Genomic DNA, 138,267 nt, shown 5'->3' on the forward strand with positions numbered 1-138,267 from the left:
CAAGAGTTCAAGGCCAACCTTGGCTACACCACACTTTTTAAAGATTTATTTTATTTTTAATTATATGTATATGTGTGTTCTGCAAATGAGTATATATGTGGGTGAATGCAGGTATCATTGGAGTCCAGAAAAGTGCATTGGATCCCTTTGGAGCTAGATTTACAGGATGTTATAAATCAAGCTACATGGGTGCTGGGAACTGAACTCAGGTTTGTTTTTTTTTTTAATATTTATTTATTTATTATGTATACAGAATAGGGCGCCAGGTCTCATTAGAGATGGTTGTGAGCCACCATGTGGTTGCTGGGAATTGAACTCAGGACCTCTGGAAGAACAATCGGTGCTCTGAGCCATTTCTCCAGCCCTGAACTCAGGTTTTTTGCAAGAACAGTATGTCCTCTTAACTGCTGAGCCATGACTCCAGCCTGGATACAAGCTTGAAGCCAGTCTGGGATACATAAGACCATGTCTCAAAAACAAACAAACAAAACACATTTATTTTACATAAGAATTACAATTGTGAGACTGAGAAAGTGATACGCAGGCTGAGCATTAGGACCATGTTTAGGTGTTAGCTGAGTGATGGTGCATGCCTGTAAACCCTGCATTCAGGAGGCTGAAGCAGGAAGCCTGAAGTTGAAGGCAACCATCTGGGCCATATAGTGGGTTTCAAGCTAACACAGACTGTAGAGTGAGGATAGAGAGAGAGAGTAACACACACACACACACACACACACACACACACACACACACACACACACAGATTGTTAGTGATATAAATAGCCTTGCAGTTATTTTCCTTAAAGAAAAAGACTGATCTGTTAGAAACACGTAATTATGTATTCACAGATGAAATAATGGCTGATATTTGCTTTAAAATAATTCCCCAGAACAAGCAAAATGATCAATAGTAACAAAACGTAAGTAAAATAATTCCCCGGTCAGAGGAGCATTGAGCAGGAGATTGGCATATGTTGATTAATGATGGAAGCAGGTAATAGAAAATTGAAGGAAGATTATTCTATTATCTGCATTTTTGCAAACATTTGAAATACCTTTTTTTTTTTTTTTTAAAGGGTGTAGTCCAGGCTGGTCTCAAACTCGTGATCCTCCTGCCTTATCCTCTGGCTTTTGCCTACTGGCAAGAGCTCGAAAATCCTTTTAAAGAAAAAAAGAATGAGGCAGTTTTCAAACACCTTCCTCAGTAAATAGGATGATGATAGACCCCGCTATATTCGCTGGGACGTCTAGAGGAGCAGTGGAAGACAAGTGCCTTTGAAACGCTGTTTGAATACTCTCAGCTTTTGTCATTCTGGCAGCCATCACCCAGTCGGGCCTCTGTGGGTTCTTTTCTCTCTCCCCTGCTTCTTTTCAGTGGTTCCCGCCGTCCCCCCTCTGGTAGCCGCAATGGTTTAGCCCGGCTTCCCCCGGGGAAACCCCTTGGGCGGAGCGCGGCCCCCGCCGTGAGACCACTTGGATCCCTCCGCGTCAGGGGTGGGCCGGGGAACCTGTGGGCCGGGCACAAACCTGGGCTCTGATTGGCCGTGGCAGTAGTAAACATCCGGAGAGGTGGGGCGGGGCCGGAAGTGGAAGAAGAAGGCGGCGGCTGAGGCGGTTCAGGAGCTTTTTAGACCCGGAGTCCGATCCTCAGGTGCCATGGGCCGGGTGAAGGAACCCTGAGGGGACGCGAGGTTGGGCATGGCGGGCGCTCGGGCCGCCGCCGCCGCTTCGGCGGGGTCCTCCTCCTCTTCCGGCAACCCGCCGCCTCAGGAGCCGGGGCTTGGGGAGCTGCTGGAGGAATTCTCCCGGACTCAGTACCGGGCCAAGGACGGCGGCGGGACGAGCGGCTCTAAGGTGAGCCCCAGCGGTGCAGCGACGTGGAACTGGTCCTGGGCCTGAGTTACTGAGGGAAGACTGCGGTCAGGGATGGGAGGAGAGCGGGGAGGGGACTTCCCTGGGAAGGTACAGGGGAGAGACTCACCCAGGATGCGGACTCCGGAGGGTAAAGGTCCGGCTTAACACCAAAGAGGAGGACCAGGGCTCTTTTGTTTTTGTTTTTTTTTTTTTTTTCTTTTAGGGGGGGGGGTTGCTTTAGACAAGGGGTTTGGAGGTCAAGGGTCGGACCTGCGGGCCAGGTGCAAAGGTTAGACAGTAGGAAATAAAGACTGCTACCCTTCATGAGCCTAGGAGGGGTTGCCAACAGTTAAAAAATTAAATAAAAAAAAAAAACACTCTAAAATCAAAGGAAAAATGGGGAATAGATTCCTCTAGACCAGAGATCAGAGTAGTAGCGGGGCATTATGGAGCCCTGAGAGCAGCTGAGTGTGTCGCCTCCTTATAAGGTGCCAGCATGACTTAGGCCCTTCCCTTTCCTTTCGAGCAAGAAAACAACCCACACTCCCTTTCTGTTCCTTTTATCAGAAAGAAGTCTCTGTTGTCCCCCATCCCCGGAATTTCCCCTTTGTTCTAATTACCAGGCGTTGAAAGCTTCTGGTCTGACTGAGGCATACTCACCTCAGCACACTGGTAGACCCTACCCCTTCTCATTCCACTGTGCCAGCTTTAAGCATTTCCTTTACTCATTGGAGTTTGTCTCTCCTGGACCATAAACTGGTTTGGCTCCAGAGGTTCCCTAGGGGCTGGGACATGCTGTAGATGGCATCTTCTATTAGTCTCGGAGGTAACCTAGGAAAGACCAGTAATGATGGGGTATTATCCCTCCAGATAACCAAGTACGTTTCAGATTATAATTGGCATCATTTGGGGTACGACTTAAACACAAAGATTTATTGGTCCTAGATTCTCTTAAATCACCACTTCTGGGGGTTAGATACTAGAATTTGTAATGTGTGTTTGTTCAGATAGGTCTTAAGTTTGTTATGTATCCAAAACCAAGTTGTGCACTCCTGATCCTCCTGTTTGTACTTCCTGAGTCTTGGGTTACAGGCTTGTACCTTTTTGCTTGGTTTATGTGATGCTGGAGATTGAACACAGGTTTTTATGCATGCCAGACAAGCACTCTACCAGCTGAGATACATCACCAATCTTGTCTGTTTCGAGACATGGTCTTTTTCTGTGGCCCTGGCTTGGCCTCACACCATTATGTATTCCAGGATGTCTTGTAACTAATGATCCTCCTGCCTTGGCCTCCCAAGTACTGCTTACAGGTGTGAGCCATCACACCTGACTTCAAGGAGACTCTTTTGAGTGGTTACAGGAGGTACATAATTTTGACGGATCCTACCTCCCTTGTAACGTCTCTGAAGATTAGAGTTTTACAAGTTAAACCTTAAGTTTCACAAAGCTGGTCCTAATACTGCTTCAGGCCTTGTGAAGTCTTGCAAAGTTGGTGATGTGTTACAGGTTGTAAGCTTTTCTTCTAGTGGGCTTTTCTCTGAACTGTGAACAAAAGGAGGAATTTTAGAGGTAGCCTTGCCTTCAGTTTTATAAGCAGATGGTATGGAAGGAGGCAGCTGTCTGCAGCTTTTATTTTGCTGACTAGAGCTGCTTTATTTTTTTAGGAGTTGTTGAGACATGGTATATGTGTATGTGTGTGTGTATACACACACACACACACACACATATATACATATACACGTGTGTGTATATATACATATGTGTGTGTGTGTGTGTGTGTGTGTGTGTGTGTGTGTATATATATATATATATATATATATATATATATATATATATAGAGAGAGAGAGAGAGAGAGAGAGAGAGAGAGAACACGAACACGAGAACATAGACTGGCTTTGAATTCAGCATCCTGCCTCAGCATCCCATGTACTAGGATTACAAGTGTACCCCACCATGCCTGGCTGACAAGAGCTTGCAATATTAGCTTAGGGATTGTAGAACAGGAAAGCATCTAGTGTCAAACAGAATGTTATTATAGTAACCTAAAGCAAGAGTTATTGTTGCTTTGTTTTTTGAGACAAAGTCTCACTATGTAGCCCAGCTTGGCCTTGAATTCTTAACCCTCCTGCTTCAGCCTTCCAAGTGCTGGGATAACAGGCATGTGCCACTACATCTAAAAAGAATTCTTACATCTTATGAATGGTAGACTCTCTCCAGTGTTGACTACACACGGTGTGTGTGTGTGTGTGTGTGTGTGTGTGTGTGTGTGTGTGTGTGTGTGTATTTTGTTGCTGTTTTCAAGACAGAGTTTCTTTGTGTAGCTTTGGCTGTCTTGGAACTCACTGTGTAGACCAGGCTGGCCTTGAACTCACAGAGAACTGCCTGCCTCTGCCTCCCTAGTGCTGGGGTTAAAGGTTTGTGCCACCACCGCCAGGCTAACTACACACAGTCTTACATGCTCTGTGGATTAATGTGGATAATGGGTTTAGGTACCTTTCTGAAGCATAGAACATGAGTTAATATAGAAGGGCCTGTGGCCCAGCATCATGTTTCTTCCCAACTTGTCACTTCTAGTGGCCTCTTTTGTATCATGGGCCATTTAATTCTCATGACCTCAGAACCCAAGAATCTTCTTTATGCTCAAGTCTCCTTCTCTATGCAGGTTGAACGCATTGAGAAGAGATGTCTGGAGCTATTTGGCCGAGACTACTGTTTCAGCGTGATTCCAAATGTGAATGGTGATATCTGCGGCCACTACCCCCGCCACATCGTATTCCTGGAGTATGAGAGTTCTGAGAAAGAGAAAGACACGTGAGTATCCTGTGACCATAGTGTGCATGTCTGGTAGACCGTAGCAGCTCATTTCCAGGGTCAGGAAAGTGGGCAGGGCTTGCTCACTTTCCCAAGTGGTATTGAGTTACTGGCATCTTTATTTACTTATGAGTTTGAATTTTATTGGCAGGGTAGTGCAACATAGCATGAGAAGTGAAGAGTCGTAGCCCTGGATTTCTCTTTCACTCCTATTTGACTTTATTGACCTGAGACAACCGACATAATACTTTACTTCTCTGAAACAACCTCAGTGCCATCTTTGTCTTGAGTAGGTGTAGTTAGAAGGAATGATGACATATTAAGATATTTTATTGATGTAGGGTATCATGTAGCCTGAGTTGGCCATGAGCTTATTGTGTAGCCAAAGGAATGATCTTTAACTTCTGATCCTCCACCACCTAACTGCTAGCATTACAGGCTTATGCTACCATGCCCAGCTTTCAAAACGGCTTAAGAATGTTTGCCATGTCTCATGTTTCATATCTCTCTCTCTCTCTCTCTTTCTCTCTTTTGTGGAGCTCAGGATTGAACCCAGGGCCTTACGCTTGCTTAAGCAACCACTGAGCTAAATCCCCAACCCCGCCATGTGTCTCTCTTAACAACCTAAGGTCTAAAGTCACACTGCTTGAGTTAACATCCTGATTGTCCATTTTCTGACTGTGTAACTAACCCTAGGCAAGTTGTTCATCCTCTTTGTCCTTCGTTTTTCATTGGTAATTCCCAGCTTCATCATAATTAAGGCTTTCAAGGACTAATTAAAATCCTAGAAAAGTGGCTGGTGCAGTCCCTGATGATAAATGGTGCTAATGCAAGCCTGATGTGTTTGTTGTAAGAATTAAAAATAAAAAGGTCTTACACAGACTTGAGTGCTTTACGTAGAGTAACAGTTCACAGCAGAAGAGACTTGAAGCACCTGATGCAGGAGTCTGTCATTGGTAATCAATAAAGGGTAGTGGTTCTTTGGCACAGTAGTGAGACTGCATGCTTGCTTGTAGTTTTTCACCTCAGTTCCCTTCTTTCTGTTTATCTTAAGGAAGTTCCAGGAGCTGCTATGTAATCTTGGCCCTGCGATGTGTAGGCTCCTGTTGCTCAAAGCAAAGCCATTTGTCTAAGACCTTGGGAGAAGCATTGACTTTAGGGCTCCAGAGCCAGTAGGTCAAAAAATCACAACATACCAAGATGCTCAAGTAATTTGTATGTGTGGTAAATGTTCAGAAGTGCTACTGTAGGCAAGCTGGAGGGTGGTTAATTCACCCTGTAGTGTGTTAGAGAGGACTTCATGATAGAGAGCCTATACAGGGTTTGGGAGGGTGAGTCGTGTTTCCCCAAAGTTCTTAAGGACAACTTCTGAATAGGCTTTTCCTTTCTTTCCCTGCCTTTTCCTTCCTCTTTTCTTGCTCTCCCTTCCTTCCCTTCACCCCTTTCTCCCTGCCTTTCCTTACCTTTCTCCTCCTCTGTTTGCTTTGAGACAGGTTTCACGTTGTAGTTCAGCTGCTGTTTATCTCAGCTGTCTCCTCAGCCTCCCAGGTGTTGAGATTACAGGTGGAGCCTCCATGATTCACTCGTTGTAGCATCTTGACATCAACAAGGAGAGGGGACTTTTGGGACATTTGAGGATGTTAGTGCTTTTCATCAATATAACACATGCACACAAATGAAGAGGACAGATTCTAGGATCCCCTCTTGAGCCTTCTAGATCAGTTTCCACATTCTGTATTCTCAGAGCTCCCTAGATACCTTATATTCTGTAGCCAGGATGTGGGGAGAGATGGTTTACAAGCAGGAGTTTAAGAATGAAGCCTTTGGCTGGGCAGTGGTGGCTCACACCTTTAATCCCAGCAGAGGCAGGCAGGTTTATGTGAGTTCGAGGCCAGCCTGGTCTACAGAGTGAGTTCCAGGACAGCCTCCAAAGCTACACAGAGAAACCCAGTCTCAACCCCCCCCCCAAAAAAAAAGAAAGAAAGAAAAGAAAAAAAGAATGAAGCCTTTGTTTTCCTCCCATAGAAAGGGGTGTCTAGAAGAGTGCCCATCTCTTGATGCCCTTGAAAAATTATTCTCGTATGAAGACCCCAGAACTGGCATCTCATCCTCCCTGGGTATCTCTAGGTCTGAAGAGCTGAGCTTTGTTACAGTGCCTTTCACAGTTCTTCTCTTCCAACTTCTCTTCTAAGGGTTGGGAAACTTAGCCTCTTATAGTCCTTTAGGCTGGTCAGTAAGTCTGCATCTGTCTCTCACATGCCCTCTCTCTCTTTACTGTCAACATTGTCATCTATATAACCAAGACTAGCCTTGAACTCACGAACCTTACATCACCCTAGTGGTAGAGTACAAGTATCCACCACCATGCTTTGCACAAATTACTGTTTCTGAACATCTCTTCTCTTCCTTTTTCTTCTGTCCTTCCCTACTCCTGTCAGTGCTGTCTGGCACTTCACCTCTGTCCTCTGATAGCATGCAGATGTTAAGCTTAGCTCAGCACCTCAACTTTGTGAGCAAATCACCAAGGAATCTTTTTACTGCAGGATCTGATTCACTGTCTCAGAGGTGGAATAAGATTCCACATTCTCTAACAAGCTCTTAGGTATGGTTGGTTGGTTGGTTATTCTGAAAGAAACATGTTCAGTGCTTATTTGTTTTAGCATTAAAGAGAAGACTCGCCAGGGGCTGATAGAGCTGAATTGTTAGAGTACTTATTTTTAGCATAGATGAAGCTCCTGCATTCAATTCCTAGCACTATATAAACTGGTCATTGTGGTACATGCTTGTAATCCCAGGGCTTTGGAGGTGGAGGCAAGGGTATCAGAAGTTCAAGGTCAAGAGTCAGGACTGGTGAGATGGTTCACTGAGTAAAGGGTCTTGCAGCTAAGCCTGAGGACCTGAGTCTTATTCCCAGAACCTACATGGTAGCAGGAGAGAACTGACTCCATCATTCTTGGCTACAAGGTAAGTCTGAAAGAAGCCTTCACTATATGAGATCCTGTCTTGAGGGGGTAAGAGGGATGATATTTCTTGATTGCCTACTGACTGATTGTAATGTGTTAGGATTTCACACACCAGCTTATTTAAGTCCTGGAGTCATCTATGAAAAATACAGGGTTGGGGATTTAGCTCAGTGGTAGAATGCTTGCCTAGCAAGTGTAAGGCCCTGGGTTCGACCCTCAGCTCAAAAAAAAAAGAGAGAGAGAGAGAAATGCAGTATCCCATTCTACAGAGGAAAAAGTTGAACAGAGAGGTGATTTTCCTTTACCCAAGAGCCACTCAGTAAGCAGAATGATTCCCCTCTGTCCACCTATCTGCCTTTCTTCACTGCCAACTTGTCGATGAGGTCTCCCTTTCTAGGAAAAGAACACCTAGAAGAGCTATTACAATTCGGTTTTGGTACCGTGTGTGTGTGTGTGTGTGTGTGTGTGTGTGTGTGTGTGTGTGTGTGTGTGTGTGAGAGAGAGAGAGAGAGAGAGAGAGAGAGAGAGAGAGAATATGCACTGATGTGCAGGTGCCAATGAAGGCCAGAGACATTCAGGCCCTGCCAGAGCTAGAGTTTCCATGTGGTTGGGAACTTCCCAGGATGGATGCTGGGAACTGAACTTAGGTCCTCTGCAAGGGCAGTACATGCTTAGTCATGGGTCCATCTTTGTAGCCCCCTTTTTTCTTTTTGAGATGGGATTTTGGCTAAGTTGTTTAGGCTGATCTTGACTTCAGAATCCTGTTATATAGCTGGGATTACAAGCGTGTGTCTTAAGTGCCTGTTTTAGAGTGTGTAGTTACTTTTCACTCTTGCATGGTCAATACATTATATTGAAGTGACTTTCAGTTGACAGTGACTATTTGTTGAAGGGAAGAGTTTGAATATAATTGGATAGCAAGAAATATGACTACATGCTTCTTAAGGATTGATGTGACAGTAAAGAGACTGAGTTAAGCATGGTATAACTAGGTTCAGGAAGTGGCTTAGTCTAGTTAACGAACCTCCCAATTTTGCTCATCCTCTGTCCAGGAAGGCCAGAGGGTTTTCTTTGAATGTTTGCTGAGCTGCCTCTGTATGGCAGACCCCAAGAATCCAATAGGTGAAGTCCCATTTGTGAGATCCTCATCCTCAAGCTTGGTAGGTGTTACTAAGCAATGGCAGTCTACAAAGAGCCTGAGCTCTTTGGAGAAAGTATAGGTGAGGTAGAAGGGAATAGTGGGTCAAACTGTGGACTCTAGCTGGGTTTACTGGCTCACTGTGGAGGCTGGGGTAGGACTGCTTTGAGTTCCAGACCAGCATGGGGCAAAGTGTGAGATGACTGAGCAGGTAAACAAGCACTTCTCTTACGGTCCTGACAACTTGAATTCAATCCTTTGAACCCATGTCCAAAAGCCAGATGTGGGGACTTAATGTCTGTAGTCCTAGAGCTCCTACAGCAAGCTAGGAAGTGAAGACAATTGACCGAAAACTCAATTCTATAGCATAGGAGCAGAAATAACAAGACCCTCCCTTAAGAACAAGGGATTAGGAGAGAACCACCACCTCAAAATTATCCTCTGACCTCCACGCACCATGTGTGCCTGCATGTTCGTACTCATTCTTTCTCTTCCTCCTCATTTCCTCCCTTCTCACCCCCACAAATAAATAGTCCTTTAAAAGGACTAAACACACACACAACAGCAATTTTTTAAAAATCAGAAAATATCATTGCCACATAAGTTCTGACAAATGTTCCTAACCCTGTACAACATTCCTAAACTAGGTTGGTGTTCCCACATAACCCCAGTCTTCCTGCCTCAGCCTCGGGTAATAACGATTGTGGTCATGTATTACCACACCATGCATTGAAAATAGTTTGGTGAACAAATGATATTCATGACGACTAAAAACCAGTTAAAGAAACACCAGTTAAATAATACCAAAGGAGGGGGCTGGAGATTTAGCTCAGAGATAGGCCCTGGGTTCAGTCTCCAACAGCAAATAAATAGCAAAGGAAATTTCATCACCTGATTGTAGACATAAGTGTGTAAGCATACAGTGTTAATTCTGGTATGGTCATATGCCAGACACTTAATTCACTGGCAAGGGATAGTGAGATAGAAACAGGAACTAGTGAGAAAGCAGAAACGGAACTGGTTCTTTGACTAGCAGCCTGGCAGCTGGCCATGATTTAGCTTAATAGGAAATAAATGTCCTTATACTTAAAACTCAGAATCCAAGCATAATCCCAGTCCTTGGGAGCCTGTGGCCAACCTCGGGTACATGGTGAGACTCTGTCTTGATAGCAACAAAGCAATCAGCTCAGAGCCCTAAGTTCAGTAGTAAATGCTGGTGCTGTCTCTGGGTTGTGTGTGTGTTGGCAAGGTGTTTTTATGAGACCGAGTCTCACACTATTTAGCACAGGCTCTTCCTTCAGCCTTCTGTGTTAGCCTTTAGGATAATTTGTTGAATGCAAGAACTTAACCTGAGAGAATCAGATGGAAGAATTTTATATATTTGGATTTTGAGACAGAATATTACATAGCCCAGGTTGGCCTTTAATTGTATATAGAGTCAAGATGACCTTGAATTCCTGTCCTTCCTTCCTCTACCTCCTAAGTACTAGGGTTACGAGTGTACGGTACCAAATCAAATTCTGATTTTCTGACCAAAAAAAAAAAAAAAGTATGAGTGTAGTATATGGGTGTGGTGTAGGTGCAAGTGGGGGGTGGTGAGGCGCATGTACCTGTGCCCAAGCATGAAGGCCAGAGAACATTGTGTGTTCATCTATCGTACTCTGCCTTATTCCTTTGAAGAAAGGTCTCTTCCTGAAGCAAAGTTCTCATTTTCCAGCTAGGCTGGCAGCCAGCAAGCCCTATCAATCCCCCTGCACTTCCCCCAACAATACTGGTGTTACAGTGGCACATAAGATCATGTCCAGCTTGTTAGGGTGTTAGAATCCAAGCTTAAGCCCTCAAAGCTGTGCTGTAAGTGCTTTTAACCACTAGACAGTCTCTCCACCACCATGCTTTTCTGTTAGTTTTTTGAGATAGGGTCTGATAATTTAGCCCAGGCTAGCTGTAAACTCAGTGTGGTTAAGGCTGACTTTGAACTCCTCGTTCACCTGCCTCTACTCCCCATGTTGTGGGATTAGGTCCAGAGGGGGCTGCTGAGAGAAGGGTGTGGTGACCAGGTAGGTGGTAGGCCGAGCACTGGCAGCCGAGCTGAGTGCTCTGCTTGATAGTCCTAGAATTCAGTGATGCACTTGTCTTGGACTAAGTGCCTTTACGTATCATAGAGAAACTGAGTCAGGGAGAGCAGCAGCACCCAAGCTTCTCAGCTACAGGATCTGCTGGTGAGCCGATGCCATTCTGTCTGTGGGTACTTGGTTGAAAAAGGCACCCTAGCTGCATTCACAAAATTTATCTCCTAAATCTAACCTCCCAAAAAGATATATCGTGGGGGTGTCCGTCTTAAACCTCTTGGTTCTTTTGTTTTGCAGAGCAGATACTGACTTAAATGGAGATGAGGAGACCAGTAAGAGTGAGAGTGGCCCCTGGGCGTGCTGCACTCCAGCTGTCCCCAGCCCGTCCTTTTGTTTGTCTCCATGGTCAGCCCTCCTCCCCACCTTTACGTTCTGGGAACATGGTGGGCAAGTGCCATACCGCAAAGCTGTGTTTTTACATTTCATTAACTGCTGTGTGTGTGTGATGTAGGAGGTGGATCATTCATGTACAGGTCACAGGCAAACGTTTTGGAGCCAGTTCTCTCCTCTCTGTGGATATGGTGTCTTTGGATTGGACTCAGGGAGTCAGGCTCATGTGGCAAGAACTTCTACCTGCAGAACCATCTCACTAGCCCCTGTCATTTTAAGACCGACTGTTCCTAAATTTTGGAGGCGGACCTTGACCTCACTCCAGCTCAGAACTTGGATTTGTGTTCAATCCCTCCAGCTTTGCCCACCCCTCCCCTGAAACACCCCATGAAGTAACTGAAATCTCAAGTGTGTGCTTCTAGGCCTGACATAGGACTTGGTAAAATACATTTTTAATATATTCTTAGACATTTTCGTAGATGTATACAGTGTATTTTAAGTGCCCTGCTTCTCCTCATCTCCAGCTCTTCCAGATCTCTCAACCATGTCCCTATCCCACCTCCCAACCTCATTGTCTTCTTAAAATTGTTTTGACTTCAATTTCAGATGGTTCCAAGGATAGTAATTACAGTCTCAAGCCATGGTTTAGGGGCAGGAGCCTTTATATATTTTCCTACAAATTGAGCAGTAGGAGAGCCAGGCACAGTGTTGCATAGCATTAACTCCAGCACTTGGGAAGTGGAGATGGGAGGCTCAGGAGTTTGAGGCCAGCCTGGACTATGAGACCCTGTCTGACATGGAAGTCAGCTATTGGTTGTTTAGTTTTGTGTGTATGTGTTTTGTGCTTTTTTGTTGTTTGATTGTTTTGAAATAGCTTCCCTACATAGGTCATGTAGGTCTCTACATTGGCCTCTTAACTTGCTGTGTGGTCCAGCCTGGCGTCAAGCTAGCAATCTTGCTGCTTCCTCCTCAGAGCTAGAAATATAGTTATGTGCCACTATAGCCCAGTTTGTTTTCAAAACAGCTAAGCTTGTTTTCTTCGTGTTACTTTTTTTTTTTTTCTGTTTGGGGTGGGATGGGGAGGAGTTGAGACAGGGTTTATGCATCACCCTGGCTGTCCTGGAACTCCCTCTGTAGACCAAGCTAGCCTCAAACTCAGAGCTCCACCTGCCTTTGCCTCCCAAGTGCTGAGATTAAAGGCATGTGCCACCATCCGGCAGGCTTGTCTTTTATTTATTTATTCATTCATTCATTCATTCATTCATTCATCGATCTATCTATCTGTTTTAAAGACAGAGTCTTCATTGACCTTGAACTCAAACTATGTAGATCAGACTGTCTTTAAACTTGTGGCCAGCTTCTTGCCCTTGCCTCCTGAATGCTGAGATAACGGATGTATATGACCAGCCTAAGACTATACTTGTATTATCTGCATTCCCATTAGAGTTACTTAAAAAGGAACCACAGATCCATGAGTGTCACTAAGTGTCTACCCTTCCTGAAACACTGTTCAAGTCCATGTGCTCTGAGGAGCTGTGTGGTAACTGGAGGATCATCTGAAGGATCAGCATGTGGAGGGGACTGAGCTTTCTGTAATGCTGGCCCAAAAGCCCAAAGAAGAAAGACCTTTGCCTTCCTTCCGAGTGGTCACTCTAGCTCTGTCCCGCCTCTTGTTTCTCTTGGTGTGTGGTGTATGTATGTGAATGTTGATGTGTGCATGGAAGTGACTGTGGAGGCAGAGGTCTTTCCATTTCACATACCACCTTATATTTTAAGGCAGGGTCTCTCACTAAGCCTGACACTTACCAGGTAGCCTGTACACTCACTCAGACACCAGTGCTGTTTCTTTTTTAGGAGCTGGTGTAGCTTGCTGGAGCTCATTTCTTTTTGTGGTGGTATTTTTTTTATGAATTTATTGTATTGGTGTTTTGCCTGCATATATGTCTGTATGAGGGTGTCAAGTCTTTTGGAATTGAAGTTACAGACAGTTGTGAGCTGCCATGTGGGTGCTGGGAATTAAACCCAAGTCCTCTGGGAGAGCAACCAGTGTTTTTAACTGCTAGCCATCTCTAGCCCCCTTTGTTTGGTTTTGATTGGAGGCTGTTTGTGTGTGCTTTTGCTGGGGAAGGAAGAGGTTTGTGTTTGAGGCAATATCTTTTGTGGCTCAGACTGGCCTGAACACTCTATGTAGCCCTGGCTAGCTTTGAACTTACAGTAATTCTCCTGCCTCAGCCCTGTGTGTGGCTTTATTGTTTAATTGAAAAGGCTTTCTGAAATCAGGGTGACTTGGATTTTAATACTTAAAATTAACAGATTTTTTTCCCCTGAAAAACTCAATATATCAGCGATATGAAATTTAGAAATAGTGGCATTTGCTAAATTTTCAATGACTAAAACTTGGCGTGGTGAAGCATGTCTGTGATCACGGCACTTGGGAGGCTGAGCTAAGAGGCTTGATACAAATTCAAGGCTAGCTTAGGCTACATATAGTTTAAGGCTAGCCTGGGCTACAGTGAATTAAAGGTCTGCCTCAGCAATGCAGTGAGAACTTGTCTCAAAAACAGAATTCCAGAGTCTTAGACATGTGTAGGCATCCTTTGCATCTTAGTGAACAGACACCTGTATGAGCGCCCATCCAGAAGCCCAGCTAACCCACCTCTTCTGCCTATGTGTTAGGTTCCAGAGCACTGTGCAGGTGAGCAAGCTGCAAGACCTCATCCACCGCAGCAAGATGGCCAGGTGTAGAGGACGGTTTGTCTGCCCAGTGATCCTGTTCAAAGGCAAGGTAAGGCCCACCCACAGCCTCAGTTGCTGTCCCCTGTCCTGGGAGCACTGACTTCATGTAAAATTGAGAGCCTTTTTATTCTCTAACAGCCAAAGGCAGGAGAGTTGGTTGTTGGACACCTGGCACTGTGGAAAATAGACCATTTCTGACTGAAGGAAGATTTTCAGATAGGGAAGTAACACCAGAGCCTCTCTAGTCCATGCTATAGAGCTAGACTGTCTAGGTCAGATCCAGGCACTCACTGCCTGCATATGACTAAGTTCATTCTACAAGCCTACGTCATTGGTTTATAGAGTACATTAAATCAGATAATGTTCTGCTGTTTGTTCCTTCTTTAGGTCATGAGATTAGCCAAGTACTTAGTGAATGTGTACTTTGTGCCAGGCACTATCTCAGAATGTGAAATATACCATCCTGTAAAGCAGACAAAAGTCCCAGTCCTTGCAGTTCATAAACTCAGCAGAATGATTAGGGTAGTTTCATAATGTGATCTCATTTTACCTGTCTTACTGTCCTTTGGTTCAGAGTGGCTAAGTACTTGATCAGGTTTACACAGCAAGAGAATTAGGCATGGCAGTGCACACTTGTAATCCCAATACTTGGAAGGGAGAGGCAGGAGAATGAAGGAGTTCAGGGTCAGCCTGGGTTCCATAAGCCCTTGTGTCTTACACAGAAGAATGAGAAGGACATTTATCCTGCCCTCTGATGTGGACTTAAGAATGCATCGGTGTGGGGGCGTTGACATAATTTTAGCTCTGAGCTGAAGCAAAGACCTGGTTGGAGCTTTGTCATTTGGGAAATATGAAGCAACTCTTGATTCTCTCTCGTTCTTAAAGACCAGTTTTTGCTCAGTAGCCCAGGCTCTCCTTAAACTGGTAGCATTCCTTCTGCCTCACCCTCCCTGAATTCTGGGGTACTCTTTAAGCTTCCATTAGAGCTCATCCCCTGCCTCCTCCCTAGGACCATTTTTAGCTTCATGACTAATGAATGTGGCAGGTTGAAATTTAACAGGTAAGACTTTTCAGACCTATCAATGGATTGTGAAACACTAGCAAGTAAATTCCCTCTACTTGTTAGGACTATGAAGCGAGGAGGAAGAAAACTAAAAGCAATCCTTCTACCTCAGTGCTGGGACTACAGGCCTGGGCATGTATTTAATGTCTATGAATGTGTGGCCTGTGGGTGCACACAAGTGCTTGGAAGCTAGAGGTCACCATTCTTTTGATCCCTTTTCACCTTGCTTTTTTGAGTCAGTCTCTCTCATAAACCTGGTGTAGCCCCATTCATGGTGCTTCCTGGCAGTCGGCTCTAGCCATGTGCTGTCTTCACCTCCTAGCTCTAGGATTGTAAATGTGTGCTGCCACAACTGGCTTTGTATGTGGGTGTTGGGGACCCACACTCAAGTTCTCACGACTGCACAACAAGCACTTTGCCAACTACTTTTACTTTGAGACAGGATCTTACTTTGTAGCCCAGACTGGCCTTAACCCCCATCCTCCATTATCCAACTCCAAAGATGGAGATTCCCGAAGATTTCAAGTATATGCTACCATACCCAACAGTTGACAGTTTAATCTGATTTTGGATGCTGATAGACCCAGAAAGTGTTAGGTAGCCCCCATCATAGTTCATTCTGCTTAGACCAGCAGGAAATTCAGCCCTAGCCCTTCTCCATGGGCTTCTGGGACAGAGTCTACAAACAGGGATTGGCATAAAGATGCTACCCTGAAGCAGTAGTGGTCCACTGGCAGGGTCCTGAGAGACAGTAAGGTGTTGCTTGGAGCTCAGGGGGGGGGGGGGAGCATATAATGCAAACAGGCCGCATCTCAGGAACATGCCCAGCTTGTCTCCAGGTGATAACCCAGCTGCTTATGTTTTTGCCTGCTCTCTTCCCCAGCAAGAGCCAGACAGTTGACCTAGTGGTTTCCATCTGTACCCATTTCATGCAGCAGCCAACTATTTACTTCTGTTACCTTATAGGAAGATGAGGACCCTACAGTAGACAGTATTTTGTAATCTTTCAGAAACCCACTTTATCCTGCCAGATTGTGTCACACATTCAGAAATTAACTTTAATTGCTCTGTCATCTTACATCTTCCCTTTTCTCTTAATGCAGTGGGGCAATTCTCCTAGCCTTCAGTCAGACTAGATTGGCTTGCTTCCATGTCACTAAACATCCCCCATCCCCCAAAACACTACTGGATTTCAACACACTATTTAAAGACATAGTCTTAAAATTAAATAATGAAGTTCATAGGCTAGCAGGATGGCTCAGTGGGTAAAGGTGCCCACTGTAGAAGCCTAGCAACCTGAGTTTGTTCTTCTGAACTCACATAAAGGTGGGTGAAGAGAACTAACTGAATAGAGTTGTCCCCTGATACACACTGTGCATGAGTGCCTACAAACACACACATCATGCAGATGTACACATACAGTCTTGTTAAAGAAAGATACTGTTGCTTGGGTTTTAGAATTCCAATTCTAAAACAATCACTTCTGTGATGAAGAAAGTACAAGAATATTTAAGCAAGGGGGTGGGGATTTAGTTTAGTGGTAGAGCACTATTCTAGCATATACAAGGTCCTGGCTTCCATCTCTCGTAGCCCTTTTAATAGCTATTATATTTCCTTGATAATTTGGAGGATTTTTTTGTTTTGTTTTGTTTTTGTTGTTGTTTTGAGACCAAGTCTCTCTATGTAGCCCCACCTGTCTTCAAACTTGCTATGTAGACCAGGCTGACTTTGAACTCAGATCCGCCTGCCTATACCTCCTAAGTGTTGGGATTACAGGCGTGCATCACCTTACTGAACTTTTTTTTTTTTTAATTGAAATAGTCTCATGAACCCCAGGCAGGCCTTAGACCCACTATGTGCTGGCCTTGAATTTCTGATGCCTCTGCTCTTAAGTGCTGAGATTATAGCCACATATCATCAAAACAGTTTCAATGATTTCTTTTTAAAAATTAAGATCACAGATATTTCTCTTCTAATTGCTTCCCTCAGTATAAAAGTTGCCCTCTATGATAAAAAGTTCCAAATTAATAAGTAACAGGTCCTTGGAGGTATATGAGCTTGGGCCAATTCCTAATCTGACCCTTACTGTATGACTGTTCACATCCCTTAACCTTCCTGGGCCAGTTTTCTTTCTTCATCTAGGAAATACAATGGTCATCCCTGCTGCCTGCCATGCTTTCCTTATGGCCTTATGAAATTTCAATGAGAAGATGGTGTCACTTGTCAGTACTATGCCCAGTACCTAATATATATATATACACACATCCACTAAGTCTTACTCATCATTGAAAGTAACACTGGTACCTGGAGTTTAGGAGAGAGACCCCTTTGGTAGAGTCTGTAGGCTAATAAGTTCTAGGCATCCTTTAGACTGACTGTGGTGATCTGAAGACCACTAGGCATTCCTTAAGCTCTGCATGCTTCAGAAACCATCTGACCCAAAAATGCTGTTTGTCTCCCAGCACATTTGCAGGTCGGCCACACTGGCTGGATGGGGAGAGCTGTATGGACGCTCTGGATACAACTATTTTTTCTCAGGTGACTATTGAACAGCCTATTGTGGGTCTAAGAGTGGAAACCTAGTGGGAGGGACTGGTCCTGCTACAGCCGCAGTGGTGTGAGGAGGTGTGATGAAGCAGGGTAGAGATCAGGGCACTCTCCACTCAGCAGAAACCAGGGATTCACTTCAGAGGTAGAGCAGACTGCTGCAAGGATGGCCATGTGATTCTGATGGAGACTTGAGGGCTGGACCTGGGGTAGGGGCAGGTTGGTGCTACCTGCACATGGCCCTGCAAGGCAGGAAGCTGATCAGAACACCTCTGGGTAGAGCACATGCTACCAGCCTCAGTGCTGACAGACTGGTTTCTCTGGCAGGGGGAACAGATGATACCTGGGCAGATGTGGATGATGTCACGGAGGAGGACTGTGTTCTTCGGTTAGTGCGGTCACTGTGGGTAGGAGTTTGGGTCGGGATGGGTGCCTGGTTGGTGGCAGCCATGCTCTTCTGGCAGTGGGTACTCATCTCTGGTCTGGATAAGTGGATTGGCTCTTTGCCCCTGTCTTCCAACTATATATCCTCAAAATAGCACTGTTGAAGTCCACCCAGGAACTTCAGCAAAACACTGTTGGATACCTGAGCAGTCGACGGCCAGGATCACAACACATGATGACCTCAGGGTTCTCGTGCTGCAAGTCTAAAGTCAGCCCTACATGTCTCTTTGTTTAGAGCCCTCTACAGTGGCAGTATGCAGCTGGTCTGCTAAGTGTAAACCTTCCAGGTGTGCTGTGTGACAGAGTTGGGATAAAGTCCTCACGTAGCCACTGTATCCCACAGTTGAATTTTGAGTCACACATACCCTTTTTTCCTTCTTTGGTGTGTGTGTGTTTGGGGGTGGGGCAGCATTTGAGATGGTTTCATAAAACCACAATGGCTGGCTTTGCTTTTTGGCATTTTGAGACAAGGTCTTGTGTAGTCCAGCATGGCTTTGAACGTCTATGTAGCCAAGGATGACCTTGGACTCTTGGTCCTGTCACCATTTCCCAAGCTCTAGGACTGTAGACGTGCAGCACTGAACTGAATTACTTTAAAAGGGAAAAAGGGCTGGTTCACACTCCACCCCTTTCAAGTGGTTTTTAATGAACAAGCCTACAGATCTCCTTTGTGTGGTTGCTACCACATGGGAAGTCTTTAGCTGGTATCCAGCATCTCTGGAATGCACATGAGCATTCTAGTAAGATCAGCTGCTCAAATCATGGCTCAGGTACTTTGCTATGCCCAAGTTCTGCAATCGGCATGGAAAGCTGTAGCTCTGGCTTATGCTCAAGAACGTTTGGCTTCCCTTGAGGTCAGGTGACTTCTGCCTTGGCAGGTCCTCTTCAGCATACAGTTCTCAAGGGGGCAACTGACTGCTGGCAGTGACCAAGAAGCAGGCATTAAAAACTCTTTCTGCTGGGCCCTGTCTGCATGGCTGAACAGAAAGTAGCCTGAGAATTTGAAGGCTTTTGTTTGTTTGTTTTAATATTCCTCCTTGCTTTAAAGGCCTGATAAGTAGAAGGAATTTACTTACCTAGTATTTTTACAGTAAATTGGTCAAATCACCCTAAAAAGTCTTTATCTGTTGAAGAATTTCAGTCTGTTATATTCGTAAGGCATATGGCTAAAAATGGTCTTCATGGAAGGAAAAGAGGGAGATTGAGATGAACTCTTAATGGAAGCTTAAAGAGCCTGAGCCACCAGCCTGATGCCTTTTAGAACTGAGATTATCTTGAGTCTTCTGGCTTAATGTCAAGCAGTGCAGAAAGCCCTTTCCCACTCTAGCTGCAAATTGCTCTTCTTTGAAACATGTCCCAAGATAGGGATAATCTCTTCGAAAGTCACCTTCCCTACCCCTCCTTCTGACTTCTGGAGAATCGAACACAGGTTTTCATCCATACTTCCTAAAATAGCTCCCTACCCCATATGCTCTGAGTCAACATGGATTTCAACCCCTTTCTCTGACTATTTATTTCAGAAGTGGCGACACACACCTTTTTGATAAGGTGAGAGGCTATGATATCAGGCTGCTTCGATACCTGTCAGTCAAGTACATCTGTGACCTGATGGTGGAGAACAAGAAGGTGAAGTTTGGCATGAAGTGAGTACAGGGCATCTGGCAGGAAGCAGGCACAGGCTGAGTGTTCATGGTGTGAAGGGCTGGTCCACAGTGCATGGCCATTCTGGCATGGTGGGCTGGTGTGAGGCTGTCTGTGTGCAGCCTCTCACTGCATTTCGAAACAGTCCTGATGTGCCTTCATACACACAAATGTGCTGGTGCACATGGAGGCCAAAGATTGAGATCAGATATGTTCCCCAGTCATTCTCCACCTGACTTTTCAAGACAGTGTTTCCCTAAGCCTGAAGCTGACCAGTTCTGCTGGCCCTGTTGGCTAGAAAGCCAATGGATCCTCTTATCCTTTCACAGCACTGTGATTACAGGTGTTTGTAGCCACTTACAGCTTTTTCCATAGGTGCTGGGGATTGGAACTCAAGTCCTCATGCAGGCATAGCAAGTACTTTCCCAGCTAAGCATCTTGCTGTCCTTGGTTATTTTTTGTATTTGGGGGTGGGGGGCGTATTTTGGTTTATTTTGCTTTTTGTTTGTTATTTTACTTTATTTTGCTCTTTGTATTTTTGAGATAATGTCTTGAAATATGGCTGGCCAAGCTGGCCTTGAACTCAGGATGTAGCCTACACTGGCTCTGCCTCCCAAATCCTGGGATGACACGTGTGCAGCTACTCTCAGCTACATGTTCCCATGTTTAGGAGTGGCCTTTGGAGGTAGAGAAGTCCTTCCTACTGTCCGGCTCTGTCCCACCCTCAGGACCAAGAGTGGATGTGCCTCATGCCTCCATGGAGCTGATGATATGGAAGGTTATCCTCCAACCCCGGGTACTGGCTGAGGCCTTCTGCTTTGTTAGAGTGAAAAAGACCTCTTATCTGAGTTGTTGAAGTGGGCACAGGGAAGAGTTCTTAATTGGTTGCTGCTGAGGGTGTCATTCCTAAGTCTGAAGGACAGCTTTTTAGCAAAAAGTTCATTGTAAGAAATTGTAACACTCATTTGGGAAACTGTCTTTCTGTGTGTGTGTATTGGAATGCCATAACACAGTATGTCCCTGTCTTGTAGTGTAACCTCCTCTGAGAAAGTGGACAAAGCCCAGCGCTATGCAGACTTCACTCTCCTCTCTATCCCATATCCAGGTAGGAGACCAGGGTGAAACTTTCTGTGCCTAGGTGTCCTGAGAGCTGTTTGGGAGGAGCTGTATCAGGCATCATTGGACATTTGGGCCCCAGGTCACAGCAGTCATACTTGAGGGTCAGGTAGGATCCTGTTGAGTTGTATGTTTCTCCAGGGAGTGGTGGTCAGGGGTGGGACCTGGTCTTGGTATTCATAAGCTAAAACCTTGAGAAAGTTAGTTCTCCTGTGAGCTTCAGGTTCCCTCAGGTGTCAGTTAGGACTTGGAAAAGTTTGTCATAAAGGACTAGATCTTGCATATCCATATGGCCTGTGCATGTAAGAGGAAATGACATGTTCATACACCACCATCATTCATGCTGCTTTGGCCCATATGGTGTGTGTCTTCTCATGTATGTCAAGAGCTATTTGTGGATATCACCCTAGACAATGCTGTTAGTGAGGCAGAAAAGCAAAACGTGCTCTGTCATCAATACTTGCATAGTGACCTCCCAATATTGCAGGGCACTTTGGTATCCACAGAACCACTTTGCGTCTCCGCCACACAATCATTTGTCTGTGGCCAGGCTGTATTCTCACACGGGAAACTGGAGCTGTGTACTCTAGTTCCCCCACCATCCCTGCCTGGTCACTGAACATCAGTGCCAGGCTTTGTCAATCACAGCAAGGAGTGTCCTCCCTCCTTGAAAACTCACCCTCCTCTTACTGACTTCTTCCTTCAGTTTGGGCTTGGACTTACTTCCTAGTCTAAGTACCACATAGCCAATAGCAAGAGCAGGCTGCAATAGCCTCTCATAAAACTGCAAGTTCAGCTAGCTCCTTGTGAGAGATGTCTTCATCAGACAAGCTGATGGTCTTCAGATCCACTCTTGATCTAGCATCTTCCGTGTCCTCCGTGCAGTCTCATGACACTGTCTTCTGCTAGCTTTGTGTTTGGTGCCCTGTAGGACTAGGAGCCCTGGAACTGGCCCCTCAACTTTTCTGAGCATCATTTTCATCCTTCATAACATAGGAATAATGACACTTGTTTCAGCATACAGTGAGAGACTCTGCCCTAATAGACTCTGTAAATTACAGTTCTGATGAGGAGTTGTGGGAAGAAAGGCTCTTGAAACCTCTTAAAACCTTGCCTAGGGCTGGTGAGATGGCTCAGAGGTTAAGAGCACTGACTTGCTCTTCTAGAGGTCCTGAGTTCAATTCCCAGCAACCACATGGTGGCTCACAACCATCTATAATGATATCTGGTTCCCTCTTCTGGCCTGCAGTCATACATGATGTATTCATAATAAATAAAATCTTAAAAAAACAAAAACAAAAACAAATAAACAAACAAAAAAACCTTGCCTATAGTCTCATTAACCAGAGTAAGAACTAAGTAAATGATGGTACTTCCATCCATACAGCAATATATTCCATAGTAGAATAGTGCTCAATACAGTGAGCAGGAGCACATGGTGCAAACAGTTATAATCCTAGCATTTGGGAGGCAGAGGCAGAGGGTCACTATATATTCAAGGTCAAGCCTGATCTATGTTGTCCGTTCCAGGCCAGCCAGAGCTACATGGTAAGACCCCCTTTAAACAGAAGGTGAGGAGTAGGGTATAGAATTAATTTAGTTGACATTCCCAATTGTGTTAAGGAAAAGGTACTTACCAAAACTGAACAGGAAAGATGGCATAAAATGAGAGTAGTCTGAAATTTCCCCCAAAATTGTTATGTACTTCATCTGATGGTTTTATGAGTTGGGAGGAGGATGCAAATGACAATCTAAATAAATAGCCAGAAACAGACATAAGGGGTAAGTGGGCAGAAGCACTTTTTAACATGCTTGTATTCTTGAGTTTTTCTTCATGTGTGTATCAGTTTACAAATTGCTGTTACTGAAAGTCACTTTTATGGAAAGTGAAAAAGAAAGAAAGGGGCAGTGTTGGGTCAGTGATGACCACTGATGTGATAGATGATCCATGGGTCATGACTGCAGTTCTGGGAATCTGAGGCCCACACCAAGAAAAAGAAGTCAAGATCCTTTAAGGACAGTCACTTGAGTCCTGTGAGGACTTCAGGCGCATACAGGTCCTACTGATAGCATCAGTTTAACTTGTCTTGGAGATGGGCAGTGCTCCCCACTCTTCTTCAGAGTGTGAGAATAGATGGGGCCGAACTCCACCCACACAAGACGACTTTGTTTCCTTTAGAGTGAAGTGTCACTATGCCCTGCTTCTGTCCTCACTGTGTTGCGTGCTAGCAGGTTCAGAAACTTGTAGTAATGACGTCAGGCACAGCCCTGAGTACCAAGTCTGTTTTAATTTTGTCAGTTCTCACAAAAATAGTATATGCATCATAGACTTCTTCATAACTCAGCCTAGGGCATTTGGAGTTGATCAAGCAAGTCAGGATTTGGGAAACCAGAACACTTCATGGTGTCCTAAGAGATAATTGATGTCTCATCTTAGCCCAGACTCATAAGCTCAAGGCTCTGCCTGATAGTTAACGCTGTTTGGTTTTTTTTTCCTGGTGAGGTGCCCTAAAATCAGCCCAAGTATTGTGGCTGAAGATTATCTCCTGACTTCTCAATCAGTGATGAGCCTGGGGGATTAATATGAAGTGAAAGCCAAGGTGGGCACATGGAATGGGTCCCCACTTTCCTCTTCACAAAGACCTCTTTTGCTCTGAGGCAAGCCTAAAGGTTGTTGTAGAGTTCCCTGAGTATTCAGCCTCTGGTCTCACATAGAATCAAGGGCCCTCACTGGACTTGGTGTACCAAAGCCATGTGACTGCAAAAGTCTGCACGTGCATTTGCTGAGGAACTCGAAGAAGCTGTTCAGTCCCCTATGTGCTTTCCCTGCCCTGTGACTTGTTGCCACAGGAACCCACTCAGCAAAGTGGGTGTGTTCACCCCACAAAGGCAGCCCGTTGCCTAGGGGCAGGCCTCATCTCTGACCAAGGCAGCTGGCTGCTGCTGCAGAACAAGAGCTTGACTAAGGCTGGCATGGTGTTGCACTTCAGAGGTAGAGGCAGGTATGGATCCCTGTGAAGTCAAGGCCAGGATGGTCTGCATAGCCAGTTCCAGGACAGCCAGAGCTATATAGACCCTGCTCAAACAAAACAAAAACAAAAAGCATGTTGACTAAGTCAAGAGGGTGACTGAGAGTTCCTGTCACAAGAGTAATATGGTGTCAGATGTGTATTGCCATTTGAATGTCGCAAGTACCTGAGCAGCTGTGCAACTGACTATACTGTCTCATATGTATCGCTACATTTCAGCCTAAAACAGCCATCCCACAAGTAGGAAAACCAGGGCTTAATGACATTCACCAACTTATTCCCAGTCACAGGTGTAGGTAAACACTGGACTTTGAAGTTGGACCTGCTTCCAAAGCCTCTTCTCTGCACAGTTGCCAAGGCCTCACCCGGTAGTTTCTGAGGGAGTCTGAATGATGGAGAAAGTACCCTTTGCCTGCTGGGCTCACAGTAGTGATGTCCATTGAGTACTTGTTAGCTTGTAGACGCTGTCCAGGTCTCTCTGGATAAGGATATGCAGTCCTCTCTGAAACTTGTAGTTGGGGATTACTACCCCATTCTAAAGAAGATGGCTCAACTTCTGCAGGAAAGTGGACTCCTGCTGTAAGCATGGCCTTTATCTGCTGGGATTAACTCTAGAAACTGTAAAGGACCTGCAGTGAGGAGGGGTAACTAGTGGCCAGGGAGCACAGATGATAGTGTGAGAACACTTAGGACCTTGTGTTGCTGGAAATAGAGTGAGACCAGGAGCTGGCTCTGGCTCTCACCCTTTCAGTCAGCCTGAGCCTGCCCAGGGCACCAATGTGGAAAGCTTGGTGAGCTCGTGGCTCCCACATTCTCCCAGATCTAGGGCCAAAGGTGGCAGGCCAAGGAGCTGGTGACCACCAGGACAGGAAATGCCATAACTTTGCCTCCTTTTCCAGGCTGTGAATTCTTCAAGGAATATAAGGATCGGGATTACATGGCTGAAGGGCTGATATTTAACTGGAAGCAGGTATGAGTACCAGTATTGAATAATATTCAACCATGTTTCTTTGTAACAGGAGGCCACAAAGAGCTAGTCATCTTTTCAGGGAAAATACACCCTTATCTTTGTTCTTGCCTGGATTAGTCTCATTGTTTCTTTCTCTTCCTCTGCTGCCTGCATGTGTGTGTTAATTTCTCAATGCACACCTTTTCCTCTCCCCTTTTCATGGCAGCCTTTCCATAAAGGGAAGCCTTCAAAGCCAATTAGGGAAGGACCTTCCTTGCTTCCACTCTGTAAAGACTAGAAGCAGCGCTGTTTCCTCAAGCAGCAGATCATGCACAGGGAGCCTCCAGAGGCTGAGTTATAGTTGTAATTTTCTTGGGTCCACCCGCCCCCCCCCCCCCAAGTCCAGACAGATCTCTCACCTGTGATCCCACAGCTGCTTGGACCCAAGTAAACATATAGAGGCTTGTATTATTCGTAAACTGTATGGCCTATGGCAGGCCTCTTGCTAGCTAGCTCTTATATCTTAAATTAACTCATTTCTATTAATCTGTGTTTTCTCACATGTTCCATGGCTTATGGGTCTGCTGGCATGTTGCTACTTGGGCAACAGGCTGGTGTCTCTGCAGACTCTGCCTTTCTCTTTCCTGTCTCTCTCCTTGCATTTTCTACCTGCCTCTAAACTGCCTTGCCATAGGCCAAAGCAGCTTATTTATTAACCAGTGGGAACAACTTATATTCACAGCATACAGAAAGATATCCCACAGCACTGAGTATTGCTTGCTCTTGCAGCTTCAAATACTTAAGTGTCTGACAGATAAACTCCAGCTTTAGTGACCTGGTCACTTTGCTTTCTAAGCTGTCAATTACACAGTACCTCAGGCATCTGGCCCAGAGAAGGCGAGTGCTGTGGAGATCTGTCCTACCTGTGGTGGATACAGCTTCAGGGCTGGGACCTATTGTTGCCACAACTACATCTGCTGGCCAATTACATCTCAATGTCATTCTGTTCTCAGGACTATGTCGATGCCCCATTGAACATCCCTGACTTCCTGACTCACTCTCTGAACATTGACTGGAGCCAGTATCAGGTGAGGGCCTGATCATGCAGGCAGCATGAAGGGATGCTGTGACCAAGGGACTGTGTTGCCCATCCTTTGAGACCTTGGGTAAATGTTATAGTAGTCTGACATCCCACAGCCCAGACAAAGAGAAACTGCTTGTCTATTGAACTCTGTTGTGCGCGCGCGTGCGCGCCGTGTTTAAACAAGGTCTCACTGTATAGCCCAAGTTAACCTAGAACTCATTATGTAGACTATCAGACCAGCCTTGAACTCAGAGATCCAAATGAATGCTGGGATTAGAGGTGTACACCATCATGTATAACTTTCCTTATTTACTCTAGACTAAGAGAGTCAAAGTCTTCCAAATGTAACTCAATGATTTGTGTCCACCAGGGGGATCTGTTTCCAGGGGACCTCACAAAGTCTGCTCTTCCACATCTGGGCTTAGCAGCTTTTCATTTTTCTTTTTAATGGAAGTGCAGAGCTGCCTGACCTCATTTGACTGCAGAAACCTTAAAAGATAGAGCTGGCTCTCCACACTGTATAACCCTCACAAGCTGACAGCTGCTGGGAGTCGCCCTTGCTGCTTGCCTCAGACAGGACAAGTAGCTCTTCTGCCACCTTCCCCATTTCCTGTTCTGTTTGCCTGCCTGCCCCCTTCTCAGCTCCCTCTTGTCTGGCTGACAGCGTGTCCTTCAGGATTTGGCTCTGTGTCCACTTCAGGAAGACGTTCCTGATTTGCCTCCTCTCCCCATCCCTGATGACTGGATGCCTGCATCTACCTTCCCATTAACCCCCTGGGTGTATCTGTCATGGAATTTTCCACTGAGCTGTAGTTACTGGTTTAGAGATCTGCTTCTTTGAGCTCCAGAGGACCCACGGCTTGTGTATATCCTCCACACCCCCTGCACAGGAAGCCAGGTGTTGGGGTACATGCCTGTCATCCCTTACTCAGGAGGATCATTGCAAGTTTGAGGCCAGCCTAGGCCACTTAGCAGACCCTATCTCAAAACCTACCCACCCCATACCCTGCAAAAAAAAAAAAGAAAGAAAGAAAGAAAAAGAGAGATGGGAACAGCTAAGCCAGTGATTCTGAAAAACATCCTGCCTCCCTACCATTTTTATTTGTGCCCTGGATTGAACAACTCCCACACAGCCTTAAGGCTTCCTTTTCTCAACTGGAGGCCCCACTCTCTTATGTGATACCAGGGAAGTTTGTGATGACAAGGACTGGATTTGTCTTATGTTTGTTCTCTTCTTGCTATGTGGATTCCAGGGAACTGAACTCAGGTCTTCAAGCTTGATGGCAAATGCCTCTATCCACCATGCCGTCTTGCCAGCATGGGTAATAGCCTTGATCACAGCTTAGATGGCCAGGCCACTGTCTGGGCACATGCAGGAGGGAAATGTCAGGTATTTCTCCTGCACGGGTGTTTCTAGAAGAGGATCATTTAGAGGGAAAGCAGGCTGGTGCTCTTCCCTGTGATCTGAAGAGTAGGTTAGGGGTCCTGTGTTCTGGCTATGGTGTCACGGGTTAAATAGTCGAGGGGAATCTGCATGTCCCTCAGTTTGTGTACAGAACTCTCAGGTGGCCTCCGCCCTAAGCTGCCCTCCTGTCCTCTCTAGAGCCGCTTGTTCTCCTTAGGCAGGTGGATCTGATGAACCACTCACCAGATCAGGGTGACAGGGGGCTGTGGTGCTGGTCCTGCTAAGGCTGTCTCCTCTGGGGGGGACGGAAGAGCTCTACTGAGTAGCTGGAGATGCTGCAGTTGGGCTCCTTGGCTTTGAGCAGACCTTTCCTTTCCTTGAAAGTGGGGTTGGCAGCCCTTTTTCTGGCCTAATTAGGATCCCTGAATTGTAAGTGTTCTTGGAGAAGGCATGCTGGAGTGCCTTGATGGCAGTGAGAAGCAGACCGCTGGTTAGCTGACTTCAGAGCATGGACACTGATGTGATTCCAGGCATGCTGGTGGCAGGGTGGGTGTGTCAAAAGAATGCTTCCTCATGTCCTCTTTGGCGCCAGGGGTGCACCTGGCCTTGTGTGTGTGATAACTTTGGAGTCCCGGACTCCCTTATACTGTACCTCATTGGTGATCAACTGTTGTTCATTCCACTTTGCTCTGCTCCTAGAGGCTTTTTCATGGAATGCATGGGATGAGCATCAGGGGTAGACCTAGGTTTTTAGCACACAGCCAGGCCTGCTCACACTCAGTAGTCTCATGTTTTTGTTTCTTACTCTCCTGTAAATCCTAAGAGTCTGGTGGCGCCAGACCCACCCCTCAGCTCAGCTGTGTGGTTTTGGGCCTTCCTAGTGCAGCCCTCTCCATGGATAACTAGGCCCAACCCTGGGGACATGCTGTCTCTTCCTGATCAAAGTCTCCTTTAGATCTGCAGTGCTTGGCGCTCTGCAGAGCTGCTATCTTCACAAGCAAGCCTGACCTGAGGCTTCCTGCTACATGGCTCCTGTCCTCACTGCAGAATCTCGGCTCAGGAAATCTCTTGGCAATAGTGTGTCTGACACAGTGAGCCAGCTGTGTAGAGAGACCCTCATGCTCCTGCTGGTAATGGCGTTATTAGCACAATGCTGCAGCAGGTCTCTGGAGCTGCTGAAAGTGGGTCAGAACTCCCTGGGGGTATGGGAGGGTCAGGTAAATGAGTCTGCTTTAAATTCCTGGGAAAACCACTGCAATTACAGGTGCCGTGTTCCCCTCCCCCCGGGAAGTGCTCTCATCGTTGGCATGCGCCACCCTCCCTGCACAGCCCAGACGCTAATAGGCAGTTGTGTCCTAAGAGAGCAGAGGCTGTCCCTAGCCAGGGACAAAGGCTCTGCAGAACTGGGTCAGGCCCCTCCATGGAATTCAGATTGGGAGTGGGCTGCTCTAGAGTGCCTGGTCTAACCCTCTCACTGGGCTAGAACAGATGTTAGAATAAATGGCAGCATTTATGTATTTCCTGACTCCCACCTAATGAACCTCTTACTTAAAAAAAAAAAAAGTGTCTGCTAAATACACTGTATATATGTTATCTATCAAAAGACAGTATGCGGCCGGAAGGTGGTGGGACATATGTATAACCCCACCACTTGGGAGCAGAAGCAAAAAGGTAGTGAGTTTCAGCCCAGCGCAGGCTAACGGAGGGAGACTGACACTAAGAAGGAAGGCCGCCCCGTGGCTCAGCAAGTAAAAGTGATTGCTGCTGAGCTTGACAACCCAAGTCTGACCCCTGAATCCATGCAGACTGGCCCCTAAAGTTCTCCTCTGATCTTTCACACACGAGCTATGGCAAGAGTGCATCTTGTTCTTGTTTTTTAATATGTAGGGGTGGTTAGCCTGCATGCATGTCCGTGCATACTTGTGTGCAATACCCATGGAAGCCAGAAGATAGCAGATCTCCTGGAAGCCCCTTAGGACTGAAGTTACAGATGTGGGTACAAGAAATTGAACCCTGATCCTCTGTAAGAGCAGGCAGTGCTCTTAACCACTGAGCTGTCTCTTCTACCTCAGGAATGTCTCTCTGTCCCTCTCACACACACGTTAAACAATGACACAAAAATAGCGTGCAGTGAAGAGCAGTAAAGGTGAATGAAACAATGATTAAGAAGGTTAGTGTTTGTGTTGGTTTCCATCGTGTGGTGGCAGATGAAAGAATGGCTGTTAGGAAACAGTATCCACACTGGGCCCTGGACCTAGAAGCCACTGGTAGGTGGCTTCTTGAGAGCACCTGCTGGAGACTTTTCTTCCTCGCTCTCCAGCACACTGAGTAAAGGAGGGTGGCTGATGGAGGCAGGAGCTCTTGGAGCCAAGGAATGAATGTCTCAGGTTATTTGGGGTTTGAGGCCTTTAGCTTAAGACCAAGAGCCTTGTATACTTGCTGTCCCAAAATTATGCTTGGCTCCCCATTTGTTAGTTTGAGATAGGGTCTCATATGCCAAGCTGGTATAGCTGAACTTGGCCTTGAATTCCTGATCCTCCTGCCTAGGCCTCCTAAGGGCTGGGGTTACGAAGGGTCTACTATCACACCTGGCAGCATGTTTGTTAGATTTTTGGTGCCAAGATGGAACCTGGCATTTCTTAAATCCAAAAGCGTGTGCTCTACCACTGACCTACACCTCAGCTGGCATTTGTATTTGTTTCGGGATTTTTTGAGACTCAGTGTGTAGTCAAGACTGGCCTGAAACCATGTTTCTCTTGCCTCTAAGTCCTAGTTAATATTTACTTCTCCACCTTTTTCTCTGTTTTGCCCAGCAGAGTTGGGACCTGGTGCAACAAACACAAAACTACCTGAAACTGCTGCTTTTCATTGTTAACAGTGATGGTGAGTCCTGGGTCCCATGGCTGGGGTACCCTGCTCAGGAATGTGGGCTTAGCTCTCAGAGAACCCCCTGAAGCAAAGAGACTTTTCAGGGTGGATTCCTTCCCATGTGTATGCCGAGAACTTTAGTCAAGGCTAGTGAGATGTTTGTGTGGGAAAAAGCCCTTGCTGCACAAGCTTGATAAATTGGGTATGATGCCCAGAACCATGGGAACGAAAAGAACCAGTTTCCACAAGTTGTTCTCTGATGTTGGCCTGTGTTATGTGCACACAAACACAATTATAAGAAATAGATTTAAAACAGAACTTCAACTAGAGATGTTAGAAACCAAGATAGGTGCTCCCACCCAGCCGTATCTAGGAGGAGATTGGGGGAATAACCTTGGACAGGTCCCTGGGGAAGAAGAACACTAAGCTGGCCTGGAGGCCTCATCTGCACCAGGCTGAAGGCCTTTTCATCAACCCCTGTCTGGTTCTCTGATTGGTGTTCCTGTTCTGCAATAGATGACAGCGGGCTGCTGGTCCACTGTATCTCAGGCTGGGATCGGACCCCTCTCTTCATCTCTCTGCTACGCCTTTCCTTATGGGCTGTGAGTATGAATGGCCTGGGGTCAGGGAATATGCAGAGACCATATTAGGTTCTGCCCTCTGGTGACTTAATTATTGTCTCCAAGATGCAGAAAAGCTGTGGGGTGAGGACACACTCAGCAGGTGTCATGTTTAACTTTGTTCTTGGTCAGGGAGAGTGGTCACCCAGTCTATGATGTGGTGGTTTTTTTTGTTTGGTTTTGTTTTGTCGTCTCCCCCCCCCCCCCCCAGACAGGTTCTCTGTGTAGCTTTGCACCTTTCCTGGAACTCACTTGGTAGCCCAGGCTGGCCTGGAACTCACAGAGATCCACCTGCCTCTGCCTCCTGAGTGCTGGGATTAAAGGCGTGCGCCACCTCCACCCGGCAGAAGGCAGCTTTCTGATCTTGCCACTGTTGGTCTCCCCCAGGATGGGCTAATCCACACCTCCCTGAAGCCTGCAGAGATCCTCTACCTGACTGTGGCCTATGACTGGTTCCTCTTTGGGTAAGTTTTCAAGGAACACCAGCCTTTGAGGTATATATATATATATATGTGCATGGTGTGGCCTTATTTTTTTTTTCCTTAATTATTAAATGTCCAGGAACAGAGATAAGAAAACAATTGGCTCCCTTTGGAAAAGATCAAAGATGGTTGCAGGCTTCACCTGCTGCATTTTTGCCAAAGTCTTGGTCTGTCTCTGGTGCACAAGCCTCCCTCAGCCCTGGGTTGTTACACCCTTTGACTCCTCACTCTTCTTTTTCAGGCACATGTTGGTAGATCGACTCAGCAAAGGAGAGGAGGTGGGTCCCCTCATAGACCTCTACCACACCTTAAGACAGAATGGCGTTCATTCTGGTTGCCATGCTGTAGGGGCAGTTTCTTTTCCACCCAGGATACTTGGATGAGGTCACCATCATCTTCCCTCAGGCAGGGGGGCGGGGAGCAAGAGCACAGAGCCCCCTGTGTGAACCCCAGGCCCCCGTTGTACCACAGAAAAAGTTGTGGTCACAGCTGCTGTGATCTTTTCAGGCTAATTTTCTCCCTTTCTGCACTTGGCTCTGGAACCACTGTACAAGGTGCTTTCCGTGACCTAGCATTGCTATCTTTGATCCTGCCACACCCAGAATCCCTTCCTTTTGCCAAGGTATTCTGTACACTCAGGGTCCTGCCCACTTCCCATTCGTAGGCTGCCTCCAGGTCCATTTTGTCCTTCTTCTTCAGTGTAGTCCCAGTCCTCTGCCAGCTTTGCCTTGCTGTCCCCATTCTCGCTGCCTCTCTACGTCTTTGCTTGTCAGGGTTTCCCAGCCTCAGCTCTCAAGTTGGGCTTGAGTATGTCCCTGCTTATCCTGCTTATTGCCAAGGTGACCTTGAGCAGCATGCTTAACCTTGAGTCTCCTGGTACCTCACCAGAGATACAGATGCCTATCACGACAATGTTGGCTCTGTCTCCCCTCATCCCTAACCTCCAGAAGCACCCTTCTTCTCTCCCTCCCGCTCCTGAGCTTGCTTCCTTCTTGGGCATCTTATCTCTAGCTTTCTTTGTTGCTCCTGCCCAGCTGCTCATCCCCTTCCAAATCTCTTCTGAGCACTTACGCGTCTGCAGGGCTGCAGAGCTCATAAGCCCATTCCTTGGAGGCCCGTGAACTCTGCTGGAGGCAGAGCCTTTGGCACTGAGATCTGGGTGGACAGCCTCTTTGTAGGCTCTTGTTGAGAGATTTTGCTGGTGCTTTAGGACATTCTGTCCTCCTCTCCATCTCTCCTCCTCCCTCAGCAGGCCAGATGCTCCCTTCAGAGACTCAGGCAGGGCAAAGATGAGGCTGAGCTGCCTGGGCTGGATCCCACCATTCAGTTACTCAGCATATGCAAAGATCTTTGGGACTGGAATGCTAGGTTTTACCTCCCCAGACTACAGACACTTCTGTAAAACAACAAGCTAAAAACAGCTAGTACATGCCTCTTGAACCCTATATCTTCTGTCTTTGAGGTTTCCAGGATATATTAGCACATTAAAGGACTGTGTCATTTTATATAATGCAGCATTTCATACTGACCAGATCTGAGCAACCCTCTGCCTTTCTTTGAGGGACTCTTACAGGCCTGTGGGAATGTGTGGGTGTTTCCCTGAGTATCTCATGGGTTGCACCTTTGGGGAACTCTGGTGTGATATATAGCCTGGTGTTTTGTGTAGACTAAATAGACTAAAGCCTCTGGACTAGGGCACTGGCTGGGATTTACCCATGTGGATGGGGCCGCTGCCAGTCAGAACCTCCTGTCTGTACCACCTCACGGCAAAGACCTGAGCCTCACAGTACCTGAGCACAGCAGGCTCTAAGCCAGACCATGGCTGCCCTACACAAGTTCTGATCCTATGTTAGATCATGTGACCTCCTCTCCATAGAATGCCTTTCCTTTTCTGCCTGCCTTAATCACTAATCCCCTTGTCCAAGATCCTCTCCCTCCCAGCCGTCCTTCCATCAGTGGCTCTCCTTGGGCTCTTAGATGAAAGTGGGGAGCTGCTGTCACCTCATCTTTAAAGATGAACATCCGTGTTGAGCTACAGATGTGAAAGCTCTACATTGGACCTCTGTCTGTGTCCTCAAGAAAGCAGCACATTCCTTCCTTCCTCCCCCAGCCCAGCCCACAGGCACCTACCCAACCCTGCTGAGCCTTTCACCCACATCAGAAGATCCAGCAGGGTCCCCAAAGCGGTCACTCTCCAAAAGAGGGACTGACTACTCAGAGCAGCCAGCATCCCACTTGTGAATGTTCTGCTGTCTCCATCTTTCCACTGGAAGGCTAGCTCCTCACTGTTCTGCTTTTTCTCACTCCTTTAGATTTTCTTCTTTTGCTTCAATTTTTTGAAGCATATCACCTCCGAAGAGTTCTGCCTGAAGACCCAGAGGTAAGTGGAGGCCAAAGGCACTTGAGGGGTACTCCTCCATAGTAAGGCATTTGTCCCAGCCCTGTACACTAGAGCAAGTGTCCATGCTGAGGCCCTAAGAGACAAGGGAATGAATGTTTTGATGATGAGCTGAGATGCTGTGGGAAGAAACAAGCCTATGAACAGGACTTCCCACTCCTCACAGCCTTGAGCTGATGCTCATCGTCCTTGGGTGCTATAGAAGTCCAAATGTGGATGTGGCTCAGTAGTAGAGTACCTGCCTACCATGCTCCAGACCCTGCACACAATCTTTGATACCATAAAAAAGAAAAACTCAGAATATGACCCCATAGAAACGGAATCATACTCAGCTGGGCATCATGGTGCACACCTTTACCCCAGCATCTGGCAGGCAGATCAGAGTTCAAGCCAGCCTGATCATCTGCACAGTGAAGCAGCAATCTGCTTCCACCTGAGAAAGTCTTGTTTGTCTGGCAGTTGCTCTGGGACTCCAGTGAGAACTTGGGTCCTAAGAGTTGACTTTGTCTTCCTCCCCAAACTTGGCACTTGTTGGGCCATAATTGAGTCCCTAGTGGCCACGATGGCAACGAAAGGCAGGCTGTGTTCAATTTAGTCTAGTGCATGTAACAAGCAAAGCCAAGCTGGTAGATCCCGGAAGTAGGCCTGGTACTTGGCAGACTCTGTAGGTGGGACCCGCTCCATGAGGTGCCAGTAGTTGGAATTGTCCTGCAGGCTAGGCAGTCAAGAGGAGGTGACAGAAAACTCCAGCCACAGCTCAAATTTCCTGCTTGGGGTTGTCATTCTAGGAGGAAGAGTTTGCCAGCTCGGGATGCAGGCTTCACTCTGGAAGATATCTGCATGTTGAGTGAGTGCTGCCCTAACAGGCTTCCCTGCTTCACCATAGCTGAGTACAGACCACAGGGGGACCTGTTCTCGAAGCTTAGTCACCAGCCGTGTGGTGTGGAAAGGGTGGGAGACTGGTAGTGGGGAAGGTACCATGCTGACTTTGTGGCTGCTTTCAGGACGCCGAGACCGAGGCAGCACCACCAGCCTAGGCAGCGACTTCTCCCTGGTCTTGGAGAACTCACCAGGAGCCGTGGGGAGCTTCACCTATGAGGCTGTGGAACTTGTCCCGGCAGGAGCACCAACTCAGGCAGCTTGGTGAGGGCCAGACTGAGGCAGAGTAACTCACAGCTGTGGCCCAAGGCCACCAGCCCTAGGGAGTCAGGCTGTAGCCCCAGGAACAAAGGGGGCTCTGACAGAAGGCTTGAGAGCATCGCTTCATCCCCTGCTGTCTGTACTGGGCCTCAGAGCCCAGCCATCTGGTTGGTGAGGGGCACTGCATGGTGGCCCAGGAGCACAAAGGGCTGGTGCTCCCAGTGGGACCAAGAAGCAGCAGTGAGATGTGGGGAGGGAAGAGTGCCCTGTACAGTGTGCCAGAAGGTGGGGGCCAGCTTAGAGAAAGGAGACGAAAGGTGGAGGGTACATACAGTGGTCAGGGACCTGCTTTGACGTCCTCCCATTGAGAATGTGGCAGGATCTGAGGCCTTAATGCCTTCCTCTCTAGACACATGGCAGAGCTTGTGTAGCACTTGCAAGGGAGGGAATGGTGGGGCAGTTAGTGCACATGAAGAACAATTTTCTGGCATCTTCTCTGAGACTAATGGGCCAGTGCATTTAGAATGCCTTAGTGTCTCAGTTAAAGTCCCAGCCCTTGTTGCCTGTGGCCTTGAACCTGGGAGAGAACCAAGTGTTTGTGCCTCCTGTGTATGACCTTTTCCCCATAGACAAAGTGGCTCCAAGGCCCAGCTGACAGCCTTGCTCTTCTGCCACAGGAGGAAGAATCACTCATCCTCCCCACAGAGCATGCTCTGGAACCGGCCACAGCCCTCCGAGGACCGCCTACCTTCCCACCATGGGCTGGCTGAAGCCAAGTCTTCCAGCTCTTCATCCTCAAACCATTCTGACAACTTTTTCAGGATGGGCAGCAGTCCTCTTGAGGTCCCCAAACCCAGGTGAGGAACCCCAAGGTATAAGGAGCCTGCTGGGGAAGGTTGGAAGTGAGGAGACGTCTAACATTTAAGCTTTCTCTATCTTTAGGCTGGGATTCCTTGGTATGTGCCTGATGGGTAGCTTCTTAGGAGCTGGAAGAAATGGGTAGCTTAGCAGGCCTACTCCTTGAAGGATTGATTGCTGTTGGGGTACATAGCCTTCACTGGTTTGTAAAAACTTTTGCAATTGTTTCCTGAAGCTCTGTGCTGTACATGGGTACAGGGCTGCCTCCATGAGTCACCTTTAGAAGATCCCAGCCCTGTAGACGGCCCGTTGTTATTCAAAATGGGTCTGGACACTCTGGGTTCACTATGGCTTTCACATTCCATGTCCACCTTGATGGAGAAGCTAAACAGATAAGGAGCCAGCCTAGACGTGTGGCTGTGGAAAACCACAGCCACTATCTACCTGCAAAAGCATCAACTCAACTAGGACAGATGTGCCCACGATGAGGCCAGCACTCTGCCTCCTGGGTAAAGTTAAAACTGAGTGTGCACCAGGGCGGATGAATGAGGGGTGGTCTGGCAATTGAGGAAAGCACGGTTCTACTTTTTCCATCTCACATTCTAAAAAAAGCTGTGCTTGATTGCTTTGCTGACTAAATTCTGGAGAACTTATAGCTGAGCAGTGTGGGGGTTAGCAGAATGGACTCTGGAGTCCCACTTAGACTTGAGCCCAGCTTTACGGTGTAATGTCCTTGTAACTCTCTGACTTGGTAGCAGACCTGTTAAGAGGCAAACTTGCTAAACTGGTACCCTCCTCCTTCACTCCCTGGACAAGAGGAGACAGTGGAGTAAGAGGAGCCAGAGCATCTTCCTCAGGGAGGCAGAGCAAATGAGTGGTGGGCAAGCATGATGGCCAGAGCACCCCCATGTGTACTACCTCCGGGAGAGCCCTTGACTTCAGTATCATCTACAAGTGCTGAAGAGTCCATCAAGCCAAGACTATAGCCCAGAGGAGCCTTGGTGACTGTGACTAAACAGAGCCAGGACCAGGCCGACAGCCCACATTGCCTGTGCCTCTTCACATCCTGCACGTGGGACTGGCATGGATACCTGTTGCTGTGACCCCTCATCTGCACTTGGCTGTCCTCAGGGCTACTCTGGTGTTGTAGTGACACTGTGAGACTCTTGCTGTCTGGGCTGAGGTTCTTGTTTGTGGTTCCTAACCTCCTTTTCTGTGTAGCACTGTTGGTTAACTGGGCAGGAAACCAGAAGGCTCTACTTACCATCTAGGCCTTGCTCCAACTGTAGACAGCTCCCATGCTGTCACCTTTTCTCACACCCATTTTTTTTTATTATCTCCTTCTGCTTCCTCGGCCAATTGTCAGTTTCCTTCAGTCTTATGGATGGTTTTTGTTGTTACTGTTTTGGTTTTTTACCTTCTTTGAGTGACTCAGACTTCTTTAGCTAGTCCAAGATGGCCATAAAGGTCCTTTCTCTAGGAGATGAGGAGTATTGAGGTATCCACAAAGCCCTACACCCTGAGTCCAGGCCCAGGCTAGCATGGACCTAAATGGGGATTGGGTAGACAGTGTGTGGGGTAACTGCTGTGAACAGTATCTTCTGAGAGCACCTGTCCAGAGCCAAGCCCAGCTAGCCAGGCAACACAGTTCCAAATCAGATGTCTGCTGCCAGAGGTTTTGAAAGACTACACTATTCTGATTTGGAGCATTCTAATTATGTATTTCCATTAACATTAAAATTAATTTAGTCTCTTTTATCTTAAAGTGCCTAAGGGATCCTGTCATTAGCTGCTCTGCCTCTTAGGTAACAGTAGCCAATCAGGTCTTCAGAGCTCCAGGCAGATCTGTGTGGAAAGCAGCCCTTTAGGAAAGTAATCCATGACTGCCAAAGTCACTGCTGATGTGTCTGGGTTTCATGTGCTCCACATTCTCTAACCCTGCCTCTCTTAAAGCAGGACCCTCGTGAGAGGAATCTCAGAGGCTTTGCTCTAAGTGGGGAGGAAAGCTCTGTGGAGTGTTGATTCTTACCAGGCTGTAATTCCACATATCTCATTGGGAAGACAGTGACTTTTTGGCTTTTTCACTGCCACTGCATAATTAGCCACAGAACTCTTAAGTGTACCTGTCTACTTCAGCCTTAACTAGGAAGTCACCTGTTCCACCTTGGCATGGCCTTAATCTTTGCTCTCATGTCCCCTTAGGAGTGAGGGGTGGGATTCTGGCACAGTGTTGTCTATGACTGAGGAGGATGGTGCCACCACTGAGCCCAGCTTGATGCCAGGCTGCCTGAAGAGCAGATGAACTTGGCTGAGAGACACCCAGCAGCCTGGTTGAATAGCTAAGTAGCAACACAGGAACTAACCTCTGCTGCCCAGGTAGCTGCTCCCCGGGCACTGCCACCTGCTCACTATAAAGCTATGAGCTCTGTCCCAGGCTGCCTTACACAGCAGAGAAGCCTGACTGCTCTCCGCAGTACAGAGATTACTGTCCTGCTCCAGAGCTGACATGAGTGCAGATATACCTAAGGCAGTCCCAGCTTGAGACCTGAAGGAAAAAACTTGGAAGCCCCAAGACTTCTCCTTGGGCTGAAGTAGGAATGCAGGAGGCCTTCCTGAGCTGACATGCACACATGTAAAAAGGCAAAGGCCAGGTTGGTGAGAGCCCCCTCCTAGGTAAGTGGGCAGAGGCCGTGGGGCCATCCTTGAGATGCATCCCAGGTTGCCTTAATGATTGGTTTCAAGGGGATAAGTCTGGATCCAGTGACATATAGCCTCCCTCAAAGTCTAGGACTTGGCTCAGATATTCCCTTCATGTCACTTGTCGCCTGATGAATGGCTTTCCTTTTTCTAATCTGTAACCAGGAACTTCCGATAGTTACCTGTACTTTCAGACATTCTATGACAGCATGATTATTGAGGTGCTTTCAAAATGTGAGGTAACAGGAAGTACATAAGGTAGCCTTCAGGTATAGTCTCACAGGGTCCCAAACCTATATCCCTGTGGTTCCTTCTCCTAGCTGCCTTGCTCCCCAGGCCACCTTTCTCCATCTTGCCAAAGTGGCTCTTGGCCGTTTCTAAGACTCCCCTTTGCTCTTTCTTACACAGAAGGCTCTCATGAAGGCCTCTCCTTCCAGTCACACTTCTAAGAACTCTATGCTATACTCTCATGGAAGTCATGTGCCCATTCATGAGCTAGCCCTTCCCACATTGAGAAGGAACAATCAGCCAGGCGGTGATGGTACACACCTTTAATCCCAGCACTTGGGAAGCAGAGGCAGGACTCTGTCTAAAATCAGCCTAGTGTATATAGTGAATTCCAGGCTAGCCAGGGCTACATGGTGAGTCCCTGTCTTTTGGATTTCCCCTCTCTCCCCCCAGAGCGTCCCCCACCCACCCACCCAGGATATTATTTTCTGTGTAAAAGCCCTGGAACTCACTTTGTAGACCAGGCTGGACTCAGACTCGGAGATCCCACTTGCCTCTGCCTCCCAAGTGCTGGGATTAAAGGTGTACACCAGCATCACCTGGCATCTTTGGGTTTGTTTTTAAGGAAAATTGGCTAGAATGGACTTGGGCCAGACCTGATTTTATTCACAGCTTTGGCATTCCCAGCTGTGCAACTTGAAGGTGGAATGGGGGGCGGGGTCACTTCCCTCTCTCCGAGCTCAGTCTTCAGCCCATTCTTAAGTAGGACTAGTGATCCTGAGTCCTGTTAAAGAAAAAAAAAGGGTGAAATGGTGTACTATAGTAAGGTATCTGGCATACCTCGCATGCCGGATATTTTTTCTTCCTAGAAATGTTCAGAAACTGCAGCTGTTTTTTAGGAACTGTTCTTAGCAATCGTTTTATCTGCCAGCCATGTCAGAGCACTGGGAAGCTACTAAAAGGCCAGGCCTGGTACCTCACTCAGACCTAGTCTTGCCTGGATTCAGCCAGCACTCGTATCTGTTTTCTTGTGTCTCAGTACAGAAAGTAGTAGCTAGAGGCTCCCTGGCTATAACTTTCCTTAGCTAGGTGTCTGCCAGGAGATAGGGAGACTGGGAGCCACTGAAGAAGGACCTGGGCTGGGGCTAGCTAAGGGAGTGGAGTATTACCAGAAGCCACCATCCTGTACAGAGGCTTAGGTCTTCCAGGCCTCCAGTTTGTGGGCTGCTTGGCTATGTTCTTTCTGGTGCTTGAGCAGGCAAGCAGAGGAGACAAAACTCAGACTTCTTTCTTCACAGCTTTGTTGACCCTTTTGTAGGAGCTTTGGGCACTGGGCTGCAGCCTTTCTAATGCTGGTGCGGGTAACCCAAATGCTGAGCTGACTAAGGCTCTTCGTCCTTCTCCTATGCAGGCCTGGGTCCCTCCAGGAGGACACTTACCTCTTGTCTCTAGCTGTCCCTCTAGCCTACTCTAATCCAAGTATTTTGGAGTGTCTCTCAATGCAAGAGCTGAATGGTCGTTTTACATAACCTATTATTTGACTTAAACATCAGGTTAAGAAGATCTCATGTTTCATTCTTGAAAAATGTCAGTATCTCTCAGGCGTGGCTGCTCAATGAAAGCTGTTTTCTGTTCCATGGGAGGGGATGCCCTCTTGCTGGCCCTGCTGCCTCATCCACCTGACAGCTTCTCTGGTCTGGTGTTGCCTCTGGGAAGCAAAGGGAACTGACTACCCCAGAGGACCAGAGTGCTTAAGGGGAACTAAGCAGAAACATGTCCACTGTCTGTGATTACCTGGGCTAACCTCCAGGGAATGGTTTTGGGGCTTGAGAAACTTCATGGCATAGAATGCCTCCTATTTCCCACTTTCTCTGTTCAGGTGCTCTATCCCTACTCCCAAATCTTCTTTGAGTCTTAGAAGCTGTTTCTCCATAAGCTGCTAAAAGTGGAAAAGAGTCTACTCTTCAGATGGGCTATGGAGACTGAGGAGCCAGGCTGTGCCTCTGGAGGGTTTGTACTGACTGATGGCCTAACACAGTCAGAACACCCAGGGCAGGCTTCTCTTAGGAGGCTAGCTGTGATTGACAGGTCTGACGTTTATCTAGAAGCCAAGATGCCTGGCCTCATGCACCCTTAGGATTCTGTCAGGTAGTAGACCACATCCTGTTCTCATCCCTGAAGACCTCACACTTTGCCTAGGGTCACCACAATGATGAGTGTGGCAAGGCCCAGTGTTGGCAGGCATTCTAGTTCACAGCAGCTTTTAATGTGGAAAGCCATCTGTTTTCCTTTCTGTCAAGGTGCTGGGCTTCTATAAGTTCAGAACGAATCTGTAGTCAAACCTAAATTTAAAAAACTTCTCATAGGGTTGATGAGATGGCTCACCCAGGAAAGGTACTTGGTGCCAAGCCTAATAATCGGAGTTCAATCCCAAGGACCCACATGTCTTTTGACATCCACAGTGGCATGCATACATATACAAACACGCATAAATGTAATATAATAATGAAACTCTTGTGTCTGTGTAAGGGGGCTCACTGGGAAGCTGAGGCAGGATTGCTATGAATTTAAAGCCAATTTGGACTACATAGTTTGTTGCAGGCCTGTTTGAAACAGATCACCAGAGCTGTGCATAGGTCATGGATGCTTGACAGTAAGATTGGCCAAACAACTGGGAGGGGAGGGGGAGGGGGTGTGCTGTCACTTCAGGATCCACTGATGCCAGCAGTTAAGTGGGTAGGGTAAAGTATTTTTCACCTGCTTCCTGACCCCACCACTTGTTCATGCTCTGGCCCTGTTTCTGCATCCTTGCAAGAGCCTTTCTGCTGTTCTTGAGTTAAATAGTAAAAGGTCAATCCTAGTCCTTGGGAGGCCAAGGCAGGAGGACTGCTCAAGTTTAAGGGCAGCCTGGGCTATGTAGTAAGTTCCAGGCTTGATGCCAGAGACTGACTTGCAGCCTCTCAGCCGCCCACAGGTCAGCTGCTGTCCAGGACAGAGGAGAGAACTTAGCTGTTGAGGAGGGAGGAGGTGGCAGCACAGCCTCCCTCCCTCCCCAGCTCCCAAATCTCCCTCTGTCAGAAGAGGTCTGATGAAGCTGTCAGTTGGCAGCCTGGTTTGATTCATCCCTCCCCTCTGGGCTTAGCCATGAGTTTGCTCTGTGGAACTCTTGGATACAAACTCTGGCTCCTGGAAGGAGCTGCAGAGGAAGGGAGACCTCAGGGCTCTGTCTGTTCACTCTTCATCTAGGTCACCACCCTCCAGTTTCCAAAGGGCTGGTCCTCCCTCCCTCCCTCCCTTCTGATAAGATCTCCGTGGCCCTGGGTTCCATGCTGCACAGATGCATGTCACCAAGAGAGTGACTGCTCTTGAGGCCGGCTTCAGCCTAATCTCCTGTCACTTAACTGCATCAGCCACCAGGAAAGGCACATGGGCCACAGGCTTTGGGTCTGGTTCGTCTCTTGTTGCCCTGCTTTGCTCTTGGTCTTTGGCTTCAGTATCTACACAAAGCACTGTCCTCACGGCCCAGCACAGCTTAGAGTCTTCTTTCTCAGTCACTCCTTACCCAGCTTTGTCTGCTCTTTTGGAGAAAGTGGTTGGCTTTCAGCTGCTCCATCAGAACCTTGTGGCTGTGGCCCAGGGCCATTGTGTTGCCCACCTTCCCCAGGGCACCCCTGTCAGGCATGTGACTGACTGCATCATCTCCCCTCTCTCTCCTCTCTGCCCCAGATCAGTGGACCATTCCCTGCCCGGATCCTCTCTCTCCACAGACTTTGGCAGCTGGCAGATGGTAACGGGCTGTGGCAGTATTCAGGAACGGGCTGTCCTGCACACAGACTCCTCTCTCCCTTTCAGCTTCCCGGATGAGCTCCCTAACAGTTGTCTGTAAGTGTCTTGCTTGAGAAGGCAGGATACTCCCCTGCCCATGTCAAAAGCTGGAGAGCAATCAGGAGTGCTGGTCAGGAGTGAGGCAGAGGCTGACCAGAGGGAGCAGCTTGGGGTCTCCGCCCCTCCCCGTTAGCGTGCAGCCTCTGGATCCCCAGGGTGTGAAGGATGCCTGTGGCAGTTCAGGAACTGCATTAGGCTTCATGTTCACACTTCTCAATTCCATAAACCCATCCACGGATATGTTGGGTGTACCCTGAGGGAGAGCTAGCTGGACTACAACTTTAGAGGATTCTATTTATGTGTGAGGCTTTGCCTGACATGAGAGTCCTTTGAAAACAGAACAGTCGGGTAGGAAGCTAGGTGTATGTTGAAGACCAGAGCAAAATGGCACTGGCTTAGCCTGGCTCTGAAATCCAAGCAGAAGCAAGAGTTATGTTCTACCCCCCGCTCTGCATTTTTGCCTCAGGACAAAAATAAGGCCTGGGTGGCACTGCTAGATCTCATGCCTTTTCCTCTGGGGAGGCTACATGTCCCCTTGCTATCTTTGGTGGCTGGTAGATGGTCAGGCAAGCGAGAACCTCTAGTGCCCCGAGGAGTAGGCCTGCTCCTCAGATGTAGCTACACAACAGGCCCTTCGGTAAGTCTTCCTTCTCACCATACTGGTGACGACAGTTCACAACACCCAACCTTTTGCTGTCTGAACGGAGGCAAGTTATTCTGTAAAGAAGGAAAGAAGAGGGTCCATCTGAAGTCAGGCAGGGGCTAGACAGACACTGGGATACCTGAATAATACTCTCAGGTCCTAGCCCTGGAACTGGGAGGTCACCATAGGGCTTCCAAATCCATTGTTTAATACAGCCTCCCTGGCTGCCAGGCCCCAATACACAAAGCTAGATCTTAGATTATTTAATATGATGTTTTTGAGGCAGGATGTCTGGCCCAGGTTGGCCTAGTGTAGTAGTAGCCAAAGGTCACCTTGAACTTCTAATCATCCAGCTTTTATTTACCTCCTGAATTTTGAGATTCAAAATGAGCCTGGTTTATGTGGTGGTCCTGGGAATGGAACTCTGTTTCATCCATGCTAAGGAAGCATTCAACCAAACAAGCCACATCCTGAGCCCATTTTGGAGGCTAAAATAAAAATCCTTAGGTATTTCTATAAAGAAGTTGTCTTCTGCCAGACTGGTCAAAGAATCGTCTGGAGACACCCTGGACCACCCCCTGCCCTGCTTGTCTGCATCCTTCACCTCAGAAACAGGCTGTCCCAGCCCCAGATCATCCTCCCTAGAACCAACAAAGTACATGCTGTCTCTGAGCTGCTAGCCAGCCCCCAGAGCTGGGAAGTTCTCAAAGGACAAAAGATTCTGTGATCTCAGAACCTCCAGAATTGAGTTGGAGTCTGTCTATTACTTGTGAAGACACCCTTGGACTTTGTTAGGAGGAAGCAGTCTAAATCCTAGCCACTTTGTTCCCCATCTATGTCTTGAAGTCTCAACCTTGATGTTCCTAAGCCTAGTACTAGCCTGCTCTTGAGAGAGACTGTTCATTGCTGTCCAGCTCCATTGCCCATTTGTGTCCTGCGAACATCAGTAGTCTGTCTTAGCTGACTTTCTTGTCCCTAAACAGATTGGCTTGTCCCTTTGCTGCCTGAAGGAGGGCTGTGTGAATACACATGTAGGCCCCCACATAATCCTTACTTCTTGTATTATATGGATAGAGACATCCTTTTCTTCACTGAAGCCAAAAAGAAGCTGAGAGACATGCACCTGAGAAAAGCCTGATTAGAAAGGTTCAAGGACACATGTCTCCCCACAGTGCCAGCAGAGACCTCAGGGTTGCTTCTGGGTTACAGGGATTGGCGTCACCTCATTTTCCTTGTGCTGCTGTGGGGTTGGTTTGACTTTGCTTTGCCCCCTGGTGCTTCTCTCTGCCTCTCACCGACAACTCCCATCAGCCTGTTTCTCTAGGGACTTGTCTGTCCTCCCCTGTTGGCCTTAAGACTGTCCTCTGTTCCCAGACTTCGGACTCCCTAGGACCCGGGCTTACTAGGAAGGGGGCACATTGCTGTTGCCTCTGACAGAGTCTTGGAAGGATTCTCCAAGGATGGCTTTCAGAGGGCACAAAGTGCAGATGACTTAATGTGGTCTGTGTTAGTCTTCGTGCCATGGTGGATGGGCTGTGAAGACTCAGCTAGGTCTGTGGCCCTTGAAGAGGCTCTCCAGCCAACCCTCCAGCCAAATGTCTGCATATACCTGACCTTGAGTCCAGAGGATGGGTGCCAGATGGTAGCCAAGCCTCTTCTGTCACAGACCCTAGGATGTCAGACAACCCCATGTGGAATCCACACATGGATAAACCTGAGTTGTGTGTGCTTATTTCCCCCTTTGACCTCTAATTCCAGACAGTAGAGTGAGGCTTTTGGTCTGCCGTGATCAGTGCCCTAAAAGGAAAGGGAAAAGTCGGCGCAACACCTTCCCAGCTGTTTACCTGGGAGGCCGCAGGACTGAGATGCAGCTGGAGCCCAGGCTTAGCACTGGGCGATTCTAGTCTCTTCAGGGCAGCTGGGTTTCCTATGGCCAAAGCTCTTCACAGCCACGGGTGTGTGGTCCTAGCCACAAGAAGGCTATAGCCTGCTAGCAGCTGAGCCCCACTGCCATATCTTGGAAGTCTCCTTACAGGCAGGCACATGGCTTGTGCCACAGCTTGTTCTTAGAGGGAACGGGAGCCAATGGGTATTGAAGCAAATATGCCACTGCTTAGATCCCCTTCCCCGTCATCACCAGGAGGAGTGTTTACCCAGTAGAAAAGTTGTTCTGCACTGGAAGAACAGACCAAGAGCTGAAACTTAATTGCTGCGTAAGGGAATATGAAATCTGAGCCACAAACTAGATGCTGATTTTGTGCAGTTGGAAGTTTGAGGCTAGTCCATGTGGAGTGAGGTTATGGGATCCTGTTCTGCGGTGATAAATCCATCTTTCTCTCCTTCTCTGCAGACTTACAGCCCTGAGTGACCGGGAAACACGGCTGCAGGAGGTGCGCTCTGCCTTCTTGTCTGCATACAGCAGCACAGTGGGACTTCGGGCAGTAACCCCCAGTCCCTCTGGTGCCATCGGGGGCCTGCTAGAACAGTTTGCCCGTGGTGTTGGGCTCCGGGGCACAAGCACCAGTGCCTTGTGAAGTGGACAGCACAGCTGTTTCCTGCTCCTGTCTCAGTTGAGCCCTCAGTGGAATCATGCCTGGCAAAGGGGCACTTGGAGAGCAGGGGGATGTCTCTCACCCTCCTTCTCTAGTCACGCACATGGCAGCCCCAAACCTGAGCAGGCCTGAGGATGGGGTTTTCTAGCTCCCAGCCTCCTGGCTGTCACTGCCTCCCACCAACCCTGGTCTTTGGATTCCTGTCCACTCCCAAAACTGTGTGGGGTTTTCCTAGGGCCTCGTGGAGGCCATAATGTTATAAAAGACCCCGTTCTGCAATTTTTGTTTCCTGGGAAGGAGAGTCACCCGCACTGATTACAAAATAAAATCAAGGTCTTTTTGAATGGCTCTTCTCCGGCATCTCTTCTGGTTGTGACAGTCTAGAGCTGCTCAGAACCTTATGAAGGGTTTGAGACTTTGGGGAGTTGTGAGAGAATGTTACACCTGGGTCTGCCTGTCTGTTCTTTCTGTGCTAGGGAAAGGAACCAAGGCCTTGTGTATGATAGGCCAAATTCCCAGCCCCCATCAGTCAATTCAAGCCATAAAGGGTAGTATATGAGTTCATAAGACTGAGGTGGGAGAGAAGGGGTCAACAGACCTAAGTGGGCTTGGTGACAGCTGCCTTTCATCTGTGCAGGTTCTGGGGCTCCCCACTGGCTCGGGGTGTGGACTTTCATCTTTAGCAGGTTCTGAAGCAACAGTGTCATGGGATGGAAGATCTAAATAGTAGAGGGACAGGCTTCTGGGCTGTGGAGGCAGCAGTGGATACACATGGGAAAGGGAGGGGATCTACTTTATGAGTGTCAAGTTTCAAAGGCATCAAGGGGTTCATAGAGTTTACCATTCTCTGATCCTCACCCCTGTACTGGGGATAGAAACCAAGGCTTTGCATACAGTAGACAAGTGCTGCACAATGAACTATGTCCCCAGAGTCCTGATCTGACAGGCCATCAGTGTCAATACCCAGAGGTCACTTAGCCTGTTTAAAATACCCCAGTAGCTGCTATTAGGGCCTTAACCACTAATATTGAGTAACTTGTTCAAGGTCACACAGTTATTAAGGGGAAAATGTACCTTCATATCCAGAGACAAAGGTGGGCCAGGAAGAGAGGGAAAGGAAGAGATGGTGAGAGCCCCTCAGAATCAGTCTGCCAACTCCCACCCCAAATGTTTCAGAACCATGGATAGTGCTAAGGTTTTCAGTGCCTGGGTGGTGGCTCCAGAGGAAGTGTGGGTCAGAGTTGGGGTCTGGATGAGGTTCCCGACCAGCTCCAGGCTGCTCCAATGGGGCGGGGGCCGCCCGCAGGGCCGGGCGGGGCTGTGCTGCCATCTGGAGCCGCTGCTGCCAGCGGCCACTGTCAGGGCGCGAGCAGCGGAGCGCACACAGGGCTGGAGAGAGCACCGCTGCCTTGGCACATGGGCCGCCCTCGCCGCCGCCCCTAGCTCAGGCGGCCGGGGTCCTGCAGCCCCCCATCGCCCACCGCTGCTTTGGCCACTGGACTAGCCATGTCTCTCAGCGGAGCCTCGGAGCGCAGCGTCCCGGCCACCAAGATTGAAATTACTGTGTCGTGCCGGTGAGCGGGCCGCGCTAGGGAGGGTTTAAGTACTGGCAATGCCCCAGCCCCACGCAGCTGCGGGCTCGTTGTGGGCAGTGGGCTAGACCACAGAGGGGACTACCAGAAGCGGGGAACAGAGAACCGAGGCTGAAGGCGGGAGTCATTATCACTGGCAGGATGAAGGGAGGGGGTCTCCCTGGGCAGCCCCACCCTATAAGAGCGGGCTCAAGCCTACCAATTGAAAAGGTGGACTGCAGGGATTCCTTAAGAGCTGGGCCACAAGGGGCCAAAGTTCTGGGGCGAGCCGCCTTCTTGGTCCTTGGAGACAGTGTGAGCACATACGGAGCCAATTGGCAGAGATTTCTGGTACCGTCCCGAATGCTGAGTGTGGACCCCAACACTCACTGGGAATAGTAATAGGGAGGGAGTACGATTTGAATCCCATGTCTCTTCCGGGTGCCCAGTTTAGGACTGTGTCAAGGTGGTGGGCTGCAGAATGAGCTAGACCTCTGTCCATCTGTTGGTTGCTTTTCTCTAGGAATCTGCTAGACCTGGACACCTTCTCCAAGTCGGACCCCAGTAAGCGGCTCCAGGGCCTGGAGGAAGAACCCGGGGTATAGGAGCGGGTGGGGCGGTGAGGGGTGCGGGCCGACCTGACGAGCTCCCCTCCCTGCCCTCACCCGCAGTGGTGGTGCTTCACACGCAGAGCCGGGCGAGCCAGGAGTGGCGGGAGGTGAGTCCCAGAGCCCCAGCCCAGCTCAGGGCCGCTCCCGGGAACCTCCAGCCCGGCTGCCCGCGCTCATCCTCCGTCCCCCCGCCCAGTTCGGACGAACCGAGGTGATTGACAACACACTGAACCCAGACTTCGTGCGCAAATTCGTCCTCGACTATTTTTTTGAAGAAAAGCAAAATCTCCGCTTCGATGTGTGAGGCTCCTAGAATCCTGTCTACCGCCCCTCCTCCCCAACCTGGATCAGCCCGGAATTCTGCCTGGCCCCGCCCCCCAGGCCTCACCTTCCTACCTGGCTCCTCCCCCAGGCCCAGGACCCTCTCCAAAGAGCATCCCTCTGGTCTTAACCCCACCCCCACACCCAGGTTGGCTCCGCCTTAGGCAGGATCCGTCCATTTCCTCCCCCAGCCTGGCCCTGCTCACAAGCCCGCCATCTAATTTAACTCCACCTTGGCCTCGGGCCCCCCCCCCCACCAAGCCTCCACCTTGGCTTCACCCCAGGCATCACACTCTCGACCCTGATACACATGTCCCAAACCAGACCCAGGTTGAGTGGGGTCTACTGCCCCGTTCTCCACCATTTTTACTAAGATTGAACCTAACCTCTTCCAGACTTCCTCCCACCCAGCCCCACCCCACACCGGTTCCACTCTTTTCCCAGGTACAATGTCGACTCCAAAGCCAACATCTCCAAACCGGTAAGCAGGCAGCGACTGACAAGTTGCCTGGGCATAAAGAAAGGCTAACCTGTCAAAGGACTTGCCCCAACACCCCCCACCTGCCCACCAGCCCTTCTTAGGTTCTGGCCCCTCTAGCCTCCCACCAACCCCCACCCTAGCTCCAGTCTGCTCCAGCCTTATTCACTGTGGTTCTTTCTTCCCTGCCTACCTCCTGGGACCTGCAGAAGGTAAGGATGCAGTGGGCTGCACCGGGAAGAATTTGGTTGGGAGATCATCAAGAAGCAGAGAACATGTGGGGCTGTGGCTCTGGCAATGACACTCTGTCACCTGCACTTTGGAGTTATCTTGGTCAAGAGCAGCAGCAGCAGCACCACCACCACCACCACCGGGTGGGCCTGGGGCTCAGTGCCCCTCCCCGTCTGTCTGACTCCCTGTCTTGGCACAGGATTTCCTGGGACAAGCTTTCCTGGCCCTAGGCGAGGTGATTGGAGGCCAGGGCAGCCGCGTGGAACGACCTCTTACGTGAGCTGAGGGGAAGGGTCCAGGGGAGGGAGGGTCTCTCTGAGCTCCCCTCCCAGCAAGGCTGCTGGCAGAATATCTATAGGGCCTGCAGAGACTGTCCCAGCAGGAGCTTTGCCTAGCTCCCTCACCCCTGTAGAAAGTCTGATCTCTGCACAAGTCTATCTCAGGCTCCTCTTCGTTCTTTTTCCAAGTCTGATTCAATTTTTAAGGCTTTCTCCCAAGCCCCACTCCACCGGGAAGCTTCCTGGAATAAGGTCAGATCCTCAGGTCTTGCCACTATACCCACTCACTAGATAGTGCATTAGCCACATTCCAATGTCTTGCCCTGGTTGAGGACCCCTAGATTTGCCTGTTCATACACTGTACTGGACATGCCTCTGTCACCCACTGTTTAATGGGCTAACATTACAAAAGTGAGCCAAGCTAGTTGGAAGGAGGAGGTGGGAATTAGTGCAAAACAGACAGTAGAAATAGTAAATGATACACAGAGGGAGGGATCAAAGGAAGGGGTGTAGAAGAGCAGGTGGGAGAGAGGTTTTTCAATCATTTGGTCAACTGGAAGGCTAGTAACCCTGCAGCAGTACCAGAAGGTAAAGAGTGAGCTTTGCAAACATAGAGAAAACAACCCTAATCAACCCACACCACAGCAAAGCAGCCAGTGTGGGTGGAGCCAAGAGCAGGACAGGGAAGCAGGCAGCAGATTAGGAGTTCCCAGTCAGGGCCTTCTAGCTTTCACTCTGACATGGGAGTCTATGTACGGTTCTGAGCATGAGGGGTGCCATGATCTGACTATGGTGACCACTGGCTTAAGAATAAACCCTGGCTCAAAAAAAAAAAAAAAAAGAAAAGAAAATAACAAAAAGAGTAAGCCCCATGTGGGCAAAGACAGAAGCAGATGGCAATCAGAAAGTGGTCGTTGTAATCCAGGGAGGAAGTATCAGTGGATGGGGAGCTGGTCACATTCTGGATGTACTCTGAAGGGGAAGCCAACAGATCCTAACCCATTAAACACAGATGGGAAAGGAAAGAGGCCAGGACCTTCATCCCACCTGAGCAGCAGGAAGGATGAAATTGTGTTACCAACTGAAATGATGTTTTGGGGTTTGGTTTATAATGAGCATGCTGCCATGCATGGTGGCCCACCCCTGTAATCCCAGCACTCAGGATGCTGAAGCAGGCAGGTTGCCACAAGGTGGAGACCTGTCTAGGTAACATAGTGAGCTGCAGGCCAGCCTGTGCTACAGAGTGAAACTTTGTCAGAGAGAAAGAGACAGAGGTGGGGAGAAAATAGGAGCCAGTTTGGAGGGAGTGATTCAGCATGGATTCACGTGTTCTATTAGATTCCAAGTTTAAGATCAGATTCCCTACCCTCACATTGCAAGGGGAAAAAAAGCCTTTTCTTTTGAAGAAAGGTACTGGGGTGTACCTCGGTGGTAGACTGTATCCTTAGTATACACGTGGCCTTGGGTTTGATCCCAAAACCATAAAATGAAGGAGGAGAAAGAAGGAGAGGAGAGGAGACCAGCCACACCTAATGCAGCTCAGCTCAAATGAAATGAGAAGTAGAAATTTCCTTTCCATCGCTGGCTCTGACAGGCAGAGGTGCAGGCTAGAGAGGGTTAGGAGAAGGTGGACAGGACAGGAGTTTTTGCTGCAAAGGAAGAAAAGGAGACGTGTATGTGGCAGACCTGGGGTCAGGAATAGGTTTGCAGGGCTGGTGACATGGCTCAGTGGATAAAAGCATTTGCCACCATGCCTGATGACCTACATGATAGAAAGAGAGAACCAGATCCCACAAGTCACACACACACACACACACACACACACACACACACACACACACACACACACAATGTAAAATGTTACTCACCTAGTAATCCCAGCACTTGGGAAGCTGAGGCAGGTTTTGGAGTTCAAGGTCAGCCTGGGCTACATCATGAGAACCTTTTAAGAGAAAAGAAGAGATTTATAGTATTTAAAATTATGTTTTTAAATTAGCATACAGAGTAATGGGTTTCCTGGTGGCATCTTTGTATCAATATATAGGTTTATAATTTTCTAACTTGAGAAAAGTCATACCACATTTGTAATTTGATGTGACTGAGCCAGTAGAGACTGAGATGCTGATGGAATACATGGACGGGGAAACCAGGCAGGTGTGGTAACTCAGGCTTACAATCCTAGCACTCAAAACAGGAGGGCTGCCATGACTGAGGCCATCCTGGGCTACATCAAGAGTTCCAAGAAATCCTTAGCTATAAAGAATCTCAAAGAAAAAGAAGGGGGAGCATTTCTGGTGTGATGTCCTTGTACAGACAAGATCGAGAGCGGGTAGTAGCTAGCAGAGGGGTAAAGAGTCACGTGACAGCTCATTTATAGCAGCTGTAGGAAGGCTCAGCCATGTGGGTGAAGATGCTGGCGGCAGGGTAGCATGGCGGTGGGTGGACCATCTCTTCTGGTTGCTTCAGTTCTGTCAGCAAGTGGGAAACCAGGTCACTGGCTGGGAGAGGATGGGAGGAGACTCTGATGCTTTGAGGAGAGAGGAGTGACTCTCTGTGTAGCAGAAATGGAGAGAGAGGCCATGAGTGCTCCACAGGGTTACTGAGCAGTGGTCAGGAAGAACTTGAGGTTTGCGGCCATGTGTTCGAAATGGAGACTGGTCAGCTAGATTGTGTGGCTGCGCTCTACTGTGTGTGCAGTGAGGGCAGGAGGAGTTGGGTTTAGTCAGGGCTGAGGTTCTGCCCATGAGTATAGTGAAGTGAATGAGAGCAGTACGGGGAAGGAGTCGGGAAAGGAGGCTGCAGTTCACCCTGGGTGAAGAGGGCAAGGATGGGGTCAATAGCTGGATGCTTCACTGTGCTGGCAACAGCCCCATCCGCAGTACACACCCTCCTGTTAGCTTGCAGGGTCAGGATTTGAAGGAACTAAAAAGGGTAGCTGGGAGGTGGTGGAACACACCTTTAATTCCGGCATTCAGGAGGCAGAGGCAGGTAGATTGCTGAGTTTGAGGCTAGTCTGATCTGCAGAGTGATTTCCAGGATGGCTAGGGCTACACAGAGAAACCCTGTCTCAAAAAAAACAAATAAAGGGGGGGGGGGCTGAAAAAGCATTTCTTTTACTTATTTATTATTTTTAATTTTGTTGTTGTTGTTGTTGTTGTTGTTGGAGACAAGGTTTCTCTGTGGAACAGCCCTGCTGTCCTGCAACTCACTCTAGACCAGGCTGGCCTTAAACTCAGAGATCCACCTGGCTCTGCCTCCCAGTGCTGGGATTAAAGCCATACACCATCATGCCCAGCTGAAACAGTTCATTTTATTTTATCTTGATTTGTTTGTTTCTCTAAAAGTCCAGGTTGACCTTGAACTTTCTAGGTATAGGAGCCTGGCCTTAATCTCTTATCCTCCTGCCTCAGCCTCCCAAATGCTAAAATTGCAGGCATGCTTCACCACATTATTATTTTTTTATGAGACAAGGGGGTCTTTTTTGTTTGTTTTGTTTTTATTGTATTTCATGTGCATTGGTGTGAGGGTGTCAGATCCCCTGGAACTGGAATTATAGACAGTTGTGAGCTGCCATGTGGGTGCTGGGAATTGAACCCGGGTCCTGTGGGAGAGCAGCCAGTGCTCTTAACTGTGGAGTCATCTCTCCAGCCTTGAGATGAGGTTTTTATGTAGCCTAAAACTTGCTTTGTAGACCAAGTTGGCCTCAACCCTATAAGATCCCCCTGCTGGCTTCCTTACTACTGGTTCTACAGGTGTGGCCTTCCATGCCCAGCTAAGCTCTCTCACTTTAAAGATGAGGGGGAAGTCATTTAGCAAGTTAGAGCCAGGACTTGAACCCAGGACTCTCCTTCTTTATTTATAAGAGGACAGACACATATGTGCCACAGCACACACGTAGAGGTCAGAGGATAACTTGTGGGGGGTTGTTGAGTCCCTCTTTCCACCAGGTATGGCTCTCCCATCTTCAAAAGGTAGAGCAAGATTTTGCCTCTTGGTGTAAACAGAAATTCCTCTCTCATTCAGAACTGTCCATCACTCTCCACTTGTCTATACCATCTGGCAGGCCACTCCCCCAGAAGCTCCCTGAGGGTCGAGTCTGGCAGATCTGTAGAGCCCACTGGCCCCTCCCAGTCCAGCACTGCACTTGGCCTGGCACAGGCTGTCAGGGCTGTTTGAAGAATGCACCCTTCACATGTACAAGGCTTACAAATCATGTGCCTTCTAGGCACACACGTTCAGATCCCTTCAAAGAGGCTCGCTATTCCCCTTTCATAGAGAGAAATAATACCCTAAAGGAGGAGTAACTTGCCAGGGTCAAGCAGCTTGAAAACAATAGAATCTAGCCAGAGTCCACTGCATGCCTTTGTCACACGAGTTAATGTGATACCCCCAGGCTAGTTTGCACCTTCCTTCCAGTGCACCACCCAAGTCAAAGCGGGCCTTTTCCCACCAGAAGCCACTTAGAAGAGAAGTAGGGCACACTTAGGGGATTGTCAGCAAATGGAAAACTGAATCGCCTGGCTCACACAAACCCAGAGGGATCACCCCAGCTCTGCTGCCCCTGCCCCCCATCTCTCTAAGGGCCCTTTTCTGCTTTCAGGGGTGTGCCAGGCAAGAAGTGTGGGACCATACTGCTGACTGCTGAGGAGCTCAGCAACTGTCGGGTCAGTGAGGGCCACATGCTAGACTACAAACTCCTCCATTCCCCAGACTCCCTCACTGGACCAGCTGAAGGCTCTGGGCTAGTTGGGTCTCACCAGCCCCACTCTTGACCCTTAGGACATTGCCACTATGCAGCTGTGTGCAAACAAGCTGGACAAAAAAGACTTCTTTGGGAAGTCAGACCCTTTCCTAGTGTTCTACCGGAGCAATGAGGACGGCACGTGAGTCACCCCCATATGGCAGAGGCCAGGAATATGGCCCATGCTCAATGAGTGGGGGATCTCGGAAACCTCTGTAAGAAGTGGTCTCAGTGCCACTCCAAGGCACTTCCCAGTTTCCTGCCTCCCTCCAGGTTCACCATCTGCCACAAGACAGAGGTTGTGAAGAACACACTGAACCCAGTATGGCAGCCCTTCAGCATTCCTGTGCGGGCACTGTGCAATGGAGACTATGACAGGTCTGGGTCAACATCAGGTGCTCTTTCAGGGGACCAGAACATGAGTGAGGCTCCCTTTGAAAAAAGATGAGGTTCCTGAGCCCCAGAATGAGGAATAGTAGATGAAAGAGCAGGTGAACAAATGAGTGAGCAGACAAATAGATGGTTAGACGGGCTGGTAAACTAGGGATGGTTGAGTGAGCATGGAGAAACTGAATGGGGGTTTAAAGGAGTGGTGGGTGGGTAGAGGAGGAGACGATGTAGGCAGTGAAAATGAGACTGGTAGGTATGTCAGCAGATGGAGAGAAGATGGATAATTAACAAATGGGGATGTGACAGATGAGGATGTAAGAGTTGATGAATGACGGGAGAGAGGCAGATACATGAATGAAAATCAAGTAAACTAGAAAAGGACAGGTAGAATGACAAGTGGATGGATGGCCGGACAGATGAATCATAGATGGATGAATAGATGGTTAGTGATGAATCAGGTGATGGATGCGTGTAAAGTAGGTGGCTGACCCAAAGGAACTCCTGAGTGGGTGGGTGGAGTGGAAGGACTGAAGGGCACCTGAATGGATGATTGTGTAAATGAATGGACAGAAGTTAATATGGTTGGGTATTTAATTGAGTAGGTGAACAGAGAGATGGGTGCCTGTATGTATTAGAGTCAGTGAATGATGAGCTGTGTAGTTTGACAGGTGAGTAGAAGGGTAGATTAATAGGGAGCTGTATTGGCATATGTATGAGTAAACAGGTGGCTACAGCGATGGTTTGATAGGAAAGACTTAACGGATATGTCAGATAGGGGACAAAGTATTTGCATCCAGGTGTGGTGACATGTGTTTGTAACCTCAGGACTCAGGAGGTTGAGGCAAAAGGATCTTGAGTTTAAGGCCAGCCTGGGCTCTAGAGCAAGACCATTGAAGGAAAAAAGGAAGTTCCAAAAGAAGGAAGGGAGGGTAGGTCAAGGTCTTTGGAAACAGAATATCTGGGTTTAAATATCAGCTTAGTCACTTACTAGCTATAAAATCTTAGCCAAGTTGCTTAGATTTCAGGGGTGGGGAGTAGGGGATGGTATAGAGTAACTTCTTTATACAAAAGCACGAACAATAGTACTTACAGGGAATATTTGTTACATTAAATGAGACAGACTAAAAGTGCTAAGAACACTGTCTGGAATAAAGTGAGACTCAAGACTCAAGTGTGTGTGTGTGTGTGTGTGTGTGTTTCCTATAACAACAGTAGTAACAGGTCAGGTACGTGCATGAGCTGAATGAAAGGGTGGAAGGTTGAAAATGAGCAACTGACAGAAGAACATATATATGGATGGGGGAGTAGCTGGGGTGCCCTCGGGTTTGACATGTACACACAGCCCATGTTTGGATTTATCGTGTGCATTTCAGAACAGTGAAGATCGACGTGTATGACTGGGACCGGGATGGAAGGTAGATGAAAGAGCTCTTTGTCCTGTGCTCACTGGAGCGGTTCCTAGACCATGTGGTACATTCACTAGAACCTCAGAGCAGCTCTGGGAGCCAGAAGGGTGATGACAGACACACAGCCCATCTGCTAGATAGCTCTCTAGTCCACTGTCTTCCACCTCCTTCTTCCCCATCTGGCCCCAGCCTTACTGCCCTGTAGCCCAAGTCAGGAAGCTGGGGCAATAAAAACTCTAGGATTCTGCTCTGGCTCTACACCATCACCTACCCATGGCCTCATTGCAGCCATGACTTCATTGGCGAGTTCACGACCAGCTACCGGGAGCTGAGCAAAGCCCAGAATCAGTTCACAGTGTATGAGGTGAGGCCATGGCCCTGCCATTTTGCCAGGCACTCTGTCCTAGGCAGCTGGGTGTAACCATCACTGTGACCATCCTCTACTTAGGTACTTAACCCTCGGAAGAAATGCAAGAAGAAGAAATATACCAACTCGGGGACCGTGAGTATTCCGGACTCTGGCCTCCCCAGCCCCTGTGTCTCTATCGGTGGTGACAGGCATGAGAAGTGGGGAGGACAAGGCAGTGGGCACAGGTTACCTAGGACAGTAACGCCAAGGAGGAGGTGACCCCGCTAGACTTTTTGTTTTTGTTCATTCTCACCCAGGAAATTTTCCTCTTGTTACACTTTTGCAGAATTAAGAAAAAATACCCTAAGTTGCATTTCCAAATTTAAAATGCTTTTGGAAATTCCAGGATGCACCTGACAGCGTCTTTCCTTATTCTTTTTTTTTTTGTTTTGTTTTTTTGTTTTGTTTTGTTTTGTTTTTCGAGACAGGGTTTCTCTGTGTAGCTTTGCGCCTTTCCTGGAACTCACTCTGTAGACCAGGCTGGCCTCGAACCCTCAGAGATCTGCCTGCCTCTGCCTCCCAAGTGCTGGGATTACAGGCGTGTGCCACCACCGCCGGGCTTGTCCTTATTCTTACAGAGACTGAGCAAGGTGGGAGAAGCTGGGAAGGAGCGGAGACATGCATGTCCCATCATGCACTTTTCTCCAAAGCTCTGCTCGGTTCTCCTCCTCTGCCACCTCAGCTAGGCTTGCAAAAGTGACAGGGCTGCCTCTTGTGTCCCCAGGTGACGCTCCTTTCCTTCTCTGTGGACTCGGAATTCACTTTTGTGGATTACATCAAGGGAGGGTGAGTCATGGGCCAGCAATGAGTTTTCTCACCTGTGAATGAATGGTCAGGGCCCAATGAACTTTGCTTCTCTGAATTTCACTTTTCTCCTATGTAAAATAGATATTTTAGTTATTCTTCCAGTACCATAGTGTGACATTAAACTACACACAATACCCTGATCATGAGAATAATCATTTAATTCTGCTGCCAAAGTGTGATTCATGGGCCGGCAACAGAACCAGTACTTGGTTCTTTGGTCCCACCAGACTGCCTGGATTATGATCTGCAGTTTAACATGAGTCTGTGTCTGGGAAATACTGATGTCCTGGGCATTGGCCCCTCACGAACCAACCCATCCACTTCTCCACTAGGACACAGCTGAACTTCACAGTAGCCATCGACTTCACTGCTTCCAACGGTGAGAGAGGTGTGGGAGCCGGCAGGGCCGAAGGGATTCTTTAGAGGTTGGTCTAGATGCCTACCTGGGAGAAGATGTTAGCTACCAAGCAATCTGTACTTAGGTAAAGCCCAGCCAGGGTGGCACTTGGACAGGAGTCGTGAAGGGAAAGTACTGGCTGCAAAGGTGGACAGAGGACACAGGCATATGATGGGGATCCAGTCAGATAAGGTGAAAGGCCAGATTGCTCAATTGGCCGGTGAGGAGGAGATGGACAAGGCAGGAGAAAATGGGGTTATCAGGAGAGGATAAATGTATTGGCGGGTGGGTACTTACAGGGATAAATTAATAGGTAGTAAATGAAGACTCAATAAACAAATAATGGATAAATCATGGGGAGAAGGATGGGTGAATGAATGCACTGAGGGGCATGTAGGTATGTATGTGTATGACTGTACAGGCAGACAGCTGTTTTAAGTTGGGGAAGTAACAGGTAGGTACATTAGCTAGGAGAATCAGGCAGGGGAGTGGAGCCATATGAAAAGAGAATGGAATAGACAGGGATGGCTGAATAGATGGAATATTATAAAGATAGCAAGGAAGAGAAATGACAGATAACCTGGGGGCTGGCTGCATGGACAGACAGGCAGACGAGATGATGCCAAAGTCAATGGATAGAAATGAATAACTAGGTTGAAAACTACATTTGCCACCTGGCAGATGGGTTGGAGGATGTGTGGGCAGACAGGTGACCATGTAATACAATGTATAAGACATAGAGAAGCAAGGGAGAGTTTCTGGAAGGTATATGAACAGATGGATGAGGGAGTCCGGGGTAGAGGTGGGTAAATGGACTGGCGGGTGGGTGTGCACAAGGAGAAGCAGGTGACTATGAGGCCTGCGCTCCTGTGTCTCTCCAGGGAACCCCCTGCAGCCCACCTCGCTGCACTACATGAGTCCCTACCAACTCAGCGCCTATGCCATGGCCCTCAAGGCAGTGGGAGAGATCATTCAGGACTACGACACTGACAAGCTCTTCCCAGCCTATGGCTTTGGGGCCAAGCTGCCCCCGGAGGGGAGGATCTCTCACCAGTTCCCCCTGGTACAGTATGAGCCAGAGCCCACACTCAGTGCCCCTCAGTTGATGGATCACTTCTGCTAATGTTTTGTAAAGGGCAAGAAGAGCCATGAAGGCGCTGTGAGACAGTGACCCACAGGGAGGCGGGGCAGTTTGGAGAAAAGCATGAAAGGGTCTAGGGGTGGGAGTGAGCTGGGATCAGAGCCGGATGTCCTCTGTGTGGGCTTAGCTTGGCTGCACCTCCTTTTTTGGCAGAACAACAATGATGAGGACCCCAACTGTGCAGGCATTGAGGGTGTGCTGGAGAGTTACTTCCAGAGTCTGCGCACAGTGCAGCTCTATGGACCCACCTACTTTGCTCCTGTCATCAACCAGGTGGCCAGGTAAGGGGACTGGGTGGCAGTGAGAGGACAAATGACTGGACCCAGACACAGGCAAACCTACTCTGAATGAACCTGGGCTTTAAAGAGAAGGAGAAATGTTCAGTGTACCTGTGCTTAGACAGAGTGTCAAGAAACATCAGCTGTTACCTGGGAGCCATGTCCCAGGCCACAAGGTGGCTTTGATGACCTTGACTTTGCCTAAAAGAGAGAAGAGTCTGTGGGACAACGGTGAAGGCACCAGCTTTGCTACTAGACATGGGTGTGGTCCTGGCACTAACCAGGTGACCTTAAGTAACTAGCTTTGTTCTTATTTTTATTTTCTTTCCTGAAAAAGGGTCACATGTAGCCAGGCTATCATGGAACTCGCTGTGTTGGCAAGGCTGCCCTTGAAATCCCAATCCTCCTGCCTCCACCTCCTAAGTGCTGGAATTACAGGTGTGACACTACCATGCCTACTAACTTAGCCTCTATCTTTGTCTCTGTGCTATTGCTGTGAAGAGACACTGTGACCAAGGAAACTCTTAGAAAAGAAAACATTTGGTTGAGGACTTGCTTACAGTTTCAGAGGTTGTCCATTATCATCATGGCAGGGAGCACGGCAGCATACAGGTGGACATGGTCCTGGAGAAGTAGCTGAGAACTCTACATCCTAATCCATAGACAGAGACATGCTTGTCCTGGTTTGGGCTCTTGAAGCATCAAAGTCCATCCCCAGTGGCGCATTTCCTCCAACAAGGCCACACCTCCTAATCCTTCAAATCCTTCTCAAATAGAGCCACTCCCTGATGACTAAACATTCAAATATATAAGCCTATGGGGCCATTCTTATTCAAACCACCACAGATTCTTTTTTGTTTGTTTGGTTTTGTTTTGGGTTTTTGTTGTTGTTTTGGGGGTTTTTCGTTGTTGTTTTTTTGAGACAGGGTCTCAGTCTTGGCTGTCCTGAAACTCATTATGTAGACCAGACTCGGCTGGAACTCACAAAGATCCACCTGCCTCTGCCTTCTGAGTGCTGGGATTAAAAGCATGTGCTACCACTGCCCGGTTCTCTTCCTTCTTTGGGTCTATCTGTATTTGAGACAAGATCTCACTATGTAGCCAAGGCTGATCTCTATCCCCATATATAGTCCCAGTGACCCACCTGCTTCAGCCTTCCAAGTGCTGCCAGGACAGGTATGCAACACCATGCCAAGTAATATTAGCTTACTTGCAGAGTTATTGTGAGGTTAGGTAGCAAAAAAAATTACTAGATACTGATTTAAGAGGTAACAGCATAGTATCTGATCCATAGAAGGTACACCAAAGGTGATATGTTTAAAACTATGCAAAATTTCATAATAAACATAAGCAATGAAAACCCAGCTTCATCAGCCAGTAGTGTCGCATACTTTAATCCCAGAACTCCAGAGGCAGAGGCAGGGGGATCTCTGAGTTTGAAGTCAGCTTGGTCCACACAGTGAATTCCAGGCTAGCTAGGACTACATAGTGAAACCTTCTCTCAAAACAACAAACAAAGGAAAAATAATAGATGAAACATATTACAATCAGATCACATAAAATATTTCACAAACAATTTTTGTCACTAATTTTGGAATCTGATCATTTTTGTTATTGTTATTAAACATACTTCTTAGATATTATCTTGGGCAACTACACTGATTCATTCACTCATTTAAGGGTAATTCTATCAAAAGTACAGATTCTGGAGTAGAGTTAATACATTCTCATTCTCTCTCTCTCTCTCTGACAGAATCTCATGTATCCCAGGCTGGCCTTCAACTCACTGTAGCCAAAGATCATATAGACCTTCTGATCCCCCTGCCTCTGCTTCCCTACATTACCAGTGTTGGAAGTTACAGGTGTGGGCCACTATACTCAATTTTTTAAAAAAGATTTATTCACTTATTCATTTATTTATTTATTTATTTATTTATTATGTATACAGAAGAGGGCGCCAGATCTCATTACAGATGGTTGTGAGCCATCATGTGGTTGCTGGGAATTGAACTCAGGACCTCTGGAAGAGCAATCAGTGCTCTTAACCTCTGAGCCATCTCTCCAGACCCACTATACTCAATTTATGTGGTGCTGGGGATCAAACCCCTGGCCTAGTGTGTCCTAGGCAAGCTACCCACTGAACTATTAGCCCCAATACATTGGTCATACAGTGTCATATGCTGGCCTTGTGGCTTTGGTCAATTCTCTTACCACTCTGTAAAATGAGAATGGGAATGCTAAGAATATTTACATTGCAGGGTTGTTATGAGGACTCGTTAGCATACGTCAAGCACTCACAAGAGGGCTTGCCCTTGGTAAGTGCTGTAACAGTGGTTATTACTGTTCCCATTATTATCATCATCACTATTCAAAGGGCAGCTGCTGTGTGCTCAGTTCTCTGCTGGGGCACTAGGGACTCACAGATGAATCGGATTTAGTCCTTGCCCTCGGGAGCTCCCGCCTTGGTGCAGGAGACAGAAATATAAATAAATCATCACTTCTGTAGGCCAAAGCTCCCCAGAAATTTCTAGCAAGTTGCCTGGTGGCAAAAGTAAGACACTGCACTCCCTGGAGGTGTTAGGGGAGAGGGAGGGCACAGCTGAAAGCAGTCAGACTGTGAGGGACTTTGAAGTCTAGTGTTTCATCTTACGAATGCACGCAAACTTTCTATTCTTCCCCCAATGTGTCTGGGTTTGCTCTAATTGTGTTTTTAAAAAGGAGCTTTGAGTGCACTTCATCCCCCGGCTTCATCCGCACCCAGGACAATTCACCCTTGGGTCCCCTCAGTACCCTCAAGTATGAGGCACCTCTTGGGGAAGCAGAACACCCATCTCAGTGACTGGGGCTGCATCCTAGAGGGTAGAAGTACAGGTCACAGTGGAGGGCTGCTCAGCTGGGACTACAGGACGAGCCAGCCTTCATCAGGAGAGATGTGAGTAGGCCTGGCAGTGCTGCTGATAGCACATGAAAGCAGAGGCACCAAGGGACAAGTTTGGGAGATGCCGGGTGCCTAAATGTACCAGGGTTGTTAGGTGAGGCACGTGGAGCAGTGTGCAGGAGCAGGCCACGGCAGACATGGAGGGACACTGGCTTCTTTGCCCCTGGAGACTGCTGTTCAGTGTTTCTGAACTTCGGTTTCCTCATTTTAAAAATAGGATAAGCTGGCTGAGGTGGTATACACCTGTAATTGCAGCAATGAAGAGGCCAAAATGGTGGAATTGCTGGGAGTTTAGGAGCCAGCCTGGGTTATACAGTAGTTCTCACCCAGCCCGGGTTACCACTCTACATAGTTCAGAGAATAATCTACAGTAGCCAGGCTTTTGATTTGGAATGAGTTTATTATTAAGTACATTGCAAGGTGGGTGCATGTGATGGTCTGAGCCTTTAGAGACAGGTAGATTTCTGTGAGTTCAAGGACAGTCTGGTCTACAAATTGAGTTTCAGGGCAGATGGGGCTACCTGGTGAGACACTGTCTCAAACAACAATACAAAAAAAACAAACAAAAAATATATACAGCAAGAAAAATCCTTCCTGGGTGCATGCTCAGCATCAGGCTCTGTGAGCACACAAAGCAGGTTACAGTGACTATCCGTGAAATAAGCTAGTGATAAAGGATAGCACTAGGCCAGGCCTCTGATGAGGATGAGTCAGAATGTAGGAGTGCACAGGGCTTCCTCACCCACACCCATTCTGGACCTCAGCACACCATGCAGAACCATCTAACACGCCTTTCTCAATCTTCTGAGACCAGAGTAAGCTACCAGCACTAAGAAAATACCCTACAGTGATAGAAATAGACTACAATTATGCTTGCCAGTATGGTATTCTCCAGAGAGGGAGCCTTTAAAGGTAACTAGAGTGACTGACAAATGCAATTTTTTCATTGAGTTTAACTTAGTTGATTTAAATCTTCACATTCACATGTGGCTAGGGCCAGTGCACTGGGCAGCACAGATCAGCTGTTTCCAGTCCACTTAGGATGTGAGGCTGAGGTTGGGGACAGGTAAAGTAAGTGGGTAGACTGAGGGATGTCTGAAGTCCTTTTCTGAGGGAAAATGTTGATGAGAGGAGAGGGGTGCTGACCCACTAGGTGAATCATTACTGTGATCCAGCCCCAGGGTGGAAGCAGGCACGGGGCAGTCAGTGTCTGCTTCAGCTACGAAGAGTGAGACCCTATCTGAGAATCCTATAGAGAATGGAAAGATGGCAGACAAGTCAGGTCTGCCAAAGAGTGTGGGATCCAGAGCCCATATGGTGGCTGCTACTCATATGGTGGCTACAGAAGCAGGGTCTGAAATGTGGCCAGGGACTCTCTGGTGGCCACTGCATACAGATCTTGGTCTTCCATGTAGGGCTGCAGCCAAGATCTCGGATGGTTCCCAGTACTACGTTCTGCTCATCATCACTGATGGCGTCATCTCAGACATGGCACAGACCAAGGAGGCCATCGTCAATGTGAGTCTGAGGAGGAAGGCCTGGGGGGAGGGGGTGTCACTGTCCATACAGTGAAGGGGCTGAGGTGTTTATTCCATGTGTATCCTAACAACTTCACCTGCCAGTTTCAGAGATACATACTGGCTGGGGCATAAACAACACTTGCTTTTGACTCTCTAGGCTCCTGCATAATGCCAGATGAACCCACTAAGGAAACCTGAACTTAAGAAATGCTAGTCTTTTTTTTTTTTTTTTTTTTGAGACAGAGTTTCTCTGTGAAACAGACCTAGCTGTCCTAGAACTCACTGTGTAGACCAAACTGGCCTCAAACTCACATAGACCTAATGCCTCTGCCTCCCAAGTGCTGGGATTAAAGGTGCGCACCACCACTGCCTGGCAAGAAATGCTAGTCTTTTATAATCAGCAGGAAGCACGCCTGCCATTTGTCCCAGGGGGAAGCCCCTTTTATTTTTTATTTCTTTTTAATTGTATTATTGTTTTGTTTTTTGACAGGGTCTTACTAAATAGACCTGGACCCTATATAGCCTACACCGGCCTGAATAGTGGCAGTCTCCCTGCCTCGGCTTCCCAAGTACTGGGGCTATGGGTGTGAGCCACCAGGCCTTGCTGTTTTTGTTTGTTGTTTCATCAGATTTAGAGGGGATTTGGGTTTTGTTGTTTTTGTTGTTGTTTGTTTGTTTGTGAGTCAAGGTCTAACTATGTAGCTCTAGCTGGCCTGGAACTAGCGATATAGACCAGGCTGCTCTTGAAATCATCTTGACCCTCCTGCCTCTGTCTCCTTAATCTTGGAGAATAGGCATGGTACACTGTGCCTAATATGGCTATTTTGCTATCATTAGGGTTTCTTTGGTTGTTTGTTTTAGTTTTTCTTTTAAAGATGGGGTCTTACACCGTAGCTCAGACTGGCCTAGAATTCATTATTTATTCATTATTTAATCCATGTTAGTCTGAAACTTGTGGTGGTCCCCCTGCCTCATGAGTATTAAGATCATAGATGAATGTCACCATGTCTGGCAGGAAAACCTTTTTTAAATGATACTGGAAATATTCAAGGTCAGCCTGAGCTACAGAGTGAGACTTTTGTCTCAAACAAACAAGATAATGGATGTAAGTTCCACCAGAAGACACCTGTTATGCATTCACAGATAGTCTGGAACAAAAGGTAGCATTATCTCTGCTCACTCAGCCGGTCCTCTCCCTACAGGCCTCCTCACTGCCCATGTCTATCATTATCGTTGGTGTCGGACCTGCCATGTTTGAGGGTGAGTAGGATGGCGGATGAAGTGTCCTCTGCCTTCCCCAAAGGGGGCATGCAGGAAGGAAGGCCTAGTAAGGATAATAGTAACAATTCCACACCACTGTGGAATGCAAGCATCAGGTCGTGAGGACTGAGGACTCTAATGGGGAAGGGGCAGAATGAGTTGGAGCTGGAGAGACCCATCCAATGATGCCTGCCTGTCTATTCTGCAGCAATGGAAGAACTGGACGGTGATGATGTACGTGTGTCCTCCAGGGGACGCTATGCGGAGCGGGACATCGTTCAGGTAGCCCTGAGAGTAGTGAAAGCCGAGAGTTTAGTAAGGGGAAGGAAAGGCTTCCTAGGAGCCACTCTCCTTACCCTTCTCCCCTCACCCTTTCAAACCTTCCTCATTCACAGAGCAAGTTCCTTTTTTGTGTTTGTTGTTGTTTTGCTTGTGAGACAAGATATTGTTAGGTAGCACAAGCTGGCCTGGAACCCCTGACCCTCCTTCCTCAGCCTCCAAAGTGCTGGATTTACAGCACTTCAAGAACACACCAGGCTTTGAACAGTTCTATTGGGAGGAGCAAGCAGGTTGTGCAGTATAGGAGGGCTGTCAGGGTCCTCGAATCATCCACAAAAGGCCGCCTTTCACGTATGCCATCAACAAGAGCGTTTGCTTACTATACCAGTATATGCAGGCCACTCACCTGTACAAAATGGCAACAACCCTGAGAGAAGTGTGCAGGATCCTTTTAAACACAGCTAAGGAAAGTTTCACAGACCATGAGGTCATATTAAACGTAATTAGTTAAGCAAGTATCAGTTACATTAGTATACTTTTAATTGGCTGAGGTTTTATCTTTGGGGCATATTTGAACAAGCTTGGGCAAATCCAGACGAGACCCAGAAGAGGGGCTGTAGGACTTGTCCTTGGGATATTGTGGGGCTGACTGTAGGCCTTGTGTTCTCTCCCTTGGCCCTGAATGTAATTTATTGATAAATGGCCCTTTGTTGGGAGAGACACCTGTTGGCCCCTCTCACAGAACTGAAACCTAAATTCAGGTGTAAAAACAGGAGAGTTTAACCTCTTCAGGGGCCAGGTCCCTGCCCTCTAGTGGAGATGACCAGTATTACACAGACAACCAAATAAGCAAATGCTGCTGTTGACAGCCAACCATAGACAGGGAAGGCTTGTGATACTGTTATCAGTTGAAACTTGAGGAAGATATCAGCTTCACAGGCAGAGAAGGAGCATGTAGGACCTGCCAGAGGCTCAGGCCAGGCTGGAAGGATTGTCTGCCATGGTGAATATCTGAGGTTTGATGGTCAGAATGCATTCTCAATTATTTATCCATCCATGTATGTATTGGTTTTGTTTGTTTGTTTGTTTTGTTTTTTGTTTTAGACAGAATCTCTCTGTATGAGGGACTTCCTATGGCTAGCCTAGAGTTCATGGTAATCCTAGTGCTTCAGCCTCTGAAGCATTAAGATTATAGAAGTGTACCACCATGCCCAGCTCAGACTACATTGTAAAAGGACTTCTCTGGCTGCTGCCCTGTGGTGTGCTGTGGCGGGGCCATGGAAAAGCCAGGAATCCATTAGCAAGCATCAAGGATGACTGGGGACTCGTGGAGACAGAACAGTGGTCATGATCAGAAGCAGCCAATTCAAAAGATGTTTAATGGCTGGGAGGCAGTTCCATTGGTTGAGGACTTGTCTAGTGTGCACGAGGCCTGGGTTTGATCTCCAGCACTGCCTCAACCAAGTATGTGCCTGCCATCCCAGCACTTAGGAGGTGGAGGCAGAAGGATAAGAAGTTCAAGGTCAGGCCAGTAAGGTGGGTTAAATGTACTTGCTGAGCAAGCCTGATGACGTGAGTTAGATTCCTGGGATCCCATGTTAGGAGAGAGCCCTCTGTAAACATTGTAATGCACTCATGTCTGCATTCACACATGCACATTGAATACATACAATAATCATAATAAATGATTTTTTCAAAGTTCAAGGCCATTTTGCTATACAGTAAGTGAGGCTATCTCAAAAGAATAACAAAACAAAATAAGATACTTAAGAACATGCTATGCTACAAGACTTGGTGACATGTTAAGACAGTGATAAGGAATTGAGTGGCAACTCCAAGGATGAGTCTGTTTTCTAGTGAGAGATGTCCTACTGACTGGGTAGGGAGAAGCTAGAGGAGGAAGAGAGCAAGAAGATCTGGTATTCAGTTGGTAACCCTGGGCTTGGGGATCTGTGATGACCAAATGAAGAAGTGTTACAACTAAGTATGTGGTTCTGGGCCAGAGTTAGGCACAGTGGCTACAGCCCTAGCTAGTTAGGAGGCTCACAACACAGTGAGAGCCCATCTTGAAATAAAACAGTAAGATAAGAAGCCAAGGCTAGAGGTAAATATGGAGCTCTAGGGGGTACTTTTCTTCCTCCTTTTCACTTCTCCCTCTTTCTTTTTAAATTATTTAATTATTATGTATACAGTATTCTGCCTGCATGTGTCCCTGCAGGCCAGAAGAGGGCACCAGATCTCATTACAGATGGTTGTGAGCCACCATGTGGTTGCTGGGAATTGAACTCAGGACCTCTGGAAGAGCAGTCGGTGCTCTTAACCACTGAGTCACCATCTCTCCAGCCCCACTTCTCCCTCTTTTTACCAACCTTCTTTCCCGGGCAAACTGCTCCTCCCCTTTCAATCCCAACAACTTCCCCTCTCTCCCGATTTCCCACACACTCTTTTCTAGCACTCAGGAGGCAAAGGCAGGTGGATCTCTCTGAAGGCCAGCATAGTCTACATAATGAGTAGCTAGAACTACTCTATGATAGCCAGGGCTACATAGAGAGACCCTGGAGGGGAGGGAATGGGTTCAGAGCACAGGATGACCCAAAGGAATGGGAGTTGAGGTGGAGTATAGCTTCCAGAAAAGTAGAAGAAAAGAGTGTGGTGTCAGGAGTGGGGTTTGGGCTGCAGATGTGGTTCAATGGTAGAGAGCTTGCCTTGCATACACAGGATCCTGGATTCAGTCCCCAGCACCCCACACAAAGAAGTGGGATGTATTCAGGAAGATGGCATTCAAGTGAAATAGGCTAAGAGACACCCGGCAAGATGAAGACTGAAAATTACTACCCGCTGCAATAACTTAGGGCTGTTGACGACATTAGCAAGAGTAACTTCAGTACTGTGTGAAGCCAAATTAAAATGAGTTGAGGTGAACAGAAAGTGGGGGCAGAGGCAGGGGGTGGAAAAACCATGTAGAAAACAGTTCAATATTAAGGGAGAAGAATAGTAATACTTGGAAGAGATGTTAGAGATCAAAGATGAAACCTGAGCGCCACCCACTCCCTTGGCCAGAGCCTTTGGTTTTTCCGAGACAGGGTTTCTCTGTGTGCCTTTTCTGGAACTTGCTCTGTAGCCCAGGCTGGCCTTGAACTCACAGAGATCTGCCTGACTCTGCCTCCCAAGTGCTAGGATTAAAGGCATGCGCCACTACCACCTGGATCGATTCCTTTCTTGTCTGTCCCAGTTTGTCCCATTCCGAGATTATGTTGACCGATCGGGGAACCAGGTGCTGAGCATGGCACGACTGGCCAAGGATGTGCTCGCTGAGATCCCGGAGCAGCTGCTCTCCTACATGCGCACCAGGGACATCCAGCCTCGGCCTCCACCCACCGCCAACCCCAGCACAACCTCAGCACCAGCCCAGCCCTGAGGACTCCCCATATCCAATGCTTAGCAGTCTGCTTACCTGCCCACCCACTGGAAGCTAAAGGCACCTGGAGTTCTGGACCTCACCAGAAGAGCCAGCTAGGTTGATCAGTGCTGGCTGACAAGCTCTATGCCCCCTGACTACAGAGAGGCCTGGCATGATCACCACTTACCTGCTTCATGCCAATAATAAAGCTGATCTTATTCCATCTCTGTGTCATGGGTGTTGGAAAGGGAGACTAGAGGAGCCAGAGCCTGAGGACTCACCTGGAGGGAGGGAGCAAGGACAGCTCCATCCTCACACACCGGTCCAGTCACTTCTATATACAATTTCAAATAGCTTTTAAAAACTTGTGTGTGTGCTTCTACATTTTTCCCCCAGGAGACCCATAGCTTTCATCAGATTCTCAAAGCGGTTCCTCACCCCAAAAGAGCTGGCTTTAAGACAACTGTGCAGTCCTAGTGGTACAAGCCTGTAATCACAAGTTCAAGGCCAGTGTAGGCAATTTATTCAGCCCTTGTCTTTAAAAAAAAAAAAAAAAAAAGATGATGGTGCACATCTTTAGTCCTAGCACTCAGGAGGCAGAGGCAGGCAGATAATCTGAGTTCAAGGCCAGCCTGGTCTACAGAGCAAGTTCCAGGACAGCCAGGACTACACAGAGAAACCTTGTCTCAAAAAAAGAAAAAGGAAAAAAAAGCTGTCAGGGTGATAAAGCTGAGTGTAGATCCTTGGCCTTGTATGTGCAGAGTCCTCAGTTTGATGGGGAAAGAATCTATATACACCCTTCTACTCGTTTACTGTGGTTGTCTTGTTTAGACAGAGTCTGGCTGTGTAGCCTAGTCTGACCTGGACCTCACAGGCAGTCCAGGCAATCCTCCCACGGTTCTCTGGAATGCTGACATTCCTGGCTTATTTTGAATTTTCTGGATGAGCAGAATAGCTAGTATTTTCTTTGCAAATGCGGGTCTTATAAATTAGACAGTTAGCAATTTACAAACCTCATCTGTTTTAATCCTTACCATGACCCCAGGGCAGAGGTACTATATATAGTACTATATATATTATCCCCCTTTAATAACAGGAAACCAAGGCTCAGCTATACTAAGCTATTTCTTTCAGAGAAATTCCAGTTTTACTCCAGACTCTACGATTTAAATAAGAAACAAGTTCCTGGAGTGCCAATTTTATTGACATTTGTTGAGGGAGGGGGTGTGATGTATTGTAGCAGGATTCTTAAAAGTTCTTATTAATAAAATCAAACCTGAGGTGAGTTATTGGGGTGAATGCTGGAAGATCACAGAGACAGAACAAGCCACAGCTTCCTCACCTCACCAGTTCCTCAGCTGATCCTGTTTCCTCAGACTGGAAGCCTCTGAGTTCTCATATCCGAATGGATCTCAGCTAAACTGCTGCTAGCAGCCTGAAAGCTTAACCAGCCAAATGCTTCTAGTTTCTGGTCTCCACGCCTTATATATCTTTCTCTTTCTGCCGTCACTCCCTGGGATTAAAGGCTTGCTTTCTGGGATTAAAGGTGTGTGTCTCAATGCTGGCTGCATCTTTGAACACACAGAGATCTGCCTAGCTCTGCCTCCCAAGTGCTGAGATTAAAGGCGTGCACCACCACCGCCCAATTTCTGCTGTGGCTTGCTCTGACCCATTTTCTAGCCACCACCTAGTGGCTATCTGTTCTCTGGCCCCAAATAAATTTATTAGGGTGCACAATATTTTGGGGAACACAATACCACCACAATGTATGAAAATGTGCGCTTTTTGAATATCAAGTCTTCATGAAGATTAAAACCGAAGTTTTCAGGGTTTCTATCTCCTTGGAAGACTTTCACACTCTTCAACAACAAAATTGCTAACACTGCTTAACAGTGATGACCCCTGACGTCCAAGTTTTCTGAAAGTGACAGCAGAATTTTCGAGCTCCAGGTTTACAAATAAGGAACCTGAGGAACTCAGCAACTTCCCCACGTTCAAACTAAACGTGTCAGTCATAGTCAATTGGCTATGTGGTTTGTTTGTTTTCCTATTTTTTTGAGCTGACGATCGAACCCACTGAGCTAAATCCCCAACCAGGGCTGTGTGTTTTGACACTGTTTTGCTGATTGGAAAATCAGCAGCCCGTCACCATGTTGTCTAACGCTGCCAATCTAAAATCCTCCGCTTCACGGTAATGCCCCGGGAACTCCCCAAACTCAGTTCCCTCGTCCGGGCCACGCCTTTCCTCTGCCGGGTCGCCTTTCCCTCCTACACTAAGCCTGCAGCCCCGCCCCTTGCTCCCAAAGTCCCGCCCTTTCCTGCAGCTTTGTAGGGGTTCTTTCCCCAGTTGTAGCTTTATCCGGGATTCAGCTCCACCTCCCAAACTCACCCAAAGCTCCGCCCTTTCTCTCGGGACCCTCAGGCCCACTCTTCCGGCGGCCCTCGGAGCATCCAGGCGCCGCTTTCCGAGGGCTCCGCCTCCCAGCCACAAGCCCCGCCCCCGCCGGCCTATTCTTCCCGGTCGCCCCGCCCCCGCCCATAGCTGCGGCCCCTGCGGCTTCGGCGGCGTCCCTCAGGCTCCCAGTCCTGCCCCCAGCTCCGCCTCTCCCTGCACTCCCGCCCGGTCCCGCCCCGTCGCCTTCCTCAGAGACCAAGGCCAGGTCCCTACCGCAGCCAGCAGGAGGGAGGGAGCAGGAGGCGGAGGCAGAGGGGGAGGGGAGAAGGGCGGGCTCCTCACGCCCAGCCTCGCGCTGCCCGTCCGTGGTCGCAGATTCGCCACAAACGGCCGGAGGACCCCTGCTCCCTACGCTGTGACTTGAGTCTCCAGAAACTTCCCCTCGAAGATGGAGGCACACCCTGGGCCTATGCGGTGTCCGGATGTCTTCTCCAGGTCCGTGGGATGGTTGCTCGCGCTTCAGCGGACAGGCGGGGAACCGTGGCGAAAGTGCGTCTATGCAGCGCCACGGGGCCACGTTTACCCCGGCGGACGCCGTCGCCGTCTCTGCTGCTGCTGCCGCCGCTGCCACAGCCTTTGCCGCCACGGTCTCTCTGCCGCTGTTCCTGTGCCGCCTCCGGGAGCCCCCTTATTGTCCGGACGGCACCGAGTTCCCAGGCCAGAAGACCCCAAAGCTCGGGAAACGCGAGGGTGCTTGCGGAATTGCGACACTGGGGCGCCGGCGGGGCCGGGAGCGGCCGGGGTCAGCGCGGGAAGCCGGGCCAGAGCGTGCGGGGCAGGAGCCGGGGGTGGCCAGCTCCGCGTCCCGGAGTTCGGGTTCCCCCTTCCTGGCCCGTCTTTCCCCGCCGGCTTCCCCACGCGGGGTCGGAGCCCCGGCGGGCGCCCCCGGCGATGAGCCCGGACTGGAGGTGGCCGGTGAGTACCGGCCGGGGCCGGCGGCAGTACCCGTGGAGAAGGAGCAGCCCCGGCGAGGAGCGCTAGGCGCCCCCCGGGCCCCGGGCGGGGAGGACTGACAGGCCTTTCGTTGGCGGCGACAGTGCGTGTCCTTTGGGGCTGCCCGGGCCAGCGGCAGGAGGGGAGCCTTGTTCGACTTGGTACACTTTGATAAAAAGGAAGCGGCGCAGCATCCGGGAGTCCGGGCGCCGGCAGCCGGCAGGGCCCTGGTCCCACCCCGTCCCTACCTACTTCCTTCAGCTCCTGGAGTTCCCAGGAGTAGCTTCCTCCAGACCTCTGGGCCCCAGAGCTTTCAGAGCTAAGTTCTGGTCACACCTTTGTGCTTCTGACACCAGGTCCCTGGGAGCACTGTGCCAGTTCGGGAACCAGGCCAGCAAAGCCAGAGCGGCAGCGCTCACCAGGGACCCGGCTTGGAAAGAGTTGAGCTTGTTTGTGCCTATAATTGGTTTAGTGTTTAAAGGCACCGCAGCAGGTAGGAAATAGAAGTGAGTTGGAGTTGACTTGGAAGTCAGAGGCTGTCGACGGAGGGACTAGAGCTGCCCACTCTCGTGGTTAAGCGTCAGGAGAAGGAGGCTGAGAGTCAGTATTTTTCAGGGAGGTCAAGCAGGCCTTGCATTGGTGGTCCCAAGGACCCTGGTTCAACTCGTTCTGAGAGAAATTGGGGCAGTAACTGACTAAGCTGGGCTCTCTGGGGTTTGGTGCCATCTGCTGTCTCTACTCACCCAGGAACGTGGGGTGGGGGAGGGTTGGCCCTTGAGAACCCTGGAACATAATGCTAGATTTTTGTGTTCCTGTTTGTGCCTTCGGGGCCAAGCACTTGGTAGGCCCCGGGTTAATGTTGCATGACTCTGTAAATGAGGAAATAAGTACAGTCTGTGTCTTTTTCCCTGGGTAAATGACCATTTTCACATGGTCTCTCTCTATTTCTCCCCACCCAGCTCCAGGGCTAGGCAGAGGATCCCCATAAAGACCTCAGCAGTGCACTGATTGTGCCGTGGTTTTTGTTGGAATCTAGGACTCAATCGTTGGCCACTCACTCAGGCTTACACATAGGCAACTTTTATCCTTAATCTATCTTCCTCAACTCCCAAACTGGTGATCTTCTCACTCAGTCAGTCATTCAACAGGCTTTTCATTCCTTTAACAAGGCTCGAAAGGCCAGTGCTTGCTACTAACTGGGGATTTAGAAACAGCTAGGCCTGGTGGCTACTAGGAGACAGAATTAGGGAACGCCCCACTGGAAGTGAGACTAGAATGCTGTGGAAACAGTTTTCCATAGGAGAGTCTTAATGAAAGTGTGATTTGAACTAGGTTTTGAAGAATTGATTTGTAGGAGCCCACCAGCATAGAGAGAGCCTTTGTGCCTTGAGAGAGTGTAACATTCAGGGAATGGTAGGCTGCTCTAACTACCAGGAAGACTCTAGAAAGGAGTCCCCTGATGTTTCCTTAGGAAGCTGGGGAGCAGCGGGGCAGGCTTTAGTCACGTCATTGGTGTGGTCACTCCTGTCACTCTATGTGAGACTGGCTGAAAGAATTGAGACATAGCCAGGATGACCGAGCGGGAGGTCTTGAGGACCTGTGCCAAGACTTGGTAGAGGAGCTGGCACTTGGAGATGGCGACATGTGAGATGGAAGACTGGAGAATGTGGGCTATGGTGCAGGGATTGGAGCTCTCACAAGGCCTGTGCTAACTGACCTGTGTATTCTAGATGTGACAGCATGGGGGTGGACTTTGATGTGAAGACCTTCTGCCACAACTTGCGGGCAACTAAGCCACCGTATGAATGCCCCGTGGAGACCTGCCGCAAGGTTTACAAGAGCTACAGTGGTATTGAGTACCACCTGTACCACTATGACCACGACAGCCCACCACCCCCACAGCAGACCCCACTGCGCAAGCACAAAAAAAAAGGGCGCCAGTCACGACCAGCCAATAAGCAGTCACCCAGCCCCTCTGAGGTCTCACAGTCACCAGGCCGAGAGGTGATGAGTTATGCTCAGGCCCAGCGCATGGTAGAGGTGGACCTGCATGGCCGTGTCCACCGCATCAGCATCTTTGACAACCTAGATGTGGTGTCAGAGGATGAGGAGGCCCCTGAGGAGGCCCCAGAAAACAGCAGCAACAAGGAGAACTCAGAGACACCCGCGGCTACCCCTAAGTCAGGCAAGCATAAGAACAAGGAGAAACGCAAGGACTCCAACCACCACCACCACAGTGCTCCCGCCAGTGCTGCTCCCAAACTGCCTGAGGTGGTGTATCGGGAGCTGGAGCAAGACACGCCTGATGCACCGCCCCGGCCCACTTCCTACTACCGGTAAGGCCATCACCACCTCCTACCTCTAGAAAACTAGTCAAAACCAAGAGAGGTGACAGACAGCCTGATAGGAAACAGCACTAGCCCTGCCCAAGGAGTGTGAACTGTCCCTTAGCGCTATAGGCACATGCCTGGTCCTGTTTCGTGCTTTGTATCATCTCTCCCGGCCCGTTTTATTAGTGTTATTGTTATTGTTGTTTAATTAAGGTTTGGCTTTGGGGTTTTGTTTGGGGGGGGTTGTTTGTTTGTTTTGGGTTTTTTGAGACAGGATTTAGTGTAACGCTCATGGCTGTCCTGGAACTTAACTATGTAGACCAGGCTGGTCTTGAACCAACAGAGATCCACCTGCCTCTGCCTCCCAAGTGCTGGGCTTAAAGGCGTGTGCCACCACTGCCTGGCTTGTTTTTGTTTTGTTGTGGTTTGTTGGTTTTGAGACAGTCTCACTGTGTTTCTGACTGACTGGCCGTGAACTCACTGTGTAGCCCAGTCTAACCTTGAACTGACATGCAAGCCACCTACTTCTTGGCTTCTGAATGTTCTATGACAGTGCATCAGCTATAGCCACCTCTTTGTTCTCAGAACTCTCTCAAGCAGTCATTAGTCTCATTTCAGAAAGTGCCAGGCTTGTCAAAAGTCATTTGCTAGGAATCTCAGAGCTGAGGTTGAGGCCTGAGTCCCCGAGCATCAAAGCCACACTATTCCCTGCACCCCACATCTCAGCTCTGATTTCTGGCCCTTTCTACCTTTTCACTGCGTGGCCATGGCCTGGTGCTCTAGAAGCCTCAGCTTCAGAGCAGGTTCAGTGTTCCTCCCTAGGGCAGAAGACATTGGCTTCAGAAGGCCTAAATGCGGGTGATAAGTCTGTGATGGAATTTCCCTGCTGTTCTTACTGTAGCCTGTCCATTAACAGCTTTGTAAGCAGTATTTCCATTGCTGACATAGTACCTTTCTGGATCTTTTATTTATTTCAATTTTTTTTTCTTTGTATTCCATTCCTTCTAAGAGCTAGACATAGTGGCTGTTGAAGTTGCAGACATTCTTAATTTTTTAAAAATCGTTTTTACATTTATGTGTGTGTCTGTGCATGCGCTTGCATTCTAGCACCCCTGGCAGCTAGAGGATTACTTGTCGGGTCAGTTCTGTCCTACCATGTAGGTCCAGGTCCCAGGATAGGATGTAGGTCATCAGGTTGGTAGCAAGCACCTTTACCCACTTAACTGACTGGCCGTGAAGCCACAGACATAATAAAGGTAATTACTTTTAACATGAGAAAAAAGATGTATGGTGGGTGGGAAATGTGGAGGTGAACTAACTATATGTAGAAATCTCAGCCACAGGATGTTATCAAAACCAAGTGTAAAAGGGCCTTGGAGTCCTGGCCCCAAAGCCAGGAGAGCAGTTTGTTCACTTGTCTTTACTGTAAAGGCTCTGTGAAAAGCAGTTTTGCTACAGATGCAGTCCACTTGATAGTCCAGCAGCTCCTGGGAACACAGTGACACAGTATGGGTATTGCTTTCCTCTACTTTCGTCTGTTGTCGGCCCAGGTCCCCCTCTGGTTTTTCTGCTCTTTCTTATCTCTTAGGACTTACTACCATGCTTCTTCACTCCCAAACAGGCCCCTCTTTGGGCCTTCCTCTCCTTCAGTGGCTCTTGGCCTGCATCATCTGTCTCACAGGCAGTCCAGCCCAACTTACTCAGCTCCTCCTCTTCCTCCCCCACAGTCACTGTTCTCCTGGGATCAGCTCTTTTCTCCAAAGGAGCAGTTTTCAGCTGGTTTCAGTCAGTTTGGGGTTAGGTTGTTGTAATTATCACAGCTAGCAAAATTCTCCATGTTTTGGAAATTATTTACTTTGGTAAAAACTTGAAAAGGTCTGAAGATCTAATAACACCATTTTCTCTTGTTCAAATTCCAGTTCATTTCTTGAGGGGGAGGGAGAAGGTGGTGTGTCAGCTAGTATGCCAAAAATTGTACATGACACACAGCCCACCTATCTGTGCCACAGTCAGTAATCTGGGAGCCTGTGGGAGTGTGTTATGTGCCATCACATACTGTCATATGTCATGGCAGAGGAACAGGCAAGACCTTCTGTTTAAGAGAAGTAGTGCCAGCCCTAGACCCATCCAGCTGCAGCACGTCAGCTCTGATCATACCCTTATTCTCGGAGCACAGGTTGAGCTCACCTTGGGAAAGAAGGTAAGGGCTAAAGAAGAAGCTGCCTCCTTCACATATTTTATCTCTCTCCTCCCTGCCACCCCCAAAATGCCTTTCAATTGAACAACACTAAGAACCTATTTCTGTACAGTGAATCAGACATGTTCTCTGCCTCTGTCTAGAGAAGGAGTTAGGTACAAACAGCTATAATTCAAGGCACAGTGGGTTAGGGCTATACAAAAGCTAATAATAAAGTTGACATATATTGAATACTTATTCCATGCGAAGCACTGTTCTAAGTGTTTCCCTTTATTAACTCATTTCATGCGCACAACAGTAATGTTAGCATTGCTACTCTATTGATAAGGAAACGAAGGCCCAGAGAGCTTAAGAGCTGAAGGTCATAACTGTCATGCAGAGACCAGGCAAATGGCCCCAGAGCGTCTGTGCACCTAGCCTGCTTGGAGATCCATTTCCCATGTGTAGAGAGGAATTATCGTTCTACTAGAACATGCTGTGTACCACATGATTTAGCCACCCCACTCGCCTTAAATACAGGGTCTCATGTATCCTAGACTGGCCTCCGATTCACAGTGTAGTAGCTTTGAACTCTTGATTCTTCTGCTTCTACCTCTTGAGTGCTAGGATTTACAGCTATGTCATCTCACCTGGTTTTATGGGGTGCCAGGGACTGAACCAGCACTTTATGCATGCTGGGCAAGCACTCTACCAACTGAGAATATCACCAGCTTCTTAGCCATTCACTTTTGTAATGCTATTCAAAGTTATCATTTACTGAATCTAGCCCTCGTTATTTTATCAGGAAAGCTTTGGTACAGGGCAGAACAGTGCTGTCCTGAGCATGCAGAGTAGCAAAGTTTAAAAGCAGGTTTGTTAAAAGCCAAACTCCTATTCTCTTTTTCTCTGTAGTTGACAATGCTATAGTTAGGTGGGCTAAGGCAGGACAAGGTGATACCTGCTGTGTCACAGCCACCTAGCAACCCTCTGCTCTGGGTCTGCTGGCTCAGAGAGTGCCAAAATGGATATGAAAAGGCTGGGGCCAGAGACTGGATGCTAGCTAGCTCTGTCATTCCCTGGTGATACGACCTATCTGTGATAGGTCACTAACAATTTTTCTCAAAGCTTCACTTTCTTCATCTACAAATGCAGATGATAAGAACACTGATCTGCTAGCTGTAATGAGAACAGATGTAACTTGGCCTGGTGCTTGCTCCATAGTAAATGCCCAGTCAGTCGTAGCTATTACTATCTTTCAAGGCTACCCAGAGAATAAACATAGTATGTAGCATTTGAGAGACCCCTAGCACCTTCTGAAAGAACATCTATGGTATCTTTGGTATTTGTCAGCTTCGATAAAGCAGGCCTGTATTCATTGCCAGTGTTGTCCAAGGAACTGCCTTCCTCTGGCTGTACAATCCCCTATTCCCATGGTGGCCCTCACTGTTCCAACATTGCCCCTTTTAGGCATCTCGCTGAGCCTCAAGCTAGGTACAAGGAAGACAGCATCATGTGACAGCCACAACATGAGGACTAGAGAGATAGGCCAGTGTTTATGACCAAGCTTTAGGGTGCTTTCTTACAAGTAAGTTAACTTCCCCCACATTTAGGTATCCTTTTCTGCAGGACAGAAATGATTCTGTTATCTATGCATATAGGGTTAAGGTAGGGTTAGAATGAGACGTGTATATGGGCAGAGGCTGGGTGCTTGGAGGCAAGCACAATGCTTTGTTTGGAGGGAAAAGATATCAGCCATGTGATGCCAAACTACCTGTGTACACTTCAGGTACATCGAGAAGTCTGCAGAGGAGCTGGACGAGGAAGTAGAGTATGACATGGACGAGGAGGACTATATCTGGCTGGATATCATGAATGAGCGACGGAAGACCGAGGGTGTGAGTCCTATCCCACAGGAGATCTTTGAGTACCTAATGGACCGGTTGGAGAAGGAGTCCTACTTTGAGAGTCACAATAAAGGTGACCCCAATGCACTAGTGGATGAAGATGCCGTATGCTGCATCTGCAATGATGGCGAGTGCCAGAACAGCAATGTCATCCTCTTCTGTGACATGTGCAACTTGGCTGTGCACCAAGAGTGCTACGGTGTCCCCTATATCCCTGAGGGCCAGTGGCTGTGCCGCCGTTGCCTGCAGTCACCTTCTCGTGCAGTGGACTGTGCTCTGTGCCCCAATAAGGGTGGTGCCTTTAAGCAGACAGATGATGGCCGCTGGGCCCACGTGGTGTGTGCCTTGTGGATCCCTGAGGTCTGCTTTGCCAACACAGTCTTCCTAGAACCTATTGACAGCATTGAGCACATCCCACCAGCCCGCTGGAAGCTCACCTGCTACATTTGCAAACAGCGGGGCTCTGGAGCCTGCATCCAGTGCCACAAGGCCAACTGCTACACAGCCTTCCATGTGACATGTGCCCAGCAGGCTGGCCTTTACATGAAGATGGAACCTGTGCGGGAGACAGGTGCTAATGGTACCTCCTTTAGTGTCCGCAAGACAGCCTACTGTGACATCCACACACCCCCAGGTTCTGCTCGCCGCCTGCCTGCCCTATCCCACAGTGAGGGGGAGGAGGAGGAGGATGAAGAAGAAGATGAGGGTAAGAGCTGGAGCTCAGAGAAGGTCAAGAAGGCCAAGGCCAAGTCCCGGATCAAGATGAAGAAAGCTCGGAAGATCTTGGCAGAGAAGCGGGCAGCAGCACCTGTGGTATCTGTGCCCTGCATTCCGCCACACAGGTACATGTGCAGTCGTGGGCAGGAAGGGGAGGGGAGAAGCCTCAGAGAGACTGTGGGGCCTAAGTAGAGTGGCCGGCTTGCCTTCCTGTCAGAGCTGTGTGGGAATGAAAAAGTAAATTTAAAGAGGTGATCTTAGGTAAGTCACCTTCCTGACTTTTGCATTAGGAGCCAAAAACTCTGAACTTTATCTGGCAGACGAAGCATGTATTTAAGCTGCCCTTCTTTTTGATGGTGTGGTTTGTTAAGATGAAAGAGCCATCGAAGAAAAATGGTCTTCCCATGAAAGAGTCAATGAAAAGTGGGGAGGAGAAGGCTCAGAAAGTTGTGAAGGGGCTGGGATGCAGCTTAGTTGTCAGATGTGCTTAGTATCTATAGGGATCTGGGTTCAGTCCCCAGCACAAGAAAGAAAAAGTGCATGACATGTGCAACTTGATCATGCACCAGAAATCAGAAATGCTAGTGTCCTCTATGTTCCTAAGGGCCACCTTCCCAGACTCTAGACTGCCCTGTGGAGTGCTGCTCAGTCAGGCTGTGATTGTCAGATGTTTTTAGCTGCCTTATGTTGTCTGGTTGACCTCACTATAGGTTTCTCTCCTTGCAATTTATCTTCACTTGATCTTAGCAAAAAGGCCAACAAGGGATGGGGGTGTGTTGTCTTCTGCACAGTCTCAGTCCAAGAGGTCAGAATCTAACTGCCCTGGGCTGCTGTGGCTTAGCAGACTTAGAGGCAGACTGATGCTGTTCTGCTTAGTGCTGAGAGCGTGGTTTCCTCTGCTGTGTTGTGCCACTCAAGGCACTGTTGATTATGCCTTAAGTCCAGAATTCTGAGATGCTCCTTCTCTGCTTCCTTCTTTTCTTTTTGAGATAGAATCTCTTGTAATAGGCTGGGTTTGAATTCCACATAGAGCCAAAGATTACCTCGAGTGTCTGGATCCTTTTGCCTCCACCTTGGGAGTGCTGGGATTACAGGTGTGAGCTACGACTGTTCCTGGTTTTCCAGACCTTTTTGATGAACGTCACAGCCCCCCACTGTCCTCATTCAGGAACTCTTAGCTGCAGTCGGGACCTAGCAGGTTTTCCCTTTGTTCCCTGGTTCCCAGACTCAGTAAGATCACCAACCGCCTGACCATCCAGAGGAAGAGCCAGTTCATGCAGAGGCTACACAGCTACTGGACCCTGAAACGGCAGTCACGGAATGGGGTCCCACTGCTCCGGCGTCTGCAGACACACCTTCAGTCGCAGAGGAACTGTGATCAAGTTGGGGTACCGTGTCCAAATCCCTGTGGGTTGTGGAGACTAGGACCAAAAGGGCAAGGACCAAAATTGATAGTGATAGCCTCCAGCATCAAAGAGCTTAGGTTTTCCACCTTTAACTTAGCCCCCAAGGCAGGCCAGCATGAAATCTATACATTACCAGGTTGGTGGAAAGGCATCATTACTGTGTGTTCATTAATTCAACAAACATACCCAGCATTATCTTGCTGCTAGACCCTGGTAACACATAGAGGGAGGTGCTACTGATGAATGATTGGGCTTTCTCCTTGGACTTGCCCTGCCCTTGGCCTAGGTTTCCTGCACTCCTCTTCTGGACTCTCCTCTGGCTCTCACCATCTGGTACCCCTTTTACCCTCACAGAGAGATTCTGAAGATAAGAACTGGGCCCTCAAAGAACAGCTCAAGTCCTGGCAGCGGCTCCGGCATGACCTAGAGCGAGCTCGGCTGCTGGTGGAGTTGATACGCAAGCGAGAGAAACTGAAAAGGGAGACGGTGAGTGCTCCTGGGCCAGAACACTGCTCTGGAGGAGGGAGAGTGTATGGCCCTGGATGGGAAGCGCCAAGGCCCATACTGGCGTTGAGTGTCCGTCCCCACACTGTGTGCTTTTAGCTTCGGGTCAAAGGAGACTGCACAGAATCCTTACCTCTGACCCAGGCAGCTCGAGCCAGGAGTTCAAGGAAGGGGAACCAAAGTAGATAGAGACAGCTTTCTTTCATGGGGCCTGGATGAGAAAAGTATGTTCCTAAGCCAGCAGGGACCATCTCCTTTGACCTCTGCTGAGGGACTAGCCAGGGCCTGGCTGATCCAGCCTTTTTGTGTGCCAGATCAAGATCCAGCAGATTGCCATGGAAATGCAGCTGACCCCTTTTCTCATCCTCCTCCGAAAAACCTTGGAGCAGCTCCAAGAGAAGGACACAGGCAACATCTTCAGCGAGCCGGTCCCTCTGTCTGAGGTAACCGAATTGGACGAAGTAAGAATCCCTTCCCCTCGCTCCAACTTCTTTCTCTTCTTCTCCCAGTTGGACCCCTGCTGCAGGTCTGGCCCAGGGACTAGGTGGGGACCATCAAGGGTTCGGTGGCTCTGGGGCAGGAGGAACTAGAGCTACATGTATCACCTGGACCCTTGTCTTGTCCTATCACACCCCAAGAACTCAGAATGGGAAGCCATCTGCACTCCTTCCCCAGAGTCTGCCAGATGAGTAATCACAGGCAGGAAGATATTCTCAGGGTGTTCAACCCTGGAATGGAAATTTTGGAAGGCTCAGAATCTAAAGAGCCAGCTCTGAAGCCCTAGGTTCACTTTTCTCTCTGAAAGGTATAAAATGAGACATCTGAGGCAGCAGCCTTACCACAAGCCTTATGAAGAGCAAAAATAACAGTAAGAAAGAATACAGGTGGTACAATTTTTAGAGAATTCTCATGGCCTTTTCCCCCATTAAAGCGGCCCATGGTTCTAGGAAATAGATTTGCCTACATTTCATCATGATTTTTCAGGAGAGGAAAATAAGGCCCAGAGAGGTTAGGACACTACCAAGATCACACAGCTTGTGACTAGTGAAGTCAGGACTAGAACTTCCCTTATACTACATGCCTGCCTCTTAACTGTGGTGGGAGGCGGTTGCTAGATGCATTTCTTGGGGGGCTGTTAAGAGTAGGGTTTGGGAGAATAAGAACAGATTTCCACTTAGACACTTACCCTGCTTTCCCAGGTACCTGACTACCTAGACCACATCAAAAAGCCTATGGACTTTTTCACCATGAAGCAGAACTTGGAGGCTTATCGCTACTTGAACTTTGATGATTTTGAGGAGGACTTCAATCTCATTGTCAGCAACTGCCTAAAGTATAATGCCAAGGACACCATCTTCTACAGGGCAGCAGTTCGACTCCGTGAGCAGGGTGGTGCTGTGCTCCGTCAGGCCCGGCGCCAGGCAGAAAAAATGGGCATTGACTTTGAGACGGGCATGCATATCCCTCACAACCTAGCCGGAGATGAGGCCCCACACCATACTGAAGATGGTGGGTGATGAGTCATCTGCATGCATAGAGGCCGATGCCAGAGATGGACAGCTTTCCAAAAGTCCCTCCCTGGGAACAGGCAGTACAGGCAGCTGGGCTGAGCAGCAGCAGGCTATCCCCAGGATATTCCTAAGAAGCCAGACTTGGTGACTGGATAGCTGGGCCACCATTCATCATACTAGTTTGCCATTTTGCAGCTCTTCCTAGGAGAAGCCAGTGGGAAGAGTGGGTTCCTGCTGCCTGCCCAGGTTCAAGGGGCCCAATGGGCTACCCTGAGCCTGACCTTTCTTCCCCCCAACTCTCCCTGGCAGCAGAGGAAGAGCGGCTGGTCCTGCTGGAGAACCAGAAACACCTGCCAGTAGAAGAGCAGCTGAAGTTGTTGCTGGAGCGGCTGGACGAAGTCAACGCCAGCAAGCAGAGTGTGGGCCGTTCCCGGCGTGCAAAAATGATCAAGAAAGAGATGACGGCATTGCGGCGGAAGCTTGCTCACCAGCGGGAGACTGGCCGGGATGGACCTGAGCGTCATGGCCCCTCCAGCAGGGGCAATCTGACACCCCACCCAGCAGCCTGTGACAAGGATGGACAGACAGACAGCGCTGCAGAAGAGAGCAGCAGCCAGGAGACAAGCAAAGGTCTGAACCCCATAGCAAGATGGACCCCAAAGCAAGTCAGACTTTGGCTCTGCAGTACATACACAGCCCTGCTGTTCCCTAGCCAGAGGTCCTTCCTACACAACTAGCTGCTGTACTTTCTCCTTCGTTCCCCAGTCAGGGGCCTCTTAGCTGCCTCTCTAGCTGTTGGTATGAGTCGTTCTGAATCCCCAGACCCCAAATCCCCCGATTCTAGACAGAGTAATCATCCTATATTCCTAGGGTGTGACCCTGGACATCTACCCTTCCTCCTCACATCAGGCCCATCACCAACTCTCCTTCTCTCCTTCTCTGCTCCAGGCCTGGGTCCCAACATGTCCTCAACCCCCGCACATGAGGTGGGCAGGAGAACCTCAGTTCTGTTCTCCAAAAAGAACCCGAAGACAGCTGGACCGCCCAAGAGGCCGGGCCGGCCCCCCAAAAACCGGGAGAGCCAGATGACCCCCAGCCACGGAGGCAGTCCTGTGGGGCCCCCCCAGCTCCCCATCATGGGGTCCCTGCGTCAGCGCAAGCGGGGTAGGAGCCCCCGGCCCAGTTCGAGCTCAGACAGCGACAGTGATAAGTCCACAGAAGACCCCCCAATGGGTGAGCCTCCTCATCACCCAGCCCCTGCCCCGAGAGAGTGAGCCGAGCTGCCGTTCTTCCTAGTGTACTTGGAGCTCTCCTTTACTTCTCTATGGAAGACAGCTAGAAGGCCTCAGGAGTCCTTTGATTCCCGCTCCTCACCCTTCATGTGTGAGAACCGAGACCCAGAGACACTGACCCAGCCAGCTTCCCGTCCAGCCACTTACCCTCTTCTCTTCTCCCCTTCCTTGGGGAACTTCCTGCCTTTAAGTCCTTTGTGTCTTTAGGCTGGGGAGGGAAGGTTAGTGCAGAGCTTGGCCTGCTGTGGTACAACTGCTCAGAGCTCTCGCTGCTGGCCAAGACTGGAGGAACTTTTCAGCCCAGAAAGAGAACCTGCCCCCATGTTGGCTCTGATCTACACCTTTCTGACCAGTTGGTTCCTTCCCTCCTTTCCCCTCGAAGACTTACCAGCCAATGGCTTCAGCAGTGGGAACCAGCCAGTGAAGAAGAGTTTCTTGGTGTACCGTAATGACTGCAGCCTTCCCCGGAGCAGCTCAGACTCTGAGTCCAGCAGCAGCAGCAGCAGCAGTGCGGCCTCAGACCGGACCAGGTACTGACCAGCCCTGCAGATGGGAGGCAGCTGGAAGGATGCCTTGCCGGGTTCTCCCATGGAAGCCGAGTGGCAGTCAGTCCAAAGGAAGGAGTTCACATCCAAATGTCCCTACAAAATAAATGGGATGGATCAGTCACCCTAACAAAACAGAGGACACTGTCTTAGGTTAAACTGATGCTTTAAAGAAATGAGAACTGGGGTTGGGGATTTAGCTCAGTGGTAGAGCGTTTGCCTAGCAAGTGCAAGGCTCTGGGTTCTATCAGCTCCAAAAAAAAAAAAAATGAGAACTGGTGCCTTATAGCTGGGATTTGGCCTTTAGACATACTTTATTTTGGCCACCAAGATGTTTCTAATAACTGAATACAGGAACTGGAGAGATGGCTCAGCAGTTAGGAGAACTGGCTGTTCTTGCAGAGGACCCTGGTCCAATTCCCAGCACCCACATAGTGTAGCTCCAGTTCCAAGGGGATCTGATATCCTCTACTGGCTTCCACAGGCACTGTATACACATGGTACACAGACATACATGAAGGCAAAATACTCATGTAGATAAAGAGAAAGTGGGGGTGGGAGGGGGAAATAGGATTAAATTTATTTAAAAGCAAAAAACTGAGTCCACATAAAATTCTCAGTCTTTGTATTCTCTTTAAAAATCAGAGGATCAAAGGGTTGGGGATTTAGCTCAGTGGTAGAGCGCTTGCCTAGCAAGCACAAGGCCCTGGGTTCAATCCTCAGCTGAAAAAAAAATTAGAGGATCAAGCTGTGTGGTAGTGGTTCACACCTTTAATCCCAGCACTCAGGAGCAGAGGCAGGGGAATCTCTGTGAGTTTAAGGCCAGTCTAGTCTACAGGGTGAGTTCTAGGACAACCATGGCTACACAGAGAAACCCTGTCTCAAAAAAGCAGGGAAAAAAAATCAGAGGATCAGCTGGGTGTAGTTGCTCATACCTATAATAACCTCAGCACTTGGGATGGTGAAGTAGGATTTCTGCAAATTCTAGGCCAGCCATGGCTACATATGTAGCAAGACCCTGTCTCAAGGAATGGGGATGTAGCTCCTTGGTATAACACTTATCTAGCTTGTGTGAGGCCTAGGATCAATCTCAAGTACTTCAGAACAATAAATTATAATAGAGGATCTGGCAGCTGTGGTTGGTGTTACTTATAGACAGGCATGTTTTCCGCTCAGAGACTGATGGAGTGCTACATTAGTCTGATTACTAGCCTGATCCCTAAGAGTGCATGAGTTGCAAACTTCATACAGCCTCTGCTTTTCAAAAGTCTGGATTTGGGTGCTTAACAAGGAGAGGCCCCTGCCATGAAATTCCCCATTTCCCCCTCTGATTTGCATTCTGATTGGCTTCTCTCAGCACAACACCTTCAAAACAAGGCCGGGGCAAGCCCTCCTTCTCTCGGGGCACATTCCCAGAGGACAGCAGTGAAGATACCTCAGGCACTGAGAATGAGGCCTACTCCGTGGGCGCTGGCCGCGGCGTGGGCCACAGCAGTAAGTACCCTCACCCAAAGTCAGGGGTGCTGGGGACCCAATTTCAAGGCCTTGCCAGCACTCCAGCTGCTGATCCGCCCCCTCTCTCCCATTCCTGTGAAGTGGTAAGAAAAAGTCTGGGTCGAGGAGCTGGTTGGCTCTCAGAGGACGAGGACTCCCCATTGGATGCTCTGGACCTTGTGTGGGCCAAATGCCGAGGTTATCCATCATATCCAGCTCTGGTAAGTCTATGGTTTCTCTTATCCGTACCCCTTGCTTTCCTGCCCTAGGACTGGGGTTCCTAAGTGTAGCCTTGCCCCTTTCCCTGCCAAGCTACAGAGCATGAGGCTCCTTAGCAAGTGGACTGATAGAGAGATGTAGCTTGATTACCCCAGAGAGATCCCAGTCAGTTTCCCACCTCTCCCTATCTCTTCTCTTGCCCCCTAGGCTCTGAAATAATACAGCAAGGTCAGCACTATAGTCCAGTAACATATTCTTCAGTTATAGTCTTCAGATTGTTAGATGTGCTAGCTTTGGGGAGGAAGTGACCTCAACCAAAGTGGGCTTGTATTATACCCTCAGATCATTGATCCAAAGATGCCCCGAGAAGGTATGTTCCACCATGGGGTTCCTATCCCTGTACCACCACTGGAGGTTCTAAAACTTGGGGAACAGATGACACAGGAAGCCCGAGAGCATCTCTACCTCGTTCTCTTCTTTGACAACAAACGAACCTGGTAAGGAAAGAGGGGTGCATTTGGTGTGACTTAAAGCCACAGATATAAATACAGCCATCTGTGATGTGGGGGTAGACTGCCAAGAGATACAGTTACAGATTAGGTTATTACAAAGTGTTTGGGGCACACTTAGAATAGCTCTAAGCAAAAGGGTGTGTTTGTCCTCAGACAATGGGCTGAGTGGGCAGTAGCTGGAAAACAGCTGGAACTAGAAACCAAAGGACCATCAGTGACTAGCAAATTTAGGGTGGCTCCCTGCCCACACTCAGATGGCCTCTAGACTTATTTTTCCCACTTCTTTCTCTATAGTAACAAGATGGGGGCGGAAAGCAAGCATAGACCATTTCGGTTTTACACTCAGGAGGCAGCACTTGGAGAGACAGAGGCAGGCAGATCTCTGAGTTCGAGGCCAGCCTGGTCTATAGAGTGAGTTTCAGGACAGCCAAGGCTACACAGAGAAACCCTGTCTCAAGGAAAAAAAAAAAAAAAAAAAAAAATTCGGTTTTAAATCCCTCTTGTCAAATTTTTGTTAATTGTCTGCAGATGATAATCTGTATAGTCTCACTGAAACAGCTGGGACAAGATACCTATTTGAGGTTTTCTTCACCCATAAAATACCTTGTGGTTATGCTGTGGAATTAGTATGCCTTCCCAGTGAAAAATCACTCCTTCACCTAAGAAATTAATAAATGAAAGTCTCTTTAATAATAGCATGCAACTGGTTCTGGCTAGTGCACAAAAGAGAACATTTTACCAGCTTTTATAGGCCTTAGGCTCATACAGCCCACATACACTCCCATCCTTAAATCTCTTCCAGGTCACGGCCCCAGGTTACACTTTCAGAAATTTAAAGAGAGACAGGAGACTGAAAGTCTAGCCACTTCAGCAGATGAGAAATTTATACAGCAAAGAATTTGCCATAATTATTTAAGTACACCAGTGTTATTCTTTTCTGAGTAGAAGTGACCCAGGGTCATCTTGCCCACTTGGCAGAATTATGCTTTTCCTGATAAGAGGTTCACCTAATGGCAGATCAGGATGCCCTTAATAATGGCTGTCACTTGCACTGACACCTTAAGATGCCCTTTGAGGAATGTTCTTTGACATGGAGATGGCCCAATGGCTGGTTTTACATCAGTGTTACCTCCTTTTGTTCTGGGAATGGAGATGAACAAACATGAGCAGAAACATTTTCTCAACAACCTTAGATTGCCATAATGGTACAAAAGTTTCTTTCCTATGGTTTCTAATATGCCTGGTTAGTCCACTACTCACCTTCCAGTCATGTTGAAGTCAAAACTCCTTTATCTAACTTTTACTTTGTATAACTTAATATTTCCTAAGCAAGTCTTTTAGTAAATCTTTTTTTTTGGGGGGGGGGGGGTTTCTGAGACAGGGTTTCTCTGTGCAGCTTTGCGCCTTTCCTGGAACTCGCTTTGGAGACCAGGCTGGCCTCGAACTCACAGAGATCTGCCTGGCTCTGCCTCCCGAGTGCTGGGATTAAAGGCGTGCGCCACCACTGCCCGGCCAGTAAATCCTTTAGAGCATCAATTTTATTACTTCAGGTTTCTCCTTTATCAGTTATTCCCCCTAGTATTCACTGAGAGTTATTATTCCCCTACTGTAACTGTTGACTGGGCTGTTCTCAATACACAGTCCCTTGAGAGCAGGGTTGCTGAGAATCAGGCATTTCTAAATTTCCACATATGGAGTGTGGAAGGGCTAGTACTTGTTCCCCCGAAATCCGTGCCTCTGTCTCATCTTTACCTTGTCTGACAGGCAGTGGCTGCCCAGGACTAAACTCGTTCCTCTGGGTGTGAACCAGGATCTAGACAAAGAGAAGATGCTGGAGGGCCGCAAGTCCAACATCCGCAAGTCAGTGCAGATTGCCTACCACAGGGCTCTGCAGCACCGCAGCAAGGTGCAGGGTGAACAGAGCAGCGAGACCAGCGACAGTGACTGATGCTGTCAGAGCCCAGCTACAGTGCTCTGTGACCTCTCCTTCCCTTTGCTCACTGTCCTGGAGTGGTGCCGCCCTCTGCACTGATTCATTCCTGGTCTTGGGGCCAGTCTCAGGGGAAGTTGGGTAGGGGAGGTCCCTCCTGCCCTGAGTGCAGCTGGACTGTACAGAACACTCCAAGGGCCCATGGCCATTCAGTGCAAGGAGAAGAGAGGTCCCACAGGTCAATAAGAGCTCAAGACCTCATGGCGTTGTAGGGCAGAGTAGTGGCCATACCACCACCCCTACCTGCTTCTGCCAGGGGAATCCATAACTGCCTAGAGGCCTGAGGCCCTTGCAGGTGGCAAGGTAAGCCAGCATTATCCCATCCTAGCAGTGGGATTGATGTCTGTCTAGCCTGGAAGAGGGGCACTAGGTGACCCCTCCCCTGCTGTTGTAAATACTGTAATTATTGGAGAATTTAAATTATTCTCATTTGTAACTGCGTTTCCGGGTCGCGCCAGAGTCATTTGGTACTAAAAAAAAGAAAAAGGAAAAAAAAAAAAGAATGGAGCTTGTCTCTGCTTTTCTTTTTCCCATAGAACCCTACCTTTCAACTGGTTTGTATTTATTTCAAAGGAAGAGAATATATTGATTCTTAGAAAATAAAGTCTATTTAGAATTCTTTTTTCTTGCCTTCTACCAGGGCAAAAGGATTCAGAGGGAGAGATCTGTGCCTCATGGATGGGACATACTTGTGCCCCAGGGTTTGTTGACATAATGTGCATGCTAGTCATAAGACAACACATCAGCAAGCTGGGTATGGTGGCACAGTCCTGTAATCCCTGGACTTGAGGTTCTGAGGCAGGAGGATTGCTGTGAGTTCAAGGTCAGGCAGAAAGTTCCCATTTCCCATGCACTGAATGTCAGGCACTGCCCTTAGTACCTGCAGATACATAAATTGTTTCTAATCCCTGCAGTAACTATGGGATGGGCTAACTAATATTAGGCCAGCTACCTCCACATTGACAGGCCCATAGTAAGTACCTTTAGTTAGTCCACTGTTGTATAATCCTCACAGTAATTACCGGGTGGGTTCATAGCAGGTTAGTTATCTCAGATGCTGAAGTTTAGGAAAATGAACTAACTTGCCAAAGTTCCTACAACTAAGAAGTTGCAGCTTGGATTTAAACTCAGGTCCATTAGTCTGGAAGGCTGGCATGCTAAAACCAGAAGAAGATTCCACTGCTGATTTCCTTTGTGGATTCCAAATGCCTAAGTCCTTTGTTAGGACCATAGCCTAAGTGTTCCAACACTACAGTTGGGCTCATAATTGCAAACACTAGGGTTGTACAAGACTGAAACACTTGACGAGGGAATGCCTTCTAAGTGCCAAGCAGCTGCAAGGGGACGCGCCTATAGATGAGGTGACCAAAGTGAATATAGCTGCCTAAGGCCTTGCAGCTACTTGGGAATGAACTGAGACAAAAGACCCCGTTTGTTTGATATTGATGCTTAATGTGCTCTAGCAGGTGTGCTGTGCCTTGCTGTACATAGGGCACAAAGATAAATCAGCAGCTGACTTTACCTTTGAATTTGTAGTCCAAAAATTTAGATACAACCCCCAAAATCTCTATGGAAAATGTCCTAGTGTGTCAGACTAACATCTCAAGTTCATGTCTCCTAGCCCTCAGCATTTTTTAGTATCTTAAGAAAATTGTAAGTGAAATACTCATTTTTGGGTTAAGATGGCTGGTGCTGGTAATTAAATTGGTCCGTTAGGCTGTCTGGGAACCACATATTGGTACTTGGACTCGGTGAACCCCAAAGAAAGTCCACACACAAGCCCTATTCCACGCGGCGTGGGCAGAAGATCGGGTACACCGAAGGAACACGCCCAGATGGAAGACGGTAGCTGCGACCGCAGGATGGGGCCGAGATGGCGCACTCAGGGCCGCGTGGCGGGAGGTGGAAGGGACAGCGCTGGCTGACAAGAGGATTCTCTGGGATTCACTCACACTGCCTCAAAAGAGGCTCGGTGGAGAAAGGCTTGAGCAGGGGTTTGTTTCTTGAGACAGGATCTCGCCATGTAGCCCAGCCTACTTCAGCCTCGAACGTGCGGCCATCCTCCCGCCTCTGCCTACCGAGTGCTGGGACGCTGAGCGCACCACCACGCCCTGCGAGGATGTGGCTCCAGAGCGGGCCCGCCCGAGAAGTCGCCGGCCCTGAGATCACACCGAAGGCCCTGAGAGGGCAGAGTCCGGCCGCGGGCGGCCAATCGCCGGCAGCGAGGCCGGCAAGCCAACCGCTAAGGCGCCTCACACAGGCCCGCCCACTCCGCCGCACCCGAGTTCTCATTGGCGCCTCTCACTTTCTCCTCGGATTGGCTACCCCTAGGATCAAACAGGCGGGGGCTAGGATCTACTTCCGGTGACAGTCAGCAGGGACCCGGAAGAACCACACTGGCGCGGCTTTCCAAAATTCTCCATGGCTGCTCAAGAAGAGGAGTCATGCGCCGGGGGCGCCGGGGGCGGGGCCACGTCAGAAGGAAGAGGCGGGGCTTGCTCCACAGGAAAGCTGAGCGGGCGGGGTAGGAGCTTGGTTCCCGGCAAGAGGCTGGCCTAGGAGAGGGAGAATCGAATTAAACCGGGACCGGCCTTACACCAGATCTGGAGTATCTAGGAGCCAAGGTGCTACACTCCCGAGGGGGCGTGGTCCCTTGCGAGCGAGGCCTTTAGGGCTCAGGAAGGTCGGGGTTCTGAGTGGACTGGGTCGTGATGTGCAGGAGACTGCTATCTGAATGTTATTTGGCTCTTGTCCGTCTGGCAGCATGAGGCATCGCACCCTAACCTCCAGCCCGGCCCTCTGGGCCTCTATACCGTGTCCACGCTCTGAGCTGCGTCTGGACCTGGTTTTAGCTTCTGGACAGACCTTCCGGTGAGGGTCTGCGCTTGGGGGGACCCTTCCCTGGGACGCTGACCCCTCAGAGCTGCCCAAAAAGAATGATGGAAGTAAGAATGTTGGGAATGATGGATGAGAGCGCACTTTGGAGTGTAAGCGCTGGTGGTGAGCCTGTTAACTCCTTTATGAAGTAGATGCAGTGAGTGTGCAGGGTTGTGAGGACCATGCAGTAAAAATCAGTGGGAAATCTGAGGGATGTAGCTCAGTGATTAGAGCCCTTGCATAGGACTCTAGCTTCAATCCCCAGTACCTTTTTTTTTTAGGTGAAAAACATACTACTTTTGCTTTATAACAAATAAGTCGGCTTTTGGGTGGGACATTTGTAAGACAGGAAGGACCTTACAGAGCACAAAATGGGTAACTGAATTCTGGTGCACAGGTGGAGGGAGCAAAGCCCTAAACACTGGAGTGGCGTGCTGGCAGATCAAGTATGGACACTGACTCAGACCGAGGAGCAGCTCTATTGTACTGTGTACCGAGAAGACGAGAGCCAGGTGGGCAGGCCCACCCTAGAGGAGCTGGATGCCTTACACAAGTACTTTCAGCTGGATGTCAGCTTGGCTCAGCTCTATAGCCAATGGGCTTCTGTAGATTCCCACTTCCAAAAAGTGGCTCAGAAATTCCAAGGTGAGTTCAAGGGGCAGGGATGGTGGCTTCTGTACATTGGTTAAGTTACAGCTCTGTGACTCAGTTTACCTTCTCTAAAATGGAGATATGGGGCCAGTGAGATAGGCTCAGCAGATAAAGGCGCTTGCCATGAAAGCCTGATGGCCTTATGTTTCATTCCAGAACCCATAGTGGAAGGAGAACCAACTACCTAAAGTTGTCCTCTACCTTCCACTCAGGAGCCATGACTCTCATGCACGCACTCACTTATCCATGATGATAACAAATAAATAAAATGTACTTATCAAAGTGATTGGAAACAAGGTGAGATAGCCCTTCAGGTTCCTACTTTGCAGAGGAGACTGCCAGACATTGTACAGGACACAGGAAAAAGTGACTGAGAGATTCTAGATCTGTGGGTTGAAGATGGATGCCCCAACAATGCAGAGGAACTTTGGGTGACTGTTCAGGCAGCCAGCTGTCTCTCTCATTCTACATTTTAAAATGTACTTCCTAGCTGGGCAGTGGTGGCGCATGCCTTTAATCCCAGCACTCGGGAGGCAGAGCCAGGCAGATCTCTGTGAGTTCAGGGCCAGCCTGGGCTACCAAGTGAGTTCCAAGAAAAAGTCGCAAACCTACACAGAGAAACCCTGTCTCAGAAAATCAAAAAAAGGGGCTGGAGAGATGGCTCAGAGGTTAAGAGCACTGACAGCTCTTCCAAAGGTCCTGAGTTCAATTCCCAGCAAGCACATGGTGGCTCACAACCATCTGTAATGAGATCTGGTGCCCTCTTCTGGCCTGCAGTCATACATGCAGTATACATAATAAATAAATATTTTTTAAAAAACAAACAAAAAAATGTACTTCCTGTTTTATTAGGTAATATTATATCCTTCTGGAGTCTTTGATGTAGTTAAAGACTAGATAGTTATAATTTTCCTTGGTTATGATAAAAGATAAATTAGATATGAAACTTTAGACTCACAAATATAGGATAGATGATAAAATATTTAATTTTGCCAAATACAAATAGACTAGATATTGTAACTAATTCTTGCTTGATAACTTTGTTATCTATAATTTTACTATATTAAAGCTAAAACCTTCAAAAAATAAAGTGATTGGACAAGTACTTAGTAAATTGCTGTTGTTAGTATATTAGTGATGATGATGATGATCACCATAGTGAAAAAAAAGATGTGGGGCCTAATCCTGGCTGTGTGCCCTGGAGCAGGTGACATCATTCATTCTGTCATTATATACAAAAGTGCATTTGTTCTTTGGGGCTATAGGAAGGAAGAAAATGGACACAGAGCCCTGCTCTTATGGTGATTGCATTGTGGAGTTTTTTCTCAGTGGAATGTGTGGTGGTATTGTGTTCCCCAAAATATTGTGCACCCTAGTAAACTTATCTGGGGTCAGAGGACAGAACAGCCACTAGATAGACATAGAGACCATAAAATGGTGGCACACACACCTTTAATCCTATCACTTGGGAGGCAGAGATCCATCCAGATCTCTGTGAGTTTAAAGCCACACTGGAAACAGCCAGGCATGGTGACTCACGCCTTTAATCCCAGGAAGTGAGCCTTTAATCCCAGGAAGTGATATCAGAAAGCAGAAAGAAAATAATGGTATATAAGGCGTGAAAACCAGGAACTAGAAGCTTTTGTTCAGGCTTTTGAGAAGCAGTTCAGCTGAGATTCATTCAGATGAGGACTCAGGCTTCTAGTCTAAGGAAACAGGATCAGCTGAGGAACTGGTGCGGTGAGGTAGCTATGGCTTGTTCTGTCTCTCTGATCTTCCAGCATTCACACCAATAACTGGCCTCAGGTTTGATTTTATTAATAAGAACCTGTTAAGATTCGTGCTACAGGAATGGGATGGCCACTCAGACCTCACAGGATGCCATGAGCCAGGAGAGATCAAGCGAGCGCTGATTTTGCTCCCTCATTCTCCTGGAGCCTCTAAATGTAGTATCTGATGTGGAGGGATTCTAGGGAGCCAATCCTAAAACAGGTGTGTCTACTGCCCCCTGCCTTTCTGACTGGTAGGTGTGAGGCTGCTGAGACAAGACCCCATGGAGTGCCTTTTCTCCTTCATCTGTTCTTCCAACAACAACATTGCTCGGATCACTAGCATGGTAGAACGGCTATGCCAGGCCTTTGGACCGCGACTCATTCAGCTTGATGATGTCACTTATCATGGCTTCCCCAGCCTTCAGGCCCTGGCTGGTGAGTAGGTGGGTCCCCTTCAGCATTTGGATAGGAAGACTTTTTCAGTTCTCTCCAAGCTACCAGCTCCTGTCTCAAAACTTCCCCAACCCAAACACTGTCTCCATCCAGAACTGCCATACTTTGTCTGATCAGTCCCAGTTACAACTCATCCTCAGATCTCATCCCTGAACGATCAGCACTAGTTGGCTATTTGCCAGTATATTCAGTAGTACCTCATTAGAGAAGCATCTGTACACAGTGTTCAGTAGTTTAGGGTTACAGGCATATGATCTGAGACATACTGCCTAGATCTGAATCCTAGCTCTGACACGTGAAAATGTTATTTATTTAGCACGTGTGTGCTTCAGTCTTGAATCTGTGAAATGGAACGTAATATTACATCTTCTGTCAGAATCATGAGGCTTGAATAAAGAAAGATACATCCTGTATCCAGCAGTGTTTGGCACACAGGAAATAAGTGGAAAACTTAAGCTGCTGTCACTATGGTGAACCTAACTCACTTGTCCTGTAAGGCATGAAGACTTAGCTAGGTAAAGTGCTTAGGGACTAAATAGCAAGGAGCCTGCGTTGGGTACTTTCTCAAACAGGGGGTGGTTTTTGGTGCTAAGAAGGGTCTCAAGACTCTGCTCTTGGTTTAACAACTGTAAGTCTTTGCCAGGAGGTGATAGCACATGGCTTCAGTCCCAGCACTTGGGAGGCAGAAGTAGGTGGATCTCTGAGTTTGAGGCCAGCCTGGTCTACAGTGTGTGTTTCAGATAACCAGGGCTACAAAGAGAATTCCTGTCTCAGAAAATAATAATAGTAATCATAAGTCTTCAAGGAATACATTCACCTCTGTAAGCTTGGCTTAACTTATTTATAGGATGGAAATACCAGTTTCTATTTAGAAGGGTTTGGGAGTGAATAAACTGGTGGTGAGGCGTTGAAAAGGAATGAGTTTAAGAGCATAAGCACTGCTATCTCCACCTGAGTGGGAGATCTTATCTCCACCATGCCCTTTTTTTGTGTTGGGTGGGGAAATCAGTGGGTGAGTAGGTAGGTACTATTTATATGTATGTGTGCATGTGCATGAATGCATGTGTTTCTGGAAGTCAGATCAATGTCAGGTATTTTCCTCAGTTGCTCTTAGTTGTTTTGTTTTGATTTTTAAAAAGTTTATGTTATATGTATGAGTGTTTTGCCCACATGTATACATGTGCACAATGTGCACATGCCTGGTACCCACAAAAGCCAGTAAAAAGTGTCAGATCCCCTAGAACTGGAGCTACTGGTGGCTGTGAAGCAGTGTTTAGATGCTAAGAACTGAAGCCTGGTCCTCTGTGAGGGCAACCAGTGCTCTTAACTGCTGAGCCATCTCTCCAGCCTACTTCACCTCTCCTAAGCCCTTACTTCCTCTCTCTGTAAAATGTGCAACATAGCGGTGCTGTCATTAGGATCCTTAAGTAAGCATAATGTAGTTTGTCATCAGTGTGCGACACACGGCTCTTGCTGTTATTATCATTTCTTTATAAATTATTTTGTGAGTGTATGTGAGTGCAAGCGCACTTACACACATGAAGATCAGAAAACAACTTTGCACAAGTCAGTTCTTTGTTTTGAAGCAAGTCTCTGGTTTCTGTCATTGAGCTGCATATCCAAGCTGGCTGGCCTGGGAGCTTCCAGCAGATTCTCCTGTCTCTGCCTCCCTTCTCACCTTAAGAGTGCTGGGATCACAGATGTGACCCTCTCCGTCTGCCTTTTTATGTGGACTCTGAGATTGGACTCAAGTCATCAGGCTTATGCGAAAGTGCATTTGCCTGCCGGGCCATCTCCCGAGCTTCTGCGTCAGGTTTTTAGGCCATGGATGTGAGCACTTCTTGAATAAAGCTAAAGAACTCAGGTGGGGGTCCTCCAGAGTAGGAGGCCTCAACCCCTGCTTCAGAGCCCAACACGGGGTGCACCAAGAACATTTATGGGGACAGAGCTCAGGTCTTAGCTGTTTCCTTTTCACATCCTACTGTCCCCTGACTTCTAGAGGACAGTAAATAAGGAAGAGGTGCCTAGAGAAGCCTTGAGGTGGGGTACATTATACACTAGCCTGGGACAGGAACAAAGCGAGGATACCTGACTCCTCCTTCCCTCTCTGCCCCCCACAGGTCCAGAGGTAGAGGTTCACCTCAGAAAGCTGGGCCTGGGGTACCGGGCCCGCTATGTATGTGCCAGCGCCAAAGCCATCCTGGAAGAGCAAGGTGGGCTGGCTTGGCTGCAGCAACTTCGAGCAGCCCCTTATGAAGACGCCCACAAAGCCCTCTGCACTCTGCCTGGGGTGGGCACCAAGGTGAGACCCCAGAGAAGTAGGACATGCCCTCTTCACCACACTGAGAGTAGGAGAGGTGGAAACAAGGCAGACCTGAGTGTCCAGGGGAGCCTGACTCTTGGAGGAAGCACAGGAAGGACAAAGGAGTAGCAAATGTTTTATCAGAAACAGAAGCACAGAGTAGAAAAGAGGCTGCACGTGAGCCGGGCGGTGGTGGCACACTTAGGAGGCAGAGCCAGGTGGATCTCTGTGAGTTCAATGCCAGCCTGGGCTACAGAGTGAGTTCCAGGAAAGGTGCAAAGCTACACAGAGAAACCCTGTCTTGAAAAACCAAAAAGAAAAAAGGGCTGCACTTTGGATAAATTTTTAGAAAGGTCTTTTGTGTTCATGCTTTTATGTACATTACTGTATGTTTGCAGAAAATTCCAGAGGGAAGAACAGGCAAGTTAATACTGGTTACTTTGGGGAAGACAAATGGAAAGGTGTTTCTATTTTTCATTTTTTTTCTTTTCTTGAAATTGCATGTGCTTACAGAATGTTTTGTTGATGTCAATAGATTTATCTAGAAGACAATTGGAATTTATAACTTGTCTTTATTCTTTATATTCCTCTCTTGCTTAAAATGAATTTTCAAGAACTAGATAGATGGTCCAGAGGTTAAGAGCACTTGCTGCTCTTCCAGAGGACCCAAGCTCGATTCCTAACACCCATGTCAGATGGCTTTCAATAACTACCTCTCACTCCAGTCCCAGGGGATCTGATACCCTCTTCTAGTCTCCATGGGCACTTGAACACACATGGCATACACACACACAAATAAAAATAAAAACAAATCTTTTTTTTTTAAATATATTTATTTTGTTTTTTTTTCATACGGATATTTGTGTTTTAATTTTACATATCAGCCATGGGTTCCCCTGTCCTCCCCCTCCCACCCCCACAAAAACAAATCTTGAAAAAAATAAAATGAATTTTTGGTACTGGCCATCAAGCCTGACAACCTTAGTTCAATCCCTGAGATCCACATGGTGGAAGGAGAAACTGACTCCCATAGTTGGCCTTTGACCTCCCTTGGACCCTTGCCCCATGAATAGATAACTATGTATAATTTTTTAATTTTAAATGGTTGATTCACTTAATTTTGAAATTTAAAAAATTTTTCTGTATATGTGTATTTTGTCTGTATGTATGTTTGTATACCACTTGAATGTATGGCTAGAGGAGGCCAGAAGAGGGTGTCAGATCTGGAGTTACAGATGGTTGTGAGCCACCATGTGGGTGTTAAGTATTGAAATCAGGTCTTCTGAAAGAGCAGCCAGTGTTCTTAACTGCTGAACCATCTCTTCAACCCCACTGACTTAAAGAATTTTTAATGGAGCCAGGCAGTGGTGGCGTGTGCCTTTAATCTCAGCACTAGGGAGACAGAGGCAGGCAGATATCTGAGTTCGAGGACAGCCAGGGCTACACAGAGAAACCCTGTCTCAACAACAACAACAAAAAAGAAATTAATGGACTGGCATTAAATCTTGGCACTGCCTAATTTCTGCTGTATGATTTTGGCCAAGGCACCCTTCAAAGCCCCAGTTTTCTTCTCTTCTGTTTGTTTGCTTTTTGAGACAGGGTTTCTCCATGTAGCCCTGGGTGTCCTGGAACTCACTCTGTAGACCAGGTTGGAGAGATCCACCTGCCTCAGCCTCCTAAGTGCTGGGATTAAAGGCGAGTGCCGTTCCCACCACCTGGCTGAGCCCCAGTTTTCTTGTCTCTAAAAAGAGTATGTTATACCTTCTCCCCACCCAGATTATATGAGAGTATGGTCTGCACAGGTGTTCACTTAGAAACACATCTTCTTGAAGCTATTTTTAGAAGTAATGGGTAATTACTGCATATTGACTGAAAATGCAGAACAGTGCTACCTTAGTGGAAAGAGGAAGCAGATGGCTTTGGATATGGGCCAGATCCTACCATTCCTCCACAACAGTTCACTCTTTGTCAAAGGTGGCTGACTGCATCTGCTTAATGGCGCTTGACAAACCCCAGGCTGTGCCTGTGGACATCCACGTATGGCAGATCGCCCAGCGTGACTACGGCTGGCACCCTAACACATCCCAGGCTAAGGGCCCAAGCCCCCTGGCCAACAAAGAACTGGGTGAGGAGAGTGTGTGATGCTGGGGCAGTGGGCGGAGGTTGGAGAATCTCTGCATTCCTGATCATCTCTCCCACACTCCCCATCTGAGGATGGAGGGCATGTGGGTCAATTAATGTAGCCTCCTCGCTTCTAACTTAGGAAACTTCTTCCGGAATCTGTGGGGACCTTATGCTGGCTGGGCCCAAGCAGTAAGTATACCTAGCTCAGACCCTAAAGGACTCCTCCCTCAGCCCTGCTTGACCCTGGACTCTTCAACCACCTGTTCTCATGACTCCCACTGCCACCCCCTCCCCAAGTATTCTCCATTGACCCCAGCCCTGACCTCACATCCCCTCCTCCCCATAGACTCATGCCCTTCCCATAGGTGCTGTTCAGTGCTGATCTGCGCCAACCGAACCAGGCTGGGAAGCCACCAGCAAAGCGCAGGAAGGTCTCTAAGAGGCCAGAAGGCTAGGTAGGACCAGGGGACCAAAGATGTCATTGGTGTCTCTCCTTTGTGCTCCACTTGTCTTCTCTATCCCACCATCTCTGTCAAGAAGACTCACCTCTCCTACCTCAGTGGGTTTTTACAGAAGGGGCGAGGGAGCTGTTTGAGAATACGGAGCTGTCTTGTTTTATCTTCCCTTTATTACAAGAAGGAGCAATAAAATAGAAACATTTGTATGGAAAATGCAGTGGAGTGAGAGGGAAGGGGTGAGGAGGGATGGGGTAAGAAACTCCTCAGTTCTGGGGTGAGGAGGAAGCAGGCTGCCCCCAACCCCTCCCATGAAAGAAACCCTGACTTCCTTGGTGTTCAGTCCATGGCCCTAGAGCTTGGGGGTGGTGCAGGGGGCAGTTCCGAGCCTGGCTCCACACAGCAGTCTCGGCAGCAGCAGCCAGCTGCTGGGCCTGTGTGGGGAAAGAGCAGAGGTGGCTGTGGGGCAGGCTTCAGCTCCAGCTCCAGCCGTACGTCTCTCCATGGATCACCTATTCCCTGCCACACGACCCTGGTTCTTACCCCCGGCTGTCGGCGTCAGCAGTTCCCCGTGGCTAGCTGTCTGCCCCTGCCCCTCCTGGCTGGTGCCCAGCTGCAGCCTCCTCATGTGCCGAACCACAGCGGTGGCATTGAAAGCTTGCTGTGGAAAGAGAGGAGGGGATGCTGCCAAAGGTGCCTCGAGAGCTAGGGGTCGGCATCAGGAGTCTTGCAGGGGCTCTGCTATTGCCATTCACAAGTTACTTCGTGACTCCCTAAATCCTCCCCCGAAAACCGTAAGGCTTTACTAAGTTATATTCAGTCTTACATACAAGCACAAGTATGAAATGTGTACAAAGGAATTCATATTCCTCTAGTAAACACTTATGTGTCAAGCACAACTCTGAGTACATTGTATGGTTATTCATTTAATCCTCACACAATGCTGTGATGCAGCACTTTTATGTTGTTTCTCTTTTAGACAGTCTTGCTATGTATCCTTGCCTCAGCCTCCAAAGTGCTGGGATTACAGGCATGTGTATGCTACATACCAGGCTGACCAGCCCTGTTTGTGTGTGTGTTTGTTTGTGACAGGGTTTCACTATATAGCACTGGCTGTCCTGGAACTCACAGCAATCTGCCTGCCTCTCACTCCCAAGTGCTGAGATTAAGGGTGTGTGCCACTGCTCCTGACTCTGGAAAGCACTATATATTTTTTTAAAGATGTATTATTTATTTCATGTATATGAATGTTCTATCTACATGTATGCCTTTATGCCAGAGGAGGTCATCAGATCCCACTCTAGATGGTTGCAAGCCACCATGTGGTTACTGGGAATTGAACCTAGGACCTCTGGAAGATCAGCAGTGCTCTTACCTGTTGAGCCATCTCTCCAGCCCCCTGGAAAGCACTATTAACAGCTTTAATTTCTTTCATTTTTTAAAAGATGGGTTCTCATGTAGCCCAGGCTATCCTCCAATTCTACCTCTATCTCCTGAGTCCTGGGATTATAGGCATGTGCCACCACCATGTCCAGTTTTATGTGATGCTAATGATCCAACCAGGGTTTCATGCATGCTAGGCAATCACTCTGCCAACTGAGCTGTATACTCACCCACCCCTCCTTTTTGAGGCAAGGTTTCATATTAGCCCAGGCAGGCTGACTGGGCTGACCCTGAATTCCCGATCCTCCTGCCTCACCCTTCCCAAGTGCTGGAACAGTATTAATTTCAAAGGAGAAAACTGAAGTGCAGAAAGGTCATACTTGTTTCTCTCATTTTATATTCAACTTACCTAGATGTCCTACATGTCTCTCAAGTTGACCATGTACAAAACTAAACCCTCTCAAGACATGTTTCTGTCCCTAGGATCATTATCATGGTTATGGGCCAGCCCTTAACATCTCACTCCCTCACTATGCCTCCCATCTTTGTTTTTCTGTGAGTCTGCCTCCTGCTTTCAACCATTCTGTGTTCTTGCTCCCTCCCTGGCTTCCCTCCTTGCCTTCTCTGCATCCTGAAAGCAGATCCTTTCTTCAGGACCAGTTCCTGCTCTCAGTCTTTCTGGGATCATCCTCTACAATAGGTGGGTGCTCCACTGTAGCATCTGGGGATCTCAGTGGCCTTTACCAGCCTAGCTCTGACCCTTAGTTCCCTTAGTTCCTCCAGCCCCCTAGCCCAGCAGGCTAACCCTTGGCCACACTCTCTTACCCTGGCCTCTCTGCACCCCTGTTCCTCTGCCTCGAGCATATTCTCTATGCCTGGTTAATTACTAGTGAACCGACAGATCTATGGCCACCTTTCTGACCCTTCTTGGGTCCCATGGGCTGCATCATTAAATCCTGCATAGTAGACTGTCCCTCCAGAGATGGAGCTCAGAGACCCTCTCTGGACTTTAGAGGTCAAGTGGCCTTTGCAGAGTGAACATAGGAGATTCTTTGGGAAATCTCCCTGGGCAGGTCCTGCATACACTTGGTACTGGGTGCTGTGCAAGTTGAGTCTGGGGAGGACCAAGGATTAGCAGTGTGTGCTGACCTTCCACTTGCTCTTGGCAAAGTTCTTCTTGATCTGCTCGCTCACTGACTGGTGAATATTCTTATCCAGAGCTGTATCTCCTGCAATCCTAGGGTGGGGGTATATGCAGGTTTGTCTGTGAGGCTGGAGGCAGACCTGGGGTCCCCAAGTCCCACCTTAACATGTCGTTTGGAGTGGGAGCTCTCACCATGGGTGCTGCAAGGCCTGCTCACAGGTGAACCTCTTCTCCGGGTCTTTCTCCATCAAGTGCCGTATGAAATCTTTGGCTGAATCCCCAAGACAAAAGCAAAGATACAGTGTGATCATGCCTGTGGACACCCCCAAGACAGTGCTCACTCCCTCAGCTCTCACCTGGCAACAATACAACCAGGCCTAGGCTGGTTATCCACCACCACACACACCCCAGCTTTCTAGTTCCCTCCTTGAGAACATATTTACAGAAGAATCCACTCAGTGCACTCACACTAGTGTATAAACCACTGTGCAGCCATCATAAGCTAGTCCCTAACTGGGACATGAAATGGGAGATGGAAACACTTAATGCTGTTTAAGCCTCAGGGAAGTTGTCAGCCTTAGGGGAGGTATTTTTGTAAATACTGTGAAGACTGAATGCATGCCTACAGATCTGTCAGATTAGAGGCCAAGCAGAGGGAACCTAAGGTGAAACATGACATCAGCTTCTAGTCTGGGGCTAGAAGATAGAACAAAGACAGACAGAAGAGGAAGAAGGTCCCTGAGCCCAGACAAAAAGGCAAAAGACCCAAATACCAGAGTCAGAGATGTCGTCCCAGTAAGGAGAGTCAAACTCATACTCGGCCTTCAAAATCTGTTCAAAGAGTTTGGCATCATTTTCGTCGTAGAAGGGTGGGTAGCCACAGAGCCTGAGCAGAGAAAAAAACCATCCAGCTTTACATGTACTCTTTGGCTTGGAGATGGAGCACTGGGGCAGTACCAGGAGCCAGGCGGGACCTGCAGGAAGTTCTCTTCCTTGCCTTGCTCACTTCCATCTGGCCTTCTGTCCTTTGAACCTACTGTCCTAAACACCTCTGCGTTTGACATTCTACCCACACCTAAATTGTCTGGATCTTTTACATCATTCAAAAGCCAATCAGGCCCCAGTCGTGAGCCACCTTGATCATGCCCCCACTTACAGGATATAGGCAATGACCCCTATGGACCAGCAGTCCACGGCCTTGCTGTAGGGCTTCTGGGCCAGGACCTCGGGGGCTGTGGAGGGAAAGGAACATGGTGGTGACAAATGTCTGTCCTACAGCTCCTGGCTCCTTCCTCATCCCAAGCCCCAACCTAGGGACCTCCGTACCCACATATCCTGGAGTCCCACAGGCTGTGGAGAGCACACTGCCTGGGTCCTCCATCTTGGAGAGGCCGAAGTCAGAGATCATGATTTTGGAGTCTTCATCCAGGCTGTAGTACAGCAGGTTCTCTGGCTTGGAAGGTAGGAAAAAGGAGAAGGGGCAGTCAGAGGTAGCCAGAGGCTAGCAGCCCTGTCTGCCTCTCCAAAATCCATTGTGCCTAGCTAGCTAAATCCATCAGAAGCTAGCTAGGGGGCACGGTTTTGCATGCCTGCTGCCCACCACCCAGGAGGTAAAAGCAGAAGGAACAAAAGTTCATGATGAGTGCGATGGCAGCCTGATAGACACAAAACAAATGGCAGACCCCTGAATCCTGGCTGGTCTGTGGCCAGGTCAGGAGAATGGAAAGCCCAAGGCTTGCCTTGACAACAGTGAGTTCAAGGCCTGCCTGGGCAGTTTAGAACCTGCCTCCAAAATAAAAAGTGAGAAGAAGAAAGGGTCATGGAATATGTATAAGGGGAAGGCAGAAAGGAGACTACCTGAGGAAGGAAGGGGCAGGGGAAGGAAGGGGCAGGGGGAGGACATGGGAGGAAATCCAGTGACACCTGTGTACGAAGATAGTACTTTGTGTGCTCACCTGAAACACTGGTAACAAAGGAAAAGCAATGGGATAGATGAAAGAGGCTTTTAAGGGGGAGGGTCAGTTGGGCATGTAGGTAGAACGCTTGCCTAGCATCATACGTAAGGCCCTAGGCAAATAAGCAGTGACACACACACACAAGCCGAAGGAAATTCTCTAGAAGGCCACAGGTTTTAAAAAGGATTGCAGGAAGGATTTTCCTAGACCTCAGAAACCTTACAGAAATCCCTAGTACCACAAAAATTTTACTTTTTTACCTCCCATACTGGACCTTAGTAAGTACCTGACTGATTTTAACTGTACCATGTAACCAGCCTGGCCAGTCTGAACAAGCCCACTTTACAAATGAGGAAACTAATGCCTTTAGAGGCAGTGATTGATCCAACAGCCAGTTAGAGCATGGCTAGACTTCAAAGTCTGTTGTGTCCCAGAGTCCCTCCATTCTGGACTGGAGGGTTTTTGTTTTGTTTTTTTTCTTCTCTTTTCTTTGGTTGGTTTTTTGTTTGTTTGTTTGTTTTTGTTTTTGTTTTTTGTTTTTTTGCGACAGTTTTTCTCTGTTCAGCCCTGGCTGTCCTGGAACTCACTCTGTAGACCAGGCTGGCCTCAAACTCAGAGATTCGCTTGTCTCTGCCTCCCGAGTGCTGGAATTAAAGGCATGTGCCACCACACTTGGCTTGGACCAAAGTGTATTTCAGTGTAAGCCCCTATCCATTTCTCTGAAGCTCTGCTGTCCCACGTGTTCTCTACAAAGAGCAAGTAGGATGTTCCATTATCAGAAAAGGACATGTATGTTAAAATAACAGCCCAGCCTACTTATTTTGTCCTGTATAATCTGGAATAAGAGGAGCTGGTTTAGTGGGTCACAAGAAGTTCATTTTGCAAATGGGAAGCTGAGGCTCCAGTGAGGGGCTGAGAGATGCCCAAGGACAGACAAGGCAGGATTGTCAGAATCTGTTCTCAGACCGGACCATCCCGTTCCCCCCTCCTCCATTCTCACCTTGAGATCCCGATGCACAATGCCCAGGTCATGAAGGTACTTGACAGCATCCAGCACCTGGAAGATGAGGCGGCTGGCATCCCGTTCTGTGTAGAATCCTTTCTCCACAATGCGGTCAAATAGCTCTCCACCTGAAACCCTGCAGCAAGGGACAGGAAAGTCTGGCCCAGAGAGTAGGGCAGCAGGGAGAGGAGTAAGGATGGGCAGACAGGCCACTCACAGCTGCATGATGAGGTAGAGGTGGCCCCCACTCTCATAGATGTCATCCAGGGCTACAATGTTGGGGTGCTTAATCCTAGAAGGAAAAATGAGATGGTTCAGAGCTTAGGATGGCTTGCCCACTCCCCATCACTTGCAATCCAGGGCAGGACACCAAGGTTCTGGAACCCACTGGGAAAAAGCTGGTGCTAGAAGGTAAGAACGCAAGAGCCAGCGCTGGGCTCTGGTGTCAAACAGATCTGGGCCCAGATGCTGCCTCTGCCTAGACACATCCGGGTCTAGATCCTGATTCTATCCAGACAGACCCACACCCAGATCCTGCCTCTGCCACATACTGCTTGGGAGCTAGTTTTTGCACTTTGCAACACTGATGGGCATGTGACTTCTAAGTTTCCCGTGTTTACACCTTTGCCAGCCTCCCCTACCCAGAGGTCACCTCCTCAAGTATAGAGAAGGTCTGATTCAGCTCTATTCTAGCACCAGGTACAGAGCAGTTGCTTGTAATAGTTGTTGAAAGGAATGGCACCTCTCAGCCTGAGTGTCTTCATCTATAAAAGACAAGTAACAGGCCTTCAAAAACATCACATGAAGATCACATGACATAAGGCAAGCAGGGTGCCTGGCGCAGCACCTGCATACAGTCACTACCCCACAAATGAACCAATTGATTGATCTTGGCGGGGAGGGAGACTTGGCTGTCCCACAGACTTGCTGTGTGACTTTGGACGATTCTCTTGCCCTTACTGACCTCACTATCCCACCCACCCCAATCGTGGAAATGAAATGACCATCTCCTCTGTTCAGATAGGAAGTGGGAGGCACTGGTAGCAAATGCTTGCTACAAGCTTTGCAGCATGGGCAGGTCTCCTGTCAGCATAAACATACCAGTTGGCTGCTAATTTAGTCAAGAGGTCAGCAAATAGTCTGCTTTACTGTATGGGAGAAGCTTAGGTGGGTAGAGAGCTATGTGAGTGGTTGAACTTGTGGCCCCATGAACAGATTCACCCAATCAAAACAAGCCCTAGCATCTCAGTCTCATCTGGGAGGCTAGCTCTGTGCCAGTCACTCCCTGCCAGAGGTCCCTGTGAGGAGCAGAAGTCAAAGAATTTCTAAAACAGGAACAAAAGGGGTGGGTCAATGCAGGGCCCACACACTTGTGCAAGACGGCGATCTCATTCTCCATGCTGCCCTCTTTGCCCTCCAGGGCCTTCTTGGCAATGCATTTGATGGCCACCAGCTTCTGAGTCCTCTTGTCCTCTGCCAGGATTACCTCTGAGAAGGCACCCCTGTGAGATAAAGGTTTGCAAGGTGAGGAGCTAGAATCCTGGTTTCCCTTGCTCTCTCCTCCATCCCCGGTAGCCCACATGACCACCTATGTCATTCAGCACTCAGCTACCCCATGGCTCCAGACCTGGTCAGTTGGGGTGGTCTGTCCCTGCTCAATAACTGGTCACATACATGCCAGTTTCCTGGCACTGTGAATGAGGTACTCTCCTAGTAAGCTGGTGGGATGTAAACCTGGAGTAGACGGCAGGTATCTTTGTCAGTGATTGGGGAAAACCTGCTTCACACTGAAGCCAACCAGAGGAAGCCAGGCTGGGGAAATAGACAATTTTCTGATAACATGTGAGCCAACTGGGCCTGAACTCTACCCCCATTATATTTAATTGTGTGTGTGTGGTCGATTGATTCTTTTTCTGTTAAAGTCAGTAATTTAATGCCCTTTAGAACCTCAGAATCAGACCATTACCTGAGAATGTTTTGAAATGCAGAATCTCAGGTCTTACCCACCCCAGACTTCCTAAATCAAATGCTGCATTTTAACTAGGTCCATAGGTAATCTATATGTTCAGTGAGTTTAAGAGGCAGTGGTTTATCCCAGACTCATAGCAACAAATACATCCATTCATACTGGCACTCACTGATCAAGGAGGATTTGCTAAGGTATTATTTCTATATCTATTTGCTTCCCCTGGGAGAATAAGTCCTAAGTCAAAATCATCCCTCGGGGTTGCATTTTAGTCAATGAGGACAGCTAGTGACTGATCACAACACTGGCCTCCATTCTTGGCTGTCCAATTTCCCCCACACTATGGCTAGTCTTTTTTTTTTTTTTTCTTTTTTTCTTTTTTCAGCTTTATTTGCTTTGTGTATGAGGGTTTTGCCTACATGTATGTCTGTACCGCATGCATACCTGGTGCCCTACAAGGGTCAGAAGAGGGCGTCAGAGCCCCTGGATCTGGAATTACAGATGCTTGTGAGCCACCATCAGCTCTGAGAACCGAAGCTGGTCCTCTGCAAGTGCTCTTAGCTGCTGAGCTGCCTCTCCAGGCCCTGTGGCCAGTCTTAAACGCCTTCCTCTGTCCTGAGAAATTACTTCTTGCCTCCTTAGCCTGTTCTCAAGGTTTTACATTCTCTTTCCCTTGCCATCTCTGGCTGCTTCAACTCCTCCCAGCCCTATGGGCTCCAGCAGACTATGCCTCCTTCTAAAGCAGCCTGGCCTCTGAGCCTTTGCATGCACTGTTCCCCCTGCCTTGAATTACCTTCCTTCTTTCTGACAAGCACAAGCCTGTCCATCTTGTCTGTCAGCCCCCAGATCTCATGTCTCCTTCAGGGAGTGTTCTCCAGCCAGAAAAGACTACTCAGCTTTTACAGCCTCAGTAAGATCAAAATATACATCTACCTGTCATTTTCTGTCTGTCTGTCTGTCTGTCTGTCTGTATCTCTCTCTAGGACCAACTTGTAAAGGGAAGAAACCTGGTTTGAGTTAAATTTGGATTTCCACTATCAAGAACAGCCATGCCTAGCCTCAGTTTCCAAACCTAAGCCAGAAGAGCTGCTCTTGGCAGCAAGGTAGATAAATGGCTCTTTCATTCTCCTGTACTCTTCTCTTCATAAGGATTCTTGGCTGTACAAGAGAGGCCCCATCTTACCCACTGTTAGCCAAAAACAAAAAGCTGGACTAGTCTACACCATTTCCTACTGACTACAGCCCTGGTCTGTAGGAAAAGGGAAGTGCTGGTCAACTGACCAGAGGAAGCACCACCCCAGACTCAGCCTCTCCAGCCATCGGGCCCAAGAGTGAAGCCCTTCCCAATTCTGTCCCCGGCTCAGACATCGCTCTCCCACTCCACCCCCACCCTGAGACTCACGTGCCCAGAACATCTCGGAAGTCATAGATATCCCTAATGTCTTCTGCCTGCTTCCACCTGGGGCCTTCCACTGCCCCTGGCATGGCCCACTGCCCTCCAGCCACAGCCAGGGCTCCTGGAAGGGAACGGGAGGGGGAGATTCAGAAGGCTAGCCTCCCTGAGAATCTATGGCTTGCCGTTACTATTCAGCCAGCATGAGTTCATTCAGCCCTTGATCTGCTCATTGATGCAGTCGTTCAGCCTTCACTAGTCATTTGTTCATTCAACATTTGCTCCAAAATTCTTATGCCTAGAAAAACAATCATTCCCACTAGCAACAAACTTCTTAGTGTTCATGCATTCCTTCACTGCTTCATTCTCCGTTTTGCCCCAGTCTTTCTCTGAATCCTAACACCCAAGGAAACCCTCCCCTCGAGGGAGATAGCAGATAAAACTACAGAGCAGTTAGAAGCAGCACCCTGGAGGAACCCTCTGCCCAGAAGCAGTGATGCCCCAGTCTCATCCTGGGAAGGGCTGGAGTGTCTCCTCTCCCTCCTTGCCACCCTAGCCTCTTGGAAATCAGGTTTCCGGCAGCCTGGGCTTCCAGCAATATCTCAGCCACGTTTTTAAATAGCTCTTTCTCACTGTTACCAAGGCAACATCAGCCACAGCTGGAACTCCCCAGGCCTAGCCCTCCTGACTCCTGTCTGTGTCCCAGACGCCCGAAAACTGGTCCCACCCATCCCCTCCTGGGCTGACCTTATGAATCTTGAACTTTTACCTAGACTTCTCTGTCTCATCCTACAAGAGAGGGTGGGTTCTCTCTCCATGTATCAGTGGAAACTAGGAAACTGAGGTTGGAGATGGATAGGGTGAGTCCAAAGTTGCCCAAGACACACCCAGCCATGGTCCCAGATAAGCTTGTTGAGGGCAAAGGCTGTCTTCTGTTGGTCCAGTAGAAAACTAGACTCTCGGCATCCCAGAATCACAGAGGGTAAGGCCAAATAGAGCCCCCCATGCCCCCATAGTTCTAGGAAGATGCCCTCTTTCTGTTTCCTCTGGGAAAGATGAAGGGAAGGCACCCTGGCCAGAACTGTCCACTCCTTGAATGGGACCTTGTTCCCCAAGCATTGGCCAGCCAGCCATCCCAGGACCAAAGGCTTCTAGGAAAGGAGCCAATGGTGAATTCAAGAAGTAAAGTGGAACTCACCTGGAGGCCAACACTAATTAATGACTCTCACAGTTCCACACGCTGCAGCAGACACTGCACATCAGGACTTACATGAATCTTGAGCCCAAACACCTGCCTTCTAGACCCAGCGCACTACACACCATGGCGCCTGATTATATACATACACCCAGGCATCAACATACATGTTCATATGTACGGTCCCCAGGAACACTCATGCTCTCACATACCTGTTCATCCAAATACCTCTCACCCAGACCCCTTGCACTCCAATACTGATTCCAGGTACACATGAACAAGGTGGCATCCATTCCCACATACCAGACTTGGTAACTTCAATCCTATCTACAGCCCCTCTGCCCAGTGCCCTACACAGCAAACCAAGCCTTAACTCTCTACCTAACTCTAAACACCCCTAGAACAGAACCAAACCTCCCCTAATTCTGACTTACTACCTACCCTGCAAGCTAGACACCAGTGTGTGTGTGTGTGTGTGTGTGTGTGTGTGTGTGTGTGTGTGTGTGTATCCTTGAACACCATATGCAACAAAAAATGAATTCCCAGACACCCTTACACAACTGAAGCACATGCCTGCTTCAGGGAACCCCTCACATACCCTCCCCCATCTCCACTTCCAAATGCCTACGCCCTTCCAGTCAGGCCTAGCGCTTGGACATAGGCGCACACAGCCTCCCCCCACCCCACCCCCGCACCCTGTTCTGACACCCAGGCAGTATACCTGGAGGTCACCTAGCACCTGATGGGCTTGGGACCGAGGTGGGAGAGAAAGGCCCAACCCTATTCAGTCCAGGATCCAGGCGCCCCTCCCACCCTTGGGCTTCAGTACCCTGTAGCTGGGGCTCCCAGCGGCACAGAGCAAGGCAGACCCCTGCTGTACCTGCGGCTGCCCCGCGTCGGGGCTGGCTGCGAGGGCCGAGGTGGCTGGTGCGGAGCTCCCGCCGCGTCTGTGCTTGGTCAGCCGGCCTGCTCAGTCGCGGGCGCTTGGCTGGGGCTCGGCTCTCTCCGCCCGCCTGCGGCTCTGATGTCAATGGAGGAGGAGCCTGAGGCAGAGGACCTGGGGATTGGGAGTTAAGGGGCCGCGCGCTCTCGGACTGGAGAAGGGCCCCAATGGTTCTACTACAGCCCTTGCAAAATGCTTCTTTGCCCTTTGTCTTCAGAAGGACTCTTGTCAGCGGAGACAAGTGAGGGCCAGAGATGTCTTGAAAACAGCAGTTGGTCGGAGGCAGATGGTATTCGAACTGACACTTACGAGATACCAGAGGCTGGCTAGTTTGAGCTTGGAATTGCTTTCAGAACAGTTCTGGGACCTCCCTTGGGGTTCTTAGGCTTCTATCCCCTCTGTCCCCACCCTTTAGCTGGTCCCGTGGAAGGTTCGGAAGACTAGTAAGGGGCTGGTGAAATGAAGAGCCGCAATATCCCATTTGATAGTCAGGTAAACCGAAGCCCCAAGTCAGTGGAAACAGAGCCAAGGCTCTCATCCCGCACACTTGCAGGTACTGCTCAAAGGGACTAGGGAAGAGAGGTGGGAAGGGGGAGGTGAAGTTAAATCTGGATCCTTAGGGAAGCAGGCCAAAGAGGACCACAGTGCCATGTGACAGACCCGTGGCTGGGAGCCAGGATGGGGAGGGTGGAGCAAATCTGCTCCTGGGGCTGCAGGCTCCAGGCCAAGGGATCTGACCCGGCTTGGCTTAAGCAAGGCTCTTTGGAAATAAATTGAGCCCAGGCTAGAAGGGGAAGCAGCTGGCAGGAATTAGAGGTGGGTCTTCCCTGGGGCCAGGCAAAGGAGGCACTGGCTCCCAACCTGACCCACCTAGCCCAGCCCTCACTCCTGGGTTCAACCTTTCTTTCTCCCAGTTTGACCAACATCCTCTGTCCTGCAGTAGTCAAGCCTGGGAAGATTGCTAGAAGGGTTTCATAGTCTGACTACCCTTATCACGCTCTACCTTTTGGAGCATCAGTTTCTTCTCTGAGATATAGGATTATTGACGGCTGACTCGGATTCTTGAGAGTTCTGAGTAATAGGTGCACAGTACACAGGGCACTGTAGTTCAAAACAAGCTGGGTATGATGGCTCACACAATCTTAGCACTTCAGAGGCAGAGATAGGTGTGTTGTCAGATGTTCTAAGCAAGCTGGTGAGAGTCTCCTTTAAGGGCAGGAAGAAAGGAAGGAAGGGAGGAAGAAAGGAAGGAAGGAAGGAAGGAAGGAAGGAAGGAAGGAAGGAAGGAAGGAAGGACAAACAAAAGACAGCTAGTGGGTAAGCTTTTCAGGCACACGACCCGAGTTCAAATCCCCAGAACCTATGTAAAAAGCTGGAGGTGGCTGTGTGCTCCTGTAATCCCAGAACTGGGGGGAACAGTGATGGTCAAAACACTTGCCGTCCTCCTCTGGCATTCCACGGACTTGCACACTCACATAAACAAATACACACAAAAAAACAATGAGAACAAGATCCAGTACAAACCAGGGCTTGAAGAAAAGACCTGATTTGACCAGGATCAGGGACTAAGGGGTATTTTCTTCCCTTACATCTCGGTATTTCAGATTCCTAATCCACTTCTGACCCAGACCCAAACCTGTATTCTCAACACCCATCCAACATACTGTTGAGCTAGAGAGTAGAGTTAGTACACTTTTGTGTTTATGACAACACTACTGGGAGATAAGGTGTCCCACTGAGAGCTGGTATAGCTTTTTTAAAAGATTTATTTACTTTTTCATTCATGTCTATGTGTGTGAGCTTACCAGTGCATATGTGTACCACACTCATGCAGGAGCTCTTGGAAGCCAGAAGAGGGCATCTGATAATCTGGAGCAGGAATTACAAGTGACAGTGAGCCACCATGGGGGTATTGGGAACCAGTCCTGGATCCTCAGCAAGAGCAGCAAGTGCGTTTAACCATTGAGCCACCTGTCCAGTCCCAATTTGTACAGCTTTTATGTTCTTACACTTTGCCTGCTTTTAAAGCTTTTCTGGGGAACATTTAGGTATTCTCACTTTAAAAAAATCACAGTGTGTTACTGTGTGTGTGTGTGTGTGTGTGTGTGTACACGCGTGTGCATGTGTTCAGAGGTCAGAGAACCACTTTAGGAGTTGATTATCTTCTACCAAATGGGCTCCAGAGATCAAAGGTCAAATTGAGACTGTCAAGTTTGATAGCAGAGGCCTTTAAAAGCCTTCACTTTTTCTAACCTTTATTTTTCTTTACTTATTTTTATAGATTTTATTTTATGTGTTTTTATTTTATGTGTATGAGTGTTTTGCCTGTATGTAAGTGCACCATGTGTGTGCAGTACCCTTGGAGGCCAAAAGAGACCATCATATACTTTGAAACTGTAGTTGCAGTTAACTATTAGCCTCTGTGCCTGGTGGTGGTGGCGCACACCTTTAATCCCAGCACTTGGGAGGCAGAGGCAGGTGGATCACTGTGAGTTCGAGGCCAGCCTCGTCTACAAAGCAAGTTTCAGGAAAGGTGCAAAGCTATACAGAGAAACCTTCTCTCAAAACAACAACAACAACAACAACAACAACAAATTATTAGCCTCTGTATGGGTGCTGAGAACTGAACCTGAGTCTTCCACAAGAGCAGCAAGTGCTCTTAACCTCCAGCCCTGCTATTTATTTTGTTGAGACAGCGTTTCGAATAGCCCAGGTTGACCTCAAATTTGCTATGCAGTCTGAGGATGACCTCAACCTCCTTGACCTTCTGTTTCTACCTCCTTAGTGCTACATTCACAGCCTTGAACCTGATGTACCATAGCTGGTACAGATCAAAGCACAGCCGCCAAGTACCAGGGAATCAGAGACTGGAACTAGAGATGCTGAGCTCATGGAGTGCCTTCTCTCCTCTCCTGTCTTGATTTCTCTTCCCATGCTGACTTCATTTCCAGTACAGAATAATATTCTTACCTAACAGGAAAGGACTCCGGAGTCCCTGAATCTCTCTGAGTAACTGAGTGAAGCAGCTACCCTTGGCCTCCAGAATGTTGTCAGGGGAATAAGGCATCATATTGGACAAATATTCTATGGTGGGTAGCCAGCCACACAACAGGAGAGAAGTACCTGGCCCAAAGGAAACGGGAGTACTGGGCAGGCAGGGCCAAGGGACCACTTCAGGCTTGTTCTTGTCAGTCACACAGAACAGGGTAACCTCCTTTGGTGCCTATTCTTCCTGTGTTTGGATACACAGAATAGGCTTAGCTCTTGCATCTTCCAGTGAGCAGTCGAGAACAATCAAATACATGCAGAAAAGGGGTATGATAACATTTTCTTCCTCTTTCAAAACATGGAGAAATAGATCAGTCTTCCTTTATTCTTTCTCATTTGATTCCTTTCTTCCCTTTCTTCTTCCTTCTCTCCTCTCCACCTCCACCCCCATCCTCTGCTCCTTTCCTGGAGTTGGAGTCCAAGGCCTTGTACGTATTAGACAAATGTTGTACCACTGAGATACAACCCCAGTTCTCCCATCAATTCTTTAACTCAATGGAGAAAAGAAAAGAAAGATGAGCTTATTTATAAAAATAAAAAACTAGCCGGGCGGAGTTGGCACACGCCTTTAATCCCGGCACTCGGGAGGCAGAGGCAGGTGGATCTCTGTGAGTTCGAGGCCGGCCTGGTCTACAAAGTGAGTTCCAGGAAAGGCGCAAAGCTACACAGAGAAACCCTGTCTCGAAAAACCAAAAACATAAAATAAAATAAAATAAAAAACTTCTGCCTATCTGTGGTGGTACACACCTTTAACCCCAGCAGGAGGTAGAGGCAGGTGGATTTCTGTGAGTTTGAGGCCAGCTTGGTCTACAAAGTAAGTTCCAGAATGCCCAGGGCTACACAGGGAAACTCTGTCTTGAAAAATCAAAAATAAATGAACTTCTTTCACTTTTGCGGTGGGAAAATGTAGTTTACCCTACTCCCAATCATGGTTAACAGTGAAAAACAAACCAGACTAGAAAGACTTCCCAAGAAGTAGTGGTTCACATCTGTAATCCCAGCATTTGGGTGGCTAAAGCAGGGCAGTTGCCGCAAGTGGCAGACCAGCCTGTACTACAAAATGAGATCTAGTCTCAAAAAAAAAAAAAAAAAAAAAGACAATGGCTTAATATTTTTATTATACAAACAACACATGAAGCTCATACCAACAACCTAATAAATTATCAATAATGTAGATGAGATGGAGTAAGCCTAGGGCATTTTCTGCCTCACTAGTAAGAAAAAGATACAGCCAAAAAGAAGGGCCATTTAATAGCCTTTTACAGCAGAACTTTAAATATCATTGTGTGGTGTTTGGGGTTTTTTGTTTGTTTGTTTGTTTGTTTGTTTGTTTTTTGAGACAGGGTTTCTCTGTGTAGCTTTGTGCCTTTCCTAGATCTCTCTCTCTGTAGACCAGGCTGGCCTTGAACTCACAGAGATCCGCCTGCCTCTGCCTCCCGAGTGCTGGGATTAAAGGCAGGTGCCACCACTGCCCAGCCGGGTGTTTTCTCTACCTCTCTCTACCTTAATTTTTTGAGACAGGCTCTCTCACTGAGCCCAGAGTTCACCAATTGGCTATACAGGCTTGCTGGCAAGCTTCAGCAGCCAAGAACTACCGAGTACAGCCTTTACGTAGGTAGTAGGGATCCAGACTCAGGGCCTCGTGCTTACGCAGCAGGCACTTTGCTAAGTGAGCCGTCCCTCGGCCCCAAGGAATATTTTTATGACAACAAAATTACTAGGTGTAGTTGCTGGGTGGAACAGTTCACAGCTTGTAATTGGTGGCACTATGCCCTATTTATAGAAGGAATACGTTCTTTTGAGGTAAAGCAGGTATGTTGTATGGTAACTTCAAAGTAACATGCAAACCACAAATTTATTCACAGCAGAGTAGAAAAGAACACCACAAATGTTAAGCATAGTTTTTAAAAGTTCTTTCTCTTCATTTTGTTTATATGTCTGTATCTCCAGTCTTTTTTTGTTGTGTAACACTAGCTTTTTTGTTTTGGTTTGGTTTGGTTTTTATTGAGACAAGGTTTATCTGTGTAGCTTTTGGAGCCTGTCCTGCATCTCCATCTATAGACCAGGTTGGCCTCGAGAACTCAGATTCACGGCGATTAAAGGTGTGTACAATCGTCTGGCATTATTATTATTATTATTATTATTATTATTATTATTATTTTAATCATGGTGTGTATTGTGGGTTTCTCTGTGGTTGAAGATGTGCAGCCTGAGTGTGGAGGAGGCTTCCCGTGGGATCTGGGGATCTACATCATGCCTTCAGCCTGAGTGTAGTGGGTAGCTGTTCTAGCTATGACCCTCCCTAGTGAGGCAGCAGGTAACTGTTACACCTGCCTATGACCTTGAAGTACATGTCCCTGGGGCGTAGCCACTGGGGTGGGGACTTAAGACCTGGGATGCACAATGGAGGCACTCTCTTCTCTCCCTCGTGGTTTTGAATGATGGAGACAGGCCAGGCAAAAGAACAGTGTGGGACTGTGCCTCAGCTTCCCAGGACCCTGCAATGATTCTGTTCTGGATAGTGAGTTTTCTTTCTCCAATAAATTCCTTTGCCCTTTAAGCAGACTCCATGGATTGCTAGCCATATCAGGACCCATTAACTGAGTCACACACACATACACACACACACACACACACACACACACACACACACACACACCGACACACTTTTTTTCTTTTGATTTTTGAGACAGGATTTCACTCTGTAGCCCAGTCTATTCTGGAATATCTAGAACTCACTATTGAGCCCAGGGTGGCTTTAGCTTGGGCTGATTATCACACACCCCCAGCCTCCTGGGTACTGGGTTACAGGTGTGAGATACCACACTTAAATTGAAAACCCCTCACAGATGCATCCAGGGAAGGGTTTGCCTCCATGGTGACTCTAAATCCTGCCAAGTTGATAAGATCAGCTGTCAAATGTATCTTATAAAAATATTGGCCAGGCAGTGGTGGCACACACCTTTAATCCCAGCACTCAGGAGGCAGAGCCAGGCAGAGCTCTGTGAGTTCAAGGCCAGACTGGTCTACAAAGGGAGATCCAGGACAGGCACCAAAAACGACACCAAGAGATGCTGTCTCAAAAAACCAAAAAAAAAAAACCAAAACAAAACAAAAAAAAAGTGAGAAATTTATAAATAGCTGGATATAGTAGCTCATGCCTGTAATCTCAACACTTGGAGACAGAGGTGGGAGGTCTACCACAAGTTCAAAGTCAGCCTCAGCTACATAGTGCATTCCTGGTGGCAGGACAACATAGTGAGACTCTGTCTCAAAATGACTAACCCTCAGAAAGAGTGAGGTGGAAGGGGGAAATCGTCTTTCCTAGACAGCAGCTTTTCTAAGCTAAGTTTCCAATTATTTTGCCTTTTCTGGAATCCAGTGTTTTAGTCATGCTCTGTATTTGGGGGTCCCCCACTACCTTTTTGGTGCCTACTCTCAGAGTGTCAGGAACAGCCTGTCTGAGGGAACCAAAGATCTCTTCAGAGTTTCCAGTCTCATCACACCTCAGCAGGCCCCTGGCCAGCACAGGCCTCCTCTGTGCCTTCCTTCTGACCCTCCAGCCTCATGCCTGATTTCATTATGCACTCATGCAAGAGGACTCAGAGGCAGATGTACACAATGCGCCTCTACAGTTTGGACCCCACTTACAAAACTGACTCAGGGCTACTATCTGATGTGGTCCTTCCCCTTTCTGAACCCCAGGTTCCTCATCATAGGAAAGGAGAGCCTTTACTTCTGTTGTCTTAGGGTGGCTCCCCCCACTTTATACTCACTCTCCCTGATGCTCTTCTCCAGGCTTAAATTTATTTATTTATGTGTATGCATGTTTGTGTATGTGTGTGTATGTATTCCCACCACATGTTAACAGGAGCCCAAAGATGTCAGAAGAGGGTGTTGGCTCCCCTGGAACTGGAGTTACAGGTAGTTGTGAGCCTCCTGATATAAGTGCTGGAACCAAACCTGGGTCCTCTGCGAGAACAGCCAGCATTCCTAACTGGGAGCCACCTCTCCAGCCCTCTACACATTTGGAAGGGAAGCTTCTTCCTTTTTTTTAATGACTTAGATTTCATCATTGGAAGCAAACTCAATGGAAAGCTTACAAAATTAAATGGAGAGGAGATGCATGTCAGGACTTTTTGTAAACTGAGATGGGACAGACTGGGGGCTGCCCCACAACCCAATCCTTTGCAAACAAAGCTGTCCGTCTACAATGTTCCTGGACCTCTGGCTCAGGAAAGGGGAGAGGGCTGGGTCTGTGCGGTCACCTTGCTCACAGCCCACTCCTAGTCAGCATCTGGAGTACTGCTTTGAGGCTGTGGTCATCACGCATCTTCTTCTTCTTCTTGTGGCCAGAGACAATGCCATCAATCCACAGAAGCAGAAGTGGAGTCTCCACTGCTGTTTTGCACGTTTGTAGCTTCACAGCCAAAGGCTCCCATCTACCCAGCTCCCTCATGCCCACTGAGGTACCAGTCTCACCGTTCACACCCCAGGTCTTACAACTCTCCTGTGCTTGCTTGGCTCAAAAGGAGGTAAGTAGACGAATGGTACTGGCCCCCCGGTTCTGGTACAAGGATGACCTCTAAAGCCTGGACCTCAGCTCTATATGGCCATTGTTCCACACTAGTCATGGCCTTAGATTTTTCTGTCAAGGCATGGGCCACAGCCGACTCTGCCACCAGGCACTAGCTGAGGGTCCAGGAGAATGTTGTGACACACTTGTGTGGCATTCTGTAGGTTGGGTTCTACTTCTGAGAGTATCTCCTGGATGGTTCCTCTAAGAAGAATGGTGCAGGCCTTTGGGTCTTTGCACTCAGTGATGAATGTGAAGTGCTTATCTCCAACCTTCTTGATTTCCAAAAGGCCTGTACCAACATCTTCCCTCAGTTCCTCTGGTCGGCTGACTATCCATGTCCCACAGGCTCTAGCAATGTGATTCTTGTCTGTCTTCCGGACTCTATGAATGACTGTGACATTGGCCCGCATGAGGTGGTGCGGAGTTCAGTCTGAGATGCCCTTTTCTATGGTGACCACAGCAGGCTTTAGCAGGAAATATCCTCACACAGCTGCTGGATGCACTCTTCTTCCTCTTGCAGGATTTGGGTGAAGTCCTCCTCCTGTGTAACATCAATCTCCATCTGGCTTTCTCCTTCCTCATACTCCAGAGAAGAATCCAGTAGCACAATTTGATGGTTCCTGATATAGTATTGCATTTGTGGATGGGTCACATCCTTGTTAATCATGACTCCACCTAAGACACACTAGTCTTCAATGATGCTACCAGGGATCTTTTCCACCCTTGCATACTTCTTGACATCAATTTCCTTTTGGCCATTGTCTTCAAACTGTACAGTCTTGACAGCATCCATGGCAACATTACATGCCAAAGAGGACCACTGACTGATGACTTTTGTAGTCATAGAGCTATTGATGACGTTCAGCATCATATCACAGTTTATTGACATCAACAGGGGTACTGATTTTCTTCAGAGTACTGATCACATCATCCACTGCCAGGTGGTAAGTAAGCACTGAACTGATTGCCACTGTTGGGTGCAACTGAGTACTCTGGGAAGTGATCAGCCACAGACAGCATTTCTCTAACAAGAATAATTACTGATGTGGTCCCATCTCCAACTCCTTCATCCTGGGTCCTGCTAATTTCAACCATGAGCGTGACTGCTGGATGCTAGAATTGAATCTCTTTAACAATGGCATTGCCATCATTGGTCATCATGATGCCTCCCATCAGGTCCAAGCATCTTAATCATAGATTTAGGTTCCAAACATGTCTGGATTATGTCTGCTTTTATCTTAGCAGCATTGATATTTCTGGATTGAATGTTTCTTCTCTATTCATGCTTTGCATTCTAACTGAGCATGAGCACTGGATGGTGGCCCGTCATGGCAGGGGAACCTTTTCTTCCTTTTGAGGCTTGGATAAGCAGCTTTGGATGTATTTTACCACTTTCTTTCTGATATTCTCTCTTTCCCATCTTGGGGCCTAATCACAGCCTGAGGCTTGCCTTAGTCACATTCTATTGCTGAGAAGAGACACCATGACCAAGGCAACTCCAATAAAGGAAAGCATTTAATCGGGGGCTTTCTTAGTTTTTCAGAGGTCCATTATCATCATGGTGGGAGCATGGTGGCCTGCAGGAGGGTATGGTGGCCTGCAGGAGGGTATGGTGGCCTGCAGGAGGGCATGGTGGCCTGCAGGAGGGCATGGTGGCCTGCAGGAGGGCATGGTGGCCTGCAGGAGGGCATGGTGGCCTGCAGGAGGGTATGGTGGCCTGCAGGAGTGCATGGTGGCCTGCAGGAGGGTGCTGATGCAGTAGCTGAGAGCTTCACCCTGATCCATAGGCAAAGAGAGATGCTGGGCTTGACATGAGCTTTTGAAACCTCAAAGCCCAGCCACATCGACACACTTCCTCCAAAAGGGCCACACCTTCTAATTCTATTCATTCTCAAATAGTGCCACTGTCTGATGACTAAGCATTCAAATATATGAGCCTATGGGAGTCATTCTTATTTAAATCACCTCAAGGCTCTTTCTCTCAATAAACCTTATTTCTGAAGTGAATTCTACGTCAGTTGTCTTTCCAGGACCAATGCAAGCACTTTATTATTTCTTCCTTATGGTGATATTTTACCGGTTTTAGTTTGTTGGATCCTTTAACAATGCTGGCCACTTGCAGCAGGGGAAGCTGGAATGTGGTGAAGTCGAAGCAGCAAAAGAAAAGCTTAAATTTAAATTTATCAGAGGCAGGCAGATCTCTGTGAGTTCCAGGCCAGCCTGGTCTACAAAGCAAGTTCCAGGACAGCCTCCAAAGCTACAGAGAAACCCTGTCTCGAAAAAAAAAAAAAAATTTAAATTTATCTGTGTGTGTGTGCATGTGCACAAGTGTGCACAAATTCCACTGTCATACATTTGTGTGGAGGTCAACTGGGCAAGTTGGCCCTCTTCTGCCGCCATATGGGTCCCAAGGATCGAACGCTGTCAGATTTGGTGGCAAGCTCCTTTACCCACTGAACTGTTTCACTGCCCACTGTGTAGACTAGGCTGGCCTCACTCACAGAGATATGCCTGCCTTGACTTTTTCAGAGCTGGGTGTCAAGAATTTTTAAGAAAGATGGGGTAGAGGGAGGAGGCTGTGGATGTGGCTTAGTTTGTACAGTGTTGCCTTGGGTTCAATTTCCAGTCCAAGCAAGAAACTGGATGTGATGATGCTGCAGTATGCAACCCCAGCATTCAGTAGGGAGAGTCAGCAAGATAAACTCAGGGCCATCCTCAGCTATTGAATTTGAAGGTATGTTGTCTAAGAGAGAGAGGAAGCAGGGGATAATCTCCCCTGAAATCCTGGTTCCATTTTATGAAGCATTTCAAAGCTTCATTCCAGCTTCTATACAAGAAATGATCCAAGTTTTTGTAGCCAACTGGAAGCTAACTTTTCCTCTACTGTCAAACATTCTGAGCCAATTTCATTTTCATCCTTGTGTTGGCCTATAAGATGATCAGAGCAAAATTCCCTATCTAATGAGAGCAGCCCCATTAAACCTAGTGGGCTCACCTTTATCCTTCTTTATATGCTATTGTAACCCCTTCTGAGGAGATGGAAGGGAGGGAGGGAGGGAGGAGGAAGGAAGGGAGGGAGGGAGGAGTGAAGCATGGAAGGGAGGGAGGGAGGGAGGAGGAAGGAAGGGAGGGAGGGAGGAGGAAGGAAGGGAGGGAGGAAGGAGTGAAGCATGGAAGGGAGGGAGGGAGGAGGAGGAAGAAGAAAGGGAGGGAGGAAAGAGATGGAGGAGGGAGGAAAGATAGCTCCTACAGATTGCTTGGCACAGCCCTTCCCTTGCTCAGGTTTGGTTTCTTTAACAGAGTAATTGCGCCTGGTGGTGGTGGTGCACGCCTGTAATCTCAGCACTCAGGAGGCAGAGGCAGGTGGATCTCTGTGAGTTCGAGGCCAGCCTAGTCTACAAAGTGAGTTCCAGGACAGACTCCAAAGCTACAGAGAAACCCTGTCTCAAAAAACCCAAAATAAACAAACAAAAAAATGAGTAATTGTGAGTTAAATGGAGTGTGTAACATCTGGCTGAAAGCATCCCCATGCTGGGATGATGACTACAAGGTAAGAAAGACCCTGACTGCCTCTTGTCTTGTGGTTCCTCTGTTGCTATGGTATTATCTTTACCGTGTTTCATCATCCCAGGGAGAACAGGAACATAGAGAGCATAGACCTTAGAACTCATGACCTCATTACACAGATCTCTCAACCCATAGCTCACTGGCTAAAGCTTAGTCACACTAAACTTCAAGAGAAGTTGCAGTCTTCAGTCCAGAGTATCAGGGGAGTGAGGACAGGGATGGGGGAGATTAGATGACAAATTTTGGAGGTATCTATTCCTCTTGGTCTTTGATTGTTTGTTTTTCCTCTTGGGGGTGGGGTGGGGTGCTGAGAATAGAACTGTAAGCACTCTGTCCCCAACCTACATCCCAGCCCATCAAGTTTTGTTCTGTAGTTTGTGTTCCCATCAGCCTGACTTCCTCATCCTCTCTTTTCAACCTAGCCCCAGTGCTGCTATGTCAGAATGCTAATATGGCACTGCCCTGCTCCCAAATCTCCCCCAGATCCCTACTATAAGCAGAAAATACTCCTCAAATGTTACTGTGCACCAGGAATCCCCCAGGGGTATTTATTATTTACTTGCTTTAGAGTTTTGTTTTGTTTTTGAGGCAGGGCTTCATATAGCCTAGGCTGGCTTCAAACTTGCCATGTATCCAAAGATAACTTTGAACTCCTCATCCTTTTGTCTCAGATCCCGAGTTCTGGGATTATAGACAATACACCATCACACCTGGTTTTATTTGTTTATATGCATTTATTGTGTTTGTGTGGGATGTATGCACATGTGCCTGAACACACATGTGCCATGTGTATGTGCATTGTGCACTTACACATGTAGAGAGGAGAGCTGAGGTCAACATGGGTCTTTCCCTGATGACTCACCTCTTTTTTTTTTTCCTGAGACAGGGTCTTACTGTGTAGCCCTATCTGTCCAGGAACTCACTAGTAGACCAGGCTGGCCTTGAATTTACAGAGATCTACCTGCCTCTTCCTCCTGAGTGCTGGGATTAATGGGGTATGCCACCATGAACCATGACCAGTTTACCTGCTTTTTTTTTTTTTTTTTTCCTAAGGCACAGTCTGCTGGGCTCACACTGTAAGTCCATTGGTCCTAAGGACCTCTGTGAACTGACTGATTTTCTTTCCACATTCTTTTCTTCCTGTTTCCATGCCTTGCAAGTTTCTTCTTCGGGTAATGGATCCTGGCCTTCTCCAGGGTGGCTGTCACTGCTTGGTACTCCAGCCAACCTCATGAGCCACATGCTCCAGGTAAGAAAACTTTCTGGTAGGCGTCAGCCACACAGTTTCAAGGCTGGCAAGGCATAATCCACCTTCTCTTGTCCTAGGGTGGAGGGATCCCATTGAACACCTAGAGGGGCTGGTCCAGCTTGGTCTTGTGGAGAAGCATGCCACACACTATGTGACCCTTCTTTAACTTGTCTCTGTAAAAATTGCCGGGAGGCAGAGACAGGTGGATCTCTGTGATTTCGAGGCCAACCTGGGCTACAGAGTGAGTTTCAGAAAAGGTGCAAAGCTATGTAGAGAAACCCTGTCTCAAAGGAAAAAAAGAAAGAAAGAAATTGCCAAGAAATGTTGATGTGGGCACAGTGTGTGACCACCACTTTCCAGCCCAGCAGAACCTGCTTGGCCACAATGGCTGCCAGGCAGCCCAGAGGATGGCCTTGGGCTATCCTGCACTGGAATCCCTCTGCCTCTGGGCACTGCTGGGTGGTGGTGGCTGCAGAGCAAACCTTTAATCTCAGCACTGGGGGAGGGAAGGATGGATGAGAGTGTGTGGGGGGTGAGTGGGTGATGGTGGTGGGTGTAGAGGCAGGCCGATCTCTGTGAGTTTGAGGCAAGTTCCAGGACAGCCAGGGCTATACCCTATCTTGAAAAATCAAAGAACAACAACAAAAACTTTAAATTAAAAATCAGAATTCCTCCACCATCTTATTTTGTTTTGTGTGCGTGTCTGTACATATGTGTCCCATATACAGGCACCCACAGGAACCAGAAGTCAGGGAATGGCTGGGAGCTGGAGTTACAACCCTTGTAGGTCCCCTGACCTCAGTGCTGAAATCTGAATTGTGCTCCTCATCACTGAGCAACAAGTAAGTGCTCTTCACTCCTGAGCCACATGTCCAGCTCCGATCTTGACTTACTTACTTACTTGTTTAGGATCTCTCACTGATCCTGAAGCCCATCGATGCAGAGAGGCTGGCTCGCCAACTTCAAGTGGCCTCTACACCCCTCTCCAAGGCTGGGGTTACAGCAGCAAGATGCTGTTTAATACGGGTTTTGAGGAATCTGAACTCAGATTCCTGTGCCTGTGTGGTAGGCCCTTTACCAGTTTTTTGAGATAGGATTTCACACTGTAGCTCAAACTGACATGGAACTCACTATGTAGCCCAGGCTGGTCCTGACTTCGTGACATTCCTCCTACCTTAGCCTCCCAAGAGCTAGGTTTACAGATGTGAACTACCACTCCCAGCCTGTCTGTCTGTCTGTCTGCCTACTTATCTGTCTGATTTTATAGGTAAGGCTATCCTATTTTGTTCAGGCTGCTCCAAACTCCTGAGTGATTCTCAAGTTTCAGCATTCTTAGTAGCTGGGACTATAGACTTCCACCACCTAACCTGCCTTGGAGGACATCTTAAAACAGATATAGAGTCACTATCTCAAAACTAAACAAAATAAAAAGTGAGATTATTGGGCCCCAGCCTCAGAGTTTCCAGTTCTGTAGTTCTGTGGGTCTGGGTCTGGGTCTGAGATTTTTTCCTTTTTCTCAGATTCTTAGGTGATGCTGAGGCACACACATCCAGGGATCACACTTCGTTATTATTTTTTTTTAAGATTTATTTATTTATTATGTATACAGTGTTCTGCCTGCATATATGGCTGCAGGCCAGAAGAGGGCACCAGATCTCATTATGGATGGTTGTGAGCCACCATGTGGTTGCTGGAAATTGAACTCAGGACCTTTGGAAGAGCAGCCAGTTCTCTTAACTGCTGAGCCATCTCTCCAGCCCCCCGTTATCATTTTTTATTTTTATTTTATGTGTATTATTGTTTGGCTTGTATATATGTCTGTGTACCACATGCATGCAAGTGTCCACAAAGGCCATAAGAGGGCATCGTGTCCCCCTGGCACTGGAGTTACAGTTGGTTGTGCTGGGAATAGAACCATGGACCTCTGGAAGAGCCTATCTCTTAACCACTGCGCCATCTTTGCAGTCCCTAGGAACTACTTTGAAAACATTTGCCTGGAGAGTAAAGCCTGCACTGGTTTTCAGCCTCTCCCAGCCTGCTGCTAGCCTGCTTTGGAATTTCATCCACTCTTTCCCTTCCCTGCACACAGCCAGGCTCCAGTGATACTCACACTCAAGTTCTCACGGCTCTCAGCTGGCCAGCTGCTCACACCTCTGTATCTTATTGTCTGTCTGGGATGCCGTCTTCTGCCCAACAACTTCCTGTCTGAGCCTCCCTGAAGCCCCTCTGGGCCCTCCGAGCTGTTGCTGAGTCAGTCTCCACCCCAAGATCTGGCAGCTTGCTCACACTCTTCTGTGCCTGCTCTTACTGGCTGCATTGCCACTGCCTGTCCTTCATCTATCTCCCTGTCACGGGAGCCTTAGTCACTTACACCTCCATAAACAGCTGTGGAGTAAGGGAGCAAAAGTGTGCTTAAGGAAGTGGAGAAGGTAGATGGAGTCAGTGGTACCCAGCCAGAGTGCGTCATGCCACAGGCCATTTGTGCCTGCTTCTCTCTGTTGAGCCTGGAGCCCTAGGCCAGGAGAGGACTTTACCTGCTGACCGAAGTTCTCTGACATTCATCCATGGCATCTTCAACAGTTCTTTCAGGAGCTGGAAGTCTGGGGACCTGATGTTGTACAAGCTTACCCCTCTGTGCTCACAGAGGCAGTTGGGACTCTGGAAAATACTCTTGAGTGGCACATGCACCCCTTCTGGGGCCAAGTAAGATGCAATAGACTTGTCCAATTAGTCACCAAGTGTTGGGGTGGCCTCAAGTAAAAATTGGTCAGTGACTGGAACGTCTTCCTCCTCTTCCTAGGGATCCCAGTTCCCTCCAAATCCCACAAAGGAGGCCCTAGTGACACCAGACATAGCTGTCAGAACTGTTTGGAGTAAGGCTGGAGGTGTAGCTCAGGTCGAGTGCTTGCCTATCATGCATAAGGCCTGAGCTCCATCGCCATCACAGCATAAATGAGCATGGTGGTGCACGTCTGTCATTCCAGCACGTGGTCATTCCAGGAGTGAGTTTGAGACCAGATTATCCATGACACTCTGCCTTCAAAGAAAATAAATATGGGCTGGAGAGATGGCTTAGCAGTTAAGAGCACTTGCTATTCTTCCAGAGAACATGAGTTCAGTTCCCAGCATCCACGTCAGGCCACTCTTGACCCCTGTAACTTTAGCTCCATAAGATCCAGTGCCCAATACTGGCACTAAATTCATGTGCACAGACACATATTTACATGTAATTAAAATTTTAATATAAAAAAATAACAAAAGAACTGCCTGCAGGTGGTTCTTCCTGGAAATAGTAACTGCCTGTACCGAGGCTGAGACACTGCATGGCATCACATCTCTGTGAGCCTCAGTGTCCTCTGCAGCCCAGCCCAGCACTACTTCCCTGAGAGTAGGCAGTGTGCAAGGAGCAGTGTCTTACATAGAGGGCCCAGCCTCTTTGATAGGGAATAATGAACTCTCACAGCTGCTCCTTGAGAGGGAAGGAACTGGGTCCTGTCCGTCCTCAAGCTGCTGCCTTCTATGTACCGCGACTACCTTCCTCCTCTCACGATCTACCCAATTTGGGGACCTTGAATCTCACCTCCTCCACAAAACTCTGTCTGTTCCTGGAACTCTCTGCCCATGCCACCCACCATACTTATGGGCAGGCCTAATGAATATGGAATGAGTGGTTAGCATGAGAGGTTTGTAAGCAAGGCTGCCGTGTTTGGCTGCACAAAATGGGCTCTGCCCAACCAAGGGAAGGAAATGTGATTCTCACAGACTGTACTGGGACAGGGGTCCCACTCATTTACATAACCAAGAAGCACTGCTTCCAAGTCATGTGGCCAACCACTTGGACCAAGCAAGGTGTGTAACATCCTAAGGCTCAGTTTTCTCATCTGGGAAGGATGGGATACTGTTGGTACCCTACATATGCTCCAACAAGGTTAAATCAGCAATTGGTGTTGAGTGCTTCATTTCATTATCATTGTTAGAGTTACTGTCTGTGTTTCATGTGTGGGTGTTTGTTTGTTTGTTTTTCTCGATGAGAAGATAGGAACAGCCTGGGGACAATGAGTCATTACTTGTCCCTGCACCTAGCAGCAGGCAGAGAGCCTGATGTCACTCCCTCAGGCCCTTCCTCCATCTTTCTATTTGTCCAGATAGACTCTTATTAGTCAGAACTTTCTTATTTACAAATGACAAAACTTCAAAACAACCTAGCTGGAGCTAAAGGAAGCCTTTATAGGCTGACATCACTAGTAGTTTATGTCGGGGAGGTCACAGGGCTCCAGGTGTGGCTAGAGCCAGGAGTAGCTGCTTCTCTGCTTCCTGCACTGCTGATGAGCTGGCCTCATTCTCAGGGGATTCTCCTACATGGCAGGAAAACAGGTCACTGGGTGCCTTGGTTTCCCTTTACTCTCTCTCCTTCCCTTCTCTCCTCCTCTACTCTCTTCCTCTTCTTTCCTTTCTGTTGTGACAGACAGGGCTTCATGTGGCCGATGCTATCCTCAGACTTGATATCCAGCCAAGGATGATCCTGGACTCCTGATTTTGCTTCCACACCACCACCACCACCACCACCACCCACCCCGAGTGCTGAGATTATAAGGCTGCACCATCATGCTCAACTCCAATTGTTTTGTTTTTGCAATAAGGTCTCAAGGAAGTCAGGCTGTCCTTGAACTCCTGACTTTCTTGCCTCTACTTCCCAAGGGCTAGGAATGCAGGCTCATACAACCATGCCAGACTCCAAAGAGCAATTTTAAGGAAGGCCTGAGTGACCCAGGTTGAGTCACATAGTCATTACCAATCATGATTGGTCAAGTTGGAGTAACATGTCCACCCTAGTTTGACAGTGATATTCCCACAACCCAAAGAGAGATGCTATTCTACCTTTGTTTTTGTTTTGTTTTGTTTTGTTTTTGAGACAGGGTTCTCTGTGTAATTTTTGTGCCTGTCCTGGATCTCACTCTATAGACCAGGCTGGCCTCAAACTCACAGAGCTCAGCCTGGCTCTGCCTCCTGAGTGCTGGGGTTAAAGGCGTGCGCCACCAGCGCCCAGCTCTACATTTTTTGTTTTTTAAATTTTTAGTATTTGTCCTTTTTTTAATGTAAAAACATTTCATGTACAACTGCAGGAGAAATAATACACAGATAGCTTGAACATAAAAACAGGCTATAATTCAAAAGTCCAGGGTTATTTGAAACTGGAAAATATTTTCTCTGCAGAAAATAGTAAAAATAATAACATTTCCCAATAAGCCCTTTTAAGCCAAATAATAGCTGAATTATACATATAAATAGATTGGATTCTGGGACACAGAAGAAACCTATCTTCATCTGTTCAGAGAGCTATGTTTTACTTAAGCCATGTAAGTGAGATTCCTATTCATCTTCCCCTTCACTGTTTGATTTACAGCAGACATTTTTCTATAGGCTAATCCATAATCTAAAAAGATTTTGCTCTCCCCTCCTGAAAGTACAGCCAGCATATTCTTTCATCAGCTTGATACGGTACATATTCTTATCCTAATAGTGAAATGTTTTACTAAAGCTTGCCCAGTGATTGGGCAAAAGCAAAACTTATTATAAGCCACAGTCATCCTAGGGTTCCCCCTGCTAGGTAGCCTCCCTGGTTCTGTGGGTTGCAGTCTGATTGTCCTTTGCTGTATATCTAGTATCCACTTATGAGTGAGTACATACCATGTTGTCCTTCTGAGTCTGGATTACCTCACTCAGGATGATATTTTTTAGCTCCATCCATTTGCCTGCAAATTTCATGATGTCATTGTTTTTCTCTGCTGAGTAGTACTCCATTGTGTATATGTACCACGTTTTCTTAATCCATTCTTCAGTTGGCATCTAGGTTGTTTCCAGGTTCTGGCTATTATGTTTTTTGTTTTGTTTTGTTTGTTTTTCGAGACAGTGTTTCTGTGTAGCTTTTGAGCCTGTCCTGGAACTCACTTTGTAAACCAGGCTGGCTTCGAACTCACAGAGATCCACCTGCCTCTGCCTCCTGAATGCTGGGATTACAGGCATGCGCCACCGCCGCCCGGCTGGTTATTATGAATAATGCTACTATGAACATAGTTGAGTATGTATCTTTGTGGTATGATTGAGCTTTCCTTGGGTATATGCCCAAGAGGTGGATCAATTCCCAATTTTCTGAGAAACCACCATATTGATTTCCACAGTGGTTGTACAAGTTTGCTCTCCTACCAACAGTGGAGGAGTGTTCCCCTTGCTCCACATCCTCTCCAACATAGACTGTCATCAGTGTTTTTGATCATAGCCATTCTGACAGGTGTAAGGTGGTATCTCAGAGTCGTTTTGACTGGCATTTCTCTGATGGCTAAGGATGTTGAGCATTTCCTTAAATGTCTTTCAGCCATTTAAGATTCTTCTTTTAAGAATTCTGTTTAGCTCTGTAGCCCATTTTTAAATTGGATTGTTCAGTATTTTGATGTCTAGTTTCTTGAGTTCTTTATATACTTTGGAGATCAGTCCTCTGTCAGATGTGGGGGTTGGTGAAGATCTTTTCCCATTATGTAGGCTGTCATTTTGTCTTATTGATCGTGTCTTTTCCCCTACAAATCTACCTTTTATTTTTTCCCCCAGAGCTGAGGACCGAACCCAGGGCCTTGTACTTGCTAGGCAAGCACTCTACCACTGAGCTAAATCCCCAACCCCTCTACCTTTGTTTTTTAAAGACAGAGTCTCACCATATAGCCCAGGCAAGGCTTGAACCTGCAGCCCTCCTACCTCAGCCTTCTGAGTGATGGGATTACAGGCTCTTGCCACTACAAACAGTTCATCTTTCTCTGTGGCCCAGTTCATAGGTCATTTCCTCAGGAAACTGTCTCCTGTCCTTTCCCATAGCAAATTGCCAACACCCTCAGGCTCTAACCCTAGCCTGGGAGAACACACAGAGACAAGAGCACTCTGTACATTTCTCGAGCAGCCCAGGCTATGGAACAATGTTGGTAGCCCACCCTGCATTTGCTTTGTTATCTGCCAAGATCTGGATGGGTTTGGCCCTCACTGTGGGTAGAACTTTGTGGGGCTGCATGGTTGGAACTCTGAGTAGGCCAGGCATCACCATGGCTCAGGCCTGTAATTCCAGCAGATGAGGCCGAAGCAAAAGGATTGCTACAAGTTTAGAGCCAGCCAGAAGGTCTGTCTCCAAAGAAAATAAAAAATGAAATCCCAGTAGACAGTGGTTCTCACCCTTCCTAATGCTGTGACCCTTTAATTCAGTCTCATGTTATCGTGACCCCCAATCATAATGTAAGTATCAGTGTTTTCCGAGAGATTGCAACCCAGTTTGAGGGCCACTGCAGTAATTAACCTAACCCTAGAGGCTGTGTCAGAAATAGGTATGATATTGAGAGCTGCTGGTAGCAAAGGAGTATGGGAGTATACAGTAGGTGACAACTAGAGTTCAGAAGGTCAACCTATCAGAACCAAGGGTTCTGTTGGAGCAAACCATCACCCAAGGCGTTATGGAATTACTACCTTTTGAATGAATTGGCTGTTTCTTGTTGTAAACTTCTTGTGCAATAAGTTATGACATTTCCCCATTTACCATGCATTTCCATACGTGTACATACTCTCGAGAGTTTACTTTATAGTTTTTACTAACTAGTTGTTAATGAATGGAGATATATGTATATCTATGTATCTATCTATCTATAAATATAGATATCTATATATATATATGCTAAAGGGCAGAACAAAGGGGGAACAAAGATGAGAAGGAAGATGGAAAGAACTAGATAGAATACTGAGAGAACAGCTGAAGGGACAGAGAGGAGCCAAGTATGAGAACAGAAAAGATGTGTAGATAGAATTGACTTATAAGAATATAGTGAATGGGGGCTGGAGAGATGGCTCAGGGGTTAAGAGCACTGACTGCTCTTCCAGAGGTCCTGAGTTCAATTCCCAGCACCCACATGGTGGCTCACAACCATCTGTAATGAGATCTGGCGCCCTCTTCTGGCCTGCAGGTATACATGCAGACAGAACACTGTATATACAATAAATAAATCTTAAAAAAAAAAAAAAAGAAAGAAAGAATAGTGAATGGACTAAAGAGCTTGGTGTGCTTATTCATTCAATATCCCTAAGTTTAGATCCTCAACTGGTTGTTAGATTCTTTTAAGGACCCTGGAGAAAATAAATAGGGGCTGGACAACCTCTTATTGTCATTAGTATGAGAGCCCAGTTTGGGCTTAGATAAGACACAGAGACATCTGGGACAAGGCTTGCTATTTGGGGGGAGGCCATGGCCAGCCAGCTTTAGGTTCTCTTCAGTAATAGACACAAACGAACCATTTGGCTGCTCCTCCTGACACCCACAGCTGAGGATATATCTTGGAGATAGCTGGCACTCTGGAAACACTGAAGGAACAGGTCCTTGGTAGCTGTAAAGGCAGTCCTGCCCTAGGAATTTCAGGACCCACCCTCCTGCCACCAGCACCCTCAGAAAAAAGTGCTCGGAAATAAATGTGATAGGCCACAAGCTGAGAGCCACCAAGCATGCTTTCCTGAACCCTTTTCACCTATCTAAGCCCTTCCTACACCACAAATAATACTCAAAAATTGTAGGTCCTTTTGTAATTTTTTTATAAAACAAAACAAAACACAGCAGTCATTTTATTCTTAAGTTTGTACTTTACAAAACCCCAAGGAAGAAGTCCTTGAGGGAAGGTGTCGAGGAGATTGGAAGAAGGAAAGGGGACAGCCAGGAACAAGCCTGCTCACCTGAGGCACCAGGCAGATGCTAGGTCCAGGCCAGCACAGCAAGGCGTTGCATGCTGGCTGCACAAAGCTCAGCTGAGTGGCCTGAGAGTATTTCAGCCCTGAGACTGTTGTCATATGATGGGCAGCCCATGGCCAGGGAGGTGGCCAGCAGCAGGTGAGGCTAGCCATCTAGGAGCTTCAGGATGCTCTCCCGTTCCTTCAGGGTCTTCCAGGCCTGGTCCTTTTCCTTCTTTGTGGGGGTGCGCTTCTTCTGCCTGGCAGCCATGATCTTGCGAAAGGCATCCATGACCTCATTGTCTGCCATGCGGACCCGCTGCCTTAGCTCCTGCCGGCTCACCTCCTCCTTTGCCAACCTGTGGGGGCCAAGTGTCATGGTTATCCCTTCTCCTGAATTTGTCCCTTCCTTCTTCCAGACTGAGCCTCCTCACAATCCCAGCTGAGACTGGCACTTCTTGGCCTGTTCCATTCATGGCCAGTGTGCACAGATGCAGAGCCACACTGAGCTGAAACTGTGTGTGAGGCATTATTTAAGTGCTCCAAAATGTTAACTTATTGCTGCTTATAGTAGGGGCAGCATGTGGGATCTCAGGAACTATGCAGGAAATCTCTACCTTTCTGTCCATTTTGCTGTGAACCTAAAAATACTCTAAAAAGCCTAGGCTGGTCCTGAACTTGAGGCAACCCTCTTGCCTCCACCTCTCCATTGCTAAGATAGTAGGTGTGAACCACTATCCCTAGCTTACTAAAACCTAGGAGCTGGAGAGACCAGCTGCTCTTCTGGAAGACCCAGGTTTGGTTTGCAACACTCACATGGTAGCTGACAACTAACTCTAGTTCCAGAGGATCCAATGCCCTCTATAGGCACCAGGCACACACATGGTGCAGAGACAGACCTGCAGGCAAAACACCACACACATAAAATAAAAATACATATTAAAAACCCCATAAATGCTGGGTGGTGGTGGCACACATCTTTAATCCCAGCACTCAGGAGGCAGAGGCAGGCTGATCTCTGAGTTGGAGACCAGCCTGGTCCACAGGGTGAGTTCTAGGAGAGCCAGGGCTCCACGGAGAAACCCTGTCTTGAAAAACAAAACAAAACAAAACAAATCCATAAACTTGGGCTGGAGAGATGGCTCAGAGGTTAAGAGCACTGACTGCTCTTCCAGAGGTCCTGAATTCAATTCCCAGCACCCACATTGTGGCTCACAACCATCTGCAATGAGATCTGGTGCCCTCTTCTGTATACATAATAAATAAATAAATCTTTTAAAAAAAATCCATAAACTTAACACATGCAAGTGCATACAGCCAATTCTCATAATCTTTCAAAGTAAGAACCATTATCCCCATGTTATAATAGTAAAGACACCGAGGCTCAGGTTGAGCAAGGGTAACTAAAAGATTTGGAAAGACCAGCTTCAATTGGGCTTAAGCTCACCCTCCCCCTGCCTTAGCCATGTGTTAGAATTACAGATGTGCACTGCCACACCGTGCTTCAACTGTGTGTGGCTCTGACTTAGTTCCACTGATGGTGGAGCTGAAGGTCTCTGGGGAATGTAGTCCTTGCTGCTTGGGCCTGAAGTGCCTCGCCCACAGCCCTGCAGCTGGAGCACAGCAGGGCCCAGGGCTGAGCTCCAGCCTCCTGAGAGCCCCAACCATTTCCACACATCCCGTACCTCTGTAACTACACAGCATTGCTTTTTTCTCATTGGTCCCTACCCTTGCCACCCCCTGTAGTTTTCTCCTTGCCTGTGACAGGGAATGTGAACCAGAAAGAGGCTTGGATTCAGCCTTGCCTCCCATCTCAGCTCAGCTCTCGACTGGATGTGACTTCAACAAGGGTCCACTTGGCCCTACTTCATTGGCTTCTATCCCTCATCTGGTAAGTGGAGAAAATGCCACCCACTCTCTGGGTTGTCTTTAGAGAAAAGAAGGTGCACAAGACCCTGGCACACAGTGGGCACTAAGCAACATTGGTTTATCCTCAGCTCCCCTTAAAGCTCAGCTACAGCTGCCCCTCCTTTGAATGGTGTATCTCCTCCAACCGCCTGCAGGAGTCCATTTCTCTGCCTTCTTCCTGACCCCAGTACCAGGTAAGAGATGGTAAGAGGTAATTGAGAGCCTGCTCTGTCAGGGCTCTGTGAGGAGCAAGGAGTCTTGCTTGAGCGCTAACAGAAGGGCGGCTCCTACCAGTGCCATCACGTGTCACCTACACCCTCATCATCACTGCAGGGAAGTTAGTCAGATGGGAGTTGATTCTCTCACACACTAGGAAGTGTGGGTGAGTGGCCAAACACAATCACAGACAGCCAAGAGAACATTAGCAACTCACACGTCTGAGGAGGAAACATAATGGTTTTCATTATTTCCTCTATGATGTTTTTTGTGTGTGTTATATGCATACATGTTCATGTTGCAGGTGTGTGTATGCATGTGGAAGCCATAGGTTGATATTGGATATCTCTATCATGCCTTACCTTATTTTTACTGTAATCTATGCATTTATGTATTCACTAGGGGTTACAGGCCCTGGTGTGCATGTGGATGTCAAAGGACAACTTGCAGGAATCAAGTGGCCAGGCGGCAAGTGCTTTCTCCCTGCTAAGCCATCTTGCTGGCCCTTGGCTTTTTTTTTTTTTTTTTTGAGCTGAGGATCGAACCCAGGGCTTTGTGCTTGCTAGGCAAGTGCTCTACCACTGAGCTAAATCCCCAACCCCTTGGCTTTCTTTCTTTTTTTTTTTTAAATAAAAATTTCATTACAAGCCCCTGTGTCAAGGGCTGACTTTCAATTGATGGCAGCAAGGGAGCTGTTCTGCTACGTACGAAACCCCGACCATGGCTTTCTTTTTTGAAGCAGGATCCTTAATGGGATCCTAGACAGACCTATTCGGCTAGGCTTGCCTCTGCCCATCCAAGCATTGGGGTTACAGATGTGTCCTGCTGTGGCCAGCTTTCATGTGTGTGCTGAAGACTGAATTCAAGAGGTCAGGCTTGGTGGTGAGCACTTCCCCCACTGAGCTAACTTCCCAGTGCCTCTGTGGTATTTTGATTAAATAATACCATAAAGAAACACAGCCACAAAGTGGTGGAGCACGCCTTTTAATCCTAGCACTTGGGAGGCAGAAGCAGGCAGATCTCTGTGAGTTCAAGGCCAGCCTGGTCTACAAAGTGAGTTCCAGGTCAGCCAGAACAGAACTATTGCACAGAGAAAACCTATCTCGAAAAAAAAGAAAAGAAAAATACACATACAAAGAAACAAACGCACACAACACAGCACTGTAAATACACTGAACTACACCTATCCATGGAGTCGGCTGAGAGATGGCTCTGGTTAAAAGCGTGCACTGCTTTTGTAGAGGACTGGGGCTTCCTGGGCAGCCAGCAGACACCAGTGACCCCAGCTGCAGGGCAGCCAACACCAGACACCTGCACTCAAGTGCACAAACCCACATACACATAATTACAATGAAAAAACATCTAAAAATGGAATTAAATCCATTCATATGTCAGTTGTGGGTGCTAGATCCCTGCCCCTGGATGTGGCATCCACCTGAGACACAGCTTGGGGGAGCAGGGCTGGTCCCTGGCACAGTGCTCACTCACCTCAGCAGGTCATGCTTCTTGGTGCGGTTGTGTGCACTGAGTGCCTTCAGCTCAGCCTGCCGTTTGCGCAGCTCAGCAAGGACCTCATCCTCTGAGTCCTCAGCAGGCCGGTCCTCAGACTCCAGCAGGCCCTGGGCAATCAGCTCCTCCTTGATGCGGCTCTCCAGGGACTTGGTATGTGGTACACTGTAGGCAAGGCCAGCACCTGAGCTGAGGGCCAGCTGGGGGCCCCCCGAGTTTCCTGGGACCTCCTTTCACCTTGTGAACCCACTATAACCACACATATGTGTTTCAGGCCTCGTTATATATGAGCTGCAATCTTTTACGATATATATTTCCAAGATTTTTTTAAGTATATGTAACACTTAAATATATTTTAAGTACAAATAGGATCACTCCTTTCCCCCCATGTGGTACTCTACTGTTTTAATTCTTCCATGTCAAGTATGTCTCTGTAATGACTAGCAGTTCCCAGTGATTTCATATGGAGTTCTGGCACTTGGCTAGCCACTCCCTTCAGGTGGGCACTGGGGTTATCTCCCGGAGGAGCAAAGGTATGGTGATCAAGGCTGTAGTGTCTGTCCAGAAATGAGGCCAGCATTTCCATCTGAGACGTCTGTGCTTGGTCCAATGGCCTCAACCTCTGTTTATGTGTGTCTGGAAGAAGACAGAGAGAAGCTGACAGCCAAGCCCACAGTGCAGGTGGGGGGTCACTCACCTGAAGGGCTTGTTCTGGTTTCGGGGAGAGGTGCTTGCTCCGTCAGCCCCTGATTCTTTCCCAGACATGTCAGGAATAGGAGAGTCCTCCATAGGGGAAATAATATTTTCCTAAAGACCAGAGAGAGGTTAGAGGGGAAAGCTGTAGAATCTCCATATTTCCCCGCTCCTCTCTGACACACACAGATGCTCTTCACAAGCTAGATAGAAATAGTCCGTCATCTTTTTCATCCCACTCATGTTAAAGAGCTTCCTCCAAAGCTTTGATCATTCCAGACATTCCCTTGTTGAGGAGAGGGGATATCAATAGCAAAAGAAGGGGACACCCCAACACTGCTCTTCCTCCACAGCACTGAGCTACACCACACTTCCCAGGCTCCACTGCAGTCCGATGCACTCATGGGACAAATTTTCCAGTGCAAAGTGATCTCAGTCACACCCAGAGCGCTTCCTCCACATCCTCCTCCTTACTCGATTTCTGAGGGCTTGGTGGGTTACCACACCCAGAGTGACCTTGGTCAGGATACTATAAACTGGAGTCTCGGCTGGGCTAAGGCAGACTTCCCCTTCCCGTTGCCTCAGTCTACCTGGAATGCATGCCCCAGACTGTTTCCTGAGAGAAAAACTATTGTTAGAGCCAAAAGAGGAAACTGAGGTTCAAGGACATAGAAGCATGTTTCTAAGGTAGGCAGAGGCACAAAGATGCTCTTGCTCACAGGTTTTGGTTTTTTCAGATGGTTATGTGCAGCCCTTAAGCCTCCTGCCTTTGTCTCCCAAGTGTTGCTGGGGTTACAAGCATATGTCGCCACACCTAGCTTGCTGTTCCCACTCAAACTGAGTGCTCACCTCCACCAGGGCTTGCAGCAAGCGCTGTGTCAAGGCACCAAAGGGACACCCATCTTCTGGCTGCTCGTGCTGGGCCTCAGACTTCTTCAGCAGGGCATCTACATCTACAGTGGACAGAGAAAGGACAGCAGGAGGCCTGAAGCTCTGGAAACTCAGATCCTAGTCTGGGGTGGACAGCAAGCTGAGGGACTTACCTTTCGTGTCCAGTTCAGTCAGCGGTCCCATGAGGCCTTTCTTCTTGTCAGCCACAGCTGCTGCCCGAGCCCCATCCTTCTGCTCCTCTAGCAAATCTTCCTGGGCCCAGCGCTGGGAGTAGTGTTTCCCCAGTGGGGGAATCTGCGGCAAAGAGGCCATTCAATTCTAAGAGGTAAACACTGGCCACTGAGCCTAGAGTGTGGGAGACTCTGCTGGCATGACACTGTCAGTAAGCACCCCACTCATTCTGCTTCTTCATTTGTTGGCAATGTCCCTAGCCCAAGGCCACTCATGGTGGCCACAAAAGGCAGAGAAGATAAAATCTCTACACTTACACTCTTGGAAGAGAAACAGGTATATAAAGATTGAAAACAGCTGGGCTGGTGGCACACACCTGTTGTCCCAGAACTCAGGAGGCTAAAGCTTGATGATCATGAGTCTGAGCCTGGGCTGAGTCCCTATCTTGTGTCAAATAAACAAAACAAAGCAGAAATCAAAATACTTCTAGAAGCTGATATGTAATAATCAAGATATAATGTGTAAGCCTAGTATCCCTTCATCCCATCACTCAGGAGGCAGAGGTAGGCAGATTTCTGAGTTGAAGGCCAGCAAGTTCCAGGACAGCCAGAGCTGTTACACAGAAACCCTGTCTCGAAAGAATGAAACAACAAAAGATATAAAGTATAAAATACTATGTTCATGGATCTTTTGGTCACAGGTAATTTTTCTAAAGAGAACTAGGGCCCAAGGAAGTGATGAGAAGGAAGTGTGTGTGTGTGTGTGTGTGTGTGTGTGTGTGTGTGTGTGTGTGTGTGTTGCTTAAACTTACTACTGCTGAAATGGATTGCCCTTTTCTTTGAGACAGGGTCTTGATATGTAAGACAACCTGACCTCAAACTCACAGTGAGATTACAGGTTGCTGTCGTTCTTTAGGTCATGATTGAATCTAAGGCCTTGTCCATGCTAAACACTTGCTCTACCACTGAGCTCTATCATTAACTGCATCTCTGGCCTCAGATAAATGTTTTTTGTTAGCTGGGTGGTGGTGGCGCACACCCAGCACTCAGGAGGCAGAGCCAGGCAGATCTCTGTGAGTTCAAGGCCAGCCTGGTCTAAAAATCGAGTTCCAGGAAAGGCACAAAGCTACACAGAGAAACCCTGTCTCGAAAAACAAAACAAAACAAAACAAAAAGGTTTTTGTTTTTGTTTTTTAAATTCAAGTAAGTGTAATTAAAGTAGCCAAGGGACCACAAAGTCACCAAGGGAGACCACTTCCTTTGCTGTTCTTGGGGAAAGGGCCTCACACTTGTAAGCCCAGGCTAGCCTCAAACTTGCCTCAGCCTCCCAAGTGCAACAGGTGTGAGCCTCTAGGCCCAGCTTCCTCTTTCTGCTGAGGAGTCTGGAAAGGCGTCTCTGGTAGCAGTAGCATGAGCCTTCAAGAGTGAGGCAGTCTGACAACTGAGAAGAGCTTGGGCATAGACCCTGGTGAGACCAGCAGGAAGGAGACATGTCTAGTCTAGCTCATAATTGCAGCAGGAAGAGGGGTGTGGCCAAGGGAAACTGCAGTGCCACCAAGCCCCAAGACACTTGGACTCCATCCTGTGGCCAACAGGGGTTGGGAAGGTCTAGACACAGCACACTTGCGGTGGCAGTTGCTGCCCTGTGGTAGTCCCCTCTTCACACGTTTGTCCACTTTCTTTTATGGAGCATGTCTTATTTTCATTATGAATAAAACTAACTTGCTGGGGATGCATCTCTGCTGGTAGAGAGCTTGCCTGGAATGCATAAAGCCCTGCATTCCATCTCAGGACTGCAAAACTGGGCGTGGTGGCACATACCTATGATCCCAGCACTAGGGAGTCAGAGGAAGGAGAATCAGAACTTCAGGGGCATCATTAGCTACACAAAGTTCAAGACTAGTCTAGGATATATGAGATCCAGTTTCAAAAAAACCAAAAAACTTTAAACCAGGTGTAGTGATGGATGTTTGTAGTCCCAGATAGCTGGAGGCCCGAGAGAGGGAGATGGTGAATCCCAG

General features: G+C 48.1%; 6 protein-coding genes, 1 non-coding gene and 2 pseudogenes across 25 annotated transcripts in view; 5 read left to right on the forward strand and 4 right to left on the reverse strand.

Moving 5' to 3' along the window:
- Positions 1 to 1,576: 1,576 nt before the first annotated feature.
- Mtmr14 (myotubularin related protein 14) lies at positions 1,577 to 45,958 on the forward strand. Of its 5 annotated transcripts, none has more exons than XM_036181336.1 (19): positions 1,577 to 1,854; positions 4,521 to 4,669; positions 13,906 to 14,014; positions 17,491 to 17,566; positions 17,903 to 17,963; positions 19,540 to 19,662; positions 20,692 to 20,765; positions 24,705 to 24,775; positions 25,768 to 25,842; positions 30,057 to 30,126; positions 30,628 to 30,713; positions 31,119 to 31,195; positions 31,455 to 31,491; positions 33,526 to 33,593; positions 34,400 to 34,458; positions 34,616 to 34,754; positions 35,429 to 35,608; positions 42,261 to 42,416; positions 45,413 to 45,958. In XM_036181336.1, exons 1-19 carry the CDS (start codon positions 1,699 to 1,701, stop codon positions 45,594 to 45,596), a joined length of 1,950 nt encoding a protein of 649 aa, XP_036037229.1. In that variant the 5' UTR covers positions 1,577 to 1,698; the 3' UTR covers positions 45,597 to 45,958. The 5 variants fall into 5 exon arrangements, with proteins under 5 accessions (XP_036037229.1, XP_036037230.1, XP_036037231.1 ...); XM_036181337.1 differs by having other exon boundaries at positions 30,060 to 30,126; XM_036181338.1 differs by lacking the exon at positions 42,261 to 42,416.
- LOC118580960 lies at positions 22,689 to 22,762 on the forward strand. The gene has a single exon (XR_004944610.1). It is a non-coding gene; the product is annotated as a small nucleolar RNA SNORD113/SNORD114 family (small nucleolar RNA).
- Positions 45,959 to 46,942: 984 nt separating the features above from the next.
- On the forward strand, positions 46,943 to 68,293 carry Cpne9 (copine family member 9). Its single transcript, XM_036182565.1, has 21 exons — positions 46,943 to 47,188; positions 47,709 to 47,749; positions 47,857 to 47,903; positions 47,993 to 48,096; positions 48,562 to 48,598; positions 48,805 to 48,807; positions 49,026 to 49,102; positions 53,705 to 53,768; positions 53,884 to 53,987; positions 54,119 to 54,223; positions 55,609 to 55,650; positions 55,930 to 56,005; positions 56,090 to 56,143; positions 56,775 to 56,836; positions 57,190 to 57,236; positions 58,136 to 58,317; positions 58,549 to 58,676; positions 63,027 to 63,129; positions 64,334 to 64,391; positions 64,600 to 64,673; positions 67,903 to 68,293. Exons 1-21 carry the CDS (start codon positions 47,121 to 47,123, stop codon positions 68,086 to 68,088), a joined length of 1,662 nt encoding a protein of 553 aa, XP_036038458.1. The 5' UTR covers positions 46,943 to 47,120; the 3' UTR covers positions 68,089 to 68,293.
- A 2,723-nt stretch (positions 68,294 to 71,016) lies between these two features.
- Positions 71,017 to 88,679, forward strand: Brpf1 (bromodomain and PHD finger containing 1). 5 transcript variants are annotated; one of them, XM_036182561.1, is made up of 14 exons: positions 71,017 to 71,440; positions 73,189 to 73,794; positions 77,751 to 78,710; positions 79,811 to 79,973; positions 80,346 to 80,477; positions 80,810 to 80,956; positions 81,695 to 82,004; positions 82,316 to 82,636; positions 82,955 to 83,239; positions 83,681 to 83,828; positions 85,201 to 85,337; positions 85,440 to 85,558; positions 85,899 to 86,053; positions 87,833 to 88,679. In XM_036182561.1, the coding sequence occupies exons 2-14, from the start codon at positions 73,199 to 73,201 to the stop codon at positions 88,014 to 88,016; spliced, it is 3,657 nt and encodes a 1,218-aa protein (XP_036038454.1). In that variant the 5' UTR covers positions 71,017 to 71,440; positions 73,189 to 73,198; the 3' UTR covers positions 88,017 to 88,679. The 5 variants fall into 5 exon arrangements, with proteins under 5 accessions (XP_036038454.1, XP_036038456.1, XP_036038455.1 ...); XM_036182563.1 differs by having other exon boundaries at positions 71,377 to 71,440; positions 80,810 to 80,938; XM_036182562.1 differs by having other exon boundaries at positions 71,377 to 71,440; positions 82,319 to 82,636; positions 87,833 to 88,650.
- Positions 88,680 to 90,543: 1,864 nt separating this feature from the next.
- Ogg1 (8-oxoguanine DNA glycosylase) lies at positions 90,544 to 99,585 on the forward strand. Of its 8 annotated transcripts, none has more exons than XM_036181148.1 (7): positions 90,544 to 90,929; positions 91,333 to 91,580; positions 93,614 to 93,793; positions 95,932 to 96,113; positions 98,088 to 98,238; positions 98,377 to 98,426; positions 98,603 to 99,585. In XM_036181148.1, the coding sequence occupies exons 1-7, from the start codon at positions 90,793 to 90,795 to the stop codon at positions 98,690 to 98,692; spliced, it is 1,038 nt and encodes a 345-aa protein (XP_036037041.1). In that variant the 5' UTR covers positions 90,544 to 90,792; the 3' UTR covers positions 98,693 to 99,585. The 8 variants fall into 8 exon arrangements, 7 of the variants coding, with proteins under 7 accessions (XP_036037041.1, XP_036037038.1, XP_036037039.1 ...); XR_004944495.1 differs by having other exon boundaries at positions 90,557 to 90,929; positions 98,357 to 98,426; positions 98,603 to 98,626; XM_036181146.1 differs by having other exon boundaries at positions 90,557 to 90,682; positions 90,822 to 90,929; positions 98,377 to 99,585.
- Camk1 (calcium/calmodulin dependent protein kinase I) lies at positions 98,846 to 109,761 on the reverse strand. Its single transcript, XM_036181152.1, has 12 exons — positions 109,612 to 109,761; positions 107,546 to 107,660; positions 105,548 to 105,679; positions 104,395 to 104,469; positions 104,175 to 104,313; positions 102,546 to 102,672; positions 102,376 to 102,451; positions 101,993 to 102,105; positions 101,412 to 101,490; positions 101,225 to 101,312; positions 99,236 to 99,353; positions 98,846 to 99,126 (listed from the first exon to the last, which is right to left on the reverse strand). The coding sequence occupies exons 2-12, from the start codon at positions 107,626 to 107,628 to the stop codon at positions 99,032 to 99,034; spliced, it is 1,125 nt and encodes a 374-aa protein (XP_036037045.1). The 5' UTR covers positions 107,629 to 107,660; positions 109,612 to 109,761; the 3' UTR covers positions 98,846 to 99,031.
- A 7,234-nt stretch (positions 109,762 to 116,995) lies between these two features.
- Positions 116,996 to 118,631, reverse strand: LOC118580093 (annotated as a pseudogene).
- Positions 118,632 to 121,937: 3,306 nt separating this feature from the next.
- LOC118580094 lies at positions 121,938 to 124,688 on the reverse strand (annotated as a pseudogene).
- A 6,022-nt stretch (positions 124,689 to 130,710) lies between these two features.
- The window catches only part of Tada3 (transcriptional adaptor 3), an 11,173-nt gene continuing 3,616 nt past the window's right edge, over positions 130,711 to 138,267 (reverse strand). For all 4 annotated transcript variants that reach the window (XM_036181329.1, XM_036181327.1, XM_036181328.1 and 1 more), the window contains 5 exons: positions 136,229 to 136,370; positions 136,035 to 136,138; positions 135,190 to 135,299; positions 134,472 to 134,657; positions 130,711 to 131,218 (listed from right to left, as the gene is read on the reverse strand). In XM_036181329.1, the coding sequence (XP_036037222.1) occupies positions 131,026 to 131,218; positions 134,472 to 134,657; positions 135,190 to 135,299; positions 136,035 to 136,138; positions 136,229 to 136,370 (735 nt within the window). In that variant the 3' untranslated portion in view covers positions 130,711 to 131,025. The remainder of the gene's footprint in view (positions 131,219 to 134,471; positions 134,658 to 135,189; positions 135,300 to 136,034; positions 136,139 to 136,228; positions 136,371 to 138,267) is intronic.

This window comes from Onychomys torridus, chromosome 3, assembly GCF_903995425.1.
Source record: "Onychomys torridus chromosome 3, mOncTor1.1, whole genome shotgun sequence".
In the NCBI taxonomy this organism is placed as follows: domain Eukaryota; kingdom Metazoa; phylum Chordata; class Mammalia; order Rodentia; family Cricetidae; genus Onychomys; species Onychomys torridus.

What these genes read in the sequence shown, in the direction of transcription:
- Mtmr14 (XM_036181336.1), top strand. Translation starts at nt 1,699, where the DNA reads ATGGCGGGCGCTCGGGCCGCCGCCGCCGCTTCGGCGGGGTCCTCCTCC. An exon ending in GAGGAGGACTGTGTTCTTCG is followed by an intron (nt 17,964 to 19,539) that starts GTTAGTGCGGTC and finishes TATTTATTTCAG; the next exon opens with AAGTGGCGACACACACCTTT. An exon ending in GCACCAACTCAGGCAGCTTG is followed by an intron (nt 34,755 to 35,428) that starts GTGAGGGCCAGA and finishes CTTCTGCCACAG; the next exon opens with GAGGAAGAATCACTCATCCT.
- Cpne9 (XM_036182565.1), top strand. Translation starts at nt 47,121, where the DNA reads ATGTCTCTCAGCGGAGCCTCGGAGCGCAGCGTCCCGGCCACCAAGATT. An exon ending in ATCAGTTCACAGTGTATGAG is followed by an intron (nt 56,006 to 56,089) that starts GTGAGGCCATGG and finishes TCCTCTACTTAG; the next exon opens with GTACTTAACCCTCGGAAGAA. An exon ending in GTGGATTACATCAAGGGAGG is followed by an intron (nt 56,837 to 57,189) that starts GTGAGTCATGGG and finishes CTTCTCCACTAG; the next exon opens with GACACAGCTGAACTTCACAG.
- Brpf1 (XM_036182560.1), top strand. Translation starts at nt 73,199, where the DNA reads ATGGGGGTGGACTTTGATGTGAAGACCTTCTGCCACAACTTGCGGGCA. An exon ending in CCCTGCATTCCGCCACACAG is followed by an intron (nt 78,711 to 79,810) that starts GTACATGTGCAG and finishes CCTGGTTCCCAG; the next exon opens with ACTCAGTAAGATCACCAACC. An exon ending in TTTGACAACAAACGAACCTG is followed by an intron (nt 86,054 to 87,832) that starts GTAAGGAAAGAG and finishes CTTGTCTGACAG; the next exon opens with GCAGTGGCTGCCCAGGACTA.
- Ogg1 (XM_036181145.1), top strand. Translation starts at nt 90,793, where the DNA reads ATGTTATTTGGCTCTTGTCCGTCTGGCAGCATGAGGCATCGCACCCTA. An exon ending in CAGCCTTCAGGCCCTGGCTG is followed by an intron (nt 93,794 to 95,931) that starts GTGAGTAGGTGG and finishes TGCCCCCCACAG; the next exon opens with GTCCAGAGGTAGAGGTTCAC. An exon ending in CCTGGCCAACAAAGAACTGG is followed by an intron (nt 98,239 to 98,376) that starts GTGAGGAGAGTG and finishes CTTCTAACTTAG; the next exon opens with GAAACTTCTTCCGGAATCTG.
- Camk1 (XM_036181152.1), bottom strand. Translation starts at nt 107,628, where the DNA reads ATGCCAGGGGCAGTGGAAGGCCCCAGGTGGAAGCAGGCAGAAGACATT. An exon ending in TGGGACTCCAGGATATGTGG is followed by an intron (nt 102,452 to 102,545) that starts GTACGGAGGTCC and finishes TTCCCTCCACAG; the next exon opens with CCCCCGAGGTCCTGGCCCAG. An exon ending in GCTGACGCCGACAGCCGGGG is followed by an intron (nt 99,127 to 99,235) that starts GTAAGAACCAGG and finishes TTCCCCACACAG; the next exon opens with GCCCAGCAGCTGGCTGCTGC.